Source organism: Dreissena polymorpha, chromosome 4, assembly GCF_020536995.1.
Source record: "Dreissena polymorpha isolate Duluth1 chromosome 4, UMN_Dpol_1.0, whole genome shotgun sequence".
In the NCBI taxonomy this organism is placed as follows: domain Eukaryota; kingdom Metazoa; phylum Mollusca; class Bivalvia; order Myida; family Dreissenidae; genus Dreissena; species Dreissena polymorpha.
Window position 1 is genome coordinate 103,491,198 of NC_068358.1, and position 144,179 is coordinate 103,635,376.

Genomic DNA, 144,179 nt, shown 5'->3' on the forward strand with positions numbered 1-144,179 from the left:
TTAATATCCCAGAACGTCAATACAATTTCTACATAATATTGACTGTATTTTTTAAATAACTTAATCAGGGACATAAAAATTTGATGTTTAAGTTCAATTGTTTTACCTTTTTTCCAGTAAATTGCATTGTGTTCGTCCTCCTTGTTCTATTAGTTTATAGTGAGGCTTGTTTACAAATAGTTTATCGATCATTGAAAAATGTACCAAACTTGTTAAGCTGTACAACTTGCCAGTCAATGCGTTTCATTGTGATTAGACACACTTTGATCTCGTTTGATTGTCCACTAGGAAAGTGAAGTGATATTAATTAATATTGTTGATTATATTTAAGTTTATTTTCTGTGATATTGTCTGTATTTTTTTTTCAGTAGAACACTGTTTATTATAATTTAAAATATGGACGTGTGTAAAGGACGTATGTGTGCTAAACATGTAGCACAATATGTGGTCATTGAATATAATTGTTGATCTATTTTAGTACATAATGTATTTTTATTTTCTGTGATATTGCCTGTGATTTTTGTCAGTAGAACACTTTATTATCAATTAAAAATATGGACTTGTGTTCAGTGCGTATGTGTGCTAAAGATGTAGCACAATATGTGGTCATTGAATATAATTGTTGATCTATTTTAGTATTTTTATTTTCTGTGATATTGCCTGTGATTTTTGTCAGTAGAACACTTTATTATCAATTAAAAATATGGACTTGTGTTCAGTGCGTATGTGTGCTAAAGATGTAGCACAATATGTGGTCATTGAATATAATTGTTGATCTATTTTAGTATTTTTATTTTCTGTGATATTGCCTGTGATTTTTGTCAGTAGAACACTTTATTATCAATTAAAATATGGACTTGTGTTCAGTACGTATGTGTGCTAAAGATGTAGCACAATATGTGGTCATTGAATATAATTGTTGATCTATTTTAGTACATAATGTATTTTTATTTTCTGTGATATTGCCTGTGATTTTTGTCAGTAGAACACTTTATTATCAATTAAAAATATGGACTTGTGTTCAGTGCGTATGTGTGCTAAAGATGTAGCACAATATGTGGTCATTGAATATAATTGTTGATCTATTTTAGTATTTTTATTTTCTGTGATATTGCCTGTGATTTTTGTCAGTAGAACACTTTATTATCAATTAAAATATGGACTTGTGTTCAGTACGTATGTGTGCTAAAGATGTAGCACAATATGTGGTCATTGAATATAATTGTTGATCTATTTTAGTATTTTTATTTTCTGTGATATTGCCTGTGATTTTTGTCAGTAGAACACTTTATTATCAATTTTAATATGGACTTGTGTTCAGTACGTATGTGTGCTAAAGATGTAGCACAATATGTGGTCATTGAATATAATTGTTGATCTATTTTAGTATTTTTATTTTCTGTGATATTGCCTGTGATTTTTGTCAGTAGAACACTTTATTATCAATTAAAATATGGACTTGTGTTCAGTACGTATGTGAGCTAAAGATGTAGCACAATATGTGGTCATTGAATATAATTGTTGATCTATTTTAGTATTTTTATTTTCTGTGATATTGCCTGTGATTTTTTTCAGTAGAACACTTTATTATCAATTAAAATATGGACTTGTGTTCAGTACGTATGTGTGCTAAAGATGTAGCACAATATGTGGTCATTGAATATAATTGTTGATCTATTTTAGTATTTTTATTTTCTGTGATATTGCCTGTGATTTTTTGTCAGTAGAACACTTTATTATCAATTAAAATATGGACTTGTGTTCAGTACGTATGTGTGCTAAAGATGTAGCACAAAATGTGGTCATTAAATATAATTGTTGATCTATTTTAGTATTTTTATTTTCTGTGATATTGCCTGTGATTTTTGTCAGTAGAACACTTTATTATCAATTAAAATATGGACTTGTGTTCAGTACGTATGTGTGCTAAAGATGTAGCACAATATGTGGTCATTGAATATAATTGTAGATCTATTTTAGTATTTTTATTTTCTGTAATATTGCCTGTGATTTTTTTCAGTAGAACACTTTATTATCAATTAAAATATGGACTTGTGTTCAGTGCGTATGTGTGCTAAAGATGTTGCACAATATGTGGTCATTGAATATAATTGTAGATCTATTTTAGTTGTTTACACACAGGATAATAAAATCATTTATCTGATTGTGTGCCTTTTTTTTCAATTGCAGCGACTATGGTAACTTATGATAGGAAGTATAAACTGTAAAGATTTTTTTATAACTATTTGGTCAACAATGTCAGATAGTTTTTGTTTGAAATAAGTATTTATTTTGTCTCAGTCTTTTGTTAACTTTTGTTCGAGGTAAACAAATGAAGATTGACAATGTATGATAAAACCTGTTGATGAGGAAGCGGAAATTATAATGAGTGTTCAGTGGTTACTAAATATAAAAAAATATACAATTTAACGTCTTTGCATGGATAACTGATTCTAATAACCGTGGCACATATTAAAGACTCCAGCATTTATCACTTGTGACAATGTTAGTTGGTGAACAATGTTAGTGGGACATCATTTCACTCAATTCCCATTGTTGATGCTGGCAACAGCTTGGCCTGATTACAGCGAGACCTTTCCCATCGTACACCCACAGCTCCTTTGAGGACAGCGTTCCGTTCTAGTGAAATCATTCCATCCTTTGAGGACAGCTTTCCGTTCTAGTGAAATCATTCCATCCTTTGAGGACAGCGTTCCGTTCTAGTGAAATCATTCCATCCTTTGAGGACAGCGTTCTGTTCTAGTGAAATCATTCCATCCTTTGAGGACAGCGTTCCGTTCTAGTGAAATCATTCCATCCTTTGAGGACAGCTTTCCGTTCTAGTGAAATCATTCCATCCTTTGAGGACAGCGTTCCGTTCTAGTGAAATCATTCCATCCTTTGAGGACAGCGTTCCGTTCTAGTGAAATCATTCCATCCTTTGAGGACAGCGTTCCGTTCTAGTGAAATCATTCCATCCTTTGAGGACAGCGTTCCGTTCTAGTGAAATCATTCCATCCTTTGAGGACAGCGTTCCGTTCTAGTGAAATCATTCCATCCTTTGAGGACAGCGTTCCGTTCTAGTGAAATCATTCCATCCTTTGAGGACAGCGTTCCGTTCTAGTGAAATCATTCCATCCTTTGAGGACAGCGTTCCGTTCTAGTGAAATCATTCCATCCTTTGAGGACAGCGTTCCGTTCTAGTGAAATCATTCCATCCTTTGAGGACAGCGTTCCGTTCTAGTGAAATCATTCCATCCTTTGAGGACAGCGTTCCGTTCTAGTGAAATCATTCCATCCTTTGAGGACAGCGTTCCGTTCTAGTGAAATCATTCCATCCTTAGAGGACAGCGTTCTGTTCTAGTGAAATCATTCCATCCTTTGAGGACAGCGTTCTGTTCTAGTGAAATCATTCCATCCTTTGAGGACAGCGTTCCGTTCTAGTGAAATCATTCCATCCTTTGAGGACAGCGTTCCGTTCTAGTGAAATCATTCCATCCTTAGAGGACAGCGTTCCGTTCTAGTGAAATCATTCCATCCTTTGAGGACAGCGTTCTGTTCTAGTGAAATCATTCCATCCTTTGAGGACAGCGTTCCGTTCTAGTGAAATCATTCCATCCTTTGAGGACAGCGTTCCGTTCTAGTGAAATCATTCCATCCTTTGAGGACAGCGTTCCGTTCTAGTGAAATCATTCCATCCTTTGAGGACAGCGTTCCGTTCTAGTGAAATCTTTCCATCCTTTGAGGACAGCGTTCCGTTCTAGTGAAATCATTCCATCCTTTGAGGACAGCGTTCCGTTCTAGTGAAATCATTCCATCCTTTGAGGACAGCGTTCCGTTCTAGTGAAATCATTCCATCCTTTGAGGACAGCGTTCCGTTCTAGTGAAATCATTCCATCTTTTGAGGACAGCGTTCCGTTCTAGTGAAATCATTCCATTTTTTTTGACACCCACACAGTCTTGTTCGCTCGCATGTGTCAAAAGGATAAGTACTGTATTATCAAAATAAACAAAAATTTTAATCAGAAATATATGAACAATTAATATGGTATGATATAACTAAACCCAAAATAACGGAAATAGGCAAATATTTATATGAGCGCAAACATATTCTTTCCGTAGAAAAATGTTCCTTATTAAAGAAACAGACTTTTATGTGATTGTTGTCAAAAGCGTTTGGTACGAACGGAATATGCAAGGAGTTTGTAATAATATCGGTAAAACATGACATTTTTTCAGAGGAGTCAGAGGTATTGCACGCCATACAATATCTTACAAATTAGGAATATTTTCCCTTTTTAAATGTTTTTTTTATCTGCAAAGGGGCGAATCGAAGGTTAATACAAAGATTTCAATGATAGCATCAGGGACAATATTACGACCACCATTATGGGGTTTAATGCAAATAGATATAATTGATTACACTATATATTGTGCCCTGAATATTGAGTTGTTCTAAAATCGTCATGCTGTTTTGTGTAATATTTAAGGTGGATTTTAATTTCATTTTTGTTTTTCGTAGAGAAGTTAAGTCAGAGGCAGGATAAATAGAAATTCTTTATTTCAGACTTTTCTTCTAATAGCTAAAATATCAATAGTGTATAATACAGAGTGGAATGACAAACATATAGGCTTTTTAGCCCATCTTCTGCACAAATATGGTCAACAAATAGATAAATATTTTAGAAGTAACAACATATACTAATATTCTTCACTACCTTGCACTACATACCTATGGGCAAAATTATGTATCAATTTTTACTCAACAAGTAAACAACTCACAAATGTACCATAACATTTCAATGATTCGAAAGCATTTCATACAAAATATTTGTCTGCTCAGACAGAAAAATGGTAATCAAGTAATGATAGTTTTTACATGTATTTGGATAATAATCTCTAGAATGGCTTAGCAGTCAGTGCATCGGTTGCTCTATAAGAAATGTTCTAATGAGTCTCATGAGTTAAAGTATAAAGACTTTCAAATATAAAACATACGTTCCAACTACATTAAATGATACAAATATCACATTTAACTAATAACCAATATAGATGTTTAAAGCAGTATAAACATGGCTTATACACAACACTATTTTGTCATAGTTTCAAGAACAAAACTGGAACACAAGAGAGTGGGATATGTCATATGATGCCTGACAGCTCACCTGAAGCAGACCTTGTAAACAATGGAGACTTAAAAGAAGGGTTTGAACAAAACATGAAGTATGAGCCATACGGAAATGCCTGGCCCCCTAGGGGGTTTTGTTTTCAACTGGACAGGAATGCCTCGTTCCCTGGGGGCTATGTTTTCCACTGGACAGGAATGCCTCGCCCCCTGGGGGCTATGTTTTCCACTGGACAGGAACCATTTTCGAACTTTTTGAACCCAGATATAATAAGAACAAATGTTCTAACCAAGTTTCATGAACTTTGGACTTAAAATGTGACTTCTAGAGTGCGAAAAAGGTTTTACTATAAAAAAAATACCCTGCCCCCTTGGCATTCATATTTTTCAAAGAACCAAAACCATTTTACACTCAGCCCAGCTATCATTTGAAAATGTTCTGACCAAGTTTTCTAAAGATTGGACCATAAATGTCACTTCTAGAGATTAACAAGGTTTTATTATAGCTATATAAGGAAAAATGCCCAGCCATGCAATGTTTTTCAACAGACTCGAACCATTTTCAAACTCATCCAAGATATCATAAGAACAAATGTTCTGACCACATTTGATGAAGATTGGGCTACATGTATAAATAAGACTTTTAGAATGTTAACAAGGTTTTACTAAAGCCATATAAGGAAAAATGCCCTGGTGGCCATGTATTTCAACAGGCTGGAACCATCTTCAAACACATCAAAGATATCATTAGAACAACTGTTCTGACCAAGTTTCATGAAGATTGGACAATACATGTGACTTCTAGAGTGTTAACAAGGTTTAACTATAGATATTTAAGGTTTCAATTAACCATATTCATTTTCAAACTCAGCCAAAATATCATTAGAACAGATGTTCTGACAAAGTTTCATTAAGAAAGAACAATAAATGTGACTTCTAGAGAGTTAACAAGGAAAATTTTGATGACGCACGAAAGACGACGGACTAAAGGCGATTACAAAAGCTCACCATGAGCATGCTTAGGTGAGCTAAAAATGAACGGGTGCCTAAAGATTCACATCCTAATACAAAAATATGACCAAATCTCTATAGCATAGGCTCACAATCTTTGTATTGTCCTACAAGTTAATTTAGAATCCAAACATCTAAGTCTAACAAAACTTTGAGCATCAAACATAAAACTAGATCTACTGATAGAAAAGCTGTGAGTCTGTTGAGAAATGATTATTCTGTACACAGTTGGCAGATGAAAAATGACAAAACAACTTGTGAAATTTCATAAAAATATGAAACCCAAAAAATCTTTCTGTCACAACAGATTTTGTGTAAAGCAAATTAATAAACACACCAATGATTTGAGGTCAGTTGAGGCTGACAGACTTCCATGTCACTTTTGTGAAAAAGAATCCTTATTACCACCTCCACAGTGTATTACAAATTATTTTCTTACAATCAAAAAAGTTCTTACAAAATGTAAGCACAAAATCATTTCGTGCCTCAACATGTTATTTTCTTAAAATTATTTGTTGAATTACCTTACAGTGCTCACCTTAGAACTGATGGAACTTAGGTATATTTTGAGACGGTGCAGTTCAAAGGTATATTATGAATCATAAATAGTTTATTTCTAGGAACATTATCATCAATTTATCACTTATTTTTGGACAATGCCTCTAAATTATTTGGCAAATATTTGTAAGCAAAATGCAGTACACTTGACAGTACAAAAGGGGAAATAATATACACATGTATGATGCAATTTATGCAAATGAGGCATGCATTCTGGAATCAATATATACAGCACATGGACGGAAAGGGCCATAAACAGAAAAGTCCATTAACAGCTTGTTTTCAGAATGAATGTTCTTGTGAAATAAATGAAACATGAACTTATAACCGTGAGAAATGACACATATGAAAATAAATTAAATTTGATGTGAATTTTAAAAGAAACAAATATATCTGTAGAAACAATATTTTGACATTAACCAGCAAACCACCATATTGATATTTTATAGCTACTGGCGAAACAGACAACAAGATGTCTCAATGTTAAGTCTGTACAAAAGATGCTGGCAGTAAAATCTACATAGTTATGGGCCATACATGGATTACATAAACCTTTCAAGTGATATTGTACCCTTAAAAATGCATTTAGAATTTTTAAGCTGTTTGTTTTGTGTACATAGCACCTTCACTATCAGTTTCTTTAATTAACGTTAATTAATTTTGATATAAAGGAATCCACAATTGATTTGGTTCAACTTTCAAATTTATAACGTTTAATTGTTAACACTAAAAAAAAATGTTGTGACTTAAATAAGATGTTACTTGAATGCAACCCCTGGCTACATATCATGTTTCACGTTTGGCACAATAACAATGTAAAATAATTTAAACTGTCTGATAACTGTTAATGTCACAACTTTATAACAACTGTCTGTTAATTGTTAATTTTCACAACTTCACTATATCTGTATGTTAACTGTTAACCCTTTGCATGCTGGGAGGGAAATTTGTCATCTGCTAAAATGTCATCTGCTGAATTTCTAAAATAAGCATTTTCTTCGATTTTTTTTCTCCAAAGAATACTATCAGCATAGCAAACAGTTTGGATCCTGATGAGACGCCACATTCTGTGGTGTCTCATCTGGATCAAAACTTTTTGCAAAGGCCTTCAAAATTCGGTTCCAGCACTGAAAGAGTTAATTGCACAACATCACAACAGCCAAGTGTATTTGAACTCGTGTGCTGAACAGTTAGCTTCACTATTAGTTGCATATATGAGCCTTGTTCTGAGAAAACTGGGCATAATACATGTGCGGAAATTGTCGTCCCAGATTAGCATGTACAGTCTGCACAGGCTAATCAGGGACGACACTTTCCGCCTAAACTTGATTTTCGGTACTAAGGGAGTTCCTTTAAACAAAAAATACCATTTAAGCAGAAAGTGTCGTCCCTGATTAGCCTGTGCGGACTGTACTGTACAGGCTAATCTGGGATGACACTTTACGCACATGCATTAAGCCCAGTTTTCTCAGAACACAACTCATATGATATATGTACATCACAGTTTAAATCACACAATGTCAGAAGGGAAAATGATGTATGAACATATATTGATGATGGATAAAATTATTTTTTTAAACATATAAATATGATATTATTACCAGCAGCAATTTCTAAACAAGTTTCCTGTAAGGTATGATTCAAAAGAAACATTTTCTTGATTAAAACCTTTAGAATATGATTTTCACAACTTCATTAGCAATTTACAATGCACTTGGCGTTAGTTGGTTGCTGCAGTAAAACGTTTTGCAAACGCGCTATATGTGTGGGATGAGCCCCGCTATATGTGTGGGATGAGCCCCGCTATATGTGTGGGATGAGCATTTAGTTCGTTGTAGGAAATAGTAAGGGCCTAAATTAATGAGTGCATATGTTATAAGAATGCAGCCAGAATCACAGTTAAGACAATCTTCACTTAAGTCGTCATAAAGTTAACCAATCCGTTCCAGTTTTGAATGCTGCATCATTTACGCCTTTCAAACATTTCTTTGAATAACACCCACATTAGAATGAGGTAAACAGCCATGATGTGAACATGTTTTGTATAATAAAACAAATATTATGTTTCAATGCTACATATAGGAGTGTGACTTATGAAGTAATATACATATATATATGTGGAATAAACATTTTATCACATAATTTGGTTAAAGGCAAATCTGTTTATCTTTACACTTAATGACAAAATGTAGAATGCTAATTTTATTTTTTGCACAGAAGCACTGATATATGAATCTGAGGCAAAAATAAATGACAAAACAACTAAATATTGACCTAGTATAGCACATGATAACACACAGAATCTGACCATGCACATAATACATGATAACAGATACCGATAGTGTCTGACTGTACAAATAATACATGTTAACTTCATATAATGCCTTAGAACAAACTAAAATATCATCATCAACATTTGGCATTGCATCAAGATAAATAGAACAAGAAACGTCGGAGACGGGTGATGCTCCCCAAAGCGTTTTTTTGTCACAATATTGCACTATATATTCAGATAAAAGGAAACGTCTTGAGGGCACAGTAGTTGGGGGCACAATATTTTTTATAGAAAATTTCAAAGGGCCATAACTGTGAAAAATCATCTGACCAGAACCCGCTGATAATATGCACATCTCCTCTTGGTAGTGAAGGTTCCCATAAAGTTTAATTGAATTCCGATCATTAGTTGCTGAGTAATAGCCTGGACAAAAATTGTGCACGGACGGATGCACACGCATGGACAGACGAAGCGGCGACTATATGCTCCCCCCAAAATAAATTTTGGGTGAGCATAAAAACTATTGAAAGCATGCAAACATTTTTAGAACACAATGCATTTTTTATGCTTATACATCATGATATTAAAGATAAATACAAATGTAAATGCAATGCCTTAACAAGTTTAACACAGTTTCCCTATTCAAATGACAAAGCATTTCAAATAAAAAACAAAACAATGATGAATTTCATTCAAGTTAAAATTCTAACCACATTAAACATGGAGTGATGAATCTTCCACTATTTGTGGATTGTCCTTAGATGCCACTATATGAAAGGATCACATACAGAACAAGTCCAGGTTTTACTAACAATGAAACTCCACAGCATGTTCTCAACTAGGTTTTCCTATTTTACTCCACATGGTGGTCTTTCACAGTGAAACCAGTCTACATGTTATGTACTCCACATGGAGGTCTTTCACAGTGAAACCAGTCTACATGTTATATACTCCACATGGTGGTCTTTCACAGTGAAACCAGTCTACATGTTATATACTCCACATGGTGGTCTTTCACAGTGAAACCAGTCTACATGTTATATACTCCACATGGTGGTCTTTCACAGTGAAACCAGTCTACATGTTATATACTCCACATGGTGGTCTTTCACAGTGAAACCAGTCTACATGTTATGTACTCCACATGATGGTCTTTCACAGTGAAACAAGTCTACATGTTATATACTCCACATGGTGGTCTTTCACAGTGAAACCAGTCTACATGTTATGTACTCCACATTGTGGTCTTTCACAGTGAAACCAGTCTACATGTTATGTACTCCACATGGTGGTCTTTCACAGTGAAACCAGTCTACATGTTATGTCCTGAAGGCATTGGCTCTGTTAACTTATCATGCATTCATTAACCATCAATGCTAATCTTCACCCAAATGGTCACACATGTTTTCACAAGCCAGGTATACATGTAAGTTACCATTTCCTAAAATTCCTGCAAAGAAACTCCATCCATTTTCAAGTTATGCTAAAAATAATTGTTTATTTGTTTAAGTAACAATGACCTTGACCTTAACCCTAGATGCCTAAAATAGAATCCCAAATTTGTTACATCTTAAGTTTTATCACAGAAACAAACTGTGAACAGAATAATGTTCATCAGTTTTGATCAGATTCTAATACAGACTACGGCCCTGTTTAGCATCAATATTTGCAATCATCCATCAGAGTTAAGTAAGTTCATGTAAATACAAAACAGATTGATACATTTTTTCCATAATATTTCTCTTCATAAAGTCCAATGGTCCCTATTTGGTCCCTATGATGAAATAATTATAAATCCATGAGTTATGCCCCTTATATATATTATATATACAGGAATGAAGTCCCCTTGAAACCTATATACCTTGTTTTGACTTCAAGAATCCTTAAACTCTTCAATGATTTTTTCCCCTTTCAAATTATACACTCATCGAAATATGTATTTTACAAAATGTGTGTGATAAACAAAAAACCTACCCTAGATTTTCCTCGTTTGGTATTCAATAACTATTGAATTTCACATCAACATTATGTCCTTAAGAACTGTGTCCCTTGTGGTACTAAGAACTACTAAATGCCGTTGTCACATGTTACTTGATAGACATGTACTCCTGAAAATGAACACAATACTTGTATCCCATGGCACACACATTGGCTGACCAGAATTGGCTGAGTTGTGTAACGTGAAACAGCCAGAATAGTCATCAAAGCCTTGGGTAAGGTAGAGTAGAATTCGAAGGCAGCAAGGCAGGACCTCCAGCATTTAAAGACCTGTTCATTGTGATTTCAGTAAGTTATGAAGTCAACAAGTGTCCAGTACCACTTGTGAGGTATGTATGAGTGGTGTGACTTGACAACCTGAGGTCCACTGGACTGCATGTCGCCAGGCTCTGTTTCAGAGATCTCTGTGGTCTTTAGACTATCTGTCAGTAGAACGTCACTGATGGCTAGGAGGGAACATCACTGTTGGCTAGGAGGGGATGCCAAAGTGGGAGGCAGGGTGGCTATAATGGCCTCTCTAGGGTAGAAGATGGTGATTGGTGTTAGTTTCACTGTCAGTAGAACGTCACTGATGGCTAGGAGGGGATTCCAATCCTGGCCATGTCCTCACAGAACTTGAGCTGCCAGATCTTGCCTGCATAGAGGTCAAACTTCTCTTTGCCCATCAACAATACCAGCTTGGGCTGAAAAAAAAGGAAAAAACTCATCTGATAATTTTAACAAATGTGTATTTAATTTAATAATTGATCTTTTAAGCTCAATTGATGCATATACAGTCAAAAGTGAGAACAGCAGTCAGTCAAGGGAAATGGCCAAAGTGACCGTTGTGGACAGGTGACCGCTGTTCTTGGATCACCACTTTTTATAAGCACACTGTGTAAAATAAAGGCTCATTGCCAATTACTCAGCATAATAACATGAATAACTTCTATTGAATAATACAGAATAATATCTTATAAATTGATTTAATTTCATAGCTATTTTGAAACTAAATCTACCACTTAATCAAAGATAGTATTGCTGTATACAGTATTGCTGTAAACTCATGCACCTCGTCCATTCCATAAATCTGTCAGTTGGTATTACATTGATTGAGAGATATTTCAAATAAAGGATGTCATGTGTCATTGACATCACGTCCAAACAAATATCACAAGCAGATTCGCTGTCATAATCAAAAGTACGCTATAACTGTATTGTTCTCATTCAAAGAAAAAGACGCCAAAATTGTGTAAAAATGAATAAGTACACACAGTTTTGAAACATCACACAAACAGCATTTTCATTCCTCATACAAAACCTCATACAAAACACACACAAAAATTAATGTTTTTTGTTGGGAGGGGGGGGGGGGGGAATTCAGACTGACCATTGTTCTCAATTGACCACTAGGTCAGTTTTTACTGTAAAATTAAATTTTTGGTATTTTGAAACTTAATACTTCTTAAAGTTGTATATCAACATACATCAAACTACAGATATTGTGTAGTCACTAGTGATGGGCCTATAATCAACTGGAGTCAATAAATCGTTGTGCAAATTTTCTTCATTGCGATAGCCGACATTGAGTTCCGCCACTTGATTAATCGAAAATAAATTAATTTGTGGTTTGTAACCTTTTCTTGCAAATCTTTAGATCATTTAAACTTTGATACAATATTCTAAAATCAAAATGGTGTTCCCATTGTGCATCAAAAAACTTCTAACGATAAAAAAGAACAGGCGCAGGGTGAAATATTCGACCACCCCGGGTAGAAACAGTCGTCCAGATGTTGAAAGGTTTTTGGTTTTTATAACAATAAACCAGGAAAACCATCATCGAAAACATTAGACCTAACTGCTGCAGTGTGCCGGCTTTGTCAAAAAGAATATAGTAACAGTCGTACAGTCGTAAGTGTTGGTGGCAATTAGATGAAACCAAACCATACTAACTGTATTAACATTCTGTTCTGTATTCATCTGAATTTATTTCTAACCATGAATGTGTTTAATTGTTTACAAGTATAACCTGAGCTTTCTCTCCTCCCCTCCCCCCAGAGCTTTCTCTCCTCCCCTCCCCCCAGAGCTTTCTCTCCTCCCCTCCCCCCAGAGCTTTCTCTCCTCCCCTCCCCCAGAGCTTTCTCTCCTCCCCTCCCCCCAATTACCAGAAAATGAATTGTTTGGACAAAAAAAACACACAATAAATATGCAAACATACTAGCCATGGGAGGAATAACAAGATGTGTTTGTGAAACACAATGTCCCCCTATATGACGTTTGACCTTGAAAGATGACCTTGACCGTGACCCTTCATCACTCAAAATGTGCAGCTCCTTGAGATACACACGCATTTCAAATATAAAATTGCTAGCTTCAATATTGCAGAAGTGACATTACATGAGCAATTTTGACCCATATATTTGACCTTGAAGGATGACCTTGACCTTTCACCACTCAAAATGTGCAAAAATAAGCGATTTGGGCCACATATATTTGACCTCTGACCTTGAAGGATGACCTTGACCTTTCACCACTCAAAATGTGCAGCTCCATGAGATACACATGCATGCCAAATATCAAGTTGCTATCTTCAATATTGCAAAAGTATTCATAAAATAAGCGATTTGGGCCACATATATTTGACCTCTGACCTTGAAGGATGACCTTGACCTTTCACCACTCAAAATGTGCAGCTCTATGAGATACACATGCATGCCAAATATGAAGTTGCTATCTTCAATATTGCAAAAGTATTCATAAAATGAGCGATTTTGGCCACATATATTTGACCTCTGACCTTGAAGGATGACCTTGACCTTCCACCACTCAAAATGTGCAGCTTCATGAGATACACATGCATGCCAAATATGAAGTTGCTATTTTCAATATAGCAAAAGTTATTGCAAAATGTTAAAGTTGGCGCAAACCAACCAATTAACAGACCAACCAACAGACCAACCAACAGACAGGGCAAAAACAATATGTCCCCCACTACTATAGTGGGGGGCATTAAAAGCAAGTGAGAGTCGCCTTTCATTTTTGATTGGTAATGCAGAATTGTTAACAGTATTAGATTGGTAAAGCAGAATAGTTAACAGCTTAAGACAAATACGTGCCAGAAAAAAATAAGTGGGAGTTTCTGATAGTGAAACCCCATCTCAGATTAAATAATAATACAAGCAACCTTAATGATTGGTATTTAATTATCAAACTATACCAAACAAGGGACAAAATTGTCACAAAACCAGGTTTTCATTGTGAAAAAAAAATCTGATAAAGGGAGAAAACTCAAACTGAACTTTTGAAATGACCAAAAAAAATTAACCCCCTTTGTAAGTTTTTTTTTTTTTTAAATCTATTTTTAGTCGTGGCGACCTTGACATTGGAGATATTGACGTGATTCTTTCGTGGGACACACCGTCCCATGATGGTGAACAAATGTGCCAAATGATTTTAAAATCTCACAATGAATGACATAGTTATGGCCAGGACAAGCTCATTTATGGCCATTTTTGACCTTTGAACTCAAAGTGTGACCTTGACCTTGGAGATATCGACGTAATTATTTCGCGCGACACACCGTCCAATGATGGTGAACAAATGTGCCAAATGATTTTAAAATCTGACGATGAACGACATAGTTATGGCTCGGACAAGCTCATTTATGGCCATTTTTGACCTTTGAACTCAAAGTGTGACCTTGACCTTGGAGATATCGACGTAATTATTTCGCGCGACACACCGTCCAATGATGGTGAACAAATGTGCCAAATGATTTTAAAATCTGACAATGAACGACATAGTTATGGCCCGGACAAGCTTATTCCGCCAGCCCGCCAGCCAGCCAGCCAGCCCGCCAGCCAGCCAGCCAGCCAGCCAGCCAGCCAGCCCGCCCGCATTCGCCAATCTAATAACCAGTTTTTTCCTTCGGAAAACCTGGTTAAAAAGCCTATTGTTTAAATTCCAAGTCATTCATTTCTTTTTTTATTTAGGAAACACAAGCAATTTCCTGACACACATAGATGTTATACACCCTAACGACCCAGCTGCCAGTACTCCAAACACACTCAGCCAGTAGCCAGTCCAGCCCAAACTTATGCATTTATTCAGAATGTATCACATTATAACTAAGTGTGACATATGAATACGCAATTTATTGAGGCATTCACCAACACATAATACAAAAGTAAAGACTTCAAAATAAACAGCATAACATATAAGCCGATTATCTGATTACAACCGATTATTGTATCGGTTTGTCTGTCCGATTATGTCGATTGATCAACTAGCAAATTTCAAGCAATATGCCCATCACTAGTAGTCACTTGTACACCAGGATACGTAAAACTACAGATATTGTGTAGTCATTTGTACACCAGGATACATAAAACTACAGATATTGCGTAGTCATTTGAACACCAGGATACCTAAAACTACAGATATTGTGTAGTCATTTGTACTCCAGGATACGTAAAACTATAGATATTGTGTAGTCACTTGTACACCAGGATACGTAAAACTACAGATATTGTGTAGTCATTTGTACACCAGGATATGTAAAACTATAGATATTGTGAAGTCATTTGTACACCAGGAATATGTAAAACTATAGATATTGTTTAGTCACTTTTACACCAGGATATGTAAAACTACTTATATTTTGTAGTCACTTGTACATCAGGATATGTCAAACTACAGATATTGTGTAGTCAACTACAGATATTGTGTAGTCAACTACATATATTGTGTAGTCAACTTCATATATTATGTAGTCAACTGAATATATTGTGTAGTCAACTGAATATATTGTGTAGTTAACTGCATATATTGTGTAGTCAACTACAGATATTGTGTAGTCAACTACAGATATTGTGTAGTCAACTACAGATATTGTGTAGTCAACTACACATATTGTGTAGTCAACTACAGATATTATGTAGTCAACTACATTTATTGTATAGTCAACTACAGATATTGTGTAGTCAACTACAGATATTGTGTAGTCAACTACAGATATTGTGTAGTCATTTGTGAACTAAATTCACTACAGACATAAATGAAGTTCTGCTGTATTTGATAGAAATGTTCCATGCAGTGATCCAGTCTTACCTCCACCTCGTCTTCCTCAATCCTGCCCAGGATGTCATAGGCGTTTTTCAGTATGGGCCACCCCACTCCCTTGATACAGTCCCTGCAACACAAAACACGCATCAAACTGGTGGAGCTGATAGGACGTTGGATAAAACTTGATTCATTCATCATAACTAAGTACTACTGTCACTCTATATTTTAACCACTTTGTCAATAAAGTAAGTGCAAGTTTATCCACAAGTGTAATAGGTAAGGGCAGACAACTCTATCCACAAGTGTAACAGATAAGGGCAGACAACTCTATCAAGAAGTTTAACGGATAAGGGAAGACAACTCACTGATGCAGGATCTGTATGCGGGCCATGAGTCTGTCAGAGTTACACAGCGTCTCCACACCTGGAACAAAACAGTGATAGGATATCCTTACAACCAGTTGACCTACTCCCAGTTTTACTGGGAAAGCTTTGCCATATCAGAGATAGGTAATATATTGCAACAGTAAATGAGGTCAAGCCAAATTAATCAGTAGACTAAGTGGGTCTGATATCTAACAATCTACACAAATTTACAGTGAACCTTGTGAAGGTGAACAATATATATTAGATGAAACACTAGTACATCAAGCCTTTATGTTTATTTGTGATATTAAGAACTTCAGATAAAATATCAATATTTTCCCACAATATATCACTGAATTCACAAATCACTAATGGTTGACGCTGTATAGTAAGAAGCTTGTTTGTAATTGACAATCCCTAGATTAATCAATGGCAACTACTTACCACTACCTTGTAATTGACAATCCCTAGATTAATCAATGACAACTACTTACCACTACCTTGTAATTGACAATCCCTAGATTAATCAATGGCAACTACTTACCACTACCTTGTAATTGACAATCCCTAGATTAATCAGTGGCAACTACTTACCACTACCTTGTAATTGACAATCCCTAGATTAATCAGTGGCAACTACTTACCACTAACTCCCAAATAATTTGGTATATATAGTATTATCCTGTAAAATAACAGTACATCAATGAGCCCTATACCACTACACCTCAAATGCCACCCAATCTAGCCAAGTCTTACTAGGCATTGAGGAGCTCTTGGGTATCCTGGGTGTCTCGTCCGTGGCTAGTTTGACCTCGGTCAGTTCCTCTGGCTCCTCGTCGTCCTGGTTATTCAACTGCAGGGTGTTGTCAAGCACAGAGATGAACTGGTCCATGTCACGGTTCTCTCTGCAAACATGTCATACATTTTAAGAAAGAAATATCTACTGATGTATTTGTTGTTATTAGCCAATAGTCAATTATTGGAGTTTCAATGTGTAGGAATTCTATCACAGAACTGTTTTTTGGCCAAGTGCAATAATAATGTGGAAGTGATTTTGTTTGATTAGATTTGACTTTTTTTACAGTTGTATGATGTTTAATGTGAGTTAATCTGCATAAGTGGAATCAGTATACATTCTTATATAATCAGGTAATTCAGGGCTTGCTTTTCTATGCCTTTGTAAGTATTAACTGACTTTTTTTACGCCTTTGTAAGTATTTATTGACATTTTTTTTAAACATAACATTTATGGACAGAGTTATAGCTTGCATGAAGTCAGAATACAACATTCCGATATTCTAGCACTTAACATGTATCCCTGAACTGTGTCAACAATATCTGGATCACACTACCATCATATTTCGATATAAATATATTCCTTCATAAAAGCTCCCCACCTATTGTTATTATTCCAAATAACTGAACAAACACTTCAACTCACTGCATCCACACCCACATCCACACTAAACACACAATCTTGAGAAAATGTAAAGCCCTCAAGAACGTTAATTAGGAAAAGGTATTGGCACATTAGCTCTCTATTGTAGAATTAAACAATAGCTGTGTTTGTGAAACACAATAACACCTACTGAACTTTGAAGCGGCAAAGCAGCTATATCCCAATTGAAAATTCCAGAAAAGTGTTATTTGAGAGAAAATTGTTAAGTCATTAAAATTGTTAAAATTCAATGGACTGGAACAAAACTCAAACTTGATCTGTAACTCATGTAGGTAAAATCTAAAACAAACTAGTGACCTCAAAATCAATAGGGGTCATCTGCGAGTCATGATCAATGTACCTATGAAGTTTCATGATCCTGGGCCTAAGCGTTCTTGAGTTATCATCCGGAAACTATCTGGTGGACGGACGGACATACGGACCGACATGTGCAAGACAATATACCCTCTCTTCTTCGAAGGGGGGCATAAAAATCAGGTCAATATCTGAAAGCGTAATGAAACAGGCTCCGGAAACAGATACAAGACCAAAGAGGGACAGACAAAAGGATAGACTGACAGTGCAACTGCTATATGCCACCCTACAGACGGCATACATTTTCAAAATAACTCTTGTCCACAAGACATAGTAACTTGTCTGATAAATATTTTTGAAAAGAAAGTAAGAGCAAACATAATTCAAATAAACAAATACTGTGAAACAATAAATTTTCGTCAGCACAAAATTTCGTCATTAAAAAAACAACAAACTATTTCATCAACACCTAAATTCGCCAATATGTTTTTGAAAAGAAGAGGGCCATGATGGCCCTGAATCGCTCACCTGACTAACCAAATACAATCCCAACCCATATTTCATCAAGATAAACATTTAACATTTAATAAAGATTAGATAAAAACAATGACCTCTATTGTCTACACAAGGTTCTTCTATTATTTGACCTAGTGACCTAGTTTTTGACCCCAGGTGACCCAAAAACAATCCCAACGCAGATTTTATCAAGATAAACATTTTGATCAAATTTTATAAAGATTGGATGAAAACTGCGACCTCTATTGTCTACACAAGGTTTTTCTATTATTTGACCTATTATGTGACCTAGTTTTTGACCTAGTGACCTAGTTTTTGACGCCAGAAGACCCAAATACAATCCCAACCCAGATTTCATCCAGATTAACATTTTGACCAAATTTCATAATGATTGGATGAAAACTGCGACCTCTATTGTCTACACAAGGTTTTTTTATTATTTGACCTATTATGTGACCTAGTTTTTGACCTAGTGACCTAGTTTTTGACCCCAGATGACCCAAATACAATCCCAACCCAGATTTCATCAAGATAAACATTCTGACCAAATTTCATAAAGATTGGATGACAACTGTGACCTCTACTGTCTACACAAACAAATTGTTGACGGACGCACGCACGCACAGCCGGACATCACACGGTCACAAAAGCTCACCATGTCACTGGGTGACAGGTGAGCTAAAAACAAGAGATGTGTTCATCAGAAACACAATGCCCTCTTTTAGGCCGCTTTGATTTAAAAAAAAAAAAAATTACCTTTGACCTTGAAGGATGACCTTGACCTTGAACTTCCACCATTCAAAATGTGCAGCTTCATGAGAACGCCACTTAGAATTTTTTGTTTGTATGTTTGTTAACCTTTGACCTTGAAATATGACCTTGACCTTGAACTTCCACCACTCAAAATGTGCAGCTTCATGAGATACACATGCATGCCATATATCAAGTTGCAATCTTCAATATTAAAAAAGTAATGACCATTAAAGTTTTCGGACGGACGGACGGACTGACTGACGGACAGTTCAACTGATATATGCCACCCTATCGGGGGCATAAAAATTGCTTCGGTCAATATCCGATTTGTCTCTTATAAATGTCCGGTTGCAACAAATTGTGGTGGGGAAAAGGGAGAACACTTGGGAGACCTGTTTGTAACATGCCTATTAAATAGTCTTTTGTTATCAGGTGAAAGTAATGGGCCCTTATTATTGTATGCCATTGACCAGTTCATAGTTATGATTAGCGAATAAGTGGGACTGAATAACCGTTAACTATTGTTTAAAACAACAAAGCCTAATTGCCATTTAGTCATCACCCTTTTTTTTTTAAACACAATACACACAATGGGTAATAAAGTTGTTAACAATTGGTGCTAATTATAATTTACTATTCTACCTAAACAAAGTCACAGCATTCGATACAACTTTACTGCATTTTACTGCGTTTTACAGCAATCATTGGACATAATTATTCGTAAAGATCTTTAATTTGTCATTCGGTCCACTGACAAAATAGACGAAAATAAATGCCTGAAGAATAATAATGGTTTCACAGTATATGTAAAAAGATTTTCTACTTCTATATCATTTTGAAGTGAAAATGAACCTTGAAATTCTACTTATAGTAGAAGAGAAAAAATACAAGTACACAGATTCAATAACAAGACAGGCATAGAATATCCACGCCTGCTTGTAAGAGTTGACATTTTAACCAGGTTACACAGAGTCATGACAATGCCAACCAACATGGTTTATCAACTACAGCTCTTTTACAGGATTGTCAACAGACCGACCAGAATGATAGCATCAGCCAAGGGTGAACAACAGCGTTCTGTTAATGGATCTTATGTATATTCCAGGCATAAGGATAAACTTAAAGATTCTGCTCTTCAACTTAACGATGAATCAATAAATCCTCTACATATGCAATAACAAGAAAGGCTATCGATACAAGGTATCTATATATACAGCTTTATTACAATAGCTCAATTTTATTTAAAGTGCAATAGCACAATCATTCTAAAAGTGAAGTCTTCAGAATGAAATAGAGCCTTTTTATTATCTCCCCCTTTTTAAAGAAAATATAATTATAGGCTATCTAAACTTACTAAGGTTTCTCGGTTTGAAATTCCATTACAATATTTCAAATTGTTCAAGAGAGCAGAAACCAAAAGTTTATACAAACAAACATTTAAACAAACTAGTTACAGCTTTTGTTATTAGCTTACATTCTTTTTAAGAAAATCAAAAAAAAATCATGGCAATATTGGACACAAGGAGAGACATATAGGGTAATTATTATAGGGCAGCTGAAACAAAATGTAGTCACCATAATAACACCACAGTGCACTCTGTGAACACCAAACTAGACACACAGTATGAAAGTCTCTGTGTTCAAGCATTGTTTTAGCTGATGAGAGTGTCTGAGTTCAAGCAGTGTATTAGCTGCAGGTATGAGAGTCTCTGTGTTCAAGCAGTGTATTAGCTGAGAGTCTCTGTGTTCAAGCAGTGTATTAGCTGAGAGTCTCTGTGTTCAAGCAGTGTATTAGCTGAGAGTCTCTGTGTTCAAGCAGTGTATTAGCTGAGAGTCTATGTGTTCAAGCAGTGTATTAGCTGCAGAAGTGTTAGGTCCACACTGTACCTAGACTGGTGCTTTTTGTGTTTCACTGGGGTGTCACCATTGTTCATAGAGTGCGTGTGCAGGCTATAACAGGAAAATCATGATGGATTAGGTGGGGCCATGCAAGCTGGATTGATTATTTAGCGTCCACAATAATTTTTACAAATTAATAACCAGGGAAAAATCCAAACTAGCTCATACAAACTTTGTTCTAACTATTAACACATTGCATTGGTACCAGCTAAAACAAATATTTTATTGAAAATATGTTATACATCATGTCCAAATGTATAAACACTTCTATACAGTATGAGAATTGAAATTTAAATCAATCAGTTGAACACTGTCTTTCACAAAAATTTCACAGATCAGATGTTTTTGGCAAATTGGTAAATGCTTTCAAACTCTTTTTGACATTTTTATCCAAACGGTTGTTCCTGTCATTAAGGCATTAAAAAACCTCCCAATCAGGGGACGATAAACATTCAATCATATTGGTATGGCCTTAATTAATCTATATGTGTGTGTTTGCAACAAAGAAAGGATGACAAAAATAAATGTAAAGATTATATAGGACTAATGAAATTCAGTGAATAGGAATTGAGGAAACGCATATGATGGTTGCCAATGGAGGGTCTTTCCCCCTGTGTCTTAACAAAAATCCTGGAGAAAGGCATGGTATGTATTGGTGGCAGAAAAACAATAGGTACATAATATCTAAAATCAGGCCAAAAACTGAACTGAACCTTCATTGTATGCCAACTCACAAGTATGCATACATATTTTATAATAATTGCAAAAAATTTCTGAAAAAAACAACAACAAACAAACAAATGAGGTCATTCTTCTGCCACCACCAGTAAAGAATTATCTAAATGTCACTTTTTCAGGCAACACAAAATGTTCCCTCACTAAAAACATAAATGCTCATAAAATCATCAGCAAGTGAGTAGGCTGGCTTGATTGACTGTTTACACAACACACAGTTACCTTTCCTGAATTTTGTTTCGTTGTCTTTGAGCGTCGGAGTCTTTGATGGTGTCTTCCTCCGAGGAACTGCTGTTGGTGGTGAGGGAAGGCTGGCGATGTCGCACAGGGGCGGACCCACGCTCATACTGGAACAGACAGCAATGCATGTAGAGATTACTAGGCTAGTGTTGAATTTAGAGAAGTTCATCTTCTGGGGCTAAGATACACCAAACTTACACCGAACTACCAGTAATGTGTACTTACACCGAACTACCAGTAATGTGTACTTACACCGAACTACCAGTAATGTGTACTTACACCGAACTACCAGTAATGTGTTTCCACATGAAGATATAAATATGTGATTCATAATACAAATTTAGAACAAAATCTACAGTAAAACATAGTAATATGACAAATTAAACCTGAACATTTAGATTGCTACAAAAAATGATTGCAATCCTTTTACAGACTTATTTATTTAACTATGCAATCCCAAGCAAAGTTTACATACCAGCTACCAAAGCTTACATTTAAGCAAAAACCTCCATCAAAACCCTTATTAATTTGCAAAAACTGTTTTTCTATTTTAAGTAACAGTGACATTAACATTGACAAATGATTGGGATAGCTTGAACTATTTTAAGAATAGTCAAGGAATAAAAATATTTTGTCATTAATACACTGATGCTTCTGGTTTTGTTGCTTTGGGACGCAGATAACTATTCACCTGTTTCCTGTCTCTGTCCAGATAACTATTCACCTGTTTCCTGTCTCTGTCCAGATAACTATTCACCTGTTCCTGTCTCTGTCCAGATAACTATTCACCTGTTTCCTGTCTCTGTCCAGATAACTATTCACCTGTTTCCTGTCTCTATCTGAGATAACTATTCACCTGTTTCCTGTCTCTGTCCAGATAACTATTCAACTGTTTCCTGTCTCTATCTGAGATAACTATTCACCTGTTTCCTGTCTCTGTCCAGATAACTATTCAACTGTTTCCTGTCTCTATCTGAGATAACTATTCACCTGTTTCCTGTCTCTGTCCAGATAACTATTCGACTGTTTCCTGTCTCTGTCCAGATAACTATTCACCTGTTTCTGTCCAGATAACTATTAAACTGTTTCCTGTCTCTATCTGAGATAACTATTCACCTGTTTCCTGTCTCTGTCAAGATAACTATTCAACTGTTTCCTGCCTCTGTCCAGATAACTATTCCCCTGTTTCCTGTCTCTGTCCAGATAACTATTCACCGGTTCCTGTCTTTTTCCAGATAACTATTCACCTGTTTCCTGTCTCTGTCCAGATAACTATTCACCTGTTTCCTGTCTCTGTCCAGATAACTAATCACCTGTTCCTGTCTCTGTCTAGATAAATATTCACCTGTTCCTGTCTTTGTCCAAATAACTATTTACCTGTTTCCTGCCTCTGTCCAGATAACTACTCACCTGTGTCCTGTCTCTGTCTGAGATAACTATTCAACTGTTTCCTATCTTTGTCCAGATAACCATTCACCTGTTTCCTGTCTCTGTCCAGATAACTATTCAACTGTTTGCTATCTCTGTCCAGATAACTATTCACCTGTTTCCTGTCTCTGTCCAGATAACTATCCATCTGTTTCCTATCCTTGTCCAGATAACTTTTCACCTGTTTCCTGCCTCAGTCCAGATAACTATTCACCTGTTCCTGCCTCTGTCCAGATAACTATTCATCTATTTCCTGTCACTGTCTGAGATAACTATTCACCTGTTTCCTGTCTCTGTCTGAGATAACTATTCACCTGTTTCCTGTCTCTGTCCAGATAAATATTCACCTGTTCCTGTCTTTGTCCAGATAACTATTCACCTGTTTCCTGTCTCTGTCCAGATAAATATTCACCTGTTTCCTGTCACTGTCTGAGATAACTATTTACCTGTTTCCTGTCTCTATCTGTAAGCACTGTAGACTTTGAACTGGCAGGGGGTACAAGCACGATCCTTGCTGACTGGGGGCGGTCATAGGCTGAAACCATCATAACAATTACAATATGGCACAAGGGGAATTATTACATTGTTGTTTGTGGCTGCTAAGTTATAAGTTAACCAATGAATTACAAATAAAAAAATATTCAGTTCTATGCTTAAAATGATGTCTCACAGTGTGTTCATATGCACAAATTGACACAATTAAGTTCCCTCATGCTCTAATTGATAGTTGTCTTACATGTGATGCTCACTATGACACTCCCCATTGGTTGACACATCAAGCATAGTTTGATTGGCCGATCAGTAACTTTGATTGTCATCTGGTGATTGGTCAAAATGAACAAAAGCTGTCACTATCAAATGACATATGTCAATTTAAATGATTAAGTTAAAAAATGCACAAGGCAATAACTCCAACAGCTGGACGGCAGAAATAAGGACGAATGAAAAGACAGACCCAACACCCTCTCATCAAGTCATAATAAAATCCACCCATCTATACAAAGATATAGCTAAGACAATAATGGCAATGCTAAAATTGTACCATCCAAAATTGTCTCTTTAATGCTAAGTGTGACCTTTCCCTATAATGTGGCAACACATTTTTTTGCACTAAACACAAACTTTTAACCAATTTGTTAATGGGACATGAATGTCGATTCTCAATCTTAACCATCTCGGTAGGTTGATCTCTAAGTGTGACCTTGACCTCTAAGATGGATAGTTGACTGATATATGTTGCCCATTTGGAGACATACTTATTAATCAGATCAACTTCTGTATCAACTACTGTCAACAATAAAAACAACAAGCAAAAATATTAAATACGATTACTTAGGGATTTGAACAACCACTTACATTGAGCAGTATCTTTCTGTCTTCTTTTCTGTCTTGCAGACATATTGGGTAAACTCTGAAACAAGTTAAAACATTTCTAAAACAGAGCTGTATCATGAAAATTGAGCGAATCTTAGCACCTTAGTACCTCTTATTCATGTATGAATGAAAATTAGACAAACAGTTTGCACGGCCATATGTTTGTGTCAATCCTGTGTCTATGGATTTGAATGTTATCAAGTGGATTATGAGCTATTACTGACCAGTGAACACATCATTTGTTACCTCAGCCCATGACTAACTAATATCCATTGGTCAATAACATTCTGGTTATTACAAATATTACAAATAATTCTATAGACACTTGAATCTTAAAAACATCATATAACTGACATATTTAAGTGTCCTGCCAAACAATATTGACCCTGCTGGATGTTATGGAATGGAATTACTTGTAACTTGATACAGTTTGAAGACATTTAACATTCCCAACAGATACTCCGCTAGAAATAATATCTGTTCAGCTTGCATATAGATGAAAGACAGTACATACTACTTGTTATGAAACAATCATTAAGACTTATTTCACATAAATGTAATGCATAAATCCTGCAATTTAAATGTACCTCAGAATTTTGAATGCAAGAAATTGAAATGCCCCATAGAAAAGGTCATAATTTTGAAGGCAACAAATTGAATTGCCCCTTAGAAAATATCACCATTTTGAAGGAAACAAATTAAACTGCCGCATAGAAAAGGTCACCATTTTGAAGGCAACACATTGAATTGCCCCATAGAAAAGGTCACCATTTTGAAGACAACAAATTGAAATGCCCCATAGAAAAGGTCATAATTTTGAAGGCAACAAATTGAACTGCCCCATAGAAGAGGTCATAATTTTGAAGGCAACACATTGAAATACCCCATAGAAAAGGTCATAATTTTGAAGGCATCAAATTGAAATGCCCCATAGAAAAGGTCATAATTTTGAAGGCATCAAATTGAACTGCCCCATAGAAAAGGTCATAATTTTGAAGGCAAAAAATTGAAATACCCCATAGTAAAAAAGGTCATAATTTTAAAGGCAACAAATTAAAATACCCCATAGAAAAGGTAATAATTTTGAAGGCATCAAATTGAAATGCCCGATGGAAAAGATCAAAATTTTGAAGGCAACAAATTGAAATGCCCCATAAAAACGGTTATAATTTTGAAGGCCACAAATTGAAATGCCCCATAGAAAAGGTTATAATTTTGAAGGCAACAAATTGAAATAACCCATAGAAAAGGTCATACTTTTGAAGGCAACAAATTGAAATGCCCAACAAGGGCTGTTTGTAAAACATGCATGACCCCCATATGGGCTGTCAGTTGTAGTGGCAGCCATTGTGTGAATATGTCTTTTGTCACTGTGACCTTGACCTTTGACTTAGTGACCTGAAAATCAATAGGGTCATCTGCGAGTCATGATCAATGTACCTATGAAGTTTCATGATCTTAGGCGAAAGCATTCTTGAGTTATCATCCGGAAACCCTTTTACTGTGTCAAGTCACCGTGACCTTGACTTTTGACCTAGACCTTTGACCTAGTGACCTGAAAATCAATAGGTGTCATCTGCGAGTCATGATCAATGTACCTATGAAGTTTCATGATCCTAGGCGTAAGCTTTCTTGAGTTATCATCCAGAAACCATTTTACTGGTTCGAGTCACCTTGACCTTTGACCTAGTGACGTGAAAATCAATAGGGGTCATCTGCGAGTCATGATCAATGTACCTATGAAGTTTCATGATCCTAGGCATAAGCGTTCTTGAGTTATCATCCGGAAACATTTTTACTGGTTCGAGTCACCGTGACCTTGACCTTTGACCTGAAAATCAATAGGGGTCATCTGCGAGTCATGATCAATTCACCTATGAAGTTTCCTGATCCTAGGCGTAAGCGTTCTTGAGTTATCATCCGGAAACCATTTTACTGGTTTGAGTCACCATGACCTTGACCTTTGACCTGAAAATCAATAGGGGTCATCTGCGAGTCATGATCAATGTACCTATGAAGTTTCATGATTCTAGGCGTAAGTTTTCTTGAGTTATCATCCGGAAACCATTTTTCTGTGTCGAGTCACCGTGACCTTTGACATAGTGACCTGAAAATTTATAGGGGTCATCTGCAAGTCATGATAAATATACCTTTGAAGTTTCATGATCCTAGGCATAAGCTTTCTTAAGTTATCATCCGGAAACCATTTTACTGGTTCTAGTCACTGTGACCTTGACCTTTGACCTAGTGACCTGAAAATCAATAGGGGTTATCTGCAAGCTGAAAATCAATATGGGTTATCTGCGAGTCATAATCAATGTACCTATGAAGTTTCATGATCCTAGATGTAGCGTTCTTGAGTTATAATCCGGAAACCATTCAGTGGACGGATAGACGGACCGACATGTGCAAAACAATATACCCCCTCTTCTTCGAAGAGGGGCATAATAAAAAAGGTCATAATTTTGAAGGCATCATATTGAAATGCCCCATAGAAAAGGTGCCCATTTTGAAGGCAACAAATTGAAATGGCCCATATAAAAAGTCATTTAAATGTATCATCAAATGCTAGATCATCAGAGGAAGCAAACTGTATGTCACCCTGGGTGTTTCATCGCCTAGCAAGGCGTCCTCCTTGGAGCCAGATGATGATGAAGACTTGGACTCCCCTTTCTCCTCCGTGTACATGTTGCCCCGCTGAGGCAGTCCATCACTGTCCACCTTGGGCGGCAGGGGTAGAGGTCGTGGGTTGTCTACTGGCTTGGGCTTCAAACAAAGCAGGGCTCGAGTTTACCATGGCATAACAAACAAGTGATAGGATCAGTGGCACAGTTTGGAGCTTGTTTTCTGAACATAATTATTCCGTTCCATATTTATTTTCATACTTCAATGTTTTAAACAAAAGTGGTAATACCAATGCCAACTTGAGCTTTGTTACAAACATGACTGATACCCAAACACACTTTTGTCAGCTACTTTCAGGGGAAGGTAACTGAGGAACATGTGGAACACGCCAGATGAAAGTGTCTTGCACATGATCACCTAAGTGATAACATTATTGATTACAAGATTTAATTTAATCACATAAATACATGGAAGTAAAATTAATGTACAACTTTTTATTTCAACTGACTGAACAACCAACAAACAGCCTGACAGGGTGACTCCAATATACCCCCTAAATTGTGTTTGCATTTGTATAATAACTTTGTTTTGCGACCAGAAAGCATTTCATACAAACAGATTCAATAGATTCTAGAATATCTTGGAAAAATTCCATTTTCATAAAAGTTATTCTAGCCCCAAACTGTGAAGCTGTCCCTTCAATAAGACAGTGTTACCCAGTAGGCATAAAAATACATATTGATATAACGCAGTGATACTACCTGTTATTAATTAATTATTCATCCTCAAAATATTTACATCATTTGTTTTTATTGTATTCATGTTTGTTCACAGTTAATACAGTTTTCAACAAAATCTGTATCTAAGTTTGCATTTAAATATATGCATAAAATACACTCTCAAAGATTTTTACTTGAATTCTTTCATCTGTATTTCAAAAGAAACATCATATTATGTAACTGACACAACAATCATATTTCAAAAATTAAAATTATCAAAAGAATATTCAACAAGAGTTTTATAACAAGAGATGTGTTTGTCAGAAACACAATGCCCCTTTATGTGCCGCTTTGAATTTATTTTATTTTTTTACATTTGATCTTGAAGGATGACTTTGACCTTTCATCACTCAAAATGTGCATCTCCATGAGATACACATGCATACCAAATATCAAGTTGCTATCATCAATATTGCAAAAGTTATGACCAAGGTTAAAGTCTTGGGACACATACAATGACAGACAGACAGGCCAACAACAATATACCCTTGATCATTCAATCCGGGGGCATAAAAAGCATTTAAAGCAATTTGAATTTGATGAACAGTAGCAAAAATGTTAATCAGTGATCTTTTTCTACTATTAATCTAAGTATTATTGTTAGTAGGGAGCTATTTCAACGGGTTGCTTGTTTACAATAACATTCGTGCAAAACGTCAAGGTAACAATCCTTTCATACTGAAGACTGACACCAAATGACATGCTTGAGTAATGTGACTAAGCATTAAGCATATTATGACAATACGATATGATGTACTTGGTGGTTGAGTCATTTGTAAACACCAGACTTGGACAATATTCTTTAAGAAATTAATATTACATATGTAAATCTTAGTCATCATACAGTCTCATAACGTTTCTTTCGTTACTAGGCATCGATGCAAAATCATAATCTTGAGAATGATATACTTAGCTAGTATCAGTTGACACAACCTAAGATTTCACATGTGAGATTGGAATGACTACCTACAGGTTCCAGGACCAGTACAGACGTGACTACCTACAGGTTCCAGGACCAGAACAGATGTGACTACCTACAGGTTCCAGGACCAGCACAGACATGACTACCTACAGATTCCAGGACCAATAAAGACATGACTACCTACAGGTTCCAGGACCAGTACAGACATGACTACCTACAGGTTCCAGGACCAATACAGACATGACTACCTACAGGTTCCAGAATCAGTACAGACATGACTACCTACAGGTTCCTGGACCAGTACAGACATGACTATCTACAGGTTCCAGGACCACCACAGACATGACTACCTACAGGTTCCAGGACCAGTACAGACATGACTACCTACAGGTTCCAGGACCAGTACAGACATGACTACCTACAGGTTCCAGGACCAGTACAGACATGACTACCTACAGGTTCCAGGACCAGTACCGACATGACTACCTACAGGTTCCAGGATCAGTACAGACATGACTACCTACAGGTTCCAGGACCAGTACAGACATGAACTACCTACAGGTTCCAGGACCAGTACAGACACACACAAGCACAATATAATTTAAATTTGGTTAACAATTTTGAGAATAAAATTATTGATACCAGTATATGAAGATAGATAGATGAAGCCATGACAAAGAAATATAGATAAGAATCTTGAAAATAAAATAGTCACAGCAAATTCTTTAAACTACAAGCAAATTTGAGAATTGATATCCCCTGCCAGCTCCTTATTTATATCTATACACCTATGAAGTTTGATGTTGAAATCTAATATAGTTTCTGAAATATAGTTCTAATGGTAAATTTATTATGACAGATGGACGGACTGACGCATGAAAACGCCAAAGCTATATACTTTCACCTTTTGCTGGTGTTAAAAATGTTATCAAACAACATTTATTGACAAAATACAGTTATTGGAAAAGAATACAACTGTTTAAAGTTTTCTCACTGGGCTGATTCTAGTTTTACCGAGATTTCCATATATGTCTTAGCAATACTGTACCTACATGTATATTAACATTAAGATTTCCATATATGTCTAAGCAATAGTGTACCTACATGTATATTAACAGTACAAGCTATTGCATAAAACTGAACAGTTACTATATGTGAGAAAGCGGAACTAAGCAACCAAATCTGACAGGAAGATACAAAGCACTTCTGGGGTAAAGGGATATAATGAAGATACAGGGTGTGTTGTACTATAATAAATTTACGTTTTCAAAAATGAACGCTGAAGATTTCTTATTGCTTGAACGCGACTTGGAGATTTCGCCATCAAATGATTTGGACACCCCATCACGCTGGTCACCTGGGTCGGACTTTCGTCTATTCTTCTCGCACGATGAACTTACTTTTTTTAATAAGTTGTTTTTCTTTTTTCGATGTCGTTCCCGTGGAGGTGAAAGGGATAAACTGGGCTGCTGAAATTGTGTGCAAGAAAGCACATGAATATGTGCAGATACAAACAAAACAAATAACACAAAACAATTATCACTCTGGGACAGAAATAACTTTTCTTTTTTTGTTTAATCATGAAATGTGGTAATTTGAGTTTCCCTGGTGTTGAATATTTTTCTTGTAATAAAGCATGTGATCAAGAACCTTAATGCTTCATATTACACCCGTATTCAAATACAATACATTAGTTTTCACAAGGATATTATTATACCCGTATTCAAATACTAAACATTAGTTTTCACAAGGATATTTATACATAAAATGCATGTATCATACTATTCCTATGTTCAGATATTATTTAGGACTTCTGCTATTGCAATTACAGATAAAAAGAGACACAATTTTGTTCACAAATAATAAATTAACTGCTACACAATGTATCACAAGTTGAATGTGGACCTCATTTGTTCCAGGACATTAAGTTTCTATCTATAATCTGACTTTCATAACTATATGCAGTTTTATAAGAATGATGAAACAGTAGCATGACCAATGTCTAGATGCTTCTTTCATAAATTCTTCATACACTAAAAACTTATAATTAATATGTTTCAAGGATGTTTTGACTCATTACATTCAAATATTCTGGTAAAGCCCAAAGCCCTACAGAGAACAGAGTTACACTCATCTACCAAGAAAAAAACAACCAGAAAAACAAAGTAACCTACATACCCTTATTCTTATAATTGATAATCACATTCGTTACAAAGTAAGGAACAAACTTTGCAAGAATCTAGTTTATTTTCCTGACATATTAGGGGGCATTATACGGTGTCATCCTCTCTTTCGTATAATCACAATTTGTCTCTATAACTGATTTTATCCCAGAATGCAGGTTTCCATGCTTTTAAAAGGTTTTTCAAAAAAACAAAACCCTTTGCCACCAAATAAGGGCTTAGAATCACATTCCCAAAAGATAAACAAGAGGGCCTGTAAGGCCCAAAGTCGCTCACCTGAGAAACAAAGGAACAGACCTGTTCTGTGCAGCCCAAAATATCTTTACAACAAATGTTCTGACCAACTTTCATGAAGAGTGATTTATAAATGTAACTTTTAGAGTGCTTACAAGGTTTAACTATAGCCATATAAGGATTAATTCCCTGCCCCTGGGCCGCCATGTTTTTCAGCGGACCAGAACCATTTGCGAACTCATCCAAGATATCATTAGAAAAAATGTTCTGACCAAGTTTCATGAAGATTGGACAATAAATGTGACTTAAAGAGTGTTAACAAGATTTTACTAAAGGCATATAAGGAAAAATGCCCTGCCACCTGGCGGCAATGTTTAACAACCAATTGGAACCATTTTCCAACTTGTCCAAGATATCATTTGGACAAATCTTCTGACCATGTTTAATGAGGATCGAACAATAAATGTGGCCTCAAGAGTGTTAACAAGGTTTTACTAAAACCATATATATAGCCATATAAGGATAAATGCCCCACCCATGTTTTTAAAGCAACCTGAATGATTTTGAATCATCTACAAGATAACATTAGGACAAATCTTCTCACCAAGTTTCATGAAGATCGAACAATAAATGTGGCCTCTAGAGTGTTAACAAGGTTTGACTATAGCCAAACAAGGAAAAATGCCTCACCCCCTAGGGGCCATGTTTTTTAAACAACCGAAACCATTTTCATTGGGACAAATCTTCTGACCAAGTTTCATGATGATTGGATAATAAATGTGGCCTCTAGAGTGTTAACAAGTTTTTACTATAGCCATACAGTGTATAAGGCAAAAATGCCCCGCCCCCTTGGGGCCATGCTTTTCAACCAACCAGAATAATTTGTGAACTGGTACACGCTATCATTGAAACTAATCTTATGAAGAAATATCATGAACATCAGACAATAAATGTGGCCTCTAGAGTGTTTCCAAGGCGATTGTTGACACGGCACAACGGACACCGGACAAAAGGCAATCACAAAAGCTCACCATGAGCACATTGTGCTCTGGTGAGCTAAAAAGTCCTGGAGTTACATATTTTTCTATAGTAAGAATATACTTTTAAGAATCAGAATTGTTTACCACGAGTGGATAATAAAATCATGAAATGGTGTAATAAATAAGATGCCTATGAGGATCACACAATAAATGAAGAATGACACTTGTATACCAAGTAAGGATAACACAATAAATGAAGGATGACACTTTCATACCTGGTAAGGATCACACTATAAATGAAGGATGACACGTTCATACCTAGTAAGGATAACACTATAAATGAAGGATGACACTTTCATACCTGGTAAGGATTACACTATAAATGAAGGATGACACTTTCATACCTAGTAAGGATAACACTTTAAATTACTAAATACATTTTTATTCCTAATGAATGATGACAACTTCATGTCGAGTGCGGAGCATACTTTACATGTAAGATGTCATGTCAACACCAAGAAAGGAGCACACATTGCAGGTAGAACACCTTGATCCCAAAGTCAGGAGCTTATTTTAAAATACACTTTGATGTGTTGATGAACACACTTTGTAGAATCAAAATTTTAAAATAAACATTTTTCTGTTAAGTGTGGCACACACAAGGTAAGTGTCAAACATGTGAGATCTGCATGCATCACACACATACCTCAGATCTGCCAGAATGGGGAGTTCTAGGGGTGGCTCGAGGGGTATACTGGGGGGTACATAATGTATGCAGTCAATGTATGCGTATACTGGGGGGTACATAATGTATGCAGTCAATGTATGTGTATACTGGGGGGCATATAATGTTCTCAGTAAATGTATGTGTATATTGAGGGCTATATAATGTACACAGTCAACGTATGTCTATAAAAAATATTTTCTGCAAATAAACAGTGACAAATAAATACATGACAAAAACATGGCTACCAAAAAGTTTCAATCAATCAGCTTCTATCATGCAAATACAAATTATAGATGAATATCAGTATAATTTTTACAATTTAAGCTTAAATTGAATTTTCTCAAAACATTAACAAGAAGGCCATTATGGCCCAGAAGGGCCCCCCCCCCCCCCCTGAGGTCATGGAAAACAAATTGTTGCAACTTGACCTGGTTACGTAGTTTTTGGACACTTGATCAAGAATCAATCTCAACCCAAATATCATGAAGATAAACATTCGAGCCAAGTTTGAGTAATATATATGGCATGTAGTGTGGTTTTTCGAAGATTTAACCAGGAAATCTCGTTTTTGGAAGCAGATAACCCATAATCTATCTGGGCTAAGATGCTGTCAGGATTAAATATTCTGAGCAAGTTTCATCAAAAGTGAGTCAAAAATATGGCCTCTAGAGTAGTTACAAGTTTGTTTTTTAAGCTTTGACCTCTTGAGGTAGTTTTCGTACAAATGTGACCTAGACCCTCACCCTGCCTAGATATGATCAAGACAAACATTCTGACCAAGTTTCATCAAGATTGAACATGAATATGGCCTCTGCAGTGATTACAAGGTTTTTCTAAGATTTGACCTGGTGACCAAGTTTTTGGACTTGTGTGACCCAAATTAACTGCGTCTAGATATTGTCAAGATAAACATTCTCACCAAGTTTAATAAAGATATAGTCATTAATGCGGCTTCTAGAGCGATAATAATGATTTTATAATATTTGACCTGGTGACCAGGTTTTGGGACACATGTGACCCAGATTTAAACAACAAATTTTCAAGATAAGCATCGGAGGTACATTTTATTAAAATTGGATGAAAAGTGTGGCTAGTAGTGCCATAACAATCTTAAAGTTGAAGACACATGACACCACACAAAGGGTGACCACAATAGCTCAACATGAGCAATGTATGCACAGGTAAGCTAAAAAGAAGATAAATACCATTATTCATCTCAATTAAGCCATCTGTGACACTTCTATACAGACCACTGACTACATTGCAAAAGAGATCACTCTCAGACGACTTTTTAAAGACCAATCAAATCATAGCTTTAAGAAGATTTCATCACTAGGTACGAATAAAAGCCAAACGATAAACACCTTGGCTAACCTTGACCTCTTAATATCAGAAAATGAACATGCAACAACTAATTGAGGAATTTTAAGTATTTGATTTTAGTGAGATTGAACCATTATGACATTTAAAACTTAATAAGTTATGACAATATCTGATACAATTTTATCATTAGGAATGAAACATGTAATTAAATAATTAAAACAGAATTCCAACCTGTTTTTCAGCATTAGCTGTTGATGATGTAGAAGAAGCCGAAGGCCTTTTCTGCAGATTTGGTTCATTAGCCTCTTTGTGGTCATTTTGTGGCTCATTTGTTTCTTTTTGTTCATTGTTTTGCTTTTGGGCCTTTATAGTGTTTGGCTTGATAGTGTCCTGGTCTGATTCTTCACCCTCCTTTGAGCTCTTCTCTGTGTGAACTTCCTCTATTGTTTTCAGATCTGATCGGTTCCGTCTGTAAACAAAGTGCACATTATATTTATTCATGACGATCTTACTTAATGAGGATACTCGTTTTTCATAGGCTAATAGGTAACTGGCAAGTTTTTTTTCCATATAAGCACTATGTGGCACAGTATGTATATTTTGGGCAAGAGCTAGAGGGTTGAAATTAATTTTTGGACCCAATATCACAGCATACAAAGTCAGTAAAAAGCTTTTATTTAAGTGTTTCCATAAGTGTTTAGAATTGTATTTATGAAGTTCTCAGGAGAAAAATATTCAATTCGGCTGATGCACTTCCACAGTTTTTGCAATATTGCAAACTCCATGCTTGGAAGCAACAACATGCAATGTTGATAAATGTTAACACAACCTGACGATGCAACAACACTAAGTGAACTTAGTGATCCAAGTGAACACATTAGTTGATTCTTGTTTCATTAATTAAAGGAATTTGTCCTGACTAGTATTTTGACCTTGTACTATGGTAAGGGGTATTTTAATATACCTTTTATCAATTGTATTCACAAATAATGTCCAGTACCTATGAGCATTGAAGTGTTTGTCTGGTTCCCCTCCTGCGTGTACATCCACATTGGACACACTGGCCACTGACCGGTCACTGTCTGTTGCTGACCTCACGCTGTCCGGTGTGTCGTACGAGGCAGAGCTTTCTGAATCATTGGATACGACAGAGACCCTTGACCGGGCAGTGTCTGGGTCAGACTGTGAGGCTATCGATCGGGCAGATGAAGGACGGCTTGACTGTCGGGATGACACCCCACTTGCTGGCCTGCGACTAGAACAGCAGACAACTGTTAAAATTTGAAGAAAATCTGTCAAAGGATATTTGACGTAGCGTACGACATTAACAGACGGACGGACGGACGGACAGACGGACGGACGGACAGACGGACGGACGGACGGACAGACGCGGGGTATACCATAATACGTCCCGTCATAGACGGGCGTATAACAATGATAGATATGTTAGAGCTACCAGTAGCAAAAATAGGATTGGCTACTAAAATCTTTAATTTTATTCAACAATCTTGAATTGAAAATAAAAGTTATTTAAAATTAAAGCAAAATTTTACACTTTGTTACTGAATAATTTGTAAATATCAAGCATTTATATGCCATCCTTACCTTTGCTTGGTTTCCTCCAGGAAGATTGCAATGTTTTTCTTGATGTATGGGTCTCTCAGTATGCGGTTTACAGTTGGTCTCTTGCCAGGGTCCTGGTGAAGCATGGAGCGGATGAGGTCCACCAGCTCCCGGCTGTACTGACGGGGCATCGGGGGCATCTGGAACATACAGCGGCACAGAGATATCAGTGTGGAACATACAGTGGCACAGAGATATCAGTGTGGAACATACAGTGGCACAGAGATATCAGTGTGGAACATACAGTGGCACAGAGATATCAGTGTGGAGCATACAGCGGCACAGAGATATCAGTGTGGAACATACAGTGGCACAGAGATATCAGTGTGGAACATACAGTGGCACAGAGATATCAGTGTGGAACATACAGTGGCACAGAGATATCAGTGTGAAACATACAGTGGCACAGAGATATCAGTGTGGAACATACAGTGGCACAGATATATCAGTGTGGAACATACAGTGGCACAGAGATATCAGTGTGGAACATACAGTGGCACAGAGATATCAGTGTGGAACATACAGCGGCACAGAGACATCAGTGTGGAACATACAGTGGCACAGAGATATCAGTGTGAAAATGTACACATGGATGCATCATCGAGAATATGTGCACACAACCACATAATAGTAAATATGTCCACACACACACATATATCTTGCACATATAAACATACAAATATGTACTAACAAGGATATCATTGCGAATATGTACAAGCGAAGATATCATGAATATGTACACACAAAGATATTAGTGTGAATATGTATACAAACATATATCATTATGAATATGCGCACGTGAAGATATTACTGTAAAATTGTACATAATTTCTCATTATAAGATACACTTTAACAATTTAACCTCTAGTGCATATAGTCCAAACCTTTCACCACATTCCAAACTTTCCCTTAAGTACTTTCAGACTTCAAACTGTTCCTTTCTGTATTGTATTGATAACAAACCTTTCACTTCCATATTTTATAGACTTCCAAAATTCAGTATTTTATATACTGCAAACCTTTCTCTTCAGTATTTTATAGACTACCAAACTTTCCCTTCAGTATTTTATAGACTACCAAACTTTCCCTGCAGTATTTTATAAACTACAAACCTTTCCCTGCATTATTTTATAAACTACAAACCTTTCCCTTCAGTTTTTTATAGACAACCAACCTTTCCCTTCAGTATTTTATATACTACCAACCTTTCTCTTCAGTATTTTATAGAATACTAATCTTTTGCTTCAGTATTTTATAAACTACCAACCTTTTCCTTCAGTATTTTATAAAGCTAACAACCTTTCTATTAATTATTTTATAGACTACCAACCTTTCCCTTCAGTATTTTAAAGACTACCAACCTTTCCCTTCAGTATTTATACCCACCCAACCTTTCTCTTAATTGTTTTATAGACTACCAACCTTTCCTTTCAATATTTTAAACACTACCAACCTTTCCCTTCAGTATTTATACCCCACCAACCTTTCTCTTAATTGTTTTATAGACTACCAACCTTTCCCTTCAGTATTTTATAGACTAGAGAGTTCATGTCCTTGGCATTGAAGGCATGTTTCAAAGTCATCATCTCATATACACAGCAGCCTAACGCCCACACATCTGACTGAAAAACAAACACTGGAGCAATTAACAATTGATTTATTTAATAATGAAAGTCATATTACATAATGTTTGGGATAAAAGCAGTTTAACGGGATTCTAAAAAAGGAAACATTAAGTATATTTTACTATCCAATCAACAATGCAAAACAAATTCAAATTCTGAGCACAGCAGAGTAAGATCTCCATTTTCTATCATTAAAAAAAATATTTGTAAGGTCATATAAGAACTAAAATAATTTTTGGATAATCCGTTATTGATGTACATGACCAAATAAATGCCTTGTTGTTCTGGTGGTTTGCTGTGCAAGTGCCATATCCTTGTAGTTTGATTGCCATCCATTGAAACTCAGAATCATTGTTCAATGGTCAATTAACAGCCCTTAATTGAAAATAACTTCAACCATAAAATACCGTGCAAGTCTTCAAAACAGGCTGCATTATTCCCCTGACAGAGAGCCAGGCCTTTATTTCCAACAACAATTACACTTAAGCTTGGATACAAATGTTATTTAATAGTATTATTAATACCCTTAAAATGCTTTGCCAGCTATGTTCAAAGTAAATAACTAAGCGATGTGTTGATCATTTGGCATAACACAAGTGTCTTGCCCATCTAAACCTAAAGGTAATGACATATTTAAAGTTTCAATTAAATCATTTGAGAAATATTAATGTTGAACTCCCCATCAAGTATCTGGCCAATCTGACCACCGTACAAACTAACCTACCCACCAAGCGACAGAATGACTGCTATATACATGCATACCCCCTCCATGAGAGTCTTTGATGGCATAAATGACTTAAGCAGGCTCTTTAACAAAAATCATGAAACTGGGTCCATATCTTACTTTATGATTGTACGGCTTGTTGGAGAAGAGCTCTGGACTCATGTAGTATGGGGTGCCAATGAGAGTGGTCGCCATGTCTGTGGAGCTGTCCAGGACCCTGATACAGACAACAACAACCTGACTGAGACAACAGCCGGTGTGTGTGGTGATATAGGTTACCAGGGATAGATATCAGAACCAGAGCGTGTGGTGATATAGGTTACCAGGGATAGATATCAGAACCAGAGTGTGTGGTGATATAGGTTACCAGGGATAGATATCAGAACCAGAGTGTGTGGTGATATAGGTTACCAGGGATAGATATCAGAACCAGAGTGTGTGGTGATATAGGTTACCAGGGATGGATATCAGAACCAGAGTGTGTGGTGATATAGGTTACCAGGGATGGATATCAGAACCAGTGTGTGTGGTGATATAGGTTACCAGGGATAGATATCAGAACCACAGTGTGTGGTGATATAGGTTACCAAGGATAGATATCAGAACCAGAGTGTGTGGTGATATTGGTTACCAAGGATAGATATCAGAACCAGAGTGTGTGGTGATATAGGTTACCAGGGATAGATATCAGAACCAGAGTGTGTGGTGATATAGGTTACCAGGGATAGATATCAGAACCAGTGTGTGTGGTGATATAGGTTACCAGGGATAGATATCAGAACCAGAGTGTGTGGTGATATAGGTTACCAGGGATAAATATCAGAACCAGTGTGTGTGGTGATATAGGTTACCAGGGATAGATATCAGAACCAGAGTGTGTGGTGATATAGGTGACCAGGGATAAATATCAGAACCAGTGTGTGTGGTGATATAGGTTACCAGGGATAGATATCAGAACCAGAGTGTGTGGTGATATAGGTTACCAGGGATAAATATCAGAACCAGTGTGAGTGGTTATATAGGTTACCAGGGATAGATATCAGAACAGAAAAGTGAGATAACAAACTGGGCCTGTATTATCAAGGTTCCTGAGGGAAAACATAAGGAAATTATTCAAATAAATAAACTGAACAAGAATTTCCATACTTCTAATATAACTTTAAGCTTAAGCAGTTGAATTGGCTTGTGTATGATTGTAAAATATAAAAGAGTTGTGTGTTGTTTTTCATAAGATTTTTTTAACCAAAAGAGTAATCTTTTTTAGAAGACATTTTTTAATGATAAATGAAAACCCATTTCAATGTTTGACATTAAGCTGAAGAAAACACAGTGGTGTATTATATATGAAATGTAAAACTGTATCTACTTCACAGGCCAAAAAGAGAAAAACATGAACATTCAGTTGGAACAAAATTGTTTCAGCTTCCAATAGAAACATTCATAAAAATGACAGTACCTTGCAATACCAAGGTCTCCAACTTTGATGATTTTGCTCTTTGTGAGGAAAATGTTCTGCGTCTTTAAATCTCTGTGTAGAATGTTCCTCTCATGCATGTACTGAAACAGAACAGAAAATATGTACTGAAACAGAACAGAAAATATGTACTGAAACAGAACAGAAAATATGTACTGAAACAGAACAGAAAATATGTACTGAAACAGAACAGAAAATATGTACTGAAACAGAACAGAAAATATGTACTGAAACAGAACAGAAAATATGTACTGAAACAGAACAGAAAATATGTACTGAAACAGAACAGAAAATATGTACTGAAACAGAACAGAAAATATGTACTGAAACAGAACAGAAAATATGTACTGAAATAGAACAGAAAATATGTACTGAAACAGAACAGAGAATATGTACTGAAACAGAACAGAAAATATGTACTGAAATAGAACAGAAAATATGTACTGAAACAGAACAGAAAATATGTACTGAAACAGAACAGAAAATATGTACTGAAACAGAACAGAAAATATGTACTGAAACAGAACAGAAAATATGTACTGAAATAGATCAAACAAGAGCTGTCACCATAGGATGAATTATGCCCCCTATAAACGCTTGATAGAAGTTATGAGCTTTTTCGAAACCTAAACGCGGACCCTAAGTTCAAGGTCAAGGTCACAGGGGTCAAAATTTGTTAGCATATGGAAAGGCTTTGTCCATATACACATGCATGCCAAATATGAAATTGCTATCTGAAGCGACATAGAAGTTATGAGTATTTTTCGAAACCTAAACTCAAAGTGTGACGGACAGACGGATGGACGGACGGACAGTTCGATCACTATATGCCCTCCTTTGGGGGCATAAAAATATGTACTGAAACAAATAAGAAAATATGTATTGAAACAGAACAGAAAATATGTACTCAAACAGAACAGAACATATTTAATGGAACAGATCAGAAACTTTTTACTGAAACAGATTAAAAAATATGTACTGAAACTGAACAGAAAATAGTAATATGCATACCATGGATTTAAAATGCAGGCCTTGTCAATCAATAAAGACACATTTTCTGAATAAAACATGTGACTGGAGACCAAGAAAAAAACAGCCAAACCACGTCTTCATACACATGTGCAAATTGTCAAAACAATTTTAAATAATATTTGGTTCCTGTGATGGAAGAGCAAGTGTCTTGTAGGTTATGTGAATCACGTGTAATAGATGGGATCATTCTGCTATCGTCTAACTACACAACCTTGTTTTGAATCAACTATTTGAACAAATATGTTTGTTCAATCAGGTTGTCCTTATAAAGAATAATGTGCAAAAGAAATGTGTTAATCAATAATCACAAACATATACTTCAATGATTTTTTTCCCCAGAAGGGAAATTTACACATACCGTACCAATTGGTAAAAAAAAAAGCGGGAAAAACCCTAAAATTGGGAAAATTTACAATGTGAAATCTTCAGATTGGGAATTATGGGTCTTTTTAATTGCTTAGTATTAATTGCACAAACCAATACAAATATTCATTTACATGCATTTTGGCTTGAAATTGTCAGTTTCAGATCTCATTGTATTTGTTCCCTTGCAGATAATGCATAATGGGAACTTAATTGATGCAATATTTCTGCCTTTTGGGAATTTTTCAGACAGCAATCAGAAATTTTGTAGTTTGTCCTCAATTGGAAAAGTACCTTTTACAGGTACTTTATATAGAAGGAAAAAACTAGCTGTTAGATACTTCTATTTACACATGTAGTGCAATGAAAACCAAAATTGTTAGTGATCAAGAGGTCTCAGAGCTTTATAGGCGAATTATTTCTATGCAACTATGCTGCAAATTCTCTCAATTAATAACAGATGAAATTTCAAGTTGATATCTTTAACTCTTTTTGTTACATTGAAATTCAAAAAGTGTAGCATCAGAAGTGCGTTTGTATACCGAATAATTGAAATCAATTGCAGGTTAATAATGCCATTTCAACGACATTAACCAACACTTCTTCTTGCCATACTTCTTGTATAGAGAACATATGTGTTTTACCTTGAAATACAAGTAGTTAAAGCGGCCATAGGGCATAGGCTGATGGCCTCCTGATTATTTATATCCATGAAATTGATTAATGTATTCAGCTATTTTTTTCCTTCTTTATTAAGTACTGGAAAACGGCACTTTCCCAATAAGTGAAAAAAAACTACAAATTTCTTAACTGCTGTCAAAAAAATTCCCAATTGAAGGTTTCAAACAAACAAAAAATATTTTTTTTTTATAAATAAAATGCAACATTTAGTTAGTTTCCCTATGCAGCTCTATGGCTATTGTAAATAATATTGACAACTTTACAACATTTGATAATCAATTTTAAAGTAGTTGGGAGCAAACAATCGAATACACCAATTTCCCGATATGAAGACTTCATGACCTGAATCTTCCCAATTTCAGGGTTTATCATGCACAATTTCCCCAATTGGACTAGCGCAGGTACTTTTCCCAACTGGGCTAAAAAAATCGCTTGTATCGCTGGTATCAAAGTATGATTAAACCATGTGATCAGCTTCATACCTGCAATGCCATTGCAATCTGCACGAACCACTCCACTAGCTGCCTCTCGTCCAGCAGAGTGCCGCGCTGCTCCTTGAGTTTGTTGTAGAGGTCTCCACCCTCACAATACTGCATGGCAATGTACAGAAAGCCTTCCTTCTCAAACGAGTCCTTGTAAGACACGATGTTTGGATGCTTCAGTTTGGACAATAACTTGGCCTCCTGCTCAGCTGATCTACGCTCCCGTGCTGAGGCCTTCTTTAAATTGATTTTCTTTAACACATACTGAAAATGAAATGTACATGTTAATTATGAATATTCATTAATGAGACAGTACAGTATGTAGTTGTTAAAGACGACTTATTTGCTTGATAAAAATTTGTCAATATCGTACCATATATGAAAAAAAACTATTGGCCAAAATTGTGTGAACGTTGTTGAATATTTGACTTTGTGGGGGAACACCTTAAAACGACCTTTCTTTCATTAAGTTTGGAATGCATGCTAAACACAAACCACCTCCTTTTTAAGTATACATGTAATTCTGCCTAATATTGATGATAAATGTGTTATAGAATTTCTAAACACAAATGTTTGCCAATTTTTTGGAAATAAATATTTAAATATACCATAGTGGAATATTATTCTATTTTCAATTGAAAGATTTTATGTAACTGATGTCCAATCAGAAAAAGGGTGTTCCCTACAGAACATGGGTAAACACATATCTGCGCTCATTTGGCAGGTTTTAATTTAATTGTAATCCGCAATTGACTTCATACTTCATTTAGAATGCGCAACAGCAGTCAGCTTTTTACAGAAGCCAATTGTAACAATAACAAAATGACCATTTGTAGGAATTAGCTACCAATAAATAGATTGTTATTCAATGCTGATTAGCTGTCATCAACAATACATTGCTAGAGAGTGTGGTTATTAAAGGGCGATTAAGGGGTTACTTTGGTAAGCTTTGTCCAAACGTTGCTTGAATTGTAACCTGAATAATTAACTTATAGAACAAGCATAATTTTTAATACATGTCTGGGAAAATCGTTTTGTGTTGGGATAGTGGATTAACCATACCAAAACAATTATTGTCACGCTAACATTAAGATGTATGGCCTGTATGATCAACATGAATGTGCACACTGATTTAATGTTAAATATAATGAATATCTCAAATAAGTACTCAATGACAAGTGCATCAAAATCAGAGTATAAATCACTGATATTGTGTTAATGGCCTCTGCAATATAAAAACTCCTATATTACTTTCTATACAATTCAGTTATATATACTGCTTTTCAAACTTATCAATTGCCTAAATACAATGAACATCACATATTTTAACAATTTTGAAGCTACCAAATTAAATTTAACTTTAAATAGTTATCTCAATGATAATATTTTTTAAGAAACCCAAAAGGGTGGTGAGACTGGTGCCATACCTGTTTTCTGTCCTTCTTATGCCTTGCTAAAGTCACTTCCCCATAACTTCCTTTGCCGATACTTCGAATGAACTCAAACTGATCCAGGGCAACCACTGCTTGAGCCATAATTAGTCACTGCAAGTGTCACTATTACACAAATCAATTCTTGAAATATCACTTCAACATTTCATTATGTTGTTGAAAGTCTGTTAAGAAATTTCTTTCTTTCTGACAATAATTATTTGCAAGTGAGTAGTGACTCATAAATTAATATTGATTGTTCTTATTATTTCCCTGTAAAGGGACTTTCCCATAATTTCTTCATTTTACACACGTGGAAATCCCTTAAATAAAGAACGCATCTATTGTCATCTAGACATATATCTAATTAAAAATATCTATCTTCGATGGATTTCAAAATAGTCCTTTGTTGCAAACGTAATCGACTCTTTACAATAAGAATGAAAGTTTTATTAGGTTCCAACAAGCTCACATAACAAATGATTTCATTTTATTAATTGAAAGAGAATATTCAGGTTGTTTTGTTGTAACCATCAATAAATGATAAAATCCCTTTATTTTCTTCCATTTACCACTTATTTTATAAATAAATCAACGTTAAATATGTGTTTAAATACTTGAATTTTGCGTCTCCATACAAAGTCCGGAATTTGTTTGGGTCAAGATAATTTGGTTTTCTTTAGGAGAGCTTGCAAGGGAGATAAATCTTAACATTGAAGCTTTTTAAAAAGCTGGACTAGAGCATGAACATGTTATAAGCCTAAGGTCTGGTTTAAGGGGTGTGGTTGGGAATGAAGTGATATTAATTGATTTATAAAATTCAACGCGTATATTGTTGAATTTGCAGTTTTCCGTTTTGAATATATACATAAAAGCGTTTAAAGGGGCCGTCCAACAGATTTTGGCATGTATTGAAGCTTGTCATTAAATGATTTATATTGATAAATTTAAACATTTTAACTAAAAATCTCCAGTAAAAAAACAAGAACAAAATTTAAAAAAAAGGAAACAGGGCTTGAACTACTGACCCCTGGAGTCCAGGAGTAAAAATTCTCCCGCCAAGACGACTCGACCATCCATGCTCATGCGGATGTATTTTTTACCTATATCGTAATCCTCGTAGTTTCCCAAAATATAACTACAACAACAGAACTTTCCAAATTATTCAATCGTTTCAAGTCGCACAATGCTTTATAATTTTCAGGTTTTCAAATCATCAAAAGATGCATATAATAGAATTATTTAAAAACATGGTAAATGGTCAGTATTACTATTTCTTCGAAAATATCATTACTCAAACGAAAATTTGTGAATCTGAAACAACTTTTTTTTAATTTTGTCAATTTACTAAAACATGAAATCTGTTGGACGGCCCCTTTAATACCAATAAAGGTGAATGCAAATAGCACAATGACTTCACTTTATCATTGACACAATGGGGGGCCTCCAAACTGCGCTTGCCTGGTACGGACAATATACTTAAGCATACCGGGAAAACTCTAAAGCTAAATTGGTCGTTGTCCGAATAAATTATGTTCATATGTATGTCAATATTTTGTAAAATGGCTTCTATATTATCAAAACTCAGACTCAAAAACGAATGTTGCCGCAGGTTTTATTCAAAGAGAATTAGGTTTTGTATTCCGTAGCGCGTTCTACAACATCGGATTTTGGGCGGGAATAAAACTCGGGTAAAGTCTAAAGTCTAAATTGGCCTGGTACGTTTTAGTATATTTTTCGTTCCCGGGGTACATATAAGTATACGTAAAGTACCCAGGTTGTACTCAAGCCGACAATGACCAATTGAGCAATATTGTAGGGACAAATGTTCGACCAACTTTAATTAGTAAATGTTCTGAACAAGTTTCATAAATATTGGGTAATAAATGTGTCCTCTAGAGTTTCCACACAGTTGTGCTCAACAATGCACTCTGATGGTGTGTGTTGTCACTGCTGCTGAATAACCAGGCTGGTCATCAGATATTGTGGATTTTTAAATCACATGTGGCGAGTCACAAAGAGGGAAATAAATCGTGGGTTATTGTGCATCAAATTATTGCCAAAGATTAATGTTGTGAGCAATTGAACTTCAAAAAAATGGTTGTTCAAATTCACAACATTGCTTAAAATGATTTTTTTTGGTTAAAACACATTCTGCATATTGCTGTTCAATAAAAACGCTACATGACAGTACATGTTCTGCATTCAAGTTTAACCCATTAATGCCCATTAATGCCTAGCGTCTAGAAACAAGGCCTTGGCATACAGCGAAGACCCAGATGAGACGCCTTTTCTCATCAGCGTCTGCGCTGTTTGCTTAAAGAATTTCTGTAAGAAATATTCTAAATATAGAAATAAGTATACTAGAAATCCCTAATTTTGGAAATAAATTGATCCAATTTAGAAGGATTGGAGAGTCCACTAGGCATAAATGGTTTAAAAAAATGTTAATGTTCTTTTAGGACTTTTTCACTGTATTCAGCAAGGCCATCATTGATTCTTTTCTCAATGCTACTGAATGTTCTTCCCATGGTGAGAGCCGTTTTAGGCATAAGAAGTCACAATTGCTTACAATTACTGCAATATTGACTATCAGTATTTTTTGAGGAGTTTACATTGATTTACTATGTAATTATGCATAGAATCTTAATTTGATGTATTCAATGTGTATCAATTAAAAATTATATATTTATTAGCCAACACAAACTAATCATTTCAGCTCTGCTATTGATAAAAATGTAGGAAGTTAAAAATAAAAGAACGATGTTCGGAAGGCCAATAACATTCGTTTGGGAATTGATTTGCACAGCCATTTAAATATTAAAGATTCTGAGGTTATATAGAAGGTTCTTGATCCCTGTGGGTTGAAGAGTTGACAAGATTTCCCATTCTTTTGTATGCATATCAAGTATTGACCAAGTTGTAATTTTTTGCCGGTTATAAATGTAATGCTATGTTAACTTAATTTATGGACAATTATAGATGAATCTTAATGTCAATAAAATATATAATTGTGTCACACATAATGATAATGAATTTTTCGTATAACATTTACAAGAAATTAAATTATTTATAAACAAATTATATCAGTAGAGCAAATTCAAATGTTAAACTAAAGTGCTCAATTTGGTAGGGTAGGGTAGAGTCATGATAAAATGATTTTAATGAAAATGTTTGTAATTGTACATTATTGTGTGTTTGTAATTGTTCATTAATGTGTGTTTGTAATTGTACATTATTGTGTGTTTGTAATTGTACATTATTGTGTGTTTGTAATTGTTCATTAATGTGTGTTTGTAATTGTACATTATTGTGTGTTTGTAATTGTACATTATTGTGTGTTTGTAATTGTTCATTAATGTGTGTTTGTAATTGTACATTATTGTGTGTTTGTAATTGTAAATTATTGTGTGTTTGTAATTGTACATTATTGTGTAATTGTAATTGTACATTATTGTGTGTTTTAAGCTGTGCTGGTATAGTGTTTATATAATTTACATTTACAATTATATGCCAAGTAAATTGATACAGGAATTCACATGTAAACCAATTTATTGCAACTTGAAATCATAAAGGATTATACCACTTGAAATAAAAGTACAACAAACACAGTTATACAGTAATATACAGATTTTTTTATTTTTTTCTCTTCTAATTTTGACATCATCAAAAGAGTATCATCAACAGAAAAACAAACAATTCATGAATACTATAACATCGTAAATTTACATACAGATCTGAAGTGAATGACCATCTATGATGACAGAAGTTGAAAAACTCCAAAACAGATTGAGACACATGAACAGAAGCCTCGCATATTGAATACAGGGACGAATAAATGCTTCCATTAAGATTATGTAACAATATATTTTAATATAAGAAACCCAACAACAAAGATTTTTTAAACTTAATATAGGCTAATATTTTTGAAGCATGATTCTATACTGGGTCCCTATATTTGTTTAAAGCTATGTTGGAATTCAACCACCAATATGGAGTTAGGTTACTGACTTTCCTAATGAATAAATAATAATGATACAATCCCATACCAGTCACAAATATTCCTGGTAACAATGTGTTACAAGCACTTAAAAACAAAACAATTAGGTGTTTATGGAATATTCACTGATTTTCACAATTTTATTTTTTTTAACAGGAAAGATATTCAACAAATAATCTTGTTCCACACAAAAATAATGTAAGTTTTTTTCTATCCATACAATTGGAGACAATTGCTACAAAGAAGTAAAACACAAGTATAAAAATGCTGAAACAAAAATATAAGTTGCAAACTGAATGAAACTTACAATATGTTATAGAGATGCTAAAGTTGGGTGAACTTAATCTAGATCATTCTAAACTGACCTGAATGTAACATGAAGGCACAGAGTTCAAACACAACACAGGCTAAACAATGAAGGTTCAAATATCACACATTAGTTACATATGAGCCGAGGAAACACAAGGTTTTGTGAAGTCTCACCAGATTCTTTAAATTTACACCTCAAGACTATATGAACAATGAAGCCTCAGTGTCCAAGAGAGACCATACATCAAACAATAATACTGTAACTATAGACAAGAAATGTTTTTCTTTTCTTTTTTAGACTGTGGATAATTTTTTACAGTGTTTAAAATATATAGTTATTTAAAATATTTACAATCATGACATATTAAAATAATTTAACACACATCCACAATTGTTTTTCCCTACACTTGATACATACGTAGACTTAGTTTTGGATTTAGCCTTTTTTATAATACAATTCTATGTATTTCACAATATCAATATCAAAATAAAATCAAGAGCAAGTCATAGCTTCTTATATTCTTGAATGAATCTACATTTTACTCAGTAAACCATGCTTTCTCAGTAATTGAACCCTAGGCACCCAAAAAGAGTTAAAAAAATGTGTAAGGAAAAAAAGAAAATTATGCATACAGGCAGACAAAGTCTTATGCAAAGAAGTGCGACCAAAAATATACATAAGTGCACACATATGGAATATACATATGTGCAAACATCATACAGAATTTGTAAAAGATTGTTTCTTTAGAAAAAGACAAATAATACTGATACACTGCTGTAGATGATACACTGCTGTAGAAATGAAAATCTGATTGACAAGACTCTGAAATTTCTGCTCTCAATTATTATGCATGATTTTTTCATTTATGTCTTAATGCTGCAATGAACAAAAATGAACACAAGAAATTCAAACAGAGTTCCACGATGATGGTTATACGCCATTGGAAGCAACTAATTATGTTGTTGTGTTTCTATCTTTAATAAAGAAATAATATGCTGCTAATTGTTGGCTTTATCAGTAATGTCCAATGGTTTGGAGTTCCAATAAATAAACAAGAGCACCGCCTTGCGGGTGCAGACCGCTCATCTATTTTCTTTTTAAAGGTGAAGGGACTATCATTTTCAATCACAAAGGAGGGAGGGGTGGATAGAAGAGGGGTGCATTGTGTGGGGGTGTGGACATTTATTACATTATCTTCCAAAAATGCGAAAAAAAGGAAAAAAAAATCGGGGGGGGGGGGGGGGGGGGTGGGGGGTGGGTGGGGGGGGGATGGGGTTTCTTGGGTGCGATGGTTGGACGGTATTTCAAACATAAAATAATAAAAATAAATATTTGTGTTTTGTAACCGTTTCAAAAAACATAAATTGGGGGGGGGGTGAGGTGGGGGGGGGGGGTATAGTGTGAGGGTGTGGTGGTAATTTGTGATCTTAAAAAAAAAAAAAAAAAAAAATTTAGGGGGGGGGGTGGGGGGGATTCGGGTGGGGGGAGGGGGGGTGGGGGGGTGGGGGGGGGTGTTTCTTGGGTGCGATGGTTGGACGGTATTTCAAACATAAAATAATCAAAATAAATAGTTTAGTTTTTTAACCGTAAAAAAAAATGGGGGGGGAGGGGGGGGCACGGGCGATGGTTTGGGTGGAGTCTATTATGGTATGTCAGGTAAGAGTAGTTTTGTCAAAGTATCAATCAAATCTAATCATAAACAAAGAAGTTATGGCAATTTTAGCAAAATTTAATAATTTGACCTTGAGAGTCAAGGTCATTCAAAGGTCAAGGTAAAATTCAACTTGCCAGGTACAGTAACCTCATGATAGCATGAAAGTATTTGAAGTTTGAAAGCAATAGCCTTGATACTTAAGAAGTAAAGTGGATCGAAACACAAAATTTAACCATATATTGAAAGTTACTAAGTCAAAAAAGGGCCATAATTCCGTAAAAATGACATCCAGAGTTATGCAACTTGTCCTTTTACTGTACCCTTATGATAGTTTGCGAGTGTTCCAAGTATGAAAGCAATATCTATAATACTTTAGGGGTAAAGTGGACCAAAACACAAAACTTAACCAAACTTTCAATTTTCTAAGTATAAAGGGCCCATAATTCCGTCCAAATGCCAGTCAGAGTTACATAACTTTGCCTGCACAGTCCCCTTACGATTGTTAATAATGGTTGCAAGTATGAAAGCAATAGCTTTGATACTGTAGGAATAAAGTGGACCTAAACACAAAACATAACCAAATTTTCAATTTTCTAAGTATAAAAAGGGCACATAATTCTGACAAAATGCCAGTCAGAGTTACATTACTTTGCCTGCACAGGCCCATTATGATAGTTAGTAAGTGTTTCAAGTATGAAAGCAATAGCTTTGATACTTAAGGAATAAAATGGACCTAAACACACAACTTAACCAAAATTTTCAATTTTTTAAGTATAAAAAGGGCACATAATTCTGTCAAAATGCATGCCAGAGTTATCTAACTTTGCCTGCCCAGTCCCCTCATGATAGTAAGTAAGTGTACCAAGTTTGAATGCAATAGCATTGATACTTTCTGAAAAAAGTGGACCTAAACGCAAAACTTAACCAAAATTGTCAATTTTCTAAGTATAAAAAGGGCACATAATTCAGTCAAAATGCACGCCAGAGTTATCTAACTTTGCCTGTCCAGTCCCCTCATGATAGTAAGTAAGTGTACCAAGTTTGAATGCAATAGCATTGATACTTTCTGAGAAAAGTGGACCTAAACGCAAAACTTAACCGGACGCCGACGCCGACGCCGACGCCAAGGTGATGACAATAGCTCATAATTTTTTTTCAAAAAATAGATGAGCTAAAAATAAAACAACATGGGCCATAGCCCAGATTTACTTGTCATGTTCGCTATACTTCTTGGGTATACAAAAGTGCATTTTACTAAATAACTTCTCAAAATTACTGGAACTTCTTTCTGGAATAACAAGTTGTACAATATGTCAATCAAAACCAATTGTGCTCTACAAAGTAACACTTGAATTTATAAAATTGTTTGTCTCAGATAGAACTATATCATTTAAGGTAGACTTAAATCATGTAAGGGTACATACAACTTGCTAATGAAATCAACACGAGTAAAGTTAAATATTTACATTTCAATTTTACTGAAAAGAACTGTAAAGTTCTGTAAACTTTTCAAATGATATAAAACAATTTGCCAGTAAATACTTATAATTTACAGATACTGGATTTTGTCCATTCATTTATATGCAAACAAATAAAACCCTCTCAAAATAATAGTAAAATAAACACAAAAGCTATGCAATGCAAATGAAAATAAAACCAAAATTAAAATAAAGTTCTACATATTTTATCATGACATAAACATTGCACATTTATTTATTGACCATATTTATCCACCACTCCTCTGCAGTGGCAGTATTTTGTTAACAAACATGACATAATTTCCCTTTATAAACACGTGTATCTTTTGTTTGTGACTAGCGGGTAAAATATTATGCTAAGCACCGTGAAATATGTAAACAAAATATTAAAAAACAAGGGACAAAATTGTCACAAAACCAGGTTTTCATTGTGAAAAAAAATCTGATAAAGGGAGACAACTCAAACTGAACTTTTTAAATGAACAAACAAAATTAACACCCTTTGTAAGTTTGTTTTAAAATAAATCTATTTTTAGTCGTGGCGACCTTGACATTGGAGATATTGACGTGATTCTTTTGTGCAACACACCGTCCCATGATGGTGAACAAATGTGCCAAATGATTTTAAAATATCATAATGAATGACATAGTTATAGCCCAGACAAGCTCATTTATGGCTAATTTTTACCTTTGAACTCAAAGTGTGACCTTGACCTTGGAGATATCGACGTAATTATTTCGCGCGACACACCGTCCAATGATGGTGAACAAATGTGCCAAATGATTTTAAAATCTGACAATGAACGACATAGTTATGGCTCGGACAAGCTCATTTATGGCCATTTTTGACCTTTGAACTCAAAGTGTGACCTTGACCTTGGAGATATAGACGTAATTATTTCGCGCGACACACCGTCCAATGATGGTGAACAAATGTGCCAAATGATTTTAAAATCTGACAATGAACGACATAGTTATGGCCCGGACAAGCTTGTTCCGCCAGCCCGCCAGCCCGCCAGCCAGCCCGCCAGCCAGCCAGCCAGCCAGCCCGCCTGCATTCGCCAATCTAATAACCAGTTTTTTCCTTCGGAAAACCTGGTTAAAAATAATTGTACAAACTCTATTTTTCATTTATTTTTTTTTAACTGAAAAAAAAAGTACAAACTCTGTTTTGCCATTCAATTTCTTAAACTGAAAAATAAATGTGTTTGTTTTATCATTCACATTATAAAACTTATAATACAAACTTTGTTTCACACATTTTTAAGCATTCTTAACAAATACTTATATGTTAAAAGATCCAACTTTACATGATTGCTTAATAAACTATATAACGGTATGTATATACAGTATTCATTCTTCATCTTTTTATAAGAATAAAACATAACATATTGTATTATTGTCCTGACACCATGAGGGGCCTGATGGCCCTTAAGGTCTCACCTGAGTTTACTGAACCATTTGTGATTGATGAACCCACTTGACCCAGATTAACCATTTGCATGCTGGGAAATTTGTCGTCTGCTAAAATGTCGTCTGCTAAATTTCTAAAATAAGCATTTTCTTTGATTTTTTCAAAGAATACTATCAGAATAGCAAACAGTTTGGATACTGATGAGACGCCATGTTCTGTGGTGTCTCATCTGGATCCATGCTGTTTGCAAAGGCCTTCAAAATTCGGTTCCAGCACTGACAGAGTTAAAACATGGCCTTATTATTGTACAGATAAACTTTCTTACCAAGTTTCATCAATATTGAGTCATAAATATGACATCTAGAATAACAAACACGTTTTAAAAATAATATTTGATCTTGCCACCTAGTTCTTGACATGCCTGACACAGATTCAAACTTAGCCTATATATTGTCAAGATGAACATTTTGACAAAATTTCATCAAGATTATAAATGTTACTTCTAATGTGGTAACAAAGCTTTGCTAATAATTCAACTTGTGACCTAGTTTTTTGACACATGTGACCCAGATTCAAAATCAGCAATGGTATTGTCAAGATTAACTTTCTGACTAAGTTTCATCAATATTGCATCATAATTGTGGTGTCTAGAGTAGTAACAAGGTTTTTCTAAGATTGAATCATAAATGTGGCCTCTACAGTGGTAAAAAGATTTGACTTAGTGTTTGGATGCATTTTACCCGGATTTAAAGTTGGCAAAATTATTGTCAAGATAAACATTCTGACCAAATTTCATCAAGATTGGACGAAATGTAGCCAGTAGATTGGAAATGAGCGTAAGTTGATGACGAACAATGCCAAACAGCGGAATAGGGTGATCACAATAGCTGACCTTGAGTAAGTCCAGCTGTTTGTGAACTAGGGTTTCAAATTATTAACAGTAAAATGTGAAGGTGTTGTATCTGACAATCAGTTCTTGAATGGGAAAGTGTTGTATCTGAAAATCAGTTCTTGCAGGGGAAAGTGTTGTATCTGACAATCAGTTCTTGAATAGGAAAGTGTTGTATCTGACAATCAGTTCTTGAATGGGAAAGTGTTGTATCTGACAATCAGTTCTTGAATGGGAAAGTATTGTATCAGACAATCAGTTCTTGAATAGGAAAGTGTTGTATCTGACAATCAGTTCTTTAATGGGAAAAGTGTTGTATCTGACAGTCAGTTCTTAAATGGGAAAGTATTGTATCTGACAATCAGTTCTTGCATGGGAAAGTGTTGTATCTGACAATCAGTTCTTAAATGGGAAAGTGTTGTATCTAGCAATCAGTTCTTAAATGTGAGTGTTGTATCTGACAATCAGTTCTTGAATGTGAGTGTGTTGTAGCTGACAATCAGTTCTTAAACGTGAGTGTGTTGTACATGTAGCTGACAATCAGTTGTTTTTCAGATAGAGTTTCACTCCCAACCCTCCCAACCCAAGCAACATCTACATCAAGTAGGATTAATCTGTTAATGTATGCATGGTTTCTAATGTTAATATAACCAACAATTATTTACATTACTTTTTGCTTTAACAGATTTTCAACCAAATAAATATATATTTATCCTATATACAACAGCATTGTATTTATGGGTAAGTCTGCTTTTCTGTGTCTTTTAGCACATTTATTTTCCGTGTTACATCTAACTCTGCACTGATCAGTCACTTCTTTGGTCATGTTTTCAGTGAGCCCCTTTTTCATCTGACCTGAGATCAAACAAGTTTTTGAGAACACATTTTGATCGAGTTTGATTCTTGTTACTCTGTTTTTCTCTATCACTTGGCCTCAGCAGTGAATCTCACACCAGTTAATTTTTCATTCTTTCTCACATGTATGTTTTCCTTCAATCTTTAACCACTCCACAGGAATATTTCATACATAGATTCCTGATCATTTTCTATAAAATGTTATGACTGTACACATCGCTGTAGTAATTCATAAGTTTTAATGAGCATTGTTTACAGTACACAGACTGTCCGTACACAGTACAGTATATCAATGTAATGTCTCTGTCCCCTATTATCAATACTGACCAGTTGCACAAATCATGAATTGGTCTGCCTTTCTGATGGTCTAACGGTAAATGTCTGACGAATTAAAATAAATTAAATCTCAAACCATGTCCTGACACTTAACCACTGTAATATAAACCATTAGTTCACTGACTAATTCTTTGACATCCAAATCACAACTGGTCTATTTCTCGTCACCCCACGGCGTCTCTACAGCTCCACTGCACCTGCCGGCCTCAAGACGTTGACTCCGCCGCTAGAACGGAGGCCCGTTTGTGTCTCTCTGTCTCCTGACGTATCTCCTTCATTCTCTGCAGGATCAGGCGCCTCATCACCTTGTACTTGTACTTGAGCTGGGCCAGGTATTCCTCCTCCTCCCGGTCCAACACACGCAGGAAGTTACCCAGCTCTGGCACACAGAATGCATCCCACTGAAATATAGATAACCAATACATAGAGATACAGTACACACAGGAAGTTACCCAGCTCTGGCACACAGAACGCATCCCACTGAAATATAGGTAACCAATACATAGAGATTCAGTACACGCAGGAAGTGACCCAGCTCTGGCATGCAGAACGCATCCCACTGAAATATAGGTAACCAATACATAGAGATACAGTACACGCAGGAAGTTACCCAGCTCTGGCACTCAGAACGCATCCCACTGAAATATAGGTAACCACTACATAGACATACAGTACACACAGGAAGTTACCCAGCTCTGGCACGCAGAACGCATCCCACTGAAATATAGGTAACCAATACATAGACATACAGTACACGCAGGAAGTTACCCAGCTCTGGCACGCAGAAAGCATCCCACTGAAATATAGATAACCAATACATAGAGATACAGTACACGCAGGAAGTTACCCAGCTCTGGCACGCAAAACGCATCCCACTGAAATATAGGTAACCAATACATAGAGATACAGTACACGCAGGAAGTTACCCCGCTCTGGCACACAGAACCCATCCCACTGAAATATAGGTTACCAATACATAGAGATACAGTACACGCAGGAAGTTACCCAGCTCTGGCACACAGAACGCATCCCACTGAAATATAGGTAACCAATACATAGAGATACAGTACACACAGGAAGTAACCCCGCTCTGGCACACAGAACGCATCCCACTGAAATATAGGTAACCAATACATAGAGATACAGTACACGCAGGAAGTTACCCAGCTCTGGCACGCAGAATGCATCCCACTGAAATATAGGAAACCAATACATAGAGATACAGTACACACAGGAAGTAACCCAGCTCTGGCACTCAGAACTCATCCCACTGAAATAAAGGTAACCAATACATAGAGATACAGTACACGCAGGAAGTTACCCAGCTCTGGCACACAGAATGCATCCCATTGAAATATAGGTAACCAATACATAGAGATACAGTACACACAGGAAGTAACCCAGCTCTGGCACTCAGAACTCATCCCACTGAAATAAAGGTAACCAATACATAGAGATACAGTACACGCAGGAAGTTACCCAGCTCTGGCACACAGAATGCATCCCATTGAAATATAGGTAACCAATACATAGAGATACAGTACACACAGGAAGTTACCCAGCTCTTGCACGCAGATCGCATCCCACTGAAATATAGGTAACCAATACATAGAGATACAGTACACGCAGGAAGTTTCCCAGCTCTGGCAATCAGAACGCATCCCACTGAAATATAGGTAACCAATACATAGAGATACAGTACACGCAGGAAGTTACCCAGCTCTGGCACACAGAATGTATTCCACTGAAATATAGGTAACCAATACATAGAGATACAGTACACGCAGGAAGTTACCCAGCTCTGGCACACAGACACATCCCACTGAAATATAGGTAACCAATACATAGAGATACAGTACACGCAGGAAGTAACCCATCTCTGGCACACAGAATGCATCCCACTGAAATATAGGTAACCAATACATAGAGATACAGTACACGCAGGAAGTAACCCTTCTCTGGCACACAGAACGCATCCCACTGAAATATAGGTAACCAATACATAGAGATACAGTACACGCAAGAAGTTACCCAGCTCTGGCACACAGAACACATCCCACTGAAATATAGGTAACCAATACATAGAGATACAGTACACGCAGGAAGTTACCCAGCTCTGGCACACAGAATGCATCCCACTGAAATATAGGTAACCAATACATAGAGATACAGTACACGCAGGAAGTTACCCAGCTCTGGAACGCAGAATGCATCCCACTGAAATATAGGTAACCAATACATAGAGATACAGTACACGCAGGAAGTTACCCAGCTCTGGCACTCAGAACCCATCCCACTGAAAGGAAGGTTAATACTAGTATGTTAGAATCATAGTCATAGAATGGATACAGTAGTCATAGAATGGATACAGTAGTCATAGAATGGATACAGTAGTCATAGAATGGATACAGTAGTCATAGAATGGATACAGTAGTAATAGAATGGATACAGTATATGGATACAGAACGCAGCCCACCGAAATGGAGATTACACACTAGGTATAGATACATATTAACAACACATATACTATGTAATATACACAAAATTCATCCCACTGAAATTGATTTATACACCATGAATAGAAACATAGTCATGTAGTGGATTTAGTGTACAGTGAAAGTGTCCTACTTAAATGAAGGTAACCACAACATACAGAAATTAAGTCAAAGCATGTAGACAGAGTTTATGTCTGAAATGGAGGCAAGCACTAGATACACACAGATTGTTATATCAACACCTGTGAAAATCCTTGGTATGACAAAGCTTGGTTAGAGACACTTTCCATAATATTACTGATACAGTGTCTCTAATCAAGTTTGGATTACAGAAAGATTTTCACAGATATTGAGGCAAAAAGACTTGAATACATGCAAGCAGGGCAATGGACATTAGCCAAACTAGTTATAACATGCATTGGAAAACAAAACATTACTCCCAGTAATCATAACATATGGAATAAAATAAGTCATTTTCTGGATGGTGTTTGTTAGGTGTCTTTTCACAAATGTTCAAACCCTGACATAAACCCCTTCACTTAGGACAAACTCAACTTCAAAACAGGTTGTTACAATCCACTGTTTCACACACATAACATCTGTGAATCTTTGTATTCATTATAGTTAGTTCAATAAAAGTCTGAAAAATGGGTAAAAGTGCCTATTGCCAATGCCAAATATCATTCCCTTTCCCTTTTTGAAAACCTCCTTAAATCTGAATGACTAACTACTGGGTACATGTATTTGTAAGCTGTAAATCAGGATTTTAGATGTATAGATTTGATGACACAAATTACATGTATATATTTTGCTTGTGACCAGATGCATGTCCAATGTGTCACCTCTTATGACTGTTGATGTTAATGTACTGCTGTTCACACACATCCTCACATGTTTACAATTGTTCCTATTATCAGTTGTTTATCTGTTATCTGTTGTTGTGCTGGTTCTGCTTTAACCCTTTCCCACTCAGAGGAAAAGTGAAAATGGCTGTGTGCAAACAGCATTAAACCAGAACAGCCTGTGAGTAACTCGCAGTCTGTTAAGGTTTTATGCTGTTTGCCACTCATCAGTATCTTAGGGTTGGAAATTAAACCTTTAAAACTTGAATATAGTAAGAAAGGTCTTTAATTAAATTTTACTTTCTAGAGGACTACACATGTGTCAAAATATATTCCTAAGTGGTAAATGGTTAAGGGGATCTAATACAAATTCCTATCAGACAAAAAGAGTTAATTGTCTCCCTTATATTAAATATACCCAATCCATTTTTACATTTCTCTCAATGCAGCAAATCTGAACTTCAAACAACACAAAACACACCTAGCCATGGTTTATTTAGATTGTATCTGTTTAATTTGGCACAGCACCCAGAGCTCAAAGAATATGCTGTAATTAAGAGTTTGGCATTTCACATTTGTTACTAATTTAATTAAGTCTGCAAGTAAAGCAAACAACATGAAATGCTGGTATGATAGGAAAGCTTTACTGAAATGTTCTCTATACACTGAACTTTAGATTTGGTATTTGAAACAGGCATTAAGTTCATAAGAAAATGACAGCAGAGCATCAAATGAAATTGTGGAAGGTTTGAGTCATAGATGATGTAAAAGTTCCAATGTGACCTTTTTTTTTAATAAAGGATATTTCAATGTCATGAGTGCTGGATTTTTAGAGTTCAAGCACAATTTAATAAATAATATAATTCTAAATACAAATTATTGTGACATAAAGATTAACAGGTTCTGTAAAATATGACTATGCTATCATTATTTTTGTTGTTATTATTATCTTTATTATTTATTATGCTATGAGTGTAAGAAGCACAATCTGTATTTGTTGGTTTCTCACCTGAGTCTTCTTTACATAGTTTAATTAACCTATTGTTTAGACCCTGGGAACAGCACTTGCTTCATGAATCATTTATTCACAATTTTATTATATAGGACAAACTCCCTAAGAATTGTATAAGTATTTTCCCATGTTTGTGTTTTGTATTTAAGACCCTCTTAACTTATTTGTCACTGTAACCCAAGGCTTGCTTTATTTAGGAATGATTTCCTGAAGTACAGTATATTAGTATTTACTGAATGAAAGAGCATGAAGATTAACCCTTAACCATTCCCGCTCCGATGCATATTTGGACCGCTTTACATTCCCTTAGATAATCAAATTAAATCTAAGACATTTCTAACTAGATTAAAGTTTTAAATACTTTATTGCCAACCCTAAGATACTGATGAGCAGCAAACAGCATAACACCTGAACAGCCAAGTTACTCTGCAGGCTGTTCTTGTTCTATGCAGGTTGCCTATTTCACTTCTGAATGAGAAATGGTTCAGACTCTGTGACTGTGTGTACCCACTATGTGACTGTGTGTGCCAACTACTCACATCTATTTCGCCGGTCTCATTCTCCTGAAGCACCAGTCTGTGGTTGTGCACGTTCTCCAGATCCCAACTGAGGCAGATAGCCAGTGGAGACTCGCTGTCCTTCACACGACGGATACGGGCTGAAATATGGCAAACATAACCCTAGATATCATATTCACAGTATTTCCACTCTGTAACCCTAATCTTTAAATTGAACACTTCTACAATTTATACAAAAACATGAAATCTTCCTTTTCTTGTTAATTTATTTTACCTGACTTGTTTGTATATAAATGTTTTTTATATTGGTAATTAATGTTAACTACATGGTTACAACATGTGCTTTATACAACTGATGCCATAATAATGTTTGAGCTAACAAGCATGTTGTTCTAGTTTTAACCTATCTGATGCACAACCACAATGGAGCAAACAAGCCACCCATAAAATATGCAAACAGTTTACAATAAGCATGTACATGTGTTACCCCCACTTGACAAAAAGTTTGTCTTGACAATATTTATAGTTTATAATTCTTCATGTACAACAATGGCATTTCATGAGTGTATCTACATATCCTAGAATTCATTTCCTCACTCCTACATCCCACAGCTGTACCCCATGTGGTACTCACCAATTTTGTTGTTTCTCAGTTCCTGCTCATAGAGGGCAAACTTTCGTGGATGGTCGAGAATGTGGAACTTCTTTAGCAGCAAAGCCACTACCTCCTTCGTTGACTGACCACTGCAAAAACAAAAACTTCAGTCCATAGACCCTAGATGTCAATTATAGTTTAGCCACTACCTCCTTTGTGGACTGGCCACTGTTACAACAACAACAAACATCAGTCCATAGACCCTAGATGTCAACTATAGTTTAGCCACTACCTCCTTTGTGGACTGGCCACTGTTACAACAACAACAAACATCAGTCCATAGACCCTAGATGTCAACTATAGTTTAGCCACTACCTCCTTTGTGGACTGACCACTGTTACAACATCAAACATCAGTCCATAGACCCTAGATGTCAACTATAGTTTAGCCACTACCTGCTTTGTGGACTGACCACTGTAACAACAACAACCTATCATAAACTTTTTTTGTTTCTCATTTTTCAAATTTAACACTGAAAAGACTGAAAAACTGTGTTGTTGATTAAAGAAAAATGTGCACAATGATACCTTATTTTATACTGTTTCATAAAATGTTCCTTCTTTTTTGGCAAGTTAGTCATTGACAATAGTGAGATGAATAATGAGTTTACAGGCTCAAAATGAATGCTAAACAACAAAAGTACAGGCCATATAACGCAAAAACAAAGGTGAACACTATATTGGAAAATGCACTTTTCTTAGAAAAAGAAATTAGAGTCTTTGGTTCAAAGCTGGTCCAGAAAGATCCCTCTATTTTATAAAAGTCACTTTAAAGGTCGGTTCTTGAAAGATACAGTACAGACACCGTGCACTTAAACAAAAACGCCTGTCCGCGTTGTTCACTTTTCCCGATGGGTGACATTTCACGGGGGACGGACACGCTACTGACCGCAGTGTTGAGCGAACACCTGAAATCGCGGCGATTGCATGCTTTCGTTAATAAGAACACTCGTGATCACCACGATGCTGCGCAGCCACCGTAAACACCTGTCTATGAGGGTAATTCACATTTTAAATGTATATGTACAAAAGAAAATCATATACTACATGTAGATATTACATGTATGGGTACTTAAGTTCGAACAGTACTTAAAGTCGGTACAAAGATGGCGACGATCACAGCTTCATTGCTTTATCTGTCCCTTTAACCGATTTTAATCGCTTAGAGGTTAAACGACCTTTGACAGCTAATTGGTGTTAATCTGCTGTGAAATATCAATTAAGGTGTGAAAAACTGGCGAGTCAGTGTATTATTACATGTATTAACTAGAAATGGCGCTGCAGAGGCCGACGCGTATCCCCACGCCGCATGTTTGACTCAGGGGCGCCCCAGGGCTGGTAATGGAGCCATGCAAAGTTATGTTTTGAGGTAAAATGTTTGACTAAATAGTAGCGTCTCAGAAATTTTCTATCACAATCTTGTACACAACAATGAATATGTTGAATTTCATGTCTGTCTTTGATGTGCCTGTTCAAAGTCCATCTTGCTTTAAATTGTTTCTCACACTTTTCCCGCTTCTGACAGATTTTCAGTAATGAGTCTAAAATTGTAATTGAACAAAGTGAAAGTTTCAGCCCTATTATATATTCTTGAGGCTCTATTCCATTAGTTTCTCATGCTTTTTATGCTTGACTGCATTCTATCTCTTCTGTCATATACAGGTGTCCCTTTGCGCCAATATTTTATAATCCTTGTATAAACATTAGATGGATGAGCTAAACCATTTCATAGATGAGTTAACACAAACAATTGAATACTAAATACAGCTCTGCGCCACTACTGTGTTACTCTATGCACCGCTTTGATTTATTATTTTTTTTTATATCATTTGGAAGGTTATTTACTTACCTCCCTTTAAAGCTTATTACTTCCCTTGGATTTGTTTTTTTTTACCTTTGACCTTGAAGGATGACCTTGACCTTAACCTTTAGCCACTCAAAATGTGCAGCTCCATGAGATACACATGCATGCCAAATATCAAGATGCTATCTTCAATATTGCAAAAGTTATGGCCAATGCACCATACACTCTGACCTGGCCCCACCCAAACCCCCATAACTTTTGACCTAGGGGTCAGATCAAAATTCCGAATAGTGCAGGGTCGCAAGTATGGTCATAGCTACCATGTGTGTAAGTTTCGAGGTTCTAGTGCTTATAGTGTAGGAGGAGATAGTGGCCAGGACAGACAGACAGACGGACAGACAGACGGCGGAGATAACCACAATATCCCCACGCTTTTCAAAAAGCGTGGGGATAATAATCAGAGCAGTATGTGTAAGAAAAATAAATGAAATAATCCAGACGATTTATTTACATGCTAACGCAGTGTAACAGTTAGTTAACTGATATTCACTTTCATTTTTACCCGTTATCAGAAAGTCCCCGGGAAGCACATACTGTGATTTTTACATACTGCGTACGACCCAATTCAACTTTTTTTGTACATGATCGTATTGCATTCAATCTAAAAATAAATTTGCTTGTCCAATGAAAGCTGTGTCCCATAATGCACTGTACTCTTTACACTTCTGAAAAATGGCGTGCAGTAGGCATATCTTGTGTCTATGAAATTCTTAAACATATTTATTGTCATAAATGTTTAAGATTATTTTTCCGTGATATGTGATGTTGTAATTATATTGGATTATCGGATAAATGTGAACTTTAAACAAGAGGGCCATGGGCCCTAAGGCGCTTACCTGAGACCCAAAGGAACTAAACTATTCTGGGAAGGTGGAGTTCAAAATAATAAAAGTACTTCATACAGACGCGCGTACATACTTAACTTGCGTACATACTTAACTTGCGCTTTATAGTTCGATTTTTTAGTGTAAAATCTTCAAAAGAGGACGAATGCTGAGCAGACAGGCGGTAGTACAGACTTAGTGTGCTCTATTATTAAAATATGTTTTCACTGTTTTTGCATTCAAAGTTATTTAGAACAATGATACTCTGATTTTCAAGTAATACTGCATTTCACATATTATACATGACATCTGTATATAAAATTAATTAGAATAATGGTATTTCTGACTTTCACATAATACTGTATTTCACATATCATCCATGTAGGCCTACATGACTTATGTATATCAATCTGTATACATGATTTAAAATGAAATTTCATACTTCATTTAAGAGTTAATTGTTGTTAATTGTTCTCATTTGTTAGTGTTGTTTGTAAACAATTCCTCTACGCTTCTACTCTTTATTTACAACCAATGCAAAACTAAAATGCATTTAAATTGTGAAATCTATTCTCAAATATAAGCTGCATTTAATATCACAAGTATCGCAAATAGTTGGTTTTAAGTACATTTTCTCTATCTCTTTAATTCTTGAACAAAGTATATCTGTGATATGATATGTGTACATGTAAACACGATAGTTTTTTGTCAATAAATGGTAAACAGTAAAGTTGGAGAATATTTCAATCTTTTTTTTATTGATCAATATAATTTAATTTTGACAACAGTTGTTGCCTAAGCTGTAAAGGATATTTTTATGTACATATCTTTACTTTTTCTTCTTGATATTCATAATATACACTGAGGCTTTGTGATAGTTATAAGTTAAATAATAGCCATATTGAGTAGGTTCAATCAGGCATCACTGTACTTAAAGCTAAGAAATATGAAAAATCACGCCCATTAAATTTATATATATTGTATAAACCTTTCTTGGAAATATATAAGAACTAAATTTTTCTATTTCAAGAGCTTGCTTCAATGTTGTAATTTACATTAAATACGGAAATAAATGCCAGACAGATGTATTTATGTGTTTATCTCTATATTGATACCACTGTATAGCAATTGCTGTTCCATGCTGTTCAATGCAAAGGGCTGTAAATAAGGGGTAAGGCATCAAGCAACTGTCAGAGATAATGAGGTACCTGCTGTGGCTAATGGTTATTTCATTGGTCTGTGGTCATTAAATTACATGCAACAAAATGTGTGAAAAGTGGCCAGCACAGGAAAGTGGGGCCTGACTCTAAACTGTTATATACAATTGTTTCTCCCCTAAGTAATTTTCTGTGAAATCAATATTACTACTTAAATTTTGAGATTTTTTAAAGGGTTTTCAGATGGCAAAAATATGTTTGTTGCACTTCATCCCCAACCAATCATAAACATAATAATCATCTTCAGAAAGGAAAAAAATTTTTTTTTTTTAAAATTGGCAATTTAACTGTATATCTTAACGGCAGAATTAATACTCACATGACTTCATGGAGATCATGAATATCATAATATGCATAAATTTCATTCAACGTGTACATCGATAATGTCATAGTAGAGTGTAAACAAGGTTACACTATATAGCCATTTAAAGCCATGTTTTTCAACAGACCGCAACCATAAAGGAACTCGGCCTAGATATCATAACAAGATATCCATAAAACCAATGTTTGGACCAAGTTTCATGATGATTGGACAAAAAAATGTGACTTCTTGAGTGTTCACAAGCTTTTTTACTATTCAAAGATAAGGAAAAAGACCCCCTCCCGGCGGCCATGTTTTTTTTTACCGATCCGAACAATTTTTAAACTCAACCGTCGTATCAAGCAAACAAATGTTCTGACCAAATTTCATAAAGCTTCGGCAAAAAATGTTTCTTATAGACTGTTCACATGTTTTCACTATATAAATATACAGTAACATATAGAGAACACTGCCCCACCCCCTGGCGGCCATGTTTTTCAAATGTTCACGACTATTTTCAAACTCACGAGATATCCACATAACCAATGTTTTGACCAAATTTCATGATGATTAGGCAAAAAATATGACTTCTAGAGTGTTCACAAGCTTTTTTACTTTATAAATATAAGGAAAAAGACCCCCCCCCCCCCCCTGGCGGCCATGTTTTTTTACTGATCCGAACCATTTTCGAACTCAATCTTCGTATCCAGGAAACAAATGTTCTGACCAAATGTCATGAAGATTGGACCAAAAATGTGACTTCTAGAGTGTTCACATGTTTTTACTATATACATATTTTCACTATATACATATAGAGAAAACTGCCCCGCCCCCTGGCGGCCATGTTTTTTCACCGATCTGGACCATTTTCGAACTCGTCCGAGATATCAATGGAACCAATATTTTGACCAAGTTTCATGATGATTGGGCAAAAATTGTGACTTCTAGAGTGTTCAGAAGGTTTCTCTATAGCCATATAAGGAATACTGCCCCGCCCCCTGGCAGCCATGTTTTTCAATGGACCGAAACCATTTTTAAACTCAACCAACATATCATTAAGACAAACATTTCCACAAAGTTACATGAAGATTGGGCATCAAATGTGACTTCTACAGTGGTCACAAGGTTTTTCTTTTTTTGACCTAGTGACCTAGTTTTTGACCCAGCATAACCCAGTTTCGAACTCGGTCGAGGTATCATTGGGACAAATGTTCTGACCAAGTTTCATGAAGATCGGACGATAAATGTGGCCTCTAGCATGTTCACAAGGCAATTTGTTGACTACTGACACACGACGGACAAAAGGCGATCACAATAGCTCACCATGAGCACGTTGTGCTCACGTGAGCTAAAAAGCGGCATGTATACAGTTATAGATACGATTGGGTTTATTAGCCACAGTATTTAAACAATACCTTTATGTTCAATTACTTTATTTTTAGCGAACACGATGAACACCGCGGTAGATATTATGTGTCCGCGGTGATTTGCGGTGTTTGACTCATGGTAAATGGCCCCAGCGACATTTGATCTGAACACCCGTCGGGGGGTTCATATTGGTAAGCAAATACAGTGAGATGAACACCGCGGCGAGTGGTGATTGTTTAAGTACACAGTGTCTGTACTATTTCATTCAAAGAACTTGTATTTGACACACACTAAAAAGTTTCTGAACATAATTTTATTTCCTTCTTTACCATTTCTTCATTAATTTATTTATTTTACTTTATTTACTTTTTTCTGTAAAAAAATCAAACAAGTCAAACTTCATTAACAAGCTAAACCCAGTGCATTATATTCAAAATAAGTAGCCATCGATATTCAAGAGATATTTAAAGATTGTATTGCAAAGGTCCATACATAACAAGACTGATTACTCCTAGACTAGATAAGATAAATTGGCAAAACAGTTATAATATTAGCAATGACGCACACAAATAACATTCAAAAATACTTTACCTTTTATTAACACAAGTTTGTTAATAATCAGAAAAAGATCAATTGCCAAATCTTATCAGACAAAGCTGCAAATTGGCACAATCAGCAAAATGAGATATCAGCAATTTGAATATTTGAATGATTAATGAATGTTAATGTGATACATCAAATATGTTCTATTCTACCACGGCACGTGACTTGTTTTCTATATACAAAGAAGGAAAACTACTGATGGTTAATTCCTACGATCGGTACTCCATACCGTTGGTTATTACCGCAATAACCAACGGTTATCCGTTGATTATTTCTTAATTAACCCTTTCCCTCTCAGGAGCAAAGTGAGAATGGCCAAAAAAGAAAGGCTGAGTTCTAATTTGGGTCATGTGTGTCCAAAACTAGGTGACCAGGGAATGTTTTAACTGTTGGTTTTCCTAGAACTCTTCAGGTGAGCTCTTCAGTGCCATCATGGCCCTCGTACTTCTAAGATTTGTTATTTGTGATTGATCATGCCTCAGTTAACAAACAAGTAGTAAATTCAACCAAGTCTGAAGTCCATTTCTGTCCGTTACTGACGCCAAACACAAATAACAAATCTTAGAAGTACGAGGGCCATAATGGCACTGAAGAGCTCACCTGAAGAGTTCTAGGAAAACCAACAGTTAAAACATTCCCTGGTCACCTAGTTTTGGACACACATGACCCAGATTAGAACTCAGCCTTTCTTTTTTGAAGATAAACATAGGAACCACTTTCATCTAGATTGAGTAGTTAATGTGGCCTCTACATTGATAACAGCTTTCTCTATGATTTCACCTGGGGACCTTGTTTTTGGACATGCGCGATAAAGGTTAAAACTCGGCCTAGATATTGTCAAGAAAAACATTGTGAGTAAGTTTCATCAAGATTGGATGAGAAATGTGGCCTCTAGGGTGATAGAGAGCTAAATGTTAATGCAACCTAAGTACGATGACGGATGCTGGACACAGAATGATTACAATAACTCACCATGAGTAGCTCCTGCTCAGGTGACCTTTAAAAATAAATTATGGAGCTTAATATCAGCAGCACACCTCTCTACCTGTTAAACTCCAAAATTGATGCCATTTTATATATAGATATTTTTCCTTATAACTTGTATGTTTATCTTTGTTAAGAAGTTCTGTAAGACATTAAACTTACAAATTATTTAAGATTTGTATCCTGCCTGTTACAATTGATAACGAGCTCTCATGTTCAATTTCTCAACATATGTTTATAAGATTTCAATTCGATCTTAATGCAATTTACAGATATGTATCTAGGGAGGATGGAGAGTGACTTGAAAAATAATTGTCACAGTGCCAAGGCAAATGGAACAGCATGTAGCAAACCACAAAACATCCTCCCATCTCTTGCTTGTAGAATTTGTCCACAAAAAAATTAAATTAAAAAAAAATATCAATACAGAAATATATTACCTTAGGCAGACTGTGTATCTACCTCATTCATAGTAATGAACTTTATAAATTATGAAGTTTTAGATCTATCATGTAATTGTATTAGACTTTTTGCAGGGAGTAAACCAGATTTTTTGGGGGGAAGTTATTGTCCTTTTTAAATAATATATGACTTTCGATATTGTTAGTTTTGATTAAACAAACACTATCTTTACAAAAAGATATATGGCCTTGATTGAGGTTGGTGTTGATGAAAGATCAAAAGTTATATCAATGAGATCAAAGATAGCGAATGCCTTTTTCTTCACAGTTTATTTCATGGTCTGCGTTTGATATTGTCCAAGAACTAATATAAATTTAATTACATGACAGACCAGTAATGTTACAACTAATTAAATTCAGGGATGTTTGTCTGTTTGTCAGACATATTGCTAGGTAGATAAAAGGGTGGTAAAAATGCATTTTTTCTCAATAGTTACACTCTGAAGGTGATTGCCCAATAGGACACAGAACTCCTACCAATGTATCAAAGCATTTGACTTCTCATAACAAGGAGTAAAATTTCAACAGCTTTATCTACACTCTCAGGTCAATACCCTTCCACATAATTCTTACAGGGGGAAAAGCACTTTTCAAACAAAGATCTTCTTTGAAGAAAGGAATTACACAGGAGGCTGTCATCAAGCAATCCATATGTTTAACAATATTATTCTAATGGGTTCACACAGTGAGTATAATGTTTGATAGAACGACAACAATAGATGTTTTGTGGAATATTCTGTTGTCTGCCATGTTTCTGATTTGTGACAATGAGATCCCTGGTTCAATCCCCTCTTAGGGAGAGTTCTTAAGCACTTCCCAAAGACATCAAGTACTGGTCTCCCAGGATATTGACTCCAGAGGGTCTCGAACAGTCTAAGGCTTTGATGCAATAAAGTTCATAATAATTCTAAGTGATAAAACAACAATTCACAATAACAAAATATTAATTGTAAATTACATCATTGGATGTGACACAATTTAACTGAAAACCGGCATGGGTAAAATGGGCTTGAACTTTTGCCCATCATGTTGTAAACAACAGTGCTATTAACAAGAAATGTGACAGAACTTAGTGATAACATTAAGTGCTCTTTCATAATTCTTCCAATCTGGAGAAAGTTAACTGAAGAGAATAAAAATGTATGTAGCTTTTAAAAGATAAATGAGGTGATGTCAAAAGCCGATTATATAGGCATTCATTGAATAATAAAAACCACAATCAAAGTTGGCAATGACAAAATTGTTTTTCTGAGGCATGTCCAATTTTTTTCTGGTAATAAAACACAAACTTGGACATCTTTATATAATTCCATCACCGGTCTTTTGTTAAAAGAAAACGTCTCTTAAAATATTTGTCATTGTATATCAGTTAATAAAAAACAATTTGGAGTCTGCTGAAACGGAATGAAACCAGGTTAAATTTCAACTTTACAAAACATTCTGAATGTTGATTAGTTTTTTAATTCATATAGTTTCACCAGTGTTTGTGATGTAAATTAAACAAACAAAAATTAAGCTTTCCCAATTTTGTTGTTATATTTTGTTACATATCTAAATTAAAATACATAAGCCAATTCGTTAATATTATTTCATGACTATCACATTACTTTTCTGTCACACTCATTTTCTGTTCATAATATTTCTAGTAATCCCAGTTCTGACACTGTAAAACCAGCATTTTAGTTTGCATACAGGTGACACCTCAGAGGTTATTCTTTGAAAAACTTGTTATTTATGGCCATTTAGAGTTGAAGAGCTAACATTAATTTCTGTCACACTGTGTACTTTAAATGAATTTTATCTGACAATTTTCGAGCTAATCTGAGGGCTGCATATACCTGCCCAGACTTAGAGATTACCTGTGCAAATCAGCTCATTTCATGATAACATCTCCACTCAACACATGGCATAATTGTTCTTATTAAATCAAATGAATTTACAGTACAAAAAATGTCATGGGCAAACATAAATGCTAAATACAAAAACAAAAAAATATATTTTGTTGAAATGACAAAAAAATAAAGTTTAAACATTTAATACTGTGGCTTTGTAGAGGATGTATGTATGGCTTGTGTGTACTACTGTTATTGCTAACATTGACATTATTTCTCATCTGTTTATCGCTTCATAAGAGTACTAAATAAATAATTCCCAATATCAAAATATACCAAAGATTTAAAAATCAACATTGATACCTTCAGAATTTATGATAACATTATATTGGAAAACAAAAATAAAAACATTCTTCTCATTAGTAATCAAATATTTTCAGCATTTGTTTTTCTCCAAAATAACCAGATCCCTTCAGAATTACCCATGCACCTATTCTAAAAATGCACTAGACCCTTCTCTTTTAAAAACTATGAAGAAAAATCATATTGTAAAATTAAAATACCCTGTAACAATCTGTCATTATTTGTCAGAATATTGTTCCAAAGCAACACAATATCACTGTTTTACAAATGAAATTTGAGTAGACACCATATGTAACCGTTTAAAAATATATCTCGTCTCCAATTTACAAAATTGCCTCCACTTTAATGACTGCTAATCGTGCACAACATATGTCTTCACTACTTCAGCTACTACGTATACAACAGCCATACAAATCCTTACTTTACTCAAATCAGTTGAAAACTACATCTGCTGATCTTCTATTTTAATACTGCCTAATTAACTGATTTCATTTCCAATTATTAACAAGTACGGTTCAATGGTTCAGACAATAAGATTTTAAACAGAAAATTTTCTTTTTGTATTTTTTACAGTGGGTGGGGAGCAAACTGAAATTAGGTATTTGACGTAAGATGAACTGGCACCCTTACTTAAATCCATTCACTGAAGAAAACGTTCTGGCCACCATAATTGGAAATCCTAAAGAAAACTGTGCGTGGTTATAATTAAAAACAACAATTTTTGTTCAGTGTTTTTTTCCATCACTCAACCAAACAAAAATCAGTGATTCATAAGAAAATGAAACAATATAAATATGTAATTGCCTGTAAGGCCAGATGCTTTCAAATAGTTAAAATACGGTACCAATGTAAACATTAAATATGTCTATGTGACCTTTTGAAATATGTTTTTGTCACACAGTAAACACTGAAAGTATGAGTCACAGGTGGTTTCACAATCAGCGTGGGTAGAATAGTTGACTTTAAACAAGCACAAAACTTCAGAAAGAACATGATCATAAGGAAATTATCTGTGACTGAATGACAACTAGTACAATATTGTCAATTGTCTAATGTGGTATTAACAATGAGATTCAGATACTTAAAATGTTAAATCAATGACTCATATCCTAAACTACTTAATTCTTTGCCACATAACTGTGCCAAGATTTCTTCCTTACCGAGTCATTCAGGTACATAATATTTGTTTGATAAAGGTCTTCTACTGCCAACAAGCTAAATGAAATGTCATAAGAAAATCAGCATCGTCTCTAGATCATCAAGTCATTGTCTCTAGATCATCAAATCATTGTCTCTTGATCATCATGTCATTGTCACTAGATCATCATGTCATTGTCTCTAGATCATGAAGTCATTGTCTCTAGATCATCATGTCATTGTCTCTAGATCATCATGTCATTGTCTCTAGATCATCATGTCATTGTCTGTAGATCATCATGTCATTGTCTCTAGATCATCAAGTCATTGTCTCTAGATCATCAAGTCATTGTCTCTAGATCATCAAATCATTGTCTCTTGATCATCATGTCATTGTCACTAGATCATCATGTCATTGTCTCTAGGTCATGAAGTCATTGTCTCTAGATCATCATGTTATTGTCTCTAGATCATCATGTCATTGTCTCTAGATCATCATGTCATTGTCTCTAGACCATCATGTCATTGTCTCTAGACCATCAAGTCATTGTCTCTAGATCATCAAGTCATTGTCTCTAGATCATCAAGTCATTGTCTCTAGATCATCAAGTCATTGTCTCTAGATCATCATGTTATTGTCTCTAGATCATCAAGTCATTGTCTCTAGATCATCAAGTCATTGTCTCTAGATCATCATGTCATTGTCTCTAGATCATCAAGTCATTGTCTCTAGATCATCATGTCATTGTCTCTAGATCATCAAGTCATTGTCTCTAGATCATCACATCATTGTCTTTAGATCATCAAGTCATTGTCTCTAGATCATCAAGTCATTGTCTCTAGATCATCAAGTCATTGTCTCTAGATCATCAAGTCATTGTCTCTATATCATCAACTCATTGTCTCTAGATCATCACATCATTGTCTCTAGATCATCAAGTCATAGTCTCTAGATCATCAAGTTATTGTCTCTAGATCTTCAAGTTATTGTCTCTAGATCATCAAGTCATTGTCCCTAGATCATCAAGTTATTGTCTCTAGATCATCAAGTCATAGTCTCTAGATCATCAAGTTATTGTCTCTAGATCTTCAAGTCATTGTCTCTAGATCATCAAGTCATAGTCTCTATATCATCAAGTCATTGTCTCTAGATCATCACATCATTGTATCTAGATCATCAAGTCATAGTCTCTAGATCATCAAGTTATTGTCTCTAGATCTTCAAGTTATTGTCTCTAGATCATCAAGTTATTGTCTCTAGATCATCAAGTCATAGTCTCTAGATCATCAAGTTATTGTCTCTAGATCTTCAAGTCATTGTCTCTAGATCATCAAGTCATAGTCTCTAGATCATCAAGTCATTGTCTCTAGATCATCAAGTCATTGTCTCTAGATCATCAAGTCATAGTCTCTAGATCATCAAGTCATAGTCTCTTGATCATCATGTCATTGTCACTAGATCATCATGTCATTGTCTCTAGATCATCAAGTCATTGTCCCTAGATCATCAAGTTATTGTCTCTAGATCATCAAGTTATTGTCTCTAGATCATCATGTCATAGTCTCTAGATCATCATGTCATTGTCCCTAGATCATCAAGTCATTGTCTCTAGATCATCATGTCATTGTCTCTAGATCATCATGTCATTGTCTCTAGATCATCAAGTTATTGTCTCTAGATCATCAAGTCATCGTCTCTAGATCATCAAGTCATAGTCTCTAGATCATCAAGTCATTGTCTCTAGATCATCAAGTCATTGTCTCTAGATCATCAAGTCATTGTCTCTAGATCATCAAGTCATTGTCTCTGGATCATCAAGTCATTGTCTCTAGATCATCAAGTCATTGTCTCTAGATCATCAAGTCATTGTCTCTAGATCATCATGTCATTGTCTCTAGATCATCATGTCATTGTCTCTAGATCATCAAGTCATTGTCTCTAGATCATCAAGTCATTGTCTCTAGATCATCAAGTTATTGTCTCTAGATCATCAAGTCATTGTCTCTAGAACATCAAGTCATTGTCTCTAGATCATCAAGTCATTGTCTCTAGATCATCAAGTCATTGTCTCTAGATCATCAAGTCATTGTCTCTAGATCATCAAGTTATTGTCTCTAGATCATCATGTCATTTTCTCTAGATCATCAAGTCATTGTCTCTAGATCATCAAGTCATTGTCTCTAGATCATCAAGTCATTGTCTCTAGATCATCAAGTCATAGTCTCTAGATCATCAAGTCATAGTCTCTAGATCATCAAGTCATAGTCTCTAGATCATCAAGTCATTGTCTCTAGATCATCAAGTTATTGTCTCTAGATCATCAAGTCATTGTCTCTAGATCATCAAGTCATTGTCTCTAGATCATCATGTCATTGTCTCTAGATCATCATGTCATTGTCTCTAGATCATCAAGTCATTGTCTCTAGATCATCATGTCATTGTCTCTAGATCATCATGTCATTGTCTCTAGACCATCAAGTTATTGTCTCTAGACCATCAAGTTATTGTCTCTAGATCATCAAGTCATTGTCTCTAGATCATCATATCATTGTCTCTAGATCATCAAGTCATTGTCTCTAGATCATCATGTCATTGTCTCTAGATCATCATGTCATTGTCTCTAGATCATCATGTCATTGTCTCTAGATCATTAAGTTATTGTCTCTAGATCATCAAGTCATAGTCTCTAGATCATCACATCATTGTCTCTAGATCATCAAGTCATTGTCTCTAGATCATCAAGTCATTGTCTCTAGATCATCATGTCATTGTCACTAGATCATCATGTCATTGTCTCTAGATCATGAAGTCATTGTCTCTAGATCATCATGTCATTGTCTCTAGATCATCAAGTCATAGTCTCTAGATCATCAAGTCATTGTCTCTAGATCATCAAGTCATAGTCTCTAGATCATCAAGTCATTGTCTCTTGATCATCAAGTCATTGCACTCATTGTCTCTAGATCATCAAGTCATTGTCTCTAGATCATCAAGTCATTGTCTCTAGATCATCAAGTTATTGTCTCTAGATCATCAAGTCATAGTCTCTAGATCATCACATCATTGTCTCTAGATCATCAAGTCATTGTCTCTAGATCATCAAGTCATTGTCTCTAGATCATCAAGTCATTGTCTCTAGATCATCAAGTTATTGTCTCTAGATCATCAAGTCATTGTCTCTAGATCATCATGTCATTGTCTCTAGATCATCATGTCATTGTCTCTAGATCATCATGTCATTGTCACTGGATCATCATGTCATTGTCTCTAGATCATGAAGTCAGTGTCTCTAGATCATCATGTCATTGTCACTAGATCATCATGTCATTGTCTCTAGATCATGAAGTCATTGTCTCTAGATCATCATGTCATTGTCTCTAGATCATCACATCATTGTCTCTAGATCATCAAGTCATTGTCTCTAGATCATCAAGTCATTGTCTCTAGACCATCAAGTCATTGTCTGTAGATCATCAAGTAATTGTCTGTAGATCATCAAGTCATTGTCTGTAGATCATCAAGTCATTGTCTCTAGATCATCAAGTCATTGTCTCTAGATCATCAAGTCATTGTCTCTAGATCATCATGTCATTGTCTCTAGATCATCATGTCATTGTCTCTAGATCATCAAGTCATTGTCTCTAGACCATCATGTCATTGTCTCTAGATCATCAAGTCATTGTCTCTAGATCATCATGTCATTGTCTCTAGATCATCATGTCATTGTCTCTAGATCATCAAGTTATTGTCTCTAGATCATCAAGTCATTGTCTCTAGATCATCAAGTCATTGTCTCTAGACCATCATGTCATTGTCTCTAGATCATCAAGTCATTGTCTCTAGATCATCAAGTCATTGTCTCTAGATCATCAAGTCATTGTCTCTAGATCATCAAGTCATTGTCTCTAGATCATCAAGTCATTGTCTCTAGATCATCAAGTCATTGTCTCTAGATCATCATGTCATTGTCTCTAGATCATCATGTCATTGTCTCTAGATCATCAAGTTATTGTCTCTAGATCATCAAGTTATTGTCTGTATATCATCAAGTCATTGTCTCTAGATCATCAAGTTATTGTCTCTAGATCATCAAGTCATTGTCTCTAGATCATCATGTCATTGTCTCTAGATCATCATGTCATTGTCTCTAGATCATCAAGTCATTGTCTCTAGATCATCAAGTCAATGTATCTAGATCATGAAGTCATTGTCTCTAGATCATCAAGTTATTGTCTCTAGATCATCAAGTCATTGTCTCTAGATCATCAAGTCATAGTCTCTAGATCATCACATCATTGTCTCTAGATCATCAAGTCATTGTCTCTAGATCATCAAGTCATTGTCTCTAGATCATCACATCATTGTCTCTAGATCATCAAGTCATTGTCTCTAGATCATCAAGTCATTGTCTCTAGATCATCATGCCATTGTCACTAGATCATCATGTCATTGTCTCTAGATCATGAAGTCATTGTCTCTAGATCATCATGTCATTGTCTCTAGATCATCAAGTCATAGTCTCTAGATCATCAATTCATTATCTCTAGATCATCAAGTCATAGTCTCTAGATCATCAAGTCATTGTCTCTAGATCATCAAGTCATTGCACTCATTGTCTCTAGATCATCAAGTCATTGTCTCTAGATCATCAAGTCATTGTCTCTAGATCATCAAGTTATTGTCTCTAGATCATCAAGTCATAGTCTCTAGATCATCACATCATTGTCTCTAGATCATCAAGTCATTGTCTCTAGATCATCAAGTCATTGTCTCTAGATCATCAAGTCATTGTCTCTTCATCATCAAGTTATTGTCTCTAGATCATCAAGTCATTGTCTCTAGATCATCATGTCATTGTCTCTAGATCATCACATCATTGTCTCTAGATCATCAAGTCATTGTCTCTAGATCATCAAGTTATTGTCTCTAGATCATCAAGTCATTGTCTCTAGATCATCAAGTCATTGTCTCTAGATCATCACATCATTGTCTCTAGATCATCAAGTCATTGTCTCTAGATCATCAAGTCATTGTCTCTAGATCATCATGTCATTGTCTCTAGATCATCATGTCATTGTCTCTAGATCTTTAAGTCATTGCACTCATTGTCTCTAGATCATTAAGTCATTGCACTCATTGTCTCTAGATCATCACATCATTGCACTGATTGTCTGTTTGCGCACATTTGAACTTTAATGCATAAGTAATCAAAATGAACACACTGGTGATAAGTTGTTGCATTTAAAACTTACTCCAGTTACAATAGATACACTTGATTTTAGTTGGTGCAAATCCTCTAAACTTTTAAAAGAGATTAATTTGGTGACAAATACAACAAAATACATGAAGTAAAATATATAATGGCTCTATACCAACTTAGCCAAGCCACAAAAGCCATATTGAGTTTGGTATGCAATAATTTGGGTAGCGCAGTTGTCACTTACTGTGTCTAATTACATTCATTCATACAGTAATCTGTTAAGAATATGTAAAACCTGACCAGGAAATGCTTTATCAGATTAACTGATCACCTTCATATTATTATACTGATATCATATAAATAATAAGTGGAAAACTACCAAACAAAACATTTTCCTATGTCCACAATGCTAATACAAATTGTATTTCCAATGTTACCTGTGCGCATGTATGGAGCGTACAGTGTCACGTGGCATGTAGAAGGAGATATTTTGCGTGTTCTGTTCCACAATGTGTTCTCGTGTGAGCACCTCATATATCGAAGGTGGGCGGGCCCCAAGAGACATGCTGATTGGTCGCACCAGATTCAGAACAACCTTGATAAAGCCCTGGAATGGTTCTGTCTTCATGTCTACATCTGCATCCTTGTCATAAGTACTTGTGTCCTCCCTTTCTCGCTGGAAATTGAGGCAAACTGGTATGCATGTGTAAGAATCAAATATCGTTTTATTGAATAAATGAACCTCACTCAGTGTGGGTTTTATCCATGTGCATAAAATTTCATCCCAGTCTGGACATGCTAATCAAGGACAACACTTTCCATTTTTATGATATTCTCGTTTAAACAAAATCTCTTCTTAGAAAAAATTCAGTTGAAGCAGACTGCAGATTATCAGACTGCACAAGGTAATCTGGAAAATCACTTTACGCACAATATGTATTGAACCCTCTATTGACAGAGCTAGACACTTTACACACAATATGTATTGAACCCTCTATTGACAGAGCTAAGCTCATATGTATATGTAAGAAAGGAATATCAATTAATTAAACATTTAGAATCATAGTACTTGTTCTTTAAACACTTACATTGATACTCTTTTTTCCCTGAGGAAAGCCTAGGTGTACTGCATAAAATAAATGCATTATTTTTGAGAATGCATCCAGGAGTTTTTCAAGATTGCATGAAATAAAAGTTTTCTAAAAATGACTTATTCACAGATTTTGGCCTGTTTTGAAATGTGTCATTAAGTACTTTAAATTGATAAATGTAAGCATCAGAACTAAAGAGCTCCAGTATAAAACAAGGATACAATTGAAAAAAGAAATAAATAATACTCCACACCCGGGCTCGAACCATCGACACTTGAAGTAACAGTCAAGCGCTTAAATTACTTGGCACACATTCTCATACAGATTATGATGTATTGTATACTTTATATAAGCAATCCATGCATGGTCACAAAATATAACTATAACAACAAAACTTTCCAAATTATTCAAACATTTCACATTTGTCACGCTTTATAATTTTAAGGTTTTTAAATCTTCAAAAGATGCATATAATGGGTATTTTAGAGCCTGGTAAATGTTAAGTTTTAATGTTTCCACGCAAATAACATAACTACAACTAAAATTTGCAAATCTGAAACCATTTTGTCAATTAACCCCAATGTGGAAAGGTCCCTTTAAAAGATCCTTAATACTTAACATAAACCATTATGTTATCATAGTATTATATTTAATTTAAATGTTATTCTGTGATCTTTTAACTTGAAATCCCAATCAACCAAACAACCAGTTAATAAATCACATCTTACATATAAATCCTCTCATTTTCAAACAATTTTGCTGCAAATAGTTGATAAATAAAGGACACGTCACTTGAGCATCTCTCAATAAGAAGCAAAATCACTTGAATAAGAAATAAACAGATTTACATGTACCAATATTGAAAGTCACCAAAATCTATACAAAAATATTAGTTCAGGTTCAATAAATCGTCTTAATCAATAAAACATAATTTATCATTACTTGCAAAAGCCGAAGATAGGAGAAATTGTGAATATTAGATTCAATATTCATTCCTTGTCCTTTCCCATCAAACAAACAATCTCACCTGTGCAAAGTTAGCACCCTGAACAAGCCTACAAACTCACCAGTGCAAAGTTAGCCCCCTGAACAAGCCTGTTGAACTCGGCTATGCGTTTGCGCAGCTCTTCCCGGTTCAGCGTGGCCTCACTTGGTTTTGGCGGCAGTTTCTCATCGGGGATCGTACCCGAACGGTACCCCGAGTCTGTCTCATCTTTTTCCTGAGAAAACATGCAGGGAACTAGTAAAGGTAAAGCGCTGTATTTACTTGTGAACAACAGGAGACTTGAGCTTCCTGGCCCAGGATTTTGAAGTTTGGCTAATGAATACTAAGGGTCTTGCCTTTAAATTATATCATTCGGTGGTTTGCTGAAAAAATGTTTTGCAAAACTTTGAAATCTTCAAGACACTTTTCTTGTTAAATTCTACAGAACGTTGTGAATATGGTTCACGATTTATGACGTGAGCCATGTCCTGTTATCAAACATTACTTCTTTATATGATTTGGATGCTCAAAAGGTGCTTTTAGATAATAAACCAATAAAGTCTTAAAACAATTGACGCATGCATTTATCCTCTGTTCTATATGTCCAAACAATTGACATGTGAAGTGCACAAGGAAACCCCTCCTGTTTTATTTCATTCATTAACAATAGCCACTAACACAATCCTTTTATTGGTATGAACCATTCATAAACAATAGCCACTAACACAATCCTTTTATTGGTATGAACCATTCATTAACAATAGCCACTAACACAATCCTTTTATTGGTATGAACCATTCATTAACAATAGCCACTAACACAATCCTTTTATTGGTATGAACCATTCATAAACAATAGCCACTAACACAATCCTTTTATTGGTATGAACATGTTTTTTCCAGTTAATCCTTTACCACTTAGAAACGTATTTTAACGCATTTGTAGTTCCTCAGATTTTTTTTTTAATTAAAGACATTTCTAACTAGATTCAAGTTTTTAAGGCTTCATCTCCAAAATTAGATACTGATGAGCAGCAAACAGCGTATAACCTGAACAAACTGTGAGTAACTCGCAGGCTTTTCTGTTTTAAAGTTATTTGCACATAGCCATCTTCACTTTGCTTCTGAGTGGGAAAGTGTTATGAAAATAGGTACAGTGTTTTTTTACAACAAGAAAAGTTGGCTTTGACATAACATGGGATGTGCACCCGATATAAACATCTGCAAAACAATGTCTTTTATCTTCACAATGACTTGTTCAACCATACTTTAAAAGGGGTAGGAATAAACAATTTTTACAAAAGCTTTTCGATAATTTTATATTTAAACTAACCAACAACTGTACAAGTTGACCCTTAGTTAATATGTTGCAATTTTCACAGAATAAATCACAACTACAGCTATTCTTCATGCTAGGCTTGAGGGGAGGAAGAAGTCCTATGACCAAAATTTGATGTTTATTGTGAAATATTTTATATTCTGCTAAATTCAGAGCATTTTTGTTTAGTTGATTTAAAAAAAAAAGGAGAACAAAATGATGGGAATAATGGGACAAGTGTTTAATATAGGTAAGTTTATCCCGGCTAAAACATCAAAATTGCCCGCCAGTAGAATACTAGGCTTAGTGTTCAATCTAGATAAGTAGAATGCTAGACTTAGTGTTTAATATAGACAAGTTTGTCTTGGCTTAAACATCAACAGCCCCAGCAGAGGCTTATGTGCTTGAAGTGTTTTAAATTCTCACAGACTAATCTTCTCTACATTCAGCACTACCCTAGTATTCTGCAAGTGTGTCAGTCAATACTCACTGAGGCTGGTTCTGACATGGGCTCCATGGCAGGGATGGACAGGTCCTCTAGAGTGGTCTCCCCTGACAGCCCCGCCCCCTGGTCCTCATGGTCATGTGACACACACTTGCACTCGAGCTGGATGAGAGGTAGGCACTGGTGGTGGCATGTGTACTGGCAGTCTGCACATAGACACAACACCATCATGAAGTACCATGCAATCAGTATTTAAAATGGCTGAGAAACATTTTGTTTTAAATTGTATGCTGTTACCATTTTTATCATTAACATTTCAACAGATATAAAAGTTATAAAACATTTGAAATTAGAAGGGTTTAATTTCAGTCATATGACCATAGCAACCCAGGTACATGAAATAATAAAGAGGTTCTGTTTTCAACATGTCATAAACATAATTATTAACATCTGCTCTTTATGTTTTTTTCTTTTTTAAATGTTAATTGTCTGAAATAATAATAAATAATTTATTGTGTTGATGGTGTCACACCGCCATCTTGAAAATAGGTTTCTTGTTGAGCAGTGCATTCTGATTGGCTATCCAATTTCAAGATTTGCATACTATAAATAGCCTTAAAACTGACGTTGCATGGGAGGTTAATATCTTGTGAAAAAATGTTAACAGACGATGCAGTATGGAAAATAGTAATAAATAAACGATTTTGTGTTACTTAGGAACACTATATGAACAATTTATAAAAGAATAAAAAGTTAGTAAGAGCTCTGATGAATTACAATATTGACCTATTTATGTCGCATTTTTGATCAGCAAAATGATTGTGACCTGGTCAAAACTTTTTCTGTAACGACTGCATAATGTGGGAATGTTCTTTAACGTAATTTCATGGATCTGCATAACCATGACTCTAAAAGAACCCAAGACTGGACAAGAAACTACCATAATGATACAGGAAATGAGCTTCCAGGAATCTGGTATGAAAAGAAGAAGCAAGACTGATTGCTTGGTATAATAGGGCAGCCAAAAACAAACAATAGTCATTATGAATGCAATCACCTACTAGCATCTAATAGGCTGTTTATTAAGAAACATAGACAAAGGGTCTGATCTGATTTTAATGTTTGTGTTTGTTTGTTTTGAAAAGGATGTTTAAGTAAATGTGTATGAACCTGTTTTTCCTCAGCAATCAAAAGTCTGATATATCTGTTGATTCATTTTTTGCAAGTACATTTCCTCAAGCTGATAAGCCCTGTGACTTTCGGTGATTCATTTCAGTGCAGCCTGCAGAGGGGAATACAACCTCTGCCAAGAAATGATTGACTTAAGAAAAACCATTCAGATCTCAATTGCCCTGCAACCTTATCAGCTATATCCATACTGTGATCTCTACCTGTTTCCTGGCACACCTCTGACATATGTTTTATTATCGATGAAAACTTAACATAATCAGGATTGGTTTCATTCAGAAATCAGAGAAATTGCATTAACATTATAATTTGTAAGCTTTTTCGGTGGAGGTCAACAAAGGCAAGTCATCATCACCACCACCACCACCACCACCACCACCACCACCACCACCACCACCACCATCATCATCATCATCATCATCATCATCATCATCATCATCATCATCATCACCAGCACTTGTAGTGTTATCATCAACAGCAACAGCCTTGACAAAAATCTCCAACAAGAAAGGCACAATAAAATAATTCAACATGAAAAGGAATGCTTCTGTATTTCCAAACACCATGGCCACTAATGTTTATTAAGATAAACAAATTGCTGCTGACTCCATACCCTGTCAAGCATGCTGATACCCACCGATATCTAATCAGGGATGTTCCACAATCAGAAGGTTCCAAATGATTACAAGCCATGTTGCTACCAGTTTTAGAGCTCATTAGGACAAAGAAACCTGGATTGTGAGAACTGGGCCACAGTTAGGGAACCAGGGCCACAGTTAGGGAACCAGGGCCACAGTAAGGGAACCAGGGCCTCACTCTCAAATGTATGCTGTATAATAAATTGTTGCCGTCAGACAGTTTGAATGTCACCTGTACTGATGATGGTCTTAAGTTGGCTGTAGGTATGACAATGATGTGTCAAATAGAATGTCATGTAGTAGAAAGAAAAAGTTTTATTCATTCTGACAAAGTATTGTACCTGTAGTAAAATAGAAATTTTGTTTATTTTGCAAAGTCTATCCAAACAACATTTTGTTTTTAATTTCAGATACATGCAATATAATTTAAAAAAAACTGCTCAAAATGTTATTTTTTAATTTATATTATCTCAGGAATTTGTGTTCATAAGTGAAGGTTCCTATAAAAGATGTATTATGCAATATGAAGCATAATTTTGTCAGCAAAAATAAAGATTTCCCTATGTTACTTTCCAGTAAATCTGAATGTTTAAACAAGGAATGAGATGGCCAGTTTGGATTAAGTTTCTGTCACATGATATCATAATCTGACCAATTAATTTCAAATGGTTAAAAAGGTTTGGAAAGATAGAAATGATGAGTGATCTATGTCTTTCTACACCTGTCCATTTATCATATAGACCCAAGCTAGACTTAGACTTCATTTATCATATAGATCCAAGCTAGACTTAGACTTCATTTATCATATAGACCCAAGCTAGACTTAGACTTCATTTATCATATAGACCCAAGCTAAACTTAGACTTCATTTATCATATAGACCCAAGCTAGACTTAGACTTCATCATCAGTCATGGTCTGCTTTTGAATATATGATTTTATTATTTGTGAGCGAATAAAGTTTAATTGAATTCCGGTCATTAATTGCTGAGAAATAGCCTGGACAAAAATTGTGCACGGACGGACGGACGCACGGACGGACGGACGCATGGACAGACGAAGCGGCGACTACATGCTCCCCCCAAACATTTTCTTAAAGGATATGCTTTGTATAGTCACTTTTTAAATATGCTTTATCTCAAATTGTATATGCTCACTGTCAACGGAAATAATTAATTTGAAAAAGTATCAGTATTTCTTATGATTTAAAGATCACAAATTAGATATGATGTATTCATACATTATATAAATGCTTTTTTGTTTACATAATCTACATATTTTTGGACTTGAGATGAAAAAAGTTCAGATGAAATCTGAATTATTTCCATTATTATAAGCAATCTAGGATGCCCACGGGGTTTTCAAACAGCCATAATAGGAAGACTGTCCCGTCACTGCATGGCGGACATGTTTTTCAATGGACCAGAATCATTTTCAAACTAAGCAAAGATATCATTGGAAAAATGTTCTGAGCAAGTTCAAGATTATTAGAGGGTTCACAAGCTTTTTCTTGGAAGTTCACCATGTGACCTAGTTTTTTTGCCCCCTTCTTCAGGGCTTCCCCTGACTCAAAAATTTATTGAGCCAAAGTCGCCTTGCTATGGAAAAATTCTTCTATTTTTGGCTATTTTATAAATTTTAATGAAGAAAAAGTTGTAGCCAAATGTTTTATGTAGCCAAATCGTTCAATTTGTAGCCATTGGCTAATTTGGTGAATGGCAGAGAAAGCCCTGCTTCTTGACCCTTTGTATACTCTGCCAGATATCATTGAGACAAATGTTCCAACCACTTTTAATGAAACCTCTTGTGTTCACTGAGGTATTTGTTGACAAGCACGACAAATGATAAATAACCAACAAATGATAATGGACAAAGAGTTATCATAAAAGCTTACCATGGGCACAACACTATAAGCACCTGGGGCTCTGGTGAGTACATGTACTTTGCTCTGACCGTCACAAAATAATGTTTGGTGTTTGGACATATTGGACATAAACATACGCATGAGAAAAGCTGATGTACTGTTAACAGGTGTTGAAGCAATATGAAAAATCTGCGCTAGTCCAACATTTTGCTTCTAGCAAGCAACATGTGTGCAGATGACAGTTGTTTCCCCTGTGGATTACAAACTCATATGCCACTTCCTGACCATGGGCTGGTTCTATCACAGAGAATGGGAGGAATGCCCAGTGTAAACATTTACCTCTGGTCAACTTTTGGCTAATGAATCATTAGCCTCAATGTTTACAGGCGTTGTATGGTACATGTCCCCAGTTACCAAACTATGGCTGACAGTACTTGTCTGAATCCCTCCAACTCAACTCAACTCAACTAAATAAATAAAGGCCTTTGGCTCAAAATACCCAGTATTTTACAAACAACTTAACACATGTTTGTAGTTGTGAATACAAGATGATACACATACTTACATTATTTCTAAGCCAATAAGATGTACGATTGCACCTTTGTTTTGTGTTCACACCAGCCCATTGTGTACACACCAGTTTTACTGACCTGTGTACTAATGCGAAAGGAATTGTGGGTAGCACTTCTTTTACGAGTGAAAAGTGAAAGCAAAAGTAGGTCAGGTAATCGTGCTTCTGATAATCGCTATCAGTCTTAATAGAGATTCAAAATTACATTTAAACATAATTAAATTACATTTCTTTAAACTACATTCCATTTTAAACAACAATAAAAAAAACGACTTTTCTTTCATTATTAATATTTTCATTCCTACGCAGAACTACTTTGGCGGAAGCATAATTCCCCAAACCAGGGGAATGTGATGGGTCTTAGTATAGAGGTGACAATAACGTAGTGACGTCACCGTCTATGTATAGAATGCACACCAGCCATTTTCCTTTGTCTTGATGACCGGTTCTGACAGGTGTTGATGCAGACTGCGTATCATTTGTTTGTGTTGAATAAAACAGTAAGGTATTGACGCACAGTCTATGGTTTAAAGAGTTTACAATCTGGGACGTTAGGTGACAAACTAAATTGCCGATTTCATTGCAGAAACAATGCGCCAATGCGACAAACATTTTCACAGTGTTCCAGAGTGGTGTAAAAAATGAACTATTAATCTGGTTCATGTGTCGATATCCGTTCACTAAAAAAATATAATTGTAATTATGCTAATTAGTTTGTGTTAGCATATTTACCAATCAGGCCTGTTTATTTAGTCTTTAATCCACGTGTTTTATTTATTTCCCTATGCACCATAATCAAGTCAGATTTCCGTAGCTTAATGATGCAGAAATTAAAATGTCAAAACGGGAAGTGTCAACGTTTAATGAGAAAATTCGGGTATTGGATTTTATTTATTTTATTAAAGAGACCACTTTTGGTTACTCCCTTAAGTGGTCTCTAAATACAAGATTGACTGTATTGTCAAATTATATGCAACATGCAACTACAGACTTCTTTACTTAATTTGTGGTTGGGGAACCTAAACTTGGCAAAGGCTGGATTATATTTAAGTGGAATTTCCAACAGCAAATACCTTTCAGTGTTAAGTAGAGACTTATAGTTCTTCTAATGGTTACATCTAGATGCATTGCTAATGTCATTGTGCCAATTTTGGGTGTCACAATCAATTCTACGCTGACAAAAATTTATCTACATTGCCAATATCCTGAACCATAAACCATGTCCACTGTTGTAGCATCCACTGAGACTGGACACAAACAAATCAAACTAAACATCTCAACAATTAACAATAATGGTTTAAATTAACTATAATTACTAAAGGATTAATAACAGATACAACATATTTGTTTTGAATAACTAAACCAGATATATTATGAAACAACACAACAACAATGTATCAAATGTAACAAAGACAAGTGCCAAGTAATAATCACTAACAATGAAAAGCTCAGAGATAAACATTATCTCCAACCACTTAAAGGAGAAAAGGGACTCCCAATCTGACAGAACTCTTGTACCACCTAACTGACACCTGATATGGCCATAGTTTACTATCAAAGGCAGTTGTAACCAGCCCAATAACCCAGGAAATATCTTGAAGCTATCAACAGCCAATCTGACCCAATTGAAGCTCCAGGGTTGTGTATGTGTGCACATTCTTGTTTCATCTCAACATTACAAGTACATCCATTTAGAATAGCAGTCCTACACAAACAACACAATGTTACCAAAAATGAATAGAAAGTTCAAATGCTGCTTTAGAAAGTTCAAACGCTGCTTTAGAAAGTTCAAACGCTGCTTTGTTCATTTGTATGCTTCTTGATAAGCTTACCTATGAATTTGAAATATGTAAAAAAACATAATAAACAAGGGTTGTTTGTAAAACATGCATGCCCCCCATATGGACTGTCAGTTGTAGTGGCAGCCATTGTGTGAATATGTTTTTTGGCACTGTGACCTTGACCTTTGACCTAGTGACCTGAAAATCAATAGGGGTCATCTGCGAGCCATGATCAATGTACCTATGAAGTTTCATGATCCTAGGCGTAAGCTTTCTTGAGTTATCATCCGGAAACCATTTTACTATGTCAAGTCACCGTGACCTTGACCTTTGACCTAGTGACCTGAAAGTCAATAGGGGTCATCTGCGAGTCATGATCAATGTACCTATGAAGTTTCATGATCCTAGGCTTAAGTGTTCTTGAGTTATCATCCAGAAACCATTTTACTATTTCGGGTCACCATGACCTTGACCATTGACCTAGTGACCTGAAAATCAATAGGGGTTATCTGCAAGTCAATATCAATGTACCTATGAAGTTTCATGATCCTAGGCATAAGCGTTCTTGAGTTATCATCCAGAAACCATTTTACTATTTAGGGTCACCGTGACCTTTGACCTAGTGACCTGAAAATCAATAGGGATCATCTGCAAGTCATGATCAAATTGTACCTATGAAGTTTCATGATCCTAGGCATAAGCGTTCTTGAGTTATCATCCGGAAACCATTTTACATTTTCCAGTCACCGTGACCTTGACCTTTGACCTAGTGACCTCAAAATCAATAGGGGTCATCTGCGATTCATGATCAATGTACCTATGAAGTTTCATGATCCTAGGCCTAAGTGTTCTTGAGTTATCATCCTGAAATCATCTGGTGGACGGACGGACATACAGACCGACATGTGCAAAAGAATATACCCCCTCTTCTTCGAAGGGGGGCATAATTAACAAAAGGTATCTTTCTGAAGATAATTGGAAAATCAGTTGTTAAACAAGCCATCTGTGAACTCAACATAGCTTACAATGATTGCCTGTTTTGTGTTTCAAGGTTTACCTTGGAAGGCTCTGTTTGCCATGCCCTTTATAAACAAGTTTAAAACAAATCAACAACTCCGCTAAGATTATATTAAGCATATGCTGTGAACAGATTTAAAATTGTTTTTCTCATAGAGAACATCATTGTACAGTCATAATAAATGTTTGAAAACCAGCACAAAATAATATTCCACCAAACCCTAAGATTGAAAAGGATAAACTCGCATACAAGAGGATTTTGTCATGGTTCTAGAACGCTCACCAAGGTTCTTGTAATTAAAATTTTAAAATATATTCAAATGGTGGTACATAAAAACCTGTTACCTACATATGAATATTGGTGTTACTTATATATGAAAGTTCTATTCTTAAGATATCATATTGACAAATGCTTTTTTACAATGGACGACGTACAGAAGATCAGGACATACAGAAGATCACGAAAGTTCACGATGAGCATGTTGTGCTCAGGTTACTTTAAAAGGACAATGTTGCAAATATATAATATCCACATTAACAGGCACAAACATGTTTCTTAAAACAATATCTACTTCATTCTGTACATTGAACTAATACAATACTGTAAACAATATCTACTTCATTCTGTACATTAAACTAATACAATACTGTAAACAATATCTACTTCATTCTGTACATTAAACTAATACAATACTGTAAACAATCAAGTTACCCCAAACATGGACCTATGCCACCATGCATGCAGTAAATTAATCAACCTAGGCCCATGTTCAATTGCACAGAAGTAGTGTTACATTTCACAGCATATTATAGACCACTGCCTTCAATAGTAGTGTTACATTTCACAGCATATTATAGACCACTGCCTTCAATTTCCAACTTGATTACAGATTGGCCAGATTAAAGCTGCTGACAACATTGTCCAGACGCAAGCAGTAACCCAAGCAGTAACAGGTCAGGACAGGCTGCTTCACTCTACATAAATAAATGATTGAATACCAGCAGAGTTCTACTAAAATTTCAGAACATTGAGTCCTGGACTGCAACCTGGAAAGGTAAGAGCCTTGATCTCCTGATTTTGAATTTTACCCATGCCAGCGGTATTCCATATCATGTAATGTGATTTTCCAACATCTGGTACTATTTTTATATCATTATAACGACCAATTGATAACTTAAGTCCAATTAAGTTCACCCGGTAAATGCAACATGTACAACTTATTTTCTTAAACTTGTGTCAAAATGAAAGTAAATTTCTATGAATAATAAACTGGTATTTGTTAGTTTTCAAGTGACTTATATGTTTAATGACACAAAGTAATTGTTTTGACCTTAGCCAATACAGAATCTATACAATGAAGAATACCAAATGAGTAAAGTGATCATGAGTGAAAGCAAATATGGAAAAAAGACATAAGACTTAATTAACTATACAAACAGCATTTTATCACATCAAGCTTCCACTGACAAAGTTGGCAGCCACTTAACTATAGCAGACAAGATACATGTACACATCAATGGTAACTGCTGAAAACTTCTCTAGGGCCTTAAAATGCTCACTTCTGTCAGTCTTAATTGTTAAAACATGCAAATGCTCTTTGTAAATTGCAGGAAATAGCAAGGTTGTTTAGCATGCAAGATAACGAGGAATGTAATTTCAACCCTCATTTACATTTTGACTACATGTAACTTTCATTTCTCTGTATAATACATGTAGCTCTGACTTTCTTAAACTGCTGGACTTTTATCATAATTAAAAACACCAGGATATTTTTGACCAATTCTCTTACAGTTATTGTGGGTCATATTAATATTATGTTTTGTTATATTGCACATGTCACTATAATAAACATTTTCAGGGCTATAGATATCTTTTGGGGTATATTGGGTAATCAACCCCTGTTTTTGACAACAATAGGGTTCATGTAAATTCAATAGAGTTTTAGCAAAAAATTTCACCCCCTACTTTCGAGCTTAATTGGGTTTTTCAACCCCGTTTTTTAAACTCAATGGGGTAATTTAGGGAATGACATATATAATATAATAAACAATCTACTAAGGTTACTATATTATTGATACTAATGGAATCCAAAAAGGTACCTGAACATAACAACAAACAAATACTACATTTCTGATCAAAGGTCATTCATTTTTGCGTTGAATAAGACCGAGTTCGTGAAAATCGCAGCACAATTGATGAAGTTATGGCTGTTCAAAGCGATGCACCCCGTTTTCGGGTCATTTTGAGTTGAATACCTTGAAAATGAAAGTAGAAATCGTACGAGTCTACGAATAATTACAATAATACCCCAAAGATTGATAACCGCTTGAAAGACTGCCTTCTTTTCTTCATAGGACGGCATATAAACTATCCGGTAAATTTTTGTACAGAATATAACCAGTCTTAACAAGAGCAACGCGTAATGGGTGCCAACGCTTGGCTGCAGGTGCAGTTTTGATTGAATGAAAGCTTGTCAGAACGGATTATTTTTTAAGAGGTCACAGTGACCTTGACCTTTGACCTAGTGACCCAAAAATGGGTGTAGCATGTAAAAATCCTCAAGATGCATCTAAATATGAAGTTTCAAAGTTGTAGGTGTAAACACTTTGATTTTAGAGCCAATGTTCAAAAGGTTAACAAAATGTAAAGTTTTAGCAAGACGCCAGAAGACAAGCTGGCTATGAGAATACCTCAGGTTTTCTTCGAAAACAGCCGAGCTAAAAATACGCCCTGTGTTCGTAAGAATTGCGTTTCGTGACGCAAGGTTTATAACGGGAATAACATTATTAAATTTGAATTTGTGTTTTTGTACGCTTTAGATTGAATTTAATTACATTTTTGGTTATTTTAATTGCGTAATAACGCAAATACTCTTGTTATCTATAGCCCTGCATTTTACTTACTTACTTACACACTTTGACATGGATATTATTAGTTACATGTTCTTAATTTAAATAAACGTTATAAACAGTATTTAATTTATCTGAATATTAATTGTAATCTCCAGTGTCTAATTGTAATATTATGCAACTAAGTATAAAGCAATATTTACAAACTACTGAGATAAATACCAGAATGATACCAATACCTAACGGTCACTTGAGAATAACGGTCAATTGCGGACAACAGTCAGTCTGGTTTGCCCCCCCCTTGACGAAAATCACCCTATATTTCTTTTGAGAATAACGGTCAATTGTCCATAACAGCCAACGGCCAGTATATTTTACTCCGAAAGTCAAATTTTAACTGAAAACAACGGTCACGCGTCTGTCGTTTCGAGTCGAGAAAATTAAGAACACAAACAAAACAGTCGAACGTAACAATAAGAATGTGTATTAGAAGCAAGTATTCATAACGACTAAGCATGGGCGCATGACAAAGTCAATAGATCTTTATCGCTGATAAGGTGTTTTAAACAACACTAAGCTGGCAATTATTTGTGACTTATTTTCGCAAATGGCAATTTTTCGAAAATCTGCATTTTTTTCTGCTTAATATCTCCTTAATATTTCCTTCAAATGACATAAGATGCGCTTTTTACCAGCCGCTTTACGGCAGTCGTTATGCAATCGATTTCCGTGATGTTGTGACACTGCTGAAATCAATGGAGCATGCGACTGTCGCAAAGTGGCATGCAATGGTGATAATTGCGATTATTTGGGGTGTTGTTACAAGTTATCTTAATTGGTCGGCAGTTTTATTGCTTCAGAGACAACATTGAAATATACCGACTTTGCGCTTAAATGTGAAGTGTTTGTCACAGTGTACGAAGACGATTCAAGACCGTTACATTGACAACCATGATAATCAAGAAGATAAGTATCCTCATTCGATTGTTTTTAGAAAAATCGGTGTAATTATAGAGAATAAGAAACATCTAACATGTATTGATTCTATTTAAACGGTGATATATTTCTGTTTTACTCGTCAACATGGCAAGTTCAGAGTGTATAACGACTTTTAGACAGTGAACATTAGATTCTGATAATTATGAGACTCATTCAAAAATGCAAACGTTTCCCCTCTAATATTCACCAGCTAGCAAACAAAACCCAAACAAAGACAGTTGTTAAACATAATTTCATTTCCTTCAATATGATTTCCAACACGCAATCAATGCTGTGTGACCTCTTTATATCCTCAAAACTAATCAATTAATTCACTACTGAATGTACTGTTTTAAAAAAGGTAAACATCGTTAAGCACATGAAAATCAAATTGACACACAATTTGATATACACAAATGCTTATTTTATTTGACTGTTGTGTTATGAGCTCTATGTAGAAGGTCATATGCTAGCACACATTTATATCATTTATATACTACACATTAATTGATTATTATTAGTATCATATTAATATTATTTTTCCCTTTTTGTATTTTCAGATTACCATAAAGAAGCTGAAGCAACCAAGCTGTGGCAACATTATATTCAGGCTGCTAAGAAGGTGTCAATCAACAAGACTTACAACTGATTGAATGTGCCTTTATTTAATGAATGTTAAATGTGTTATTATTAATAATACTGTTATTAAATCATTTTTTTTAACATACTGTTCAATGCTCAGTTTTTGTTTGTATGATAATAACATGATCTTCATTGCCCAAATGTAGCCGCAGTGTGGCGACAACTTTTTAAATTCGTCGAAAGTAAGTGGTGACAACTTTTTAAAGCCCAGAGGGAACCCTGTGACACGTGACAATCGTTACTTAAACATACATCCCAAGTCATAGATTCTGTTTAAAAATACTTAATGAAATTAAATCAATTTATAAGACATTATTCTGTATTATTTAATAGGGCTAAGGCCTAGATGTAGGCAATGAGCCTTTGTTTAACAAAACACTTTTTTTTTTAAACACTGTGCGAACAACTGGGAGGGGTAACGACGTGGCAATACTACCAACTGGGAGGGGTAACGACGTGGCAATACTACCAATTGACCAACCATCTAAACACTGTGCGAACAACTGGGAGGGGTAACGACGTGGCAATACTACCAATTGACCAACTGGGAGGGGTAACGACGTGGCAATACTACCAATTGACCAACTGGGAGGGGTAACGACGTGGCAATACTACCAATTGACCAACTGGGAGGGGTAACGACGTGGCAATACTACCAACTGGGAGGGGTAACGACGTGGCAATACTACCAATTGACGAACCATCTAAAAAGTTGTGATCCAAGAATAGCAGTCACTCGTCGACAACGGTCACTTTAACAATTTCCCTTGACTGACCGCTGTTCTCGTCGACAACGGTCACTTTAACAATTTCCCTTGACTGACCGCTGTTCTCGTCGACAACGGTCACTTTAACAATTTCCCTTGACTGACCGCTGTTCTTAGTTTTGACTGTATATATATACAAATGTGTTTTGCACCCTACCCGATGGGTCAAAAGTCACCAAAACAGAATATTATAAATTATATACAAAAGCACCACATACACTGATACATGTGAATAATATATTACAAATATGAATATGAATTATTTTTTTCAGGAATTTATGTTGATGATATACTCATTCAGAACTATGAATAGGTAACAGTGTTTAGTAACTATGTTATTCACATTGATTTAATGCTATTACATAGTAACTGTCAATTCTTAATAAGCTGTCAACCATGAAACAGTGATTACTGCATACAAACAACTTCATTATAAAGACAGCTATTGAGATTTAACATCAGTCTGGAAATTCACACAACACTGTGACAATAGCAATATAAGGGAGTAATAATGTATGACATAAAAATTTTGACTGACATTTATGCAATAACTGGTTGTGTAAATAATAGTTAATGATTATAAAACATTTGAATAAACTATATACATGTAGAGTATAAAATTGAGCCTTACCACATATAGAGCATCAAGTTGAGCCTTACCACATATAGAGCATCAAGTTGAGCCTTACCACATATAGAGCATCAAGTTGAGCCTTACCACATATAGAGCATACAGTTGAGCCTTACCACATATACAGCATCAAGTTGAGCTTTACCACGTATAGAGCATCAAGTTGAGCCTTACCACATATAGAGCATCAAGTTGAGCCTTACCACATATAGAGCATACAAATGAGCCTTACCACATATAGAGCATCAAGTTGAGCCTTACCACATATAGAGCATCAAGTTGAGCCTTTCCACATATAGAGCATACAGTTGAGCCTTACCATATATAGAGCATCAAGTTGAGCCTTACCACATATAGAGCATACAGTTGAGCCTTACCACATATAGAGCATACAGTTGAGCCTTACCACATATATAGCATCAAGTTGAGCCTCACCACATATAGAGCACCATTTTGAGCCTTTCCACATATAGAGCACCATATATATTGAGCCTTAGCGCATATAGAGCACCAAGTTGAGCCTTACCACATACATGTAAAGAGCATACAGCTGAGTCTGACCTCATATAGAGCACCAAGTTGAACATTACCACATATAGAGCACCATTTTGAGCCTTTACACATATAGAGAACCAAATTGAGCCTTAGCGCATATAGAGCACAAAGTTGAGCCTTACCACATATAGCGCACCATATTGAGCCTTACCACATATAGAGCACCAAGTTGAGCCTTACCACATGTAGAGCACCATTTTGAGCCTTACCACATATAGAGCACCAATTTGAGCCTTACAACATTATAGAACACAACATAATTACAGTGCTTTATTAAGGTTATGGTTTCAAGTAATGACTGGGGATTGTAAAACATTTCTGTACATTAAAAAATGTAGCTCCCATTATCTGCAATAAAAAGTTTACTATTATAAAATTGTTAGGTTAATGATAAACAATCAAGACCGCAATGTCAATATAAATGGAATACCCAACTTGCTAACTTGTTACATTTGAGGAATTGCCAAAGGTTGTGTTGTTTGTCATGCTATAATAAGCACCACGTGCTTCAGATGTGATAGTTGCCTGTGTGTAAAACAATGGCAGACTAGCATGTACAAATAGACTCAGAGCAGGCTAGCATGCAGGGCTCCCACCACAGTTTACATGCATGTCTCGGCACATGCCACAATGACATCACATTGCAATATATGTATGAGCATATGTATGTTGTATGTTTTCATGTAAAGCAAATATACTATAAAAATATATTAATGACATAACTTTCCTTTTGTTTAAATAGTATTTGTTGGAAAAGATGCAAATTAATAAGGAAGTAATTTGTTTCAGCTTTAGCTCTACAAAGGAACATACAAATGTTATGACTGCTTATGGACACCACACTATTGTTCCCAGTACTATGTTATGACTGTTTATGGACACCACACTATTGTTCCCAGTACTCTTTCTTGTTGGTGAGAACAAAAACAAACAACAATTATGTGCAAAGTAAATCATATGGTTCACATAAAGTAATGGCAAACTTACCATGTTGTGATAGCTGTGCACATGCACATATATCACTTTTATCTGCGCTGAATTTATCCTCAGAATAATATCCTGTATCTCGATTAGACACGTCACTAACGTCATCTAACAAACAGTTGCCACTCTCACTATCACAGACCACAGTTAAATCGGATCTGCACGTGTCTGAGTTTGAGGATGGCAATCGGCCATTACGCGGACGAATCTTGTTAAAAATATAATCCCATTCACCCCCTTGACTCCAGAGTCTAGGAAGGCTGAGTTTACTACCCAACCGCACACAAGGTTCATTTGAGCCACTTGTATCATCCGTATCACAGAAAGCTTTTAAATCCTCAATTAAATCACATACAGAGTTTCGATGCCACTTTTTCTCAAGGTTTGTTGAATGTCTCTTAAACTGGAATTTCCCAAACTCTTCCTCAAAGTTTTTAAAATCTGCATCGTTGTCGAAGAAGTCAGAAAATATGTCGTCAACTTTGAGTGTAGTGTCTATTTCAGTATCTGTATCGGCCTCACTTGAGGAATCATCCGATTTTCTCCCATCAGAATGTGGAGACCAGCGATAATTATCCAAACTGGAGTTACTTGCATAACGACGTTTATTTTTCACAGTTTCAAACACTCGATCAAACTCTTGGAAATGTTCATCATTTTGAAAGAATTCCATCATTGGCAAAGATTCAAGGGCAAAATCAACACAATCACAGTCCTCAGAGCAACTTAAATGTGTTTTGATGTCTCCACAGTTGCAAACATGCAAACTAGAATATTTCTTTGTATTTGTTGAAACTGTTTCTGATTTGCGTTCTTCTGCCCTCAGTCGAGCGACCTGTTCTTTCACATCATCAATTTCTTCATAAATGTGGTCTTCAAACTGTGAATCAATTGCATTGTTATCAGCTGCATTTCTTTCCGTTTTAAAACGTTGTATATCAGCATCATCTATAAGAGAATTCAGTCGGCTAGGTCGCTCGCGTGAAACTTTTTTCCGATCGTCTTGCCATCGACTTCGCATGCGATGAAAATTGATCAAATCTTGTTTGAAGTCTTCATAATCCTCATTGTCCACAAAAACATGCGTGAAATGCTTATAACTTGCTGAATCTGCTAATTTATCAAATGGTACATTAAAAATATCCTCTTTAAAAAATTTCAAATTCCTAGAACCTAGACTGAACTTGGGATTTTCTGAATTATCCTTTCCAAAATTTCCACAAAATTCTCTCTGTTTTTGTTCCATCTCCACCTTGGAATCCAAGAACTCTGTTTCAGCATTATTTAGTGGATGTGTTCTCAGTGCTCCAGGTGAAACATTATGAGATCATTCAGAAAACCAGTCTGCTTTATCACACCAGTCTAACACAGATCAAAAGTCTGTTTCATCAGGAAACTTGCTGGTTTCTATAAATAGGTACATGTGTTTAAGAAGCAGACAGATAAAAGCTTCATCTGATAACTTGGCAGCAGGTTGAATTAAGATTGCTATCAACTAAAGTACCCAGGTAAAAAAATCCCATGTATTACATTCAATTTGAAGATGTAACTTGAATTGCAGGGTCTGAAGAATGTATTTTCAAGTTTTTTTACTCTTTAAAACTCAATAACATCAAACGTTTTTAAAATCACAGTGTAAACAAGGAAACCCATATTAATTGCAAGCAACACATAATTTGAAATTACAGTGTACATTATAACTAACAGTGTTGTATTTTCAACTAGCACTTGAGTACCTATTAACTGAATGAATATGTTAAATTGTACAAGCTCATGAATATCATTAGTTCAGCTTTAAACAACCTGTCCCATAACTTACATTTGGCATAATAATTGGTAAACAACATTTGCACTAAATTCAAGTAAAGGTTTAGACCAAGACAAAGTCAGCGCAGCCTTGAATCAAAGAGTCCCATACATGTATTGATTGTCAATACATCAGGATTGTCAGTGCTCAGTGGTCCGACAGGGATCAATGCACCAGACTGCAACTGTCACACGATCAAAGGACTGAATGACTCAACCAGTTTAATACAAGATGGACATATTACACAACATGAAACAAGAGCACCGCCTTGCGGGTGCAGACCGCTCATCTATTTTCTTTTTAAAGGTGAAGGGACTCTCATTTTCAATCACAAAGGAGGGAGGGGTGGAGTGAAGAGCGGTGCATTGTGTGGGGGTGTGGACATTTATTACATTATCTTCCAAAAATGCGAAAAAAAGAAGAAAAAAAAATCGGGGTGGGGGGGGGGGGGGGTGGGGTGATTCTTGGGTGCGATGTTTGGACAGTATTTCAAACATAAATTAATAAAAATAAATATTTGTGTTTTTAACCGTTTCAAAAAAAATTATTGGGGGGGGGGTGAGGTGGGGGGGGGTATAGGGTGAGGGGGGGGGGGGGGGGGGGGGTAATTTGTGAGATGATCGTAAAAAAAAAAAAAAAATTAGGGGGGGGGGGGGGATTCGGGTGGGGGAGGGGGGGTGGGGTGCGATGGTTGGACGGTATTTCAAACATATTATAAACAAAATAAATAGTTTTGTTTTTTAACCGTTTAAAAAAAAACAATTGGGGAGGGGGTGGGGTGGGGGGGGGGGTATAGTGTGAGGGTGTTGTGGTCATTTGTGAGATGATCTTAAAAATAAAAAAAATAAAAAAAATAAAAAATAAAATAGGGGGGGGTTCAGGGGGTGGGGGGGGGGGGGGGGGGCACGGGCGATGGTTTGGGTGGAGTCTATTGTGGTATGTCAGGTAAGAGTAGTTTTGTCAAAGTATCAATCAAATCTAATCATAAATAAAGAAGTTATGGCAATTTTAGCAAAATTTAATAATTTGACCTTGAGAGTCAAGGTCATTCAAAGGTCAAGGTAAAATTCAACTTGCCAGGTACAGTAACCTCATGATAGCATGGAAGTATTTGAAGTTTGAAAGCAATAGCCTTGATATTGATAAAGTGGATCGAAACACAAAATTTAACCATATATTCAAAGTTACTAAGTCAAAAAAGGGCCATAATTCCGTTAAAATGACATCCAGAGTTATGCAACTTGTCCTTTTACTGTACCCTTATGATAGTTTGCGAGTGTTCCAAGTATGAAAGCAATATCTATGATACTTTAGGGGTAAAGTGGACCAAAACACAAAACTTAACCAAACTTTCAATTTTCTAAGTATAAAGGGCCCATAATTCCGTCCAAATGCCAGTCAGAGTTACATAACTTTGCCTGCACAGTCCCCTTACGATATTTAATAAGTGTTGCAAGTATGAAAGCAATAGCTTTGATACTGTAGGAATAAAGTGGACCTAAACACAAAACATAACCAAATTTTCAATTTTCTAAGTATAAAAAGGGCACATAATTCTGTCAAAATGCCAGTCAGAGTTACATTACTTTGCCTCCACATTCCCCTTATGATAGTTAGTAAGTGTTGCAAGTATGAAAGCAATAGCTTTGATACTTAAGGAATAAAATGGACCTAAACACAAAACTGAACCAAAATTTTCAATTTTCTAAGTATAAAAAGGGCACATAATACTGTCAAAATGCAAGCCAGAGTTATCTAACTTTGCCTGCCCAGTCCCCTCATGATAGTAAGTAAGTGTACCAAGTTTGAATGCAATAGCATTGATACTTTTTGAAAAAAGTGGACCTAAACGCAAAACTTAACCAAATTTTCAATTTTCTAAGTATAAAAAGGGCACATAATTCAGTCAAAATGCACGCCAGAGTTATCTAACTTTGCCTGCCCAGTCCCCTCATGATAGTAAGTAAGTGTACCAAGTTTGAATGCAATAGCATTGATACTTTGTGAGAAAAGTGGACCTAAACGCAAAACTTAACCGGACGCCGACGCCGATGCAGACGCCGATGCCAAGGTGATGACAATAGCTCATAATTTTTTTTCAAAAAATAGATGAGCTAATAAATGATTGCATTTTAAGTCTGGGCTTACATGACCTGCTTGGAACAGAAATTAAATGAAACTGAATTAATCTTTAATAATTGACCTCATTCAGTTAGCTAGACATAAATTTCAGTAGAATCAACATAAAGAACAAACACTTTTTGTAAAATGTAACATAATTTGGAGAATTAATTACAAGCCAAACCCCTGTTGGCAAGCCAGGTGCTAAGAAATATTAACATTTAAAACTGAACTTTGAATGGTATTTCTAAAGCACAATACAATGTGTTTGAGCCATCAGTGAATAGACAAGACCAATATTTTGCCAAAGTAATATGATAAATATGATACATATATCCAACCCAAACAAAATTGGGCATTAATGAATTAAATTTAAGGTAATTTAATAGTACCATGTGCTATTCAATACATCCATACATTTTTGTTTATGCATTTGCATAAACCTAACAAAGGAAGGTTAAATAAATGTGAACTTAAATATGTTTCTACTTACGCGGTACAAAAATAGCAATAAACATTGCCTTAAAGAAATTAATCATATTTCATATTTTACCAGGCACATGATGGAAAATCATTGACCACAAAACTGTCTATAAACATTCATAACAGCAAGTTAATATTTTAACTAAATTAGCCATAAACATTCAAATTAAATGAAATAGTTGTATATAATTTCAAAAATCGTTAAAAACAATCTCAAAACAGATTAATGCCAATTCTTCCAACAAATGCTTCAGTCTCACAGCTTAAAAACAATCATCAAACTGCATTTTAACACTGGCAGTCTGCTTGAAAATCAGTATTTATAATCATCGAGCAAATAAATATATCTCTTGAAAAAGATCTACTCAATTCATAACAGCTTTAACTTTTTAACACTCAAAAGTCTGCTTCTTAAACACTTCCGCATGTATATATTCAATAATACCATTTATCATATCAACATATCCACTTCCAACCTTGTATACATTTAACACAAATGTTTCAAGTGTAAATGTTTACAGTCTAATTTAAAACTGTCACCCGGCTTATCAAAAACAACCTTATCATTTTGTGAACTTTAAAGTGCACTTTATAAAGCCATGATTCACACAACAACCATTGAATTCAAGTAAGGTACACACCTACAAATAATAATCAGTTTAAAGAACCTCAATACTCCATTCAGTATGATATACATGATCCACACCTTGGTCTAGCACATACAGTATTAATGTGAAACAAACAATCACATAAACACACCAAACATCAATCATACATCCATCTATAATGATACTACACTATAAATAGTTTTTTTGCAATGGATCTTATAGCCAACAAGGTTTATGACCGAATAGTCAAACAAGCTGTGTTTTAAATGAACACCAAACATGACAACTAGGCTGTTAACATCTAGCCATAAAGGGAGACAAATCTCATTGGAAGTGAGAGCACTGAACTGCGACTAATGACCGGTTCAATACTTATTCCAGGGTTCAGGTCAATGAACATGGTATTATACATTACCTTAATATGCAATTATTGGGGCATACAATTATGCAACTCTGTACTACCTAACTGTGACAACAACTATGTTTTCTCTTTTATAGTCCATCATTTATGTAACTGTAAAGAACTATTACATACACGCTGTACTATTTATATACCATGTATATACCATGTATATACCTGTTTTCTGTTTCATATCGTCAAAACATTAAAGTGTATGACAGACATGACTGTCATTTTGGCAAAGGTAACAATTATTGTCATAACTGATCACATCCCTCACCTGTCAGTTGTTTACAAAACTGGCTGTAAACTAACAGTAGCAATAGACAGTGGGTGTTGTATTTATGTCAAATATGTGTGGGAATAGGGCACAACTATTGACCACTTGAAATACAATTTATCTTTAATTGATCTTGCAAAATCACTGATGGATCACCCATATTTGCCTCACCATGAAAGGGTAATTGTTCTTCGCATAACTGATCATAATATACAGTAAAGTAAATGGTTCTCCAAAATTGATAAATATTTATGCGGTGGACAATTTGAGTTTTTTCTAGGGTGTTAACAAGCTATTTCATCAATTTTACCTAGTGACCAAGTTTTTAACCTAATGTTGTGAAACATCGTTAGACGATACCGGGCCAGACAAGACGTGGACTAGGCCAAACTGGAAGTGTTGTCGAGAGCTGCCCAGACTAGCATGGGAATAACACAACCACGAGACGCCGCGAAAGCAACTTGCTAATTTCACTGTATTTTACCCAGAATAAATCATCTTATTATTAACGTATAAAGGACTTGAGTTGTATTATTAAGTAGAAACACTTAATTGGCGACGAGGCATTAAAGGATTCATTTAAAAAACGTAATAAATTAAGGATAAATTTAGGAACTTCGTCTCGGGAAACTTTTCATATTTTGGAGAGAAACACAAGGAGGAAGGACTTGTGAGTTCCAGAAGGTCGTGTGGAGCGGGCCATCCAGTGTGGACAAAGAACGGGGATTCACTTTCCGAGGACGTCTTCACTGGAAGGGCAAGAAGGAAGGTTCTACTGGGGTTTTGGTATACCCCCGAAGGACACAGAACGACGACACCAGGCTGTTAAGTCGGGGATTTAGTGCAACTAAACCCGAACGAGTCTACACTGAGAAGAGGAAACAACCGGGGAGGTTCTTCCAGAAATCCCTAAATTTACAAATACCCATTAGATTTCATTGTTTCAATTAATTGTTGCATTAATTGTTTCAAAATACGTGGTTTATTGCATTTTTGTATTCTTTTGCAATTGGGGCGGGGTTTATAGTAAATTTTGGGCTAAAAAGGGGAGGTAATCTTTGTTTACAATTTGATAGTTCTTTGTTTGACATCAAGGGGAGTAATCTTGTTTGTTTACCTTTTGATGACCATTGGGGCAGAACTGTAATCATTTTTGTGAACAAATTTGGTTAATTTGGGCCGATTTTAGTGGGTCGGTCGGGTTATGCCAAACAAAAGAATTTTTAAGGATGGCCTGGATCTTGCTTTATAAAACATCTACATCAAGAGAGGAATCATTATCATTACCCATAACAGATAAAATAATAAAGGGAGGCAACTGCATCTAACATGTTTCTAAACTCTGGTTTAAATATCTCCCATAGAAAATGCATAAGAAGAGTAATTCAAAATCAAAGCACTGAAGGCACTGAAGTTGTTTGCTATTGCATAATCTTAGAAGCAACTCAGTTTTCAAACTTATGTTATAGCTTTTTATATCGCAAGTTTGAAATGAACACAACCCGTTCAAATTTTAAAGGCTCTATAAAGGTTAAGATCGGTAATTATTTACCAATTTTTAAATATTTTTTTCATATTTTATTGATAAAGGTTATCAAAAAACAATATATATATGCTATTGGACATTACCATAAAAAATAAGCAAAACAACTTGTTTTAAGCTCAAAATAAAGTGTCCTCCAAGTCAATTGTGTTTACAAACAATCAGTTCATTTACATCGCTGTTTACCCGGAAAAGAGAAAGTGGAAGTGACTCAGGTCACCAAAAATATAACGATGATTTTTAACGTTTTCCGGTATCACCCACAAAGTAGGTCTCTTCTAAATGGTTAAACGTTTGTAGTGATTTAATAAGTTACTTTCTGCTGGTTAAAAGTTGTTTAAAATAGAATTAAAATTGAATTTTCTTTCGGCTATTTTTAGCATATGTCACCGCTCTGAGGCTACACATCAGATTAGTTGCAAAAATGTAAACATTTCTTCCAATTATGAAACGGATTTATCTTCCATAATTCTTGACAACGTTGTACCTAAGCTGTTTTATTAGCAGTTTTTATGCAAGAGTAACTGAAATCCGGTAAGAATCAGACCAGTTGATATGCATAATAATTGGATTTGTCACCTTTATAGAGCCTTTAAAGAGTGTGTCTTAAAGCACAGGTCGAGATGTGTGTGACTGTTTATCCTAATACTTATGTTATAGAGATAACTTAGACAAAATAACAACAATATGTCTTTTTTTTCACAATTGGTTGCTGCACTGGCAACCATGTTTAGAATTTTGGTTGCCTTGCTAAAGAAAAACAAGCCTATAATTATATACACGTTGTGATATGTGTACTAATACTTTATCTATTTTCTTTAAATTATTGAGAAACAATTTTTCCCACATGACAGACTTTTAATGCAGCATTTAGACCTGTTTTCCCTGTTAGCAGTCAATATGTACAGTTTTCAATGATAAACTAACCAATGTCGTTCCCACAAGCTTTTAAACCTATTATATTGTTTACATAATTATAGGCTGTCTGCTACCAGTGAAATATATACAGACAGCGGTTATCATTCCTAGCCTAGTGAGTTACCGTCCCTAGTATAGCTAAGCACATACTGATTTGCAAAACATGGTCTGTAAATTTAAACGGCCGCTAACGCGACCAACTAATAACCTTTGAGGAACACAGCTTTTTGGAAGTCATTGGGACTAAAAAATAGTTTTTAATATCAAAGTTTGAAGAATTGATGTTCATTGTTATACTACAAAAACATCACAACATCCTTATCATAATTATTAATTCTTAACAATGATAAATGGGTGACATAAATAAACTAGAGCTTTGTCACAAACATGACTCTTTGTCTGTGGAAATAGCAGTCATTTAAACAATCTTTGTACAGGACCCTTATATGATATTACCTACCAAATATAAAATACCTGACCCTTGCTGTTTCAGAACTTATAGAGATTTTAAAAGTTATTTACTCTGTAAGTCTATATAAATCTTTTAAACCCTGAGGCGTGGCCAGTTTTGACCCGAGGGGCATGGTTTGAACAATCTGTAAACGAATCAGCAAAGAAATATTATAGCCAACACATTTTCAAAGACAGATTTTGATTACATGATTGAGAAACAAGAATCAATTATCACTTGTTACAAAATGCTACAAGTTCAAATCATATGCAGATAATGCTGCCAGTTTAATATGTGGAGAGGATTCAAATCGGATTTTTGGGGTAGCTCATGAAATATGCAGAGGAAGCAGTTGTAGCACCCTTAGCCAATTTTTAATAAGAATTTACATAAAACTCAAATCCCTTGTTAAATCGGATACATGGAAATATGCCGAAAAATCACGGTCCCTGAATAAGGGATAGAAAGTTGTTATTTCAACAAATTTTGCCTGGAAAGAGAATTTAGCTATCTGCAAGAAAGCGTTATTTTATTTGACATTATATTTGTGACCCTACAATTTTGAAAACATGAGTAACTGTCTTGAAAAAAGAATTGTTAAATTAATATATCCTTAAATTAGAAATTTGTTAACTAACACAACTGTCAACAGTTTTGAAAATGTAAATAACTGTCTTGAAATAAGTGTTCTAAAATAAATAATTATATATTCTTTAAACAAGGGCTGTTTGTAAAACATGCATGCCCCCCCATATGGGCTGTCAGTTGTAGTGGCAGCCATTGTGTGAATACGTTTTTTGTCACTGTGACCTTGACCTTTGACCTAGTGACCTGAAAAGCAATAGGGGTCATCTGCCAGTCATGATCAATGTACCTATGAAGTTTCATGATCCTAGATGTAAGCATTCTCGAGTTATCATCCAGAAACCATTTTACTGTTTCGAGTCACTGTGACCTTGACCTTTGACCTAGTGACCTGAAAAGCAATAGGGGTCATCTGCCAGTCATGATCAATGTACCTATGAAGTTTCATGATCCTAGGCGTAAGCATTCTTGAGTTATCATCCAGAAACCATTTTACTGTTTTGAGTCACTGTGACCTTGACCTTTGACCTAGTGACCTGAAAAGCAATAGGGGTCATCTGCCAGTCATGATCAATGTACCTATGAAGTTTCATGATCCTAGGCGTAAGCATTCTCGAGTTATCATCCGGAAACCATTTGATGGACGGACCGACAGACGGACCGACAGACGGACCGACCGACCGACACGAGCAAAAATCCTTACCCCCTCTTAAAGGGGAGCATAATAAGCAATTATAATTCTACATTTAATCACCTGCACCCAATTGTATAAACGCTGGTTAAAGTTACCGCTCGGTAGCTTTTAAACCTTGGTAAGTTTGGGGTTATTCAGGTTTAGTAACCGTCAAGGTAACTCGATTGTATAAACACGAAATACCGCAAAGTAACTAAACCGCGCATAGTGGAATTTAACCAACGGTAAATTTAACCAAAACATTCCCACAATGCATTTTCTAATGACGTAATTTTCGCACGAAGTGTCACGCTTCGATTTGGTTAACAAACAAAATAAACAGCGTCATGTATTTTTTTGATCAAATTCATTTACAAATGCTTTTACAATAAAATAAAGTGTACATTTTAACTATGAATTCATCAAATTTTTCAAAATGTTTACGAACATATGTCACAGACCAGGGAAAAAAATATCATGATGTCGGGATTTGTCTCATTTAGCGGAATCCCTGGTGCTTCCAACTGCGAGAGTGCTTGATAAGACGCCTAATTTTCTTGTTTTTTAAATGATGTAACATATTCATGGTCGTCGTAACATGCTAGCCTATTCTTTTAATTTTGCTTATAACCCGTTTTCATATGACTGCGTTATAAAATAATATCTTTCGCCAAAGAACGATGTTTACACATTCAAAGCACAACGCTGAGTATATCTTTAACTTTAAATTACATCCGAAAATCACTCTGTCTGTAGTCCAATAATGCATATTGAAATTGAGAAAAGTGCGAGTCTTTTTGACGATTTATTATAAACGCGACTTATTTCACACGTATATGCACTGTATATTGACGCATTTCAATTGTCAATTTATCACATTTTCCTAATTTCGTGCAAAGCGCATTGTTTATAATCCGTGGATATACTTTTGACATTGTTTGAATGTACAACAAGCCATACAAATATCGCACAATTCATAAATAATCTGCAATATTTGCTTTCCGATTAAATTCATGTTAGGCATAGAGATGTGTAAAGTATAAGATGATAAAAATAGCACCACAGTGGAATTCGGAATGTCCCATTTTTTACACGGGTATTAACAACTCATTTATCTGTTGTGTAATGGAATGTTTTTCATTCTTTGTTTACTTATATATTAAATTATTTTCGTGTACAATAAGGGCATTTACCATAGACAAATAAAACATTGTGTAAGTTTAAACATATGTTTGTATGCAGAAATCTGCAAATGTAACCGAGTTTACCAACGGCTATTATTTGTTAAACTGCTCCGGTTCATTTGAACAGCAGTAATGTAGGTGACGTAGCGTGTGACGAAAAAGAAAGTTTATCAGTTCATAAACTCATTTGAAAATAGTAATAGGGTTGCTTAAGGGTCTTTATTTAACTATGCTAAAATAATTATTAAAGACCCTAGATGCAAAATCGTCAATTATTGAGTTAAATGGATTAGTTATGGATTTTAAAGGATTATTAAAGGTAAGATACTAGTTCGAACGTGTTTTGGTTTTTGTTTGTACTGTTTTCGATAATGATTTTAACATGGGCGCCATTGATGCATCGGATCACACACGGCATATCCATAACATTATATAAAAATCACGTTCTGCACGTCCTTAAATTCGTCGTCCGAAGTCGGAAAACGTATTGCCCTGTAAATTAAGTCAAATAAAGTGTCAGTCGCTGCAATTGTCTGTTTACTTGTCGAAATGTTCAAGGTTGTTGATGGTTAGCTTTTATAATGGCGCGCGACTCGGCCATTCTGTGTAAGTTACCTCTCGGTTACTTGTACTTACCCACCTAGAGAAGCAGGGTATGTTTTAACTGGGTTTTAAACGATCGGTATAACTTACCCAATTTTATACAAACGATTACCGACCCGTAACCAACAAGTTACCGACTTTTAACCGCCGGTATGTGGTTAACCGCCGGTTTAACTGTTTATACAATAGGGTGCTGAATGCAGTCTATGTTACTTCATGGTGAAAATGATGTTTATTTACACCCTTTTCAATATACATGTAAATCTGTAATTTATATAACGGAAACAAGACAGCTCCAGAGCTGGAGCAGTTTTATCCTGAGGACCATGATTTGAACAAACTTGGTAGAAGACCACTATACCATTGTATATGCTAAATATTACAGCTCTTGGTCTTGGTGTCAAGATTGAGAATTTTAAGCAATTTTAATACGTATGTCTATATTAATCATGTGACCCCTAGGTCATGGGCATTTTTACCCCAGGGACATGACTTAAAGGAATTAAGCAGAGCACCACTAGATGACATTATGCACCAAATAATTAATCCCTCCACCTTGTAGTTTTATGATTTTTTTGGAAGTTTTGATTTTTAGACATTTTTTTTATCTGGTGACCTATGAATGCAATGGACTGGAACTTAAAAAGAGCGTCACCCAAGGATTATTTCTGTGGAGTTTTTTCGATTTCTTCAGATTTCAAGGAGTTAAGTAGGAGAAGTAGTACGAAGAAAAAATTAACGCAGCACCTCACACACTGATAGATGACCAGTCCTTTCTAAAATTACATTTATTGCCAGCCAGGAGGTCCTATAATCATGCAGCCTTTGCCGGCCTGGACTGATCATTTCTGTCCCAAAAAGAAAGTGATCATAATTTAAAACAACAAGAGCACCGCATAACGGGTGTCACGCTCGGCTCCGGGTGCAGTTTTAAATAAATGAAAGCTTGTCAGATTTTTTTTTGATTTTTTTGTATTGAGGTCACAGTGACCTTGACCTTTGACCTAGTGACCCCTTAATGGGTGTGGCGTGTAGAACTCATCAAGGTGCATCTACATATGATGTTTCAAAGTTGTAGGTGGAAGCACTATGATTTTAGAGCCAGTGTTCAAAACCTTTACAAAATGTTAAGGTTTTAGCACGACGCAAATGGCGGACGTCAGATAGCGGACTACGAGCTGGCTATGACAATACCTCGGGTTTTCTCCAAAAAACGCCGTGCTAAATATGATATTTTTAATAATACTTTAATATCATTATAATAATAAACTATTGAATATCAATATTCATAAATGTCACTGACAAATAATTAAACTTAATTCTTCTTAATCAAATAATGTACATGTACTTCTGAGAGATTCACTTTATTTATTCCATTGAGAGCAAGTTAATAATTCAATTAAAAAATTAAAATACTTGTTTTAGTGTTGTTGTTTTTTAATAAATGTTATGTTACTCAGTGCCTTCCCCAGGAATTTTTGCAGGCGCCCCGGGGCTGATCGGGGGTGGGTTCGGGAGGGGTGTCCCCTCCCTACGTTGATTTTTTTAAATTTCAATGTCAATTCACGTTCTGTGGTGCGTTATAACTCAAAGAAAAACAGCGTCAAAAGACGTCATTTGGTGCGCTATGACTCTTAAAAAAAATCCCCCAGTCATTTAAAAATATATATTTTTTATATTGTTTAATTGTTTTAAAACTTTTCCGCACAGATAGTAAAATCCCGACTCGAACAATTCACCAATACATCCGTTTCAACCCGACTCTATTACTGTATACTTACTATTTTGCAAGTTTCTATTTATTACCCGATAATCCCGTTTATTCCGTTTTTATCAATCTCTTTCTGGTAAATATTTACGATAAAAGCTTTCAGTTATTTCTTTAACACAAACCTTGCCATTTTTTAAGTGACTATTTATAGATTTGATGAAATATTGCCTCTGAATATGCGTCAATCCCCTGACCTGTTGTGTGCTTGTTACGCTCAATACACGCCATTTGTATGCAATAGACGCGACGTTGTACATGCTGCATAATGTTCGCGCTCTTTTTAATTGAGAAAAAGATTCGACACAAAATAAATTTGCACTGCTAATTTGAAGCAAAAATATTTAACGTTGCGGTAACATTTACATTCGGAAGTGTGTTTCGGATTAAAAACGCGTTAACATCAACTTACGGGAATGGGTTTCGGATTACAAATTTAATTATTCCCATTTGAGATTTCAACAAATATTAACCGTTGCGTTATAAATTCAACGATAATTTGTTTAAACACTTTACGAGTCGAATAAATGTTTTGACGGAACTATGCATGAAATTCACGTTGTCCACGAGGATCACGGCCGGTTGCCATCATCAGTCTTCTAACTATCGATTATCGGACGAAACATTTACAAGTGTGCGTAATTAATTCAAGGAAAATTTGTTAAAGCGCATAACGTGTCGAATAAATGTCAGAAAAACGAGGTGAATCAGTTCTATAAATGGACATGTTGAAATATACATGTACTGGAATTAAATAAATTGTTATCACATAATTGTAACCGGGAGTCATTTGCACAACTTACTCGCTATAATAATTAATTGTTTACCACTTGCAATTAATTTCTCGTATTAATTATGAGTCATAGGTAACACTTGTTTACAGTAAAAAGGTGTGATGATGATGCCCGAAACCGTCTTTAATGTTATGTACTGTACTAATTACCGGTTTTATATTACTCAAATGGTACAACTTCTTGCTAATCAAGCTGCGCTAAACTCTTACTTCATGCCCGACATGAATCAAAAATAATGGTCGATAGTTAACCCCGCCCTCATAAGCATTCGCGTAACCGATTGGACGATGAACTTCACAGTTTGACGACTGAAAAGTTACCAGATACATCATTGTCAGCATTTAAATGACCGTGTAATGTGGCTAGAATAATCGATACGCGTGTCATGCTATTCTCTTATCAGTGGATTATCCATTACCCCATGTGGTGTTTATGGCGATTACTTGTGAAAGTAGGTACCGAGTGCTCTTTTAAAACAGGGAATATTGATACACTGATAGGGAAACCTTGATTTTTTTGGACAATCTCCACTTTCTTTTTCTGAAGAATACACTGATCGGAAAATTTCAAGCACCCCGGGGACTCTGATTTCGAAATTCAAGCGCCCCGGCAAGGGGCGCTTAAATGGCCTGGGGAAGACCCTGGTTACTGTATTGTTACTCCTGTGTTGATGTTGAAAGTTCGTGGTAATTTCACTATGACCTTTGTTTATGCCTTGCTTACGTACGAATTAATCCGATAAAATGGGAACCAAAAGGCACATGGTCATCTTGATTCCCTTTGCAGAATGTACTCATATAGTGATGACGTAGAGTGTAATTGGCTTTGAAGACGCGGCCAAAATCTTCGGATACTTGCGGTATCAGAAAATGAAACCAATGAAAAAGAATTTTACATTATTGCAGTATTCATTAATAATTCGGTAAAGTCTTACTTTAGCCTGGAAACCTTTCTGAAAATAGCTTATAGAATTCCACATTTCGCCATAATTGTAGTACCGGAAACGAGGTTCTGCATAATAAGAATACTTTCTGGATTTTCCAAATTATTATTGGAAAAATCTGAGGACCGACAGTATCCTTAAAGTTCTCCATTATCACTCTGTGCACAGTTGAGATAAATAACAAATAACAAATATTACTGAACCCCAAACATGTAAATGACCAGTCAGTTTTGATCCGGGACTCTGGTATAGTGTCTATACCAGAGAGAGAAAATAAAAGCTGATTCACTTACTATTGCACTTGAGGCACTGTTTGTACGCGCCCCAGATGAAGTCCCCACACTCATCACACCAGGTTGGGTGAGTCAGCTGATGGGCCTGGAAGTCGTGACCTTTTGCTGGGCGCCGCACGATTGTGCCATGCTCGTATTTCTCGTAATCATCATCATCAACCTCGTTCTCAAAGTGGGACATCTCGATGTGCTCACTGTCAGGAATGGTGGCAGCGTCCGAGCCCCGCCGCAGGAAGGGAATGAAGCCAAAAACATTTTTGTAATTCTTCAGTCCGTTCCTGATTGCACCAAATATATCTCCATCTTGGGCACCACTTGGTGAGGTAAGCCCAGGAGGTGGCGCATGCTTTTGCCCAGCTCGCTCCATTGCTCTCCCTGGATTGACAGTCACAAAACTGCTATCAGCTTTGAATTGACAGAGGAAACGAGGCTTCACACATGTCTGATCGAAAGGGGTTCATTCCAGGTTACTGAAGCAAACAAAGTGATTTATTATCATACATGTAATCATACGATTATGTTGCATTTCTGAAAAGTATGGCAAATACACACATTTTAGTACGATTTACAGTACGTCTCGTATAAAACTTTATCTTCAAGCCCAGAAAAGCATGCTCAAGATTGATGCAATATTATCAAATTTTAAAGCAATAGACAAGGGACAAAATTGTCACAAAACCAGGTTTTCATTGTGAAAAAAAAATCTGATAAAGGGAGAAAACTCAAACTGAACTTTTGAAATGAACAAACAAAATTAACCCCCTTTGTAAGTTTGTTTTTTTTAAAAATCTATTTTTAGTCGTGGCGACCTTGACATTGGAGATATTGACATGATTCTTTCGTGCGACACACCGTCCCATGATGGTGAACAAATGTGCCAAATGATTTTAAAATCTCACAACGAATGACATAGTTATGGCCAGGACAAGCTCATTTATGGCCATTTTTGACCTTTGAACTCAAAGTGTGACCTTGACCTTGGAGATATCGACGTAATTATTTCGCGCGACACACCGTCCAATGATGGTGAACAAATGTGCCAAATGATTTTAAAATCTGACAATGAACGACATAGTTATGGCCCGGACAAGCTTGTTCCGCCCGCCTGCCAGCCCGCCAGCCTGCCCGCATTCGCCAATCTAATAACCAGTTTTTTCCTTCGGAAAACCTGGTTAAAAACCTGGTTAAAAATATACAAATTGTATGGAACAAGTAACATAATGATGGCAAATGACAAGCGCTACCATTACTCACATGGATAAACAAGAGCACCGCATAACGGGTGCCACGCTCAACTGCGAAAGCTTGTCAGATTTTATTTTTTTTAGAGGTCACAGTGACCTTGACCTTTGACCTAGTGACCCAAAATGGGTGTGGCGTGTAGAACTCATCAAGGTGCATCTACATATGAAGTTTCAAAGTTGTAGGTTGAAGCACTTTGATTTTAGAGCCAATGTAAAGGTTTTAGCACGACGCCGGCGGACGGCTGACGGCGAGCAGGCTATGACAATACCTCTCCGAAAACAGCCTTGCTAAAAATAACCTAAAAATGCAAAACAAAATCAGATGCAGAAGTTTTTTTAACAGATCTACATAAAATGTTTATTTTATTTTAAGCAAGTATATATGATAATACTAAGAAGCAAAAACTGATTAAAGTGGATTAATAAAGAACTATATTTAAAGTTCAGAAAAAGCAGTACCAGATAATCAACAACATTGAGTTCACCAATAGCTTATTATTTCTGGTCAAAAATTCAATCATGTACATAACCATGTAAACTTTGAGGAATACCTACCATTTAAAGCACAATAACTGACATACAAACAAGAGGGCCTGAAAGGCCCAAAGTCGCGCACCTGAGATAACAAGATATTATTGGGACAAATCTTCTGAGCAAGTTTCACGAGGATCGGAAAATAAATGTGGCCTCTAGAGTGTTTACAAGGTTTTACTATAGCCATATAAGGAAAAATGCCCCGCCCCCTGGCAGCCATGTTTTTAACCAACCGGCATCATTTTTGAACTCCTCCAAGATATTATCTGGATTAATCTTCTGACCAAGTTTCATGAAGATCAGACAGTAAATGTGGCCTCTAGAGTGTTAACAAGATTTTACTACAGCCATATAAGGAAAAATGCCCCGCCCCTTGGAAGCCATTTTTTTCAAGCAAACATAATTATTTTCAAACTCATCCAAGACATCATTGAGACCAATCTTCTGTCCAAATTTCATGAAGATTGGACAATAAATGTGGCCTCTAGAGTGTTAGCAAGGTTTTACTATAGCCATATAAGGAAAAATGCCCCGCCCCTGGTGGCCATGTTTTTAAAGCAACCAAAACCATTTTCGAACTCATCCAAGATATCATTGGGACAACTCTTCTGACCAGGTTTCATGATGATCGGAAAATAAATGTGACCTCTAGAGTGTTAACAAGGTTTTACTATAGCCATATAAGGAAAATAGCCCCGCCCCCGTGGCGGTCATGTTTTTCAACCAACCGGCATCATTTTTGAACTCGTCCAAGATATTATTAGGATGAATCTTCTGACTGAGTTTCATGAAGATCAGACTATAAATGTGGACTCTAGAGTGTTAACAAGATTTTACTATAGCCGTATATAGCCATATAAGGAAAAATGCCACGCCCCTTGGCAGCCATGTTTTAAAAGCAAACGTAACCATTTTCGAACTCATCCAAGATATCATTGAAACCAATCTTCTGACCAAATTTCATGAAGATTGGACAATAAATGTGGCCTCTAGAGAGTTAACAAGGCAAATGTTGATGCCACACACTCACAACGGACGACGGACAAAAAGCGATCACAAAAGCTCACCATGAGCACGTTGTGCTCAGGTGAGCCGAAAAACAAAATGCAACTTATTGATCAAATTCCATAATAAATTACCCAATAAAAGTGGAACTTCCAAGATTTTGTAACAGGGTCTTACATAATATTAATTCTGGCTACTGTAACTTTAAATGTCGCTTTAATGCGACTTTAAAATTATGGACCATCCCCATTAGGTAAATCAACCAGAAATTCCCGAAAAGTTGACAGCTAACACAGACCGGTCTTAAACAGCTTTTAAATGCATTTATTAGCCCAAATCAACCACTTGATCGTAGTGATTGACATTTTTCACATTTAACTGATTTATTCTTTCACAAAATACTATCTTAAACATTTGACATTTATATTTTCTGCTCTAACATATCGAGAAAAACTGCGATGTGAGTCCTGGATGTGACAGACATTTTTTAAATGAGAATCTCACGAGATTTCACGGTCATATGACGTTATTTCTATTTTTAGTAACATACCATGTGCCAAAGTGTTTTCAAATTCAGAATGACATTTCCCGGTATTTTAAATTATTCTTATGCTTGTTTTGTAAACAAATTGCAGTGTAAATACAAACTCAAAGTAAAAATTCTTTAAAATTACCTGATTTACTTTGAAATCAGTCGTTTAATCCTACAGACGTTAATTGTTACTCACATGAAATAATTTTCAGAAAACAAAAGTCATGTTAACAATTTCAGCAAAAAATGGCCAAGGTCAATCCGAAAGTATCCAAATGAAAACTCGTCATGTGACAAATCGATAATGGCGTCAAAATTGTGAATATCAGGCTAATGAGAGTTATTTTCAGGGATCATATTTTTTTCCGTTTTGTCGGTCCGAGACCGATTGGGGTCATGAAAGACCGATTGAAAATTCTAAAGAGTCGGTCTGATTCTGTTTGCTAAAATTCCCATGTCATGAAATCGATTACGCAGTACACATGCTAGCATACCCTAATTACATTCTTATCTCGATTAGGTGTGATAAACCATTCACTGCAGTCTCTAAACCGGTCAGGACCAGTCTATTGCACCTCAACCGACTAGTATCAGCGTATGACCCCAAACAACGAAGATTTGCGCGGTTGTGTATCAGTCAAGCGTGAATAACCCAGTGTCAATATCAATCGATAATTTCACTGGCTTATACCTAGCACACTAATCCGTTCAAAATGTGTGCTCGTCCACGATAAAATCGTGGACAGTTACTTCGGAGATTAAAACCTCGATGTTATCCTCATGGAAATTGTGCATTTCATGCATAATACAGTCAGTAAACTTTCATATAAACAAAGAAGAAAATCGGATATTGTGCAATAATTGTGGGCGGACCTTATACACTGAAAGCACGCGCTGTAACTAAACAATACATGCCGATACATTTTCAAACCAGCGTTATAATCCGGCAATAAATGAATGAAAGTTGCGGTTTTGATTGACAGAACAGCCGAAAGTTATATTAATGGGCGGAACTTCACATAAAATAGTACACAAGAAAAATAATATACATTGTATAAATCTTTAGTAAAAATCGTGCTAGAATCCAAATAATTTGTGTACTTTATTGTTTGTTGTTGAATAACCCACAACCGGAAGTTAAGATGCGTGGTTTTTAGTCACTCGTGCTTCGCACTCGTGATTTAATCCCTACGCATCTTAACTATCGGCCGTGGTTTATTCGACAACAAACTATAACGTACACAAATTGTTTTTCAACTATTTGGTTTTATTATTGCCAGTAGCCAACCTACGCACAAACATTTGTTAGATTCAATGCATGTGGGTAAAACTATTATCGAGTCGACAATTATTTAAAACATCGGTATAGACTTACACAGATTAATAATATTGACAACGATGAAAAGTCAGATAAAACAGTTACCGAAACAACAATGACATAGCTAATGATAAAACCAATTATAAAAAAAACTTGTATGTTCCGTTTAAAAAAATGCTTAAGGCAATTTAACTTGTACATTATTATACCCTCTTCATGAATGGCAAAATCAATGGTATATATTTTAACGTAATTTGTCATAATTTCGGATAAAAATTTTCGGACACTTTTTCCCCATTTAAATCCAGACCGATTGATGTTGCTGGAAAATATGATCCCTGTTTGAAACATTTGAACCTTAAACATGCCCCAATGCAGTAATTTAAATTAATTCACCAATATACATGTAGAAATGTATCCAAAAAAATGAACTGTCTTTGATTTATAGCGTGACATAAATATGTTACGACTCTGGTTGACTTTCAATATGGTACAAGTCTGTCAATACTATATAAACTGTTCGGTGAAATTTCTTTAGCTAACAAAATATATGAAATTAGGCAGGTTTTCCAACTTTTAAAAGCTAGTGGAAGCGCTGACAGCACTTATGGCCACATTATGGTTGAATTTATTTTATTTGAACATAGCTAAAGAAACTTCAGCGTACAGTTTATATAATATTGACAGACCTTTACGCTGAAGCCAACCCCGTATCGAAAGTCAACCAGAGTCATAACATATTTATGTCACCCTATAAATCAAAGAAAGCTCATTTTCTTGGATACATTTCTACATATATTGGTGAATAAATATAAATTCAGGCCTCGACACTAACGGTGGTCCGGGGACCCGAGGCCCCCAGATTTTGGCGAGGACCACCAGTTCTTTCCAGCTAGGTGGTCCTCCGGGAACCCTAAATTTATAGAACCACTTTGCCTTGATTGACCATTTGAATTTTCGAAAGTTGCTCCAATTTTTTAAAAGCGGCGAATAAAAAAAAAGAAGGTAAAATCTTATCCGAAAATGTACTGCGAATCGAAAGCACGCGACTGAGCATTAGCGGCCAGCGTCTGTCAGTTGTAAATATTGATTTTCGACGATGTAAGCGACCTACAGTGCAGAGAGCATATTGAAATCACTGAAGCGTGTAAGTGTTACAAACGGTGTTTTTACTGCCATTGTCAAGTTTTATGGGGGTTATTATCGGATTAATGGCTCATTTATGATATTGAGCAAAAAAAATAAGTAACACTGGGACAAACTGCCACGACGATCAATAATTATAATAATTATTAGGGCCGCTATTTCTTTAATCAAAACCATAGGCGATAGGGCTGGCAAAAGCATTTATTTCTCCACAAAAATACATAAACACTTTTTTCTACAGGTATTTGTGAGCATTTCTGTTTAATAGTTCCATTATTAAAATGACCTTGGAAGGATATAATTTGATTTAGATACCAACAATTTCTGAAATAAAAAGTATATTGTTCACTCGATGTACTATATTCCGGATATGTTAAAATTTGGACATTTAAAGATAGTGACATGTATGTGTTGGTTTGTATTTAATAGTTTGTAAAAAAAAAAATGCTTTATGTTATTTCAGGCAACTAGAATGGATGGTGGTAATTATCTGGGCGTTTCTGTCAGGAAATAGGCGTGAAAAACTATAATTGATCCTGGAAATAATCCACCACTAACAGAAAACGTTTTAACAACAGGAGCTGATGTATGACATGTCCAAATGACCTTCCACCACTAACAGAAAACGTTTTAATAACAGAAGCTGATGTATGACATGTCCAAATGACCATATATAACTGTTTAACAAATTAAGTGAGATCATTTATTTTCTGATGTTTTATATTTCTTTTTCCCTTTCAAATGATGTAAATTGGTGTGATTCTATGTTTAAATAATAAATTTTGAAACATTTAGGCAGCATACTGTTTAATACATTGAAGTCAACATTGTTATATTATTTTGGTTGTTGTTTATCAAGTTGAAAAAAATGTTATTTGTATACAAATAAAGCTTATTAAGACTTATGAAGGTACGTATGACTTATGAAGGTACTTGTTGTTTTTTTATGTAATAATATACTTTTTAAAGTGATAATATAGGCAATGACTTTATTTTAGTCAGGTTTCTTTAAATGATTGTTCTTATTAATAAGGTTGGAATAATCGACAGTTTTCCCGGCGCAAAAAAAGTTGCGACAACTTTTGTTGGGCCAGTGAAATCCCTGAATCCGCGTAATTACCTTTTATTTCTTATAAGTTTATAATAAGAACTTCCGAAACGCTAAGTACTGGCGGCGAACACAGGCACTCGGCATTAGCTATTTCAATAAAAAATAACATGACAAAAAAAGTTCGTCGAAAAAATGATATTTTTTTACTTATATATATATCTAACAAGGTATGTGACTTAGACCAATGAATTGCTGATTTCGGCATACCAGCCAATTTCCGAAGCTCACTTCTCAATCAATGTTCAACCGATTTGCACAATTCTGGTATCAAACAACGCAGAAGACTATATACTAAATGAATAAATCGATGGAAGTTCTTCTAAGTCTTCTGTAAAGCAGTCATCAAAAATCAAACTTGCAACAACATGTCCTAGAATCGATCTGATTACCACGAAAATACATAACAAATGTACATAATTGGGCTGTACTAAAATGTGTACTAGTATGCTTCTTGTTCTTATTTGCCCTTACGCTGAGAGTAGCTGTGTGTTGAAACCAGAGGGAACCCTAGTTTGGGTGAGGGCCACCAAAGTTGAAAGTAGGGTTCCCTCCGGGTACCCTGTCAAAAAAGTTAGTGTCAAGGCCTGATATTACTGCATCGGGGATTATTTTAAGGTTCAAATGTTTCAAATGCATCTTACAATATATGAAAATAAATCTCATCTGTCTGAAATTCACAATTTTGACGCCATTGTCGCTTTGTCACGTGACGAGTTTTTATTTGGATACTTTTGGATCGACCTTGAAATTTTTTGCTGAAATTGTAAACATTACTTTCGTTTTCTGAAATCTATTATTTGTGATAAACAACTTACGTCTGGTGGATTATAAGACTGATTTCAGTGTGAATCAGGTAGTTTTAAATAATATTTACTTTGAGTTTGTATTTGCACTACAATTTATTTACAAAACAAGCCAGAATAATCTAAAATACTGGGAAATGTCTTTTTGAATTTGAAAACACTTGAGCACATGGTATGTTACTAAAAATAGAAATAGCGTCATATGACGGTGAAATCTCGGGAGATTCGCATTTCAAGTTAGTCTGTCACATAGCTGTTTTTCTCGATATGTAAAAGCAGAAAAGATAATTTTAAATGTTTAAGATAGTATTCTGTGAAAGAATATATCAGTTAAACGTGAAAAATGTCAATCTTTCTGATCAAGTGGTTGATTTGGGCCAATAACTGCATTTAAAAGCTGTTTTGGACCGGTCTTTGTTCACTGTCAACTTTTCGGGAATTTCTGGTTGACTTTCCTAATGGGGTTGGTCCATAACTATAAAGTCGCGCCAGTCAAAAATCATAAAAAGCGACATTTAAAGTTATGGTAGCCAGAACTAATTTGAACATTAATAAACATGCTACATGAATGATAAAGCTCACATAAGTATGCAAATTATATCATATTTAATGACACTTGTTGAAGAAATCTAAGTAAATTTCATTTTGTTACCATCTCTTCAAGCGATTTTACTAAAAAGTAAAAATTTTAGTGCAAAGTTCCTTCACAACAAAGAATACAATTCATACATTGTTGAATGTTTTAAAATTGCAAGCAGTTTTCAATGTGGAAACCCATCGTGTGTACACAGTTATATGACGTTGTACGCAGTTTCCGCATACATCGATGCTAAAATTGGACCACTACAACAAAGAACACGCGGCCCTATGAGTCATACTGATCGTTCTTTTGATTCAGAAAATACACTTCCTGTTTAATGAATACGCCGAGTTTTATACAATTTAAACACTTATTTTCGGCTAAAAACTTTGGATAAATATATATATTTTCAACTGAAACAACTTTCCCCACTTAACTGTTGCCACTTTATAAAAAATTAGTACCTTTTTCTCATCTAACTGGTGCGTCGAAAATCAAAACATTTGACGAAATTGCTCTTCAAATGAAGAGTGAAGAATAACCCAAAGATAATCAAAGACCATGACTTAAATGTAGGAAAGAAAATATGTGAAAAAAAGGGTTTAATGCATGTGCGTAAAGTATCGTCCCAGATTCAGGCCTGCCCAGATTAGCCTATGCAGTCCACACAGGCTAGAGACGTAGATATCTAATCAGGCTAAACAGGGACGGCACTTTCCGCTTTTATGATATGTTTCGATTCAAGAAAACTTTTATTTTTTATCGAGTGCACCGGGATTGTCTCCCATATGGCCATCGCCCCCAGAAAGACGTGTTCGTTGGTTACGGGGGATAGTGCAAGATACAGGAGACACCCCGTTCCAGAGGTGACCCTGGGTCTTTTAGTGCCCGTTGTATAGCACCTAGTACACTGTACCTCGGTTTAACGTCTCATGCGAAAGACGAGTTAGTAGGTTAGGTGCAGCGGGGGATCGAACCAGCGATCTCTGGATTGTGAAGCCAGTGTGTTACCACTAGACCACGTATTCGCTACATTCAAGAAAGCCTCTTCTTATCTATCTATCTATATATACTGCCAAGCGCCCTTTAGAGCATTATAGGCAGAGACACATTATTGAGTCCGTTTCCTGGGAAAAACCAGTACTTGGTGTCTATGGAGGAGATAATGAGAACGCTCCCTTAGTAGGGAGCGAACCCACGAACTCCCGATCGCTAGGCGGACACCTCATCCACTACACCACCGCGATCTAAATTATTATCAAAAATCAAGTAGGCTTGATCCTATTAGCTTGTGCAGACTCAGGGACGTAGATACCTACATGTACTCATACCTACATGTACTCATACCTACATGTACTCATACCTACATGTACTCATACCTACATGTACTCATACCAACATGTACTCATACCTACATGTACTCATACCTACATGTACTCATACCTACATGTACTCATACCTACATGTACTCATACCTGCATGTACTCATACCTACATGTACTCATACCTACATGTACTCATACCTACATGTACTCATACCTACATGTACTCATACCTACATGTACTCATACCTACATGTACTCATACCTGCATGTACTCATACCTACATGTACTCATACCTACATGTACTCATACCTACATGTACTCATACCTGCATGTACTCATACCTACATGTACTCATACCTACATGTACTACCTACATGTACTCATACCTACATGTACTCATACCTACATGTACTCATACCTACATGTACTCATACCTACATGTACTCATACCTGCATGTACTCATACCTACATGTACTCATACCTACATGTACTCATACCTACATGTACTCATACCTGCATGTACTCATACCTACATGTACTCATACCTACATGTACTCATACCTACATGTACTCATACCTACATGTACTCATACCTACATGTACTCATACCTGCATGTACTCATACCTACATGTACGACACTTTACGCGCATGCATTTAAACCCCATTTTCACAGAGCGCGGCTCATATATATTCGATTCTTCGGACGATTATTTTTAAAACACTCATTGTGCCGAGCTGGAACACTATTTTGATGGAGTCAAGGGGCATGGTTGTGTGAATTCCGGAGCTGTATGACGCCGGGTATTTTAACTTGCGAGTGCTGTCCAGGATTTCGGCCTCGCATTTGATTCAGCGAGAACAGGGACCCATTGTCTGTATAGGTCCCTGACGAGAACAATATATAACTGATACGCACGGGCAGGTTGGGCTCGATTATACACAACACTCCATTAAATATATTATTTTACCTATACATGAAGAGATTAAAGACAAAGAAAGTATGAAACCATATTTAACATACAAAAGTCATTTTAAGTATAGATTTTATACTAGGTGCGAATATCATATACACATATTAAGCACACATAATTTCCATTATAATTTGATAGTGCCGATTGCAAGGCGAGGTCCATGGCAACACAGCACGTGCAAGCTGCATATTCCACATGTATATCAACATACGAGGAGTGTGACATAGCATTCAACAGCAGGATCAAAGAGATGGAACAAGCTACATCATACACCTGGAAACCTCTTGAAATCTGTGTCATTTATTTGAAGTTTGGTGGTGTTATGTATTTCTTTTGACCTTGCAGTCAAGGATAACCCATGAAAGTGCAAGTACTTATTTCCGATGGGGTCCTTTGGGGGTTTTTTGCTGAAGAGACAGCAAGCAGAAGAGACAGTATTGAGATACAAGGAATCCGGGTGCGATACCATAGCTCTTTGCGAATAGATCCCTTGGTTCTTTTACGTACTCAGTGTATAGCCCCGATACACGCGAGAATTACCTGGGTTTCATACCTTGGGTGGGAAACACTTGAAGCAGTTGTGAAATTTCCAGTGCCCCGACCAGGAATTGAACCGGGACCTCTGGAATGGTAGACCAGTGTGTTACCACTCGACTACCACACCATCCAAGTAAAAAAAATGTGGCTGGTTGGCATTTTCCTGGTATTGCCAACATGTAGCTGCTCAAAACTACTGCACCAAACCTGATTAAACTGGTCAGCGTTAAAGATGATGCTCTGGACATTGCTGCTGTGAACTCTGCCGCAAAACATATAGTCCCTGTAAGAGTAAAGAGTATATAAATTGACAGTGATATATATATGTGGAAAGAGAGCGCAATGGTTTCATGCTGTTTGAGCAACACATCGAGTACTTTAATTGTTATCTCCAAAGCTAGACAATAGTAATAATGTTTTCATGATAAGAAATATGATAACTGGTGTACTAAAGAAACGACTAACTGCATTACAGATTGCATTTGAAGTTCTTATGACAAATTCAAACATTATAATCTAGCCATTGCATGCGTATAACATGACATGTTCGGATGCCGAGGTGCTTCAATTCAAGACATCAGCCTCCATAAGAGAGACAAGAATGTAAGCGCTATTTCTCTTAACATTATTTTTCAGCTCTATGAGGGTATTGTGCAGCAATTGCATGCTTGTAGTGGGCTTATAGCTAATAAATTCATAAATTTATTGTTTTTTGTTATGTTACTTATTCTTATTTTGATGTGAAAAATATTTGTCTCAATCAAATAAGCCATGCTTTTAACTCATATACGGTTATATTATATGCATATTTAATTATAATATTTTTCATATATTTTGTTAATTTTAACACAACTACCCCTGTTGTTAAACGCAAGTTCTCCGTTGGCAGTTATTGCAATTCCGCAGTGGTTGCGCGCTTAAGTTCCTCTCTTGGTAAACACAATTCCCCTGTTGGCACACAATTGAAGTTCCACAGATGGTACGCACATATTACCCCTGTTAGTATACACCGCTCCTCAGTTGGCACACATTAAAGTTTCACAGTTGGTACCCACTAAGTACCCCTGTTGGTACAGATTGAAGTTCCACAGTTGGTACGCACTTAATATCCCTGTTGGTATACACCGTTCCCCAGTTGGCACACATTGCAGTTCCACAGTTGGTACGCACAGACTTTCCCGGTTTGCGTGTAAAATTGTCGTTGATTTATTACCACATTTATCACAATGTTTATGTCAAATTCGTGTTTTGGGATAGAAACTTGACTGTTCTTGATCGCTTTCAGCTTTCAAAAGTATCTGGAAATGGTGGTCCCCGGTTGGTAGGTTTAGAACACATTTCCCCGGTTGGAAGGTTGTGCAAGTATGTGTGTGTGTGTGTGTGTGTGTGTGTGTGTGTGTGTGTGTGTGTGCGTGCGTGTGCGCGCGCGCGTGTGTGCGTGTGTGTGCGTGTGTGTGTTTTCACTTGTAAGTCGCATATTCACCGCATGAAATTTGTGTTATTATAGTCAAACCACACATTAGTGTAAGTGTGTAAACATTATACTACGGGAGTTCACATCATATGTGTCCTCACATGGCTAATTGTGAGTTTATTTTTACACCATCAAAAAGTATATCGTTTGTTAATATTTAAAACGCAGTTTTCTATCGAAACATTCAAATCACACATTCATGGCCGCGTCATGCGAAAATGTGTCTTATGGCGTTTCGGCTAGCGTAGCTCAAGCCCAGCCTGTGCATTTGCGGAGATAAGAGGTAAGAGGCGATACTGTCCGCTATAAAATTACTCAATCAATGTTTTATGGTCCCATTATGTATCTCCTGACCAGACTGAGAGATGCGCAGGCTGAGTGGGCTATAGCTTTGATGGGCGCATATGGCATTAGACCCATTTTCACATGACGCGGGTCTTTTTAAATCTCGTTGCGAGTTGTAAATGGCATATTTTAGCACAATGCATTTCGATATAAAATTGAATTCCGAAAAGCAAATACAGCAAACTGGCAAATAAAACTAGCCTATTCAGATCTTCAGGAATAATTTCCAGAAGTGCTGACCGAATACTCAAACATTGTGGTTGGATAATTCAACGATTTTCTCTTGACTTGACATCATACTATTTCGGTAGTTTTGATTCTCACCTTGAAAGCAAAACTGTGTTTATCGATAGTCAATTATGTTTTCAGACCCTGAATTGTGCGAGATGGCTTTTAAAGCGTAATTGTAACTGGGCCACAATTTGTTTTTATGTGTCGTTTGCACATGCAGAGAGTAGTCCGGAATTCCGTACATTGAACAGTGATGCATCCTTTACGCTGCGCACAGACACAGTGATTCAGCCAAATTTCAGGGAAAATTTCTTTCGAATCAGCCTTAAAATTTTCGAATGTATTCATTCGTGCCTGCTGGCGTTATGTAAGGTCATTTAAGGTGAAAAGCTGGGTAAAACAGCTATGTCGAAAAAGCGCACGAGTGTTCTATACCGATGTTTAGGTAAGAGACTGGTTGACACCGCGTAAACTACTAGGGTAACCAGTAATGCATCAACAACACAGTAAGGGTAGACAGCGCTGTCTTTATGACTACCTATTTCGTTAACCCATTTATGCATAGTGGACTCTCCCATCCTTCCAAATGGGATCAATTTATTTCCAAAATAAGGGATGTCTAGTATATTTATTTCTATATTTAGAATATTTCTTACAGAAATTCCTTTAAGCAAACATCGCAGACCCTGATGATGCGGCGTCTCATCTGGGTCTACGCTGTTTGCCAAGGCCTTTTTTTCTAGACGCTAGGCAAAAATGGGTTAATAAAAACTACTGCTCGCAGATTTATTTTTTTTATTTATTTTCATCAATTATCTTATTGTATATTTTGAATTTTATATAGTGTCAAAAAAGTTTTGTAAAGGGAATTCCATCATGAAATTATATTCTTAGTGTGATAGGTATTCGATATTCCTACAATATTCATTTAATATGATGGCGATTGCAAATTTTATTTTATATTAATGGTTCTCATCATACCATTTTCATCATATTTTAATGGTTTCAGAACGTCAACAAAGAGACATGCTGATGTTATTTTGTCTAAGTTATCTCTATAACATAAATATGGAGATAAACAGTTCACACACATCTCGTTTTATATAAGCATTGGCAGTTTATTCGGACAGCCGTTATGCTTTATACGCGTACATCTTTTGATCGAGCAAAAAGTGGGCATCGAACGGTTGGTGATGACTGACCTCGGAAACAAGGAGAGTTCAGACCGGTGGGAACCGAAAATGTCTGAATGACGCTCCTGTGATTTGATTTCAACCTAGAGGATCTTTATTATGCAGAATTGTTAATTATTGCACAGTGAATTCGCTGAAAGAAGAATCGAGTTTATGCCGCCGGATTTAAATTCTGATTTATGTACAGGTGCCCTGTCTGTTTTCTGTCCGATGTCTGCACAGACTTTGCCTGATACCTAGATAATAACTGAACATTGATCAGTGCCTTTCCTGGCATTAGATGCCAACACGATCTTATTCGAAATCGGGCGATGTTTTATCGTATAAAACCTTCACCCGATTTACCCTTTCCCACTCAGAAGCAAATTAAAATGCCGATGTGCAAACAGGCTAACAGAATAAAACCAAAGTAACTCGCAGTCTGTTAAGGTTTTATGCTGTTTGCTGCTCATCAGTATCTAAGGGTTGGTATTGAAGCCTTTAAATTTGAATATATTAAGAAAGGTCTTTAATTTAACTTTCTATGGGACTACACATGCGTCAAAATACGTTCCTAAGTGGTAAAGGGTTAAATATGTACCACCACTTCATCTGTTGAGTTGTTCTAATGTCGTGTTGCAACTTTATGTGATGTGATCAGGTGATATGGTAAGGTGTGAAACTTAATTGTTTAGACCATTAATTGTTTGTCGGGAAATTGAATTGGATGGATGTGTAGTTAACCTGATAAGGTAAATATGAAGTTGTGTTACGCATGCTGTATCGTGTGCCTGTGAAAAAGATACGTTTTTATAATGTGTTTTACTTAATTGAAAATAATAAATAATGAAGATGTAAAACTAGTTGAAACAAAATAATTTTAGGTGACTAATTTACCGCTCCAAGTATTAAAAAAACATGTAGATATTAATGAAAAGAAGCATAACCTTAATACAAATTTATGTTTTTTGTTATCCCCATGAAAAAGATAGTTATTAAACAATTCACATGTGCACCTAAAAGCTTAATGTGTATGTGTACTTTAACGGATCGTTTGAACTTTCTGCAATGTCAATTATCGTTAACGGGAGGTTTTCGCGCTGCAACTTATTTGGAATAAATATAGCACATTGTCAGTTGGAACTCTAATAAACTTTAATAAATAGATTTGGACAAAAATATTGGGGACAAATTCTTTGTCTGTGTCCAATATACGTGGTAGTGGTATCTCTAGTGTCCAATATACGTGGTAGTGGTATCTCTAGTGTCCAATATACGTGGTAGTGGTATCTCTAACATGTGTGCTCAACAGCTATCCGTGCATTGGGATAAGGGCATGAACTCTACATGGGTTGCTCCGTGCATTGGGATAAGGGCATGAACTCTACATGGGTTGCTCCGTGCATTGGGATAAGGGCAGGAACTCTACATGGGTTGCGATACACCATGGCCATCCGCTGAAGGTCACCTATACCAGACTGAAGTATGGACCGTCATCTCTGCCATTGCTGTGAATACAAAGATAAGTTATATCATTTTTAAAGGTCAAATATGACGTTATACAGGTATGCTTCATAAGATTATTTTGATGTGCGATTGTCGTTGACTATCTGTGGTAAGCAGTACTGCTGTTGGTAAGCAGACAGTTAATACTGTCCATTGGACTTGATTTGTAGAGCTAGGACGTTTTAACAATTTTGGCGCTCAAACTCGGTCAAGGCTCCTCAGTTTACAGCGAGGGACACACTTTTTTTGCCCGCAAAAGTAAACACACTGACGTGGGTCGATGGTGCGAAAGCGAGTCCGAGTCAGCGTCAACAGTATTAAAACGCCTTAGCTCTGAAAATCAAGTTTAATCGATAGCGTGTTCGTTCTGTTTTCCAACAGCAATACTGTTTACCAAAGGCAGTAAGTAAGCAGTATAACGTTAACTTTGACCTTTTCTTGCAAATGGACGTATCATATTTTTTCGGCATAGCTGTATTAAGCCAGCTTTTCACCTGACCTGACCTTTGTAAGTGTCCAATAAAATTCAAATAAAATTTCCCGCGGCTAAGTACGAATGAATACACTTCATTTGTTACGTTGGCTGATTTGAGTATACCACCAGAACATTGGAAACATATCCGCGTCTTTGTAACACTGTTTTACAGGCATGAAACAATTTTATCTCTTATGAAAAGGCTCAATGGATAGAACAGTTTTACACACAATTCTCGACATAAATACAGTTTGTGCGTGCGCCTTTTATTTTCACAGAATTACCAGCGCAAAAGCGTTTATACTTAAAGGCTATGTTCTCATATTCCTGTCAACATGTTAACATGTAAAAGTATAAAGAGCAGTGGAAGCGAGGCCTCACTTTAATGCATTGCATTTCAACCCGCGAGGTATCGGGTCAATTCGCGGCCAGTGTGTGAATGTCAGAGTTTATAACAGTTCATCACCGGAGTTCGCGGCCAGTAAAATAATCGTTATATACAGTAATAAAGACGCTATCCGTGAACTAGGTGACCTGGAATTTTCTTTAGACCAGAAATATGTTAAATGAAGATATTCAGCTATATAATTATGGTATGTCAATAATAGATTCTTAATGTGTTTTCAACAATACAATGATAAATATTATTTTTGATTAATTTAACAATTATTATTCCACCATATTGACTAATGTATAAAGCATGAGCGCGATGATTCTCGATACTGTTAATAATCGAATCAAATAGCAATGCCCGACAAACCATTAAAACAGGTTTGTTCGAAGAAAGCGCCTATAAATACGGATACTTCGCGTGTGGCCGGTTGACTCATATGTTTTAATTTCACTTCCATTCTTCTTTTGGTTTTCTGTTTTGTATCTATAGGTTTATGACCAGCAATATGTAATAATGTAAAATAAGCCGCGAAAACTCCGCGTAACATCCCGTACTGCGTGTGATGCAGCTAAGAACTGCACAGCAAAAGACATTCGTTATCCTTGATCTCATTCATTGAACTATCAACGCCGTATATCTTTTGTAAAGATATTTCTTGCTTCTATATATGATAATACGTGTTTTTTTTCGGCGTAAGCTGCATAAGCCAGCTTTTCACCCTGACTTGACCTTTGTAAGTGTCCAATAAAATTCAAATAAAATTTCCCGCGGCTAGGTACGAATGAATACACTTCATTTATTCCATTGGCTGATTTGAGTATACCACCAGAACATTGGAAACATATCCGCGTCTTTGTAACACTGTTTTACTGTATGAAACAATTTTATCTCTAATGAAAAGGCTTAATAGATAGAACAGTTTTACACTCAATTCTCGACATCAATACAGTTTGTGCGTACACCTTTTATTTTCAGAGTATTACCAGCGCAAAAGCGTTTATACTTAAAAGGCTATGTTCTCATATTTAGTACTTACTTCCATATTCCTGTCAACATGTTAACATGTAAAAGTATAAAGAGCAGTGGAAGCGAGGCCTCACTTTAAAGAATTGCATTTCAACCCGCGAGGTTTCGGGTCAAGTCGCGGACATTCAGAGTTTATATACAGGTCATCACCGGAGTTCGCGGTCAGTAAAATAATCGTTATATAATAAAGACGCTATCCGTGAACTAGGTGACCTGGAATTTTCTTTAGACCAGAAATATGTTAAAAGAAGATATTCAGCAATATAATTATGGTATGTCAATAATAGATTCTTAATGTGTTTTCAACAATACAATGATAAATATTATTTTTAATAAATTTAACAATAATTATTCCACCATATTGCCTAATGTACTAAAGTGATATTATGAGCATGTAACAGTTTATAGGTGTCTATCGCAACCGTTGATTATTTTTGATGTTTCTACTTCATATACACTTATAGTAATTAATGCAGCATCAACATACTAAAACAATATACCAGAAAGAGAAAAATAATGCATTTGGATATTAACCGTACTTTCGTTTGACAACTGATCATGCGTTTACGAGTTGAACCTAAATTTAGTTTTAGTGCAGATTTGTTCATACGACACAAAGACACGATATTGTTTTACGGATCATTTCGGCTTACAGGACTGGGTGGGTCACGTAAGAATATCGAATATAAAATATATTTTTATAAACAACTGGTAGCAAGGTGAGTTGCAGATAATTGATCAGTAACCACATTTTAACTAACTATTTTGACCTGTTAATTCTTTTCAGCTCAATTCAACAGTGCAAAATGCCCATAATATCACTTGATATCACATAATATCATGAGCACGATGATTCTCGATACTGTTAATAATCGAATCAAATAGCAATGCCCGACAGACCACTAAAACAGGTTTGTTCTCGTGTGGCCGGTTGACTCATATGTTTAAATTTCACTTCCATTCTTCTTTTGGTTTTCTGTTTTGTATCTATAGGTTTATGACCAGCAATATGTTATAATGTAAAATAAGCCGCGAAAACTCCGCGTAACATCCCGTACTGCGTGTGATGCAGCTAAGAACTGCACAGAAAAAGACATTCGCTATCCTTGATCTCATTCATTAAACTATTTACGCCGTATATCTTTTTTAAAGATATTTCTTGTTATTTATCTGTTTTCTTATTTTAATGGTTACTCGTGTATGTTTTTGTTTAGCTGTACACTTTACGTAATCTTGTCATCGCCAGAAACACGTTCATTATGTAAACACGTAAAGATCACAAATGTTGGGAGAACTTTAAAGGGACTGTCAACCACGACCCCGAAGAAAAGAAAAGTTGTGAAATACCGTATTTTTTTACAATCATTAGTTTATATTTATTAAAATATCACGACTGGTATATAACATTACTTGAAAAAAATGGTTAAGTTGTAATATTTTCAGTATGTTCGGTAATAAATTTTACTGGGTATGTCTACCAGGTAACTTCCAGTTAACTATAAATAATGCCAGTAGATTGGTCATCATCGTCACGTGGTAAACCCAGTAATGCAAATTGTGCATGCGTTGTGAATTGTATATATTATATATATAAAATGACCAATCTACTTGCTTTATTTAAAGTGTGTATATCGTTATGGCACATATTTTCGCGATGTACTTTCGATTTCACATCGCGAAATTTTATTACCGAATATACTGAAAATATGAACTTTTTTCAAGTAATGTAATATACCAGTCGTGATATTTTAATCAATATAACTTAATGATCTTTTAGTTGAAATTTATCTAAAGTAATTGATTAAATCATATATCTCGTTTTATATTAATGAGAAAACATATTTACTTTCATAATAGTTATACTTCGTTCACCCTGACACTATGTGGGAGTGGGAAATATATTCTTGGTATTGTTCATCTATAAAGTATAGAGAAGACAGTAATGGTTCTGCGCGTAAAATGAACGCGTTTCTAGTTTTTGCATGTATATGCGGTGTAAATACATTGATCTACTTTTCAATGTGCGTATTCGGCAGGGGTAAGATATGGAGAAGGAGAAAAAAGCGCTCATCGTTGGTTTTTGTTTTTAAATTATTTTAGGTCAGTTTCCAGTTCGTGTCAGATGGGACCCTAACACGATCCGGTTTCACTGCTGGAGAAGTATGGCGCAACGTTTACGGATGCCATGAAGATTCCTCAATTTAGCCGTTCCGTGGAGGTTGAACATTGTTGCATATTAAATAAATTGGAGCGACTGACACATATTTTTTATATTTATGTGTAAGAAACCCCGTTTAATACAAACACACATGCCTTATTTGTCCATGTATAATTACAATTTATAACAAAATACATTTTGTTATATTAACAAGGAACATAATGATGATTTGCAAGATGATGAAGATGGTGATGGTATTTGTCGAAATGGTGACGATGCTGGTGTTTTGGTGGATATTGTGATGGTTGTGATGCTGGTGTTTGTGATGTAGGCGGTGCTGATGGCGGTGAATGTGATGGTTGTGGTGATGATGATCGTGATGGTGTTTGTGATGATTTTGATGGTGGTGGTGATGGTGGTTACGGTGATGGTAATGGTAGTGATGATTGTGGTGTTGGTGATGGTGTTGATAGTGGAGGTGGTGGTGATGATAGTGGTGATGGTGTTTGTGATGACGGTGGTGGTGATGATGGAGGTAGTGATTGTGATAGAGGTGGTGATGTTTGTGGTGAAGGTGATAGTGGTAATGGTGATTGTGATGGTGGGAAAGATAGTGATGGTTATGGTGGTGGTGTTTGTGATGATTATGATGTTGGTAGTTGTGGTATAGCTTGCACTGGCCACGCCTACTTGCAGGACACGCCTACGGCATGAATGCCTCTTTGATAGCATGTTCAGAGACAGACTGTTTTGTATGCTTGACGAGTACGGATGTAAATAAAACCAGTATAACCTTCAATGGTGTTTGTTCCTTAAATGGAGTTCCTTTAATGGTGCTAACTAGTGTATTCTGTAGATGAAACACTACAATTGGCGACGAGGATATTAAACGTTCAATAACATTGTCTTAAATGATGGAAAAAGAAAACGACTATTTGCCCCGATTCGATGTGCATGGTGAACCGTCGGGATTAGCGGCAAAGTGGAAGCGTTGGTTTCGAGCGTTTGAACTGTATGTTGTCGGGAAAGGAATTAAAGACAATGACCGTAAACATGCATTGTTGCTTCACATGGCTGGCATGGAAGTGCAGGATGTATTCTATACTTTGCCGGAAGGAGAGGGAGCAAACGTTTATGCTAGAGCCGTCGATGCGCTAAGCAAGCATTTCGCGCCACAATCGAATGTTCCTTACGAAAGACATATGTTCCGGAAGTTAGATCAGTCGCCGACAGAATCCGTAGATCAATATATCACACGGTTGCGACAGAAAGCAGAGACGTGTGCATTTGAGAACACAGATGAGCAAATTAGAGATCAGGTGATTGAGAAGTGCATTTCAAGTGAATTAAAACGGAAATTGATTAACAGCCAGTGTGGTCGCTCATTACTTTCATGTTAACGATAAAAGGGAATTGTGTGAGAACATTGCTAGTACAAGCGGCGTGCTATTTTATTTTCATTGATAAAATGTTTTCATTTGTGATGTTTTTGTTTTGATTAAATTTAGTTTAGATTGTTTCATAAATGCATGGTGTAATTTGTTATCATGAATTGTTTGTGAACGTATGGGTTTATGTTTAGAGTATGTATTTGTTGATCATGCATTATTTGGTTTAAAAAAAAGGAGGGATTGTGGTATAGCTTGCACTGGCCACGCCTACTTGCAGGACACGCCTACGGCATGAATGCCTCTTTGATAGCATGTTCAGAGACAGACTGTTTTGTATGCTTGACGAGTACGGATGTAAATAAAACCAGTATAACCTTCAATGGTGTTTGTTCCTTAAATGGAGTTCCTTTAATGGTGCTAACTAGTGTATTCTGTAGATGAAACACTACAGTAGTGATGGTTAGGTGATTGTGGTCGTGATAATGATGGTAATGGTGGTGAATGGGGCGATGGTTGTGGTGATGGAAGTGGTGAGTGGTGATAGTGGTGATGATGGTGGTAATGGTGGTGTTGGTGGTGGTGCTTGTGATGGTGGTGGTTATGGTGGTGTTGGAAATGGTAATGGTGGTGATGATGGAGGTTATTTGTCGTGTTGTTGCTGATTGTTGGGGTGGCTCTGGTGGTGGGGATGGAATTGGTTGTGGTGATGGAGATATAGGTGGTGATTGTGATGGTGTCGGTGGTGATTCAAGTTTTTAGGCAGATGGTGGTTGTGATGGGGGTGATAGTGATTGGAATGATGGTGGTGGTGTGGGTGATGACGACGATGATGGTTGTTTTGGTGGCGTTGGTGGTAATTGTGATGGTTATGTTGACGGTGATGGAAATGGTTGTGATGGTGGTGTTGATATTGATGGAGGTTGGGGTAGTGCTGAAAGTGATTGTGGTGGTATTGGTGATTGTGAAGATGATGGTGGTGGTGATGGATCTTGTTGTGATGGTGATGGTGGTGTTGAAGGTGGTGGTGGTGAGCATACCATGGTGATAGTCATTGAAGTGGTGGCATTGGTGATGGTGGTGGTGATGGAAGTTGGTTTGGTGGTGATGATGGTGACAATGGTGATGGTGGTGCTGATGGTGCTGGTGCTTGTGGTGGCGGTGCTTGTGATGTTAGTTTTGGTGGTGGTGGCGATAGAGATGATGATGGTGGTGTGGGTAATGGTGGTGGTGATGGTGTTATAGTTTAAACCTATTTATTTTAGCTCGATTACATAGAAAGTAATTCCTACTTATTTGAAATGCTCTCGAGTCCGTTTCCTGGGCCTAGAACCAGTACTTGGTGTCTATATGGGAGATTGAAAGAACGCTCCCACAGCGGGGATCGAACCCGTGACCTCCCGGTCGCTAGGCGGACACCATATCCATTACACCACAGCGACCTGGTGATGGTGTTGAGGTAGATAATGGTGGTTATGGTGGTGGTGATAATGGTGGTGATGATGGGGATAGTGGTGATGATGGTGGTGGTGATAGACAGTTTGTTGATGGTGGTGATGATGGTTATGGTGATGGTGGTATTATTGGAGATGGTCCTTGTGATGGTGGTGGTGGTCGTGATGATGGTAAATTGGTGTCGGTGTTGGTGATTGTGATGATTTGGTGACGGTTGTGATTATTGTGATGCTGATGGTGGTTTTGTTCATTATAGTGATGTTGATGATGGTCATTGTGGAAGTGATGGTGGTGGTGGTGGTACTGGTGATGATGGTTGTTGTGATGGTGGTGCTGATGGCGGTGATGGTGTTGATGATTGTGGTCGTTTTGATGGTAGTGGTGGTGGTAGTTGTTTTGGTGATGATGATGGTTTTGGTGATTGTTGTACTTATGGTTGTGGTGATAGTGGTGGTATCGGGGGTGATAATTGTATTGGTGACATAGACGTAGTAATGGTGGTGGTGATGGTTGTGGTCGTTTTGATGGTAGAAGTGGTGGTGATAGTGGTTGTGATCGTGGCTGTGGAGGTGGTGATGATGGTGGAGGTAATGTTGGTGGTGTTGATGGTGAAATTGATGGTGATGGTGGTGGGTTAGTGACGGTTTCGGTGATTATGATGGTGGAAGTGATATTGATGGTGATGCGGGCAATGGTAGTGATTTGGTGACGGCGGTGATAAGTGTGATGCTGATGGTGGTAGTGTTAGTTATAGTGATGTTGATGATTGTCATTGTTGTGGTGATGGTGGTGGTTTTGTAGTGGTGATGGTGATGTTCGTGATCGTTCTGATGGTAGTAAACTTATCCATTTTCGAACTCATCCAAGATATCATTGAGACCAATCTTCTGACCAAATTTCATGAAGATTGGACAATAAATGTGGCCTCTAGAGTGTTCACAAGGTTTTACTATAGCCATATAAGGAGAAATGCCCCGCCCCTTGGCAGCCATGTTTTTCAAGCAAACGTAACCATTTTTGAACTCATCTAAGATATCATTGAGACCAATCTTCCGATCAAATTTAATGAAGATTGGACAATAAATGTGGCCTCTAGAGTGTTAAAAAGGTTTTACTATAGCCATATAAGGAAAACTGCCCCGTCCCCTGGCAGCCATGTTTTTTTCACCGATCTGGACCATTTTCGAACTTGTCCGAGATATCAATGAAACCAATGTTTTGACCAAGTTTCATGATGATTGGGCAAAAATTGTGACTTCTAGAGTGTTCACAAGGTTTCTCTATAGCCATATAAGGAATACTGCCCCGCACCCCTGGCGGCCATGTTTTTCAACGGACCGGAACCATTTTTGAACTCAACCAACATATCATTTAGACAAACATTTTGACAAAGTTACATGAAGATTGGGCATCAAATGTGACTTCAACAGTGTTCACAAGGTTTTTCTTTTTTTTGACCTAGTGACCTAGTTTTTGACCCAGCATGACCCAGTTTCGAACTCACTCGAGGTATCAATGTGACAAATGTTCTGACCAAATTTCATGAAGATCAAACAATAAATGTGGCCTCTAGAGTGTTCACAAGGCAAAATGTTAAAGACGGACGACGCACGATGGACAAAAAGCGATCACAAAAGCTCACCATGAGTACATTGTGCTCAGATGAGCTAATAACAACAAGAGCTGTCACCCTATAAACGCTTGATAGAAGTTATGAGCTTTTTTCGAAACCTAAATCCAGATTTCAAAACCTTGAAGCGGACCCCAAGTTCAAGGTCACAGGGGTCAAAATTTGTGTGTGTATGGAAAGGCCTTGTCCATATACACATGCATGCCAAATATGAAATTGCTATCTGAAGCGACATAGAAGTTATGAGCATTTTTCGAAACCTAAACACAAAGTGTGACAGACAGACGGACGGACAGTCTGATCACTATGTGCCCTCCTTCGGGGGCATAAAAATAACACAAATAATGATTTAACGATATTGAATAAACAGTATTGAATAAAACTTTATTGAATTTTTAACATGCCTGGAAGGAATTTAATTCACAATCGATCATTATTCCCAATTACCAGACAGCGTCCAACCCCCATTCGCCTCAGGGAAAGGTCAAGGGCACAATTCAAGGTTTAACATTTGGTTTCCACTCAAGCTAACATTTAACTCATATGTCGGGCTGATGTAAAAAAATATTTTGGAGCAGCTATGGGTTGAGATTTTGAATCTCTGGATAATTTCGGTAGAAAAATTGCAGTTTGCCGGTTATTGATGTCGGGCCAATATCGGGCCGTATTACAGGGCCAGGTCATATAACAATAGCACTTTTAACATAACACTATTGATTTCTTATTTCTCAACGCCTCAAGATACAAACTTGAAATTGCATGTGTTGTTGTTTAAGATAATTTTCTACATTTTATTGAAATCATTCAACCATGACGGTTCTCGACAAAGCAAGGCTGTGGGTTCCTCATGCTGAATCAGCAAATCGAAGAATGTGTACATATTTGATTTTCTTTCGAATAATATTCTCATCTAAGAACAAACTGAAACCATTTTACTTTTAAGAGGGTGTGCAAGTAGACGAGTGTAGTTGGTCTATCGCTAAAGAAGCAATGCATTTAACATCAGCTCTTTTACAATGTCATCTAATGGCAACTAGAGCTTTGTCACAGACGTGACGAATACCCCCACATGCCGCATTGACACAGAATATTTAGCATGTTGTCTTCACAAAAAACAGTGGTACCATGCTCAATGTTTAAAAAGCACTAAGTGACCCCGTGACCTAGTTTTTGACACGGCATGGCCCATGTTTGAACTTGGCCTTAATATCATCTAGATAAAACTTCTGACCAAGTTTGGTGAAGATCGGATAAAACTTTGTTTGTGGAGGTATAATTATTTTTCGCCCGTAAGAAGAATAGTAGCGACAAGTAAAGTTTTAGCTAGTATTTAAAAAAAATGTCATTCATTATTGCTGATAAACTGCACATATAACCCAACAAAGTGGGGCAATGTAATTGTCCGTCTGAATGTACGTCTCTATTCATGTGTTTTCAACTCCTCTTTAATTACTGTTTGAACTTCGCTCAAGCTTTCCCTATACATCTTTATAATTATATTTTGTATTTTTGTACGACAAAAGATGATATTTAAACATACAGGTTGATGCATCTTGTATTCATTACTATTATCTGTGTTCATTTGGTTTATTAATGTGTAATTTTAAGTAAATAACGCAAAACATTATACTAACATAATTTGTTTTAATATTCTGTATATGTTTGCAAAATAGTGAAAACAAATAAAAATAAATAAATACATGTTCATTTTATTTATTCGTTTTATAACTTGAATATCATACCCATTATAAATCATGTGTGCACACAAAATAATTCCTCATATTTTCTGTTATTCAACAGCAGTTTCAGTTCATTTACAGAAAGTTCATGCTTTCTAGTAAAACTAAGGGCAGCAATAAAACTATTTCTCTTGCTTGACAAATAAAGTTATACCAAACATGGTTAGAATAGGTTGTCACAATAATTGTATTCCAATGATATTTTGCTAAACTTACAAAGCTCAAAACATCAATTGGGAATTTACTTGATTTTTGGCATTGGTAATATGACCTAACTACCGCTATAAAATCAGACCATAATTTATACACCTTTGACAGTATTGGCAATATGCCTAGAATTGCATGTAAGAAAATGGAACAAGTTGTTACACTTATAACAAGAGCACCGCCTTGCGGGTGCAGACTGCTCATCTATTTTTCCTTTTAAAGGTGTAGGGACCTATCTCAATTTCAATCACAAAGGATGGAGGGGTGGAGTGGAGAGGGGTGTATAGTGTGGGGGTGTGGTCATTTATTCCAAAAATGCAAAAAAAAAAAAATTGGGGGGGGGGGGGGAGGGGGTGATTCTTGGGTGGGATGGTTGGACGGTATTTTAAAAATAAAATAATAAAAATAAATATTTGTGTTTTTTAACCATGTTTGAAAAAAACAAGAGATGTGTTTGTCATAAACACAATGCCCCCTATTGCGCTGCTTTGAATTATTTTTTTTTTACCTTTGACCTGACAGGATGACCTTGACCTTGAACTTCCAACACTCAAAATGTGCAGCTTTATGAGAAGGCCGCTTTAAATTTATTATTTTTTTGACATTTGACCTTGAAGGATGACCTTGACCTTGAAGGATGACCTTGAATTTCCACCACTCAAAATGTGCAGCTTCATGATAACGCCGCTTTGAAATTATTATTTTTTTGACCTTTGACCTTGAAGGATGACCTTGACCTTGAAGAATGACCTTGAACTTCCAACACTCACAATGTGCAGCTTTATGAGAACGCCGCTGTGATTTTTTTTTACCTTTGACCTTGAAGGATGACCTTGACCTTGAAGGATGACCTTGACCTTCCACCACTCGAAATAACCAGCTTCATGAGAACGCCGCTTTAAATTAAAAAAAAAAAATTTTGACCTTGAAGGATGACCTTGACCTTCCACCACTCAAAATGTGCAGCTTCATGATAACGCCGCTTTGATTTTTATGTCCCCCACTATAGTAGTGGGGGACATATTGTTTTTGCCCTGTCTGTTGGCCTGTTGGTTGGTTGGTTGGTTTGCGCCAACTTTAACATTTTGCAATAACTTTTGCTATATTGAAGATAGCAACTTGATATTTGGCATGCATGTGTATCTCATGAAGCTGCACATTTTGAGTGGTGAAAGGTCAAGGTCAAATATATGTGGCTAAAATCGCTCATTTTATAAATACTTTTGCAATATTGAAGATAGCAACTTGATATTTAGCATGCATGTGTATCTCATGGAGCTATAGTATAGTGTGAAGAAAAAAAATAGGGGGGGGATGGGGGGGGGGGGAGGGATTCGGGGGGGGGGGGGGATGGCTTGGATGGAGTCAATTGTGGTATGTCAGGTAAGAGTAGTTTTGTCAAAGTATCAATCAAATCTAATCATAAATAAAGAAGTTATGGCATTTTTAGCAAAATTTAATAATTTGACCTTGAGAGTCAAGGTCATTCAAAGGTCAAGGTAAAATTCAACTTGCCAGGTACAGTAACCTCATGATAGCATGAAAGTATTTAAAGTTTAATAGCAATAGCCTTGATACTTTAGAAGTAAAGTGAATCTTAACACAAAATGTTACCATATATTCAAAGTTACTAAGTCAAAAAAGGGCCATAATTCCATAAAAATGACAACCAGAGTTATGCAACTTGTCCTTGACTGTCCCCTTATGATAGTTTGAGAGTGTTCCAAGTATGAAAGCAATATCTATGATACTTTAGGGGTAAAGTGGACCAAAACACAAAACTTAACCAACTTTTCAAGTAAAAAGGGCCCATAATTCCGTAAAAATGCCAGTCAGAGTTACATAACTTTGCCTGCACAGTCCCCTTACGATAATTAGTAAGTGCTGCAAGTATGAAATCAATGGCTTTGATAATTTAGGAAATAAGTGGACCTAAACACAAAACTTAACAAAATTTTCAATTTTCTAAGTATAAAAAGGGCACATAATTCTTTCAAAATGCCAGTCAGAGATACATAACTTTGCCTGCACAGTACCCTTACGAAAGTTAGTAAGTGTTGCAAGTATGAAAGCAATGGCTTTGATACCTTTGGAAAAAAGTGGACCTAAACACAAAACTTAACCAAATTTTCAATTTTCTAAGTATAAAAAGGGCACATAATTCCGTCAAAATGCCAGTCATAGTTACATAACTTTTCCTGCACAGTCTCCTTATGATAGTTAGTAAGTGTTGCAAGTATGAAAGCAATGGCTTTGATACTTAAGGAAACAAGATGTGTTTGTGAAACACTATGTCCCCGTATATGACGTTTGACCTTGAAGGATGAACTTGACCTTGACCCTTCACCACTCAAAATGTGCAGCTCCATAAGATACACATGCAAGTCAAATATAAAATTGCTAGCTTCAATATTGCAGAAGTGACATTACATGAGCAATATTGACCAATATATTTGACCTTGAAGGATGACCTTGACCTTTCACCACTCAAAATGTGCAGCACCATGAGATACACATGCATGCCAAATATCAAGTTGCTATCTTCAATATTGCATAAGTACTCATCAAATGAGCGATTTTGGCCACATATATTTGACCTCTGACCTTGAAGGATGACCTTGACCTTTCACCACTCAAAATGTGCAGCACCATGAGATACACATGCATGCCAAATATCAAGTTGCTATCTTGAATATTGAAAAAGTGTACATTAAATGAGCGATTTTGACCCATATATTTGACCTTGAAGGATGACCTTGACCTTGACTTTTCACCACTCAAAATGTGCAGCTCCATGAGATACATATGCATGCCAAAAATCAAGTTGCTATCTTCAATATTGCAAAAGTTATTGCAAATGTTAATGGTGGCGCAAACCAACAAACCAACCAACCAACAGACAGGGCAAAAACAATATGTCCCCCACTACTATAGTGGACCTAAACACAAAACTTAACCAAAATTTTCAATTTTCTTAGTATAAAAAGGGCACATAATTCTGTCAAAATGCAAACCAGAATTATCTTACTTTGCCTGCCCAGTCCCCTCATGATAGTAAGTAAGTGTACCAAGTTTGAATGCAATAGCATTGATACTTTATGAGTATCCTAAACGCAAAACTTAACCGGACGCCGACTCTGACGCCAAGGTGATGACAATAGTTCTTTTTTTTTCCAAAAATAGATGAGCTAAAAATGAGTTCAGTTTCAAACCATTGGGCATTAATTAGAAGTTTTTAGAGTTGAAAAAGACTTGAGTTTGAATTTTGTACGCTGAGTAAAAGCTGTGTAAAACTTATCTTGACATATCTGTATGTACAATCACACAGTCTAACTGACAGATGGGCAGACATGCATAGTGATAATAGATTCCCTATATATACTCCCTTAACCTTGTATTTGGGTCATAAAAATAAATAAAATACTGTCACTGTTCCTCCCTAATGTCACTGTTCCTCCCTACCATCACTTTATGAACTGAAAATGTAACTAAACAGTCATACATACTGGCATACGATGTCTTAGATAAACAAAGGGTATTATCAAACTTGGTTACAAGTGCAATAAATAAGTAACCATGTTCTGTTGTCCAGTAAAACACTAGAGATGAAAGGGTATCAATGTGACACTGTCCCCATGCCCAGTAAAACACTAGTGATGTAAGGGTATCAATGTTACACTGTCCAGTAAAACACTAGTGATGAAAGGGCATCGATATTTCACTGTCCAGTAAAACACTAGTGATGAAAGGGCATCAATATTTCACTGTCCAGTAAAAACACTAGTGATGAAAGGGCATCAATATTTCACTGTCCAGTAAAACACTAGTGATGAAAGGGCATCAATGTTACACTGTCCAGTAAACACTAGTGATGAAAGGGCATCAATGTTACACTGTCCAGTAAAACAGTAGTGATGAAAGGACATCAATGTTCCACTGTCCAGTAAACACTAGAGGTGAAAGGGCATTAATTTGAGTCTGTTAGAGTCAACAGGATGCAGCAAGGTGACTCCACATGCCAGCAGGAGTTCTACATACAGAGGCCAGCATGTGTGGTCCAGCTCAAGGTATGGGTCGTTGGGATTGTCAATACACCTCGAAATCAACATCTGAAATGAAATACATACACTGGTTAGCAAAACTTGGGAGTGAAAGGTTAATATGACAAGAAGTGTATTCTTTAATGCCGAACAGCAACAGGACAGAATAAAACAAACTGCAGTTTACATCTGAAATGCCCACAAGATGAGCCACTAGGAAACACTGTTTGACATTTATGAAAACAAATTTAATATTGCAAAGCACACCAAGTCATCATGAGAAAGGCTCAAAATGAAATATCTTAACATAAGTATTAGAGCAATTCTACTGCCAACACGCATATGTCTATATTGAATGATGTTTACCATTATTTAAAGGGCAATATTTGGCCTGTAAGTGTTCCCTTGAGTTCACAAACAACAATTGTTAAAGACTTTATATGATTAGAAGTTATGAACTAAGTAAGAGAATAGGACAGACATAAATGAACCAAGTTGTGTTCATTAATCAAGCATGCCCTCGCATGTCACTTTTGTCTTGATACAGTTCTTTTGTCAAACACAAATGTTCATGGCAAATTTGATTTTCAACTTCTTAGTGTGACCTTGACATTTGAGGTTACGAAAAAAAAAATACATGCGACACCCAGTCTCATAAATTGTCTTAAAATTGAATGAAGCCTAATTTGACCTTTGACATCTCAGTGTGACATTGAGGTTGTACACACAAAAATGCGGAGTCCTCCTGTTTATCCTTAAATAGCATCTAATCATAAATGACAAAATTACAGTCATAATAAGCTGTTTAATAGCAAACTTTTATCTTTGAAGTGTGACCTTGACTTTTCAGATCGGGAGGACAAGTGTAACAGGCTACACATCATTTTGTGATGAATGGCATTGTGCAAGTTTATTTTATAATACATCAATATATGGCAAAATTATGGCTGAGTCAAGCTGTTTCATAGTTAAATTTTACTTTTGATCTTTAATTGTGATCTTGACCTTTACGGTTGGGAGATACTTGTTACCCTGCAACACGTTGTCTTATCATGTTTTTACTTTTGTGCCGTTGTCTTATCATGTTTTACTTTTGTGCCGTTGTCTTATCATGTTTTACTTTGTGCCGTTGTCTTATCATGTTTTACTTTTGTGCCGTTGTCTTATCATGTTTACTTTTGTGCGTTGTCTTATCATGTTTACTTTGTGCCGTTGTCTTATCATGTTTTACTTTTGTGCCGTTGTCTTATCATGTTTTACTTTTGTGCCAAGGTTTTTCAAAACCTTTCAATATATCGCAAACATATGGCTGAGACAAGAAGTTTCCATCTGTTTTACTGCCAAAGTATACCTAAACCAATAAGTGTGACCTTGAACTTTGAAGTAGGCAGAATTGTGCTACATGCAACAGGCCGTCTTATGATTATGGATATGTGTACAAAGTGAAATCAAAATTCAACAACATATGGCAAAGATGAGGCTGAGACAGAACATTTCGCACAGACACACAGAAAGACAAACACACTGCTATATGGCGCGGTCAAGGAAAGGGGGGATAACATATTGAACTTCGGAAAAAAATTACACCAATAATAAACACAAAGAAACTGATTTGTTAATGAATAACACTGTAGTCAAACAGGAGTAACTGAGTCAATTAATGAGATTTGTCTCACATGTTACATTAGCTTAATTTATGATGAGAGAGTGGTAATCAGGTTTTGCTATGAGTTGACATCTATTTCTATAACACACCTGACCTACATTCCAACTTGACCCAGATAATGTCAACATAAACATTCTGATCAAGTTTCATTAAGATTTAGTCATATATGTGGCCTCTAGAGTGGTAACAAGTTTTTTCTTGATTTGACTTGGTGACCTTGAATTTTGACCCACAAGACCCAGGTTCGAACTCTGACCAATTTTTATCAAGATTGGATAAAAAAATGTGACTTCTTGTGTGGTTACAAAATAAAAGTTGACAATGAACCACACACACCCACATGACCCCTGACAATAGACGATTAGAACATGTACAAATAGTTGCTTTGTTTCCATCTTATTGAGATTTATATTTACTTAATCATTTATCTTTGTATGGCAAAATTATTACTAAGATATAAATCTTTTGATCAACAGCTAAATGTACGCACAAAAAGATCTAGGCTAACATGTGTGCCTTGTCATCATACAATTAATGGTATAAGTGACTTATGCCTTCAAAACATCATATAAATGACCTTAACACTTTAGGCCAGTTTAATGAAACTATGTCGAAGGGTATAAGAGATATGAAAAGGACACTTATAAATTACAGGCAGCAGGTCCTCTCTTACCTAGACCAGTATTTATAAGAGGACCAGGTCCTCTCTTACCTGGACCTGTGTTTTCAAGGGCAGCAGACCCTCTCTTACCTGGTTCAGTGTTTTCAAGGGGACCAGGTCCTCCCTTACCTGGACCCGTGTTTTCAAGGGCAGCAGATTCTCTCTTACCTGGACCAGTGTTGTCATGGTCAGCAGATCCTCTCTTACCTGGACCAGTGTTTTCAAGGGGAGCAGGTCCTCTCTTACCTGGGCCAGTGTTTTTCAAGGGCAGCAGATCCTCCCTCACCTGTTCAGTGTTTTCAAGGGAACCATGTCCTCAGTTACCTGGACCAGTGTTTTCAAGGGCAGGAGGTCCTCTCTTACCTGGGCCAAGTGTTTCAAGGGCAGACATCCTCTTACCTGGACCAGTGTTTTCAAGGCAGCAGATTCTCTCTTACCTGTACCAGTGTTTTCAAGGCCAGCAGAGCCTCTCTTACCTGGACCAGTGTGTTTTCAAGGCTACCAGGTCCTCACTTACCTGGACCAGTGTTTTCAAGGGCAGCAGGTCCTCTCTTACCTGGTTCAGTGTTTTCCTGGGCAGCAGATCCTCTCTTACCTGGACCAGTGTTGAGAAGGGCAGCAGATCCTCTCTAACCTGGACCAGTATTTATAAGGGGACCAGGTCCCTCTCTTACCTGGACCAGTGTTTTCAAGGGGACCAGGTCCTTTCTTGCATGGACCAGTGTTTTCAAGGGCAGCAGATTCTCCCTTACCTGGACCAGTATTTTATAAGGGGACCAGGTCCTCTCTTACATGGACCAGTATTTATAAGGGGACAAGGTCCTCTCTTACCTGGACCGTGTTTTCAAGGGGAC

At 36.0% G+C, this 144,179-nt stretch overlaps 2 protein-coding genes across 5 annotated transcripts; both read right to left on the minus strand.

Moving 5' to 3' along the window:
- Positions 1-4,544: 4,544 nt before the first annotated feature.
- Positions 4,545-44,949, minus strand: LOC127877140 (serine/threonine-protein kinase Nek4-like). 2 transcript variants are annotated; one of them, XM_052422785.1, is made up of 18 exons: positions 44,898-44,949; positions 44,278-44,603; positions 42,851-43,114; positions 40,275-40,375; positions 38,939-39,035; positions 37,984-38,091; positions 36,452-36,609; positions 35,847-36,101; positions 35,078-35,315; positions 30,662-30,868; positions 27,675-27,839; positions 25,056-25,110; positions 24,146-24,234; positions 22,254-22,378; positions 17,132-17,280; positions 16,376-16,433; positions 16,056-16,137; positions 4,545-11,650 (listed from the first exon to the last, which is right to left on the minus strand). In XM_052422785.1, exons 2-18 carry the CDS (start codon positions 44,383-44,385, stop codon positions 11,543-11,545), a joined length of 2,367 nt encoding a protein of 788 aa, XP_052278745.1. In that variant the 5' UTR covers positions 44,386-44,603; positions 44,898-44,949; the 3' UTR covers positions 4,545-11,542. The 2 variants fall into 2 exon arrangements, with proteins under 2 accessions (XP_052278745.1, XP_052278746.1); XM_052422786.1 differs by having other exon boundaries at positions 30,800-30,868; positions 44,278-44,936.
- Positions 44,950-50,100: 5,151 nt separating this feature from the next.
- LOC127877142 (ras association domain-containing protein 1-like) lies at positions 50,101-111,052 on the minus strand. Of its 3 annotated transcripts, XR_008048260.1 has the most exons (9): positions 100,052-100,129; positions 95,199-96,602; positions 80,776-80,936; positions 79,051-79,203; positions 77,330-77,568; positions 60,718-60,827; positions 60,105-60,223; positions 52,573-55,617; positions 50,101-52,410 (listed from the first exon to the last, which is right to left on the minus strand). XR_008048260.1 is itself a non-coding variant. In XM_052422787.1 (8 exons), exons 2-8 carry the CDS (start codon positions 96,439-96,441, stop codon positions 55,423-55,425), a joined length of 2,220 nt encoding a protein of 739 aa, XP_052278747.1. In that variant the 5' UTR covers positions 96,442-96,602; positions 100,052-100,129; the 3' UTR covers positions 50,101-55,422. The 3 variants fall into 3 exon arrangements, 2 of the variants coding, with proteins under 2 accessions (XP_052278747.1, XP_052278748.1); XM_052422787.1 differs by having other exon boundaries at positions 50,101-55,617; XM_052422788.1 differs by lacking the exons at positions 95,199-96,602; positions 100,052-100,129 and adding an exon at positions 110,650-111,052 and having other exon boundaries at positions 50,101-55,617.
- Between the last annotated feature and the right edge of the window lie 33,127 nt (positions 111,053-144,179).

What these genes read in the sequence shown, in the direction of transcription:
- LOC127877140 (XM_052422785.1), bottom strand. Translation starts at nt 44,385, where the DNA reads ATGGCTCAAGCAGTGGTTGCCCTGGATCAGTTTGAGTTCATTCGAAGT. An exon ending in CGAAACAAAATTCAGGAAAG is followed by an intron (nt 17,281 to 22,253) that starts GTAACTGTGTGT and finishes ACATGTTTGCAG; the next exon opens with AGAGAACCGTGACATGGACC. An exon ending in CAAGAGCTCCTCAATGCCTA is followed by an intron (nt 16,434 to 17,131) that starts GTAAGACTTGGC and finishes GTTTTGTTCCAG; the next exon opens with GTGTGGAGACGCTGTGTAAC.
- LOC127877142 (XM_052422787.1), bottom strand. Translation starts at nt 96,441, where the DNA reads ATGGAACAAAAACAGAGAGAATTTTGTGGAAATTTTGGAAAGGATAAT. An exon ending in CGCTCCATACATGCGCACAG is followed by an intron (nt 60,828 to 77,329) that starts GTAACATTGGAA and finishes TTGTTTTTGCAG; the next exon opens with TGGTCAGTCAACGAAGGAGG. An exon ending in ATGAGACCGGCGAAATAGAT is followed by an intron (nt 55,618 to 60,104) that starts GTGAGTAGTTGG and finishes TCTATATTTCAG; the next exon opens with TGGGATGCATTCTGTGTGCC.